General features: G+C 34.4%; 1 long non-coding RNA gene across 1 annotated transcript; it reads right to left on the bottom strand.

Annotated features, from left to right (window-relative positions):
* Positions 1-55,522: 55,522 nt before the first annotated feature.
* LOC132530241 (uncharacterized) lies at positions 55,523-103,301 on the bottom strand. Its single transcript, XR_009543742.1, has 3 exons — positions 103,151-103,301; positions 99,811-99,860; positions 55,523-55,541 (listed from the first exon to the last, which is right to left on the bottom strand). It is a non-coding gene; the product is annotated as an uncharacterized LOC132530241 (long non-coding RNA).
* Between the last annotated feature and the right edge of the window lie 40,878 nt (positions 103,302-144,179).

Genomic DNA, 144,179 nt, shown 5'->3' with positions numbered 1-144,179 from the left:
AATTGTAGAAAAAGTATTTGCTAAAACTCAACATCTAAAATATTTCTTAGCAAACCAGAAATAAAACTTTGATAATGGATAACAACAAAACACTTACAGTTAATATTGCAATTAATGATACCTTTTGAAATATTTCATCTGATATCAGGAAGAAAGCAGGATGACTGCGTAATTTCAACATTGTGCTGGTGGTCATAATAATGCTGGGCAACATTAAAAAATTTTAAAGTATCGGTTTTTTTTTAAGGTTGATCCCTGTATGCAATACACCAGTAGATATTTCCACAGACTTCTTTTGTGTGTGTGTGAAGGACAAAGATCTGTTTCTGAAATAAATGTATATGGTTACGGTTATTCAGAGGACCAAGGAAAGCCAAGATACTTTGAAAAAGAACAAAAATGAAACTCTCAACATGGTGTTAGAAGATAGGATAGCGGTTACATTTAAAGGGGAAGGTTAGGTATTTGATTGAGTGAGGACAGGCAGGGATGCTGGCACTTCTGAGATACTAGTCTATTTCTTGACACTAGTGGCAGTTAAATAGCTGGGTTCAATGAGTGGCAATCCATTGACTCTACACTTAAAATGAGTGCATTATTCTGCAAGTATGTTATGTTTCAATTTAAAAAAATGTACATTGTTAAAAGACATTACACCTGGATGCTATGTGTATTCCTTGACTTAGTCCTAGTTTGAAAAAGGAACTGCAAAAACACTTTAATTACTATTGGGGGAATTTGAATACAGTTTTTGCATTCAGTGATACTAAGGAATTACTATTAAGTTTGTTATATGTAGCAATGGTATTGTAGTTAGATTAAAAATGTTTTTATTTTTTACGGTAGTACATTTTATATGTAAAAATGGTACTGTGGTTGGATTGAAAATGTTCTTATTATTTATGGCATTAATATTTATGGTAATAAATATTTTATGGTAAAATATTTAGAGTTGGAAATATGCCTGTAATTTACTTTATAATACTTATATAAAATAATTGATAAAGAAAATATAGCAAAATATTAACTGCTATTGAAATTCATTTATGGTTATATGATTTTTCATTGTGCTATTCAGCATGCTCTTTTTAGAATGCATAAAAACATCTATTATAACAATAAAAACTAAGTAAGAATATAGACTAGATTACTTCCCTGTAGAGTATTTGCCTCATTTGGGTGATTGTTATTTGTTGAATGTATGTGTGAATGAATAAATGAAGGAGTGACTTAATTAAAGCCAAATAAGCAACAGAAAGGTAGTTATTTCTGAAAATTGAAATGAAAATCATTAATCCATAAATAGGACTGAATACTGTTACAGCAAACTTTTTTAACCAAAATGTTGATGAAAAAGAAATGATCCATTCAACTGAATTTTCTCCATAACTAAAGGGTTTATAGTAGCACTTTTTATCTTATAAATTTGATTTTGTTAAATAAATTATTTTCATGGCTCAGGTTGGTTTTCCTTGGAGTGGGAGGTGGTTCATTATCTGAACATTAATTATCAGATTTTACCTGCACACATAGACACTGTGTATGATTGAGTCTTGCCCAAACAGTTCCTGGTTATAACCTAGAAATTAGTACTTTTTTTCCTCCATAAAACCTGATATTTGGTTATTTTTATTTGATTTGTCTTTTTCTTCTGAAATACCGCATAATCATTGTTGGTGTCAAGTGGAGTGGGGAAATACATCAATTAATTACTGGTTTCTGGTTATTTGGAGTAACATGTCTGTAGTAAAGGAGAGCTTTTTCAACATTGGAGGCACCTTGAGTGGAAGCACCTTGGATGGAAGGAAACTTGTCTTATTCCTCCAGTTCTGACTAAAAAGATACCTTTTTATTGAACTGTAAATTCAATTTCAATACTTTTCGAAATGTTCTCTGTGTGTGTGTGGCTGTGTGTGTGACAGTCTGACTTGAGGGCAATTTAGATGTAACTCTCTTTTTTTAAATTTAATTAATTAATTCATTTATTTTTGGCTGCGTTGGGTCTTCATCGCTGCGCGTGGGCTTTCTCTAGTTGTGGCGAGCGGGGGCTACTCTTTGTTGCGGTGCGCGGGCTTCTCACAGCAGTGGCTTCTCTTGTTGCAGAGCACGGGCTCTAAGGGCATAGACTTCAGTAGTTGTGGCACGTGGGCTCCAGTAGTTGTGGCTCACGGGCTCTAGAGGGCAGGCTAAGTAGTTGTGGCGCACGGACTTAGTTGCTCTGCAGCATGTGGGATCTTCCCGGACCAGGGCTTGAACCCGTGTCCCCTGCATTGGCAGGTAGGTTCTTAACCACTGCGCCACCAGGGAAGTCCAGATGTAACTCATAACATTTCCGTAAATAAGAGGAAGGCAGGCAGACACCTAGTTCCTCCAAAGCTTGTAGTTGTTGCCGTAGCAGATGCCTTCAAATCTCTACCTATAATTCACACTAGAGGTTTAGGAATTGTTTTAAATTAACATTGAACTCTTTTTCCAATAAGGGTAAACGTCCATTAGAATATGATGCTTTCTGTAGGCTGCACTTACTTCTAGACAAGAAGTTTTATACAATATTTACATTCATCCCCGTTCTTGTAATTATACCTTTCCTTGAAGCCATTAGCAGTATTGAGAAAATGATTCTTTCATTGGAATTTGTCTTCTAGCTAAGTCCCAAATTGTTACCACAGAATAGGCTGCATTCTCTCCCCTCCACTAGTAGCACATTTAGGTCTAAGAATTTAAAGCCTAAGAAATCTTAAACGCTACACCAATAAACAGAATCTTCAGTTTAGAAACTCTTAATTGTCTGTAGTAATGGAGGTTCACATAGCCCAGATAAATTGAAGCGGGGCGAAAAACAAGCTTGACTTAGCTTCTGATTGTAACCCGAATTTTCTCATCTTTCTCTCCTCCCTCTAGCTAAATCTCAACATTTTAAAATGAGCAGCAGTATTCAGATGAATTGACCTTTTCTGTCTTCCTTGCTTTCATCATCCTCTTATTGAGTTGGAAGTCAAAACAAAGTGGAAATGAGGAGTGGATGCAACAGGGTAAAGTTGTTTCCTACAATGGATAACGGAGATTTCCTTAGTTAATTTACATCAGCATAAAACAAGTGTTTTCTCTTTTATACTATGGTCTAGTCCACTGATCAATAACACTGATGTGTGTGCATGTGTGTGTGTGTGTGTGTGCATGATTTGATTTCGGTATTTTGTCTCGTCAGAGAAAAAGAGGGTAGAACACAAAGTAGTACTGAACATTGTGTCCTTAGCTTCAACAGTCTTATCCAAACAATGCAATGACATTTCTGTTCCATAATAGATAGAAAGAATCATTACCAGTTATTACTCAGCAGGATGATGAGCTGTTTTAATGCCTCATTCATAGCCTTGCAAACAAACATTTATCCTGCACTATTTACATCCTAAGGCAATAGGTGGTATATTGGATTGATTTCTCTGTCTTAATAACAGAACATTTGCAAAGATGATCCAGGAAAATTATCCCGAAATAGCTGATTTATAGTATGTTATTAAAGACTACAGAGGCAGTTACTGTAAAGACTCTGTGAATAAATTTATGTTTTGCAGGACTCTTCACACATATCTGAAGACATTTTCAAGTATGTGGACAAAGATAGTTACACTTACAGTGATAAGTACAAGTATCCATTTTTGTCTCTGGACCATCCTCTGATGCCATGCACAAGGCCATGCACCAGTCACTTGGGATAACTTAGTGAAAAATATAGATAAGATCCAAGCTCGGTGGAGTAGGTACATTTATAGAAGACTTAACATGTGCCTAACGTTGATCTAAATGTCTTAAATGTATTAACTCATGCAATTCTTAGCACAGCCCTATGAGGTAGGTATTAATATTAGACTTATTTTACAGATGAGGAAATGAAGGCAGCAAATGGTTACTTACTGTTGTACCCCAGGGCTGCAGAAGTGGTGAACCTGGATTCAAACCCTGATAGATTGTCTATGCTCTTTACTATACCATGCTAGGTCTCAGTGTGAGCACAATGGGGCTTATATTCTAGTGTGGCGACAACCATATATAAGAAGATAAGTGAAAAAGAAAAATAAATATTTGAAGGAAAATGATACTAATTCTGATCCTTTACAATGTTACCAACTTTGAAAATCATTAGAACCAGCAAGAGGGATGACCATTTGGCAAAGAAAACTTGAAGGATTGTCTCATACAGCACAGGAAGACAAACCAGGTGTCTCAGGACGCTTGCAGTGATTTGATGAGGTGGTTCTCTGCAGACCTTTAAAAGGGGTAGTTCTGGCTACCTCGGGATAGGTGCGTTTATCAATCCTTCTGATTTATATCATATTGTATTGCCAGTTTCTCAGGATGCGTAAACTTTGGGAATAAGGGCAGTTCCCTTCTCATTTTTCTTTAAAGGACATCTATGGTAAATCCACACTCACCTTCATTTCATCCAGGCACCCCTAAGTCAGGGAGAGAATTGGGCTGCAAACATCTTGGAAAAATGCTTTCTTGGAAAGTTCTGAAAAACAGCCAGGCAGAATTCTAAGTGCCGTGGGAGCCACATTCTGTACTGCATTTGTGTTAGAAATAATAGGCTAAGTAGTACTGTGGTGACATCTAACCCCCAAATCCCAGCGTCTTAACAAAATCAAAAGTTGTACTTTACTTAGTTCCTCAGGGACCCAGGCTGATAGAGATTCCATCATTAAGTAACTACACCATGTGAAACAGAATTTACTCAGTCACCTCAACAAGGGGAAAGTTATGACTGACTCTTCTATTTTTTGGCTTAGGGGTGACATACGTCATCCCCCACCTACCTGCCATTAGCCAAACCTAGGTGTATGGCCCCTTCAAAAAGAGTAAAGAAACTGGGATGTCAGATGGAAAATTTGGTGAGAACCACTGTCTCTGCCACAGTACACTCCCCTGGCCACCAAATATTCCTTTTCTTTCTTTCTGCACTTATAGCACACTCAGCCCTCTCCAAAGGAACCCAGTCAATCCAAAGTCAATCCAGTCAACATTCTGAGCTCAAAGCCCAGGATCTCTGGGTGTTATGTTGTGCATTGTTTTCTACATCCAGTTTGGAAATAGTGTCTCTAGGTCTAGAGACTGATGAACTCTAAAGACAAGTTATTTTCCCATTATAGTATAGTGGATACTACAAAGTGGTAATACAAGGACAAGACCCACAATAAACATTATTATGTGGGAAGAGGAAGAATGAGTACCACAAAGTAGTCACTGGTACATGTATTTCCAAAGTCCCATTGAACAGATACTGTGAGGACTCCCTACTCTGAGAGTGAGAAATATTCCTAAAAGGAGACCTAATTTTATTTACGTGTCCACTCTTCTTAATGGTCTTTGGCTCTACTGCAGGGATATTGCTTTGTTTCCTGGGCTTCATTTAAAAAGACCAGTGGGGAAAATGAGCTAGTTGGTTGCTGAGCAGCTTTCTCAACCCTCTGCCTGTTGTATGAAGGTTAAGTTTTGAGCAGTTACAGAACTTTTTAGTTCAGACATTTGTGTTTTGTTTGGCAGGTCAGTTATCTCAAATATATTATAATTTTCTTATTTTTATGATTCCAGTCCATTCCAAGTGCTAGTAACAACACTACCATGCTTTCCTAGCCATAATTCTCAGGTCAAATCTATTCTCCTACCTTCCTGCCTTTATGTCTGTCTCTCTTGATATAAAGAGAGTTGCCTTGAGCATGTCAGGGAAAGTGAGGCGAATTTTTCAGGTGCAGAATACATTTTATTTCCTGATTTGGTTATGTAGGTCTATTCACCTTTTGAAAATTAATTGAGCTGTATATGATTTGTGTACTCGTATCTATATATGTAAAGTAAATAAAAATTGACTTTAAAAAAGTTACTTTAACTAAAGTAAGTTAATCTTCCTTTACTGATAGATTAACTAGTTCAGACCAGCAAATAGAAGATTCAGTCCCTACCACACTGGGAGGGGGTGGGATCTTCCTTACTGGTTCATGAGAATGTTCAGAGGGGCAGCTGAGCAGCCAGGAATGGATATACGCTTTCATTTCTCTTATGTAAATACATAGTAATGGAATGACTGGGACCGATTGTTGATGGCTGTTTAACTGTTTCAGAAATTTCCAAACTGTTTTCCAAAGGGACTATATCCTTTTAAGCATTCCCAGAGATGATGTATGAGAATTCTACATGGTCCAAATTCATGCCAACACTTTGTATTCTCAGCCTTTCTAATTTTAGCTGTTCTAATAGGGTGTAGTGGTATCTCATTGTGGTCTTAATTTGCATTTCCTTAATGACAGACAATATTAAGCTCCTTTTCAAGTAGTTATTTGACATCCATATACCTTTATGATGAAATGTCTGTTCAAATCTTTGCCTAGTTTTAATTGGACTTTGGGTTGTTGTTGAGCTTTTTGAGTTCTTTCTATATTCTGGTTATAGGCTCTGTATCAGATTTCATTTGCAAGTATTTCTGCATTCACGAAGGCTACTACTTATACCACAAGAGCTGTAGTTGCCTCAGAAGAAGACTGCCTTTAGTAATATGCTAAAAGAAGAGTGCAGACAAACACAGAAACAAAGTAATATGAGTGACTTGGGCAACATGGAGGTCACATGGAACACTATTAAGAAATGCCCACAGTGTCCTTAAAAGCTGCCTAGAAGACTTCATGGACAAAATGATACCTGGATTAAGCCCTATTGGGTACATAAAATTAGTGACCCCATGCATTCATTTGTATCACTATTTTCTTAAGGCACAAGGATCTTTTCAAGGAAGGGACAGGGCAGGATCCTGACCTCTTCCTTCTTGACGTTCAAAGGTATTATAAATGTCTGATGTACTGAGGCAACCCAGATTGAGGAACTTCTGGAAAAGACAGTGATGGTCTCCAAGTGCAACCCAATCTTAGAGGAAAGGAAGGTGGGACTGGAAATGCTTATCTTCTCTCACTTCCTGAGGGATGACTGCATCACGTGTAGCCTCATTGAGGAGGGTTTTATACAAAGCTATGAGGTGGCTCTGATTTCCTCAGGCTTCTTAGCAATTCTTTTAGGTATTGGAGTGTTATGGCTGATCTCAGAATGTCCAAGGGCAAAACAATGGGTCTACTTAAAGAGTAACCACAGGTATTGCTGAAAAAAACCAAAAGTATAGAGTTGTCCAGCAGTGGCAGGAAATGAGCCTGAGCTCTTGCTTCCACCTAGCATGTAGAAGCAGCAAGCACCAAGGAGGACTGATTCAATAGACCACTGTAGGCAGTCACAGGAATCCTGAAAATACTTGGATAGAAGAACCCTTGGAAAGGTTAGATTTCTTTTCATGTTGGCCTTGACACTGCTGGGGGAGTTGTTAGTTACATGTAGACATATATTTGTAGGAGAGATTCTTTATCAAGATCTCCCTCTGGGAATTCAAATCCAAGTTCCATCCAAGTTTCATGTATCCATGGGAAATTACCAAGTTTCTCCATGCTCTAGTTCACCCATATGCAAAATAATAAAATAATCATAATAGTACCTATTTTATAGGGTTGTTGCGAGATCTAGGTAAGATAATACATATTAAATGCTTAGAAGAGTGGCTGGCACACTGCAAGCCCTCAGTAAAGCTTAGATATTTCTGAAGATGAAAAAAAACAATAAAAATATATTTTCCAAGATTTTAACATTGTGTTTCTTTGGTTGGTAGTTATTGAAATTTTTAATTTTCATCGGGAACTCTTCTGTCTTTTCCAACTGTCTAATCATAGGCATATACATATAGGAGTGAGTGACAATATTTTCAGGGCAGTATATTATCATCATGATAGTCTGATTCACCTAGTTAAGTATTCCTGAGGGTGGATATTGTGTGGCATGATTGAAAGTAACCTCTCTTATACTGGATTATGGCAGTTATTATAAAGGTGAAGCTGCTGGAAAGTACTGATGTTAGCATATCCTATTCCACCATGACTCAAGGAGGAGTGTCAAAAGCTCGCACCTCCACAATCAAGGGAAATTTACGTCCCATTAGTGAAAATTAGAAAACACTTCTGGCAAGTGGCCAATACAGCCCATCCATCAGTAAAGTGAGGATGGGCTCTCATTTATTAAACAATTTAAGTACCAGTTCCAAATTGTAGTCCTCTCAGAGTTTTGGCGATCCATACTTCCCCCATCACGTTCAGTGCTGCTGTTGCTACTGCCATTACTGCTCCACACCACCCCAGTTGACGTGAAACAGAAGTGGAGGCCCTGTATGATATCAGACCACTTAATGATTAATTAGTGTCTCTCTCATGCAGCACGTTAGAAGGATGGTCTTTCTGGAGTCATGATTAACTTCAGAGCTGCAGATGTTGGAATAGTTCCCTCGTAACAATGCTGTGTTGTCACATGTTATGTTCAGGTATCGTCATGATAGGTGATTTAATTGCATTGCTAGAAAGTGTTTGCTTCCTATTGTCTTTAAAACAGCATCATTATGGAAATTTTATAGATGCTTATGGGAAAAATCGATGCAAACACATGCAATATAAATGTACGAATACAAATACATGTATTTGTGTTCATGTATATGTAAATATTCATGCACTTTTCTAGCTTTTGCTAGAAATCCCTTTGTGAAATCTATTTGAAGAAATGCAAAACATATGCATATATATTCTATCTCAATTTTTGTGTGTGTGACAACTATATTCCCAAAGTATAGACAAATTTAAAAAAATCAGAGGCAAGGCTAAAATCTTATAACCCGAATAACTGAGACTAGCTAAAAACTGGACTGGTTACAAGTATAAATGATAAAAACCTCTCTTCACTCTCTCCTCAAGTTACTTTCTTTAGTATGTTCTCAAATGTTTGGGTTGCTGTGACACAAATTCTAGTAACCCATATGATATTGAAAATCTGACATTGTGAAAATATATTACAATGCATATGGCTTCAGGGAATAGGTCACTCAGAGGTTAGTTCATATATATGACTTTAAAAAACATATGGTTCTTTAGTTTCCACCTAGCCTTAGTTATGACATTATTTCCCAAGTTTTAATACTTGCTTAGGACAGCATTACTAAATTTGTGTGTGTAATATTCTATGTTTTAGTCAAAGTACAAAGATAACTTTTGTTCTTAGTGCTTAGGTACTTTTCCCTTAGTTGTCATGCAGTGGGAGTATAGGACATATTGATGATATCAATTAGTTCCATCCTTATTGCTGATGGTACTATAAGTCATTGTTAATGACATGAGATTCTACTAGGTGATAGATTGTAGGACTATGCAATGGAAATAAAGCAGAAGAGGCAACTTGTTGACTTATAGTAGAATTCTGTTAAGGCACAAACGATTCAGATATACACACAAATTTCTAGAGGTGTGAGGAGTAAATGGGATCACAAAAATAAAATGACTTTTAATATTATATATTACACAAATCTAAGGTGGTATTATTATCCTTGATATTATTGTTTTTATGATTATGATTTTGATATATCTTTATAAAATCATGTCTCCAAAACTCTAGTTAATATTCCATTTGCCTTTTCCAAAATGTCACACAAAAGGAATCATAGGGAGGGTGTAGGGATAAATAGGCAGAGCACAGATAAGTTTTAGGAAAGTGAAAGCCCTCTATGATACCGTAACGATGGATAAATGTAATATACATTTTTCAAAATCAACAGAATGTACAACATCAAGAGTGAACCATAATGCAAACTACGGACTTTGGGGGATTGTGATGTGTCAATGTAGGTTCATCAGTTATAAAAAATGTACCATCCTGGTAAAGGATATGAATAGTTGAGGAGGCTACACATGTTTGGGGGCAGGGAGTACGTAGGAAATCTCTGCACCTTCCTCTCAATTTTGCTGTGAACATAACACTGCTCTCAAATATAAATTTTAAAAGCAAACAATGAAAGGAATCATAGAATATGTATCTTTCTGAGACTGGTTTCTTTCACTTAGAATGATGCATTTGAGATTTATCCTTGTTCGTGGTGTTTGAATCACTTGTTCATTCCTTTTCAGTTGTTCACTGGAATTTTCAATTCTATTGTTTGGATATACCACAGTTTATTCACTTACCAGTTAAAGGATATTTAGGTTGTTTTTAGCTGTGGTGATTACAAATAAAGCCACTTGAAACATTTGCATACAGGTTTTTGAGTGCACATGACATTTCATTTCACTTGGGTGATCCTTAAGTCAGATTGCTGAATTGTATGGTTAGCATTTGTTTAATTTCATGAGAAACAGCCAAAATATTTTCCAAACTGACTATCATTTTGCATTCCCACCAGCAATGTCTGAGATTTCCAGTTGTTCCTAATCCTACTCAGCATTTATTATCAACACTTTCTTTGATTTCAATTGTGTGGTGGTATTTAATTTTGGTTTTAATTTGCATTATTCTGAGTACTTTTCATGTACATATCTGCCGTTTTATATATCTATATATCTATCTTCATTGGTGATGTGTCTGTTTAAATTTTTGCCCATTTTTTGATTGGGTTGTTTGTTTTTTATCTTTGAGTTTTGAGAATGTTTTTATAGAGAGTCTGGATATAGGACCTTTACCAGTCTCATTTGTAAATATTCTTGCCATTTGTAGCTTGTCTGTTAATTCTCTTATTTACCAATATCTTTCAAACTGCAGAAGTACTTAATTTTCACAAACATCAACTAATCAATTTGTTCTTGTGTAAACCATACTTCTGAGGTTGTATCTCAGTATTGCTTAAATCCTGGTCACAAAAGTTTTCTCCTTTGTTTCTGTCTATAAATTGCATAGTTTTACATTTTACATTTGGGTCTAAGGTCAATTATGAGTTAATTTTTGCATTGCTATGAAGATGGTCCATTTATTTGCCTATGAGTGTCCAATTGTTCCACCGTCTTGATGAAAAGTCTACCTCTAACTATCTTTTGCATCACTCAGAGAGAAATCTAAATTCTTTCACAGTTCTCATTTGAGTACTACCTGGAAAATGGCTCCTTAGCACTTAAAAAAATTTTTCTTTAGTTATTATTTCCTATCCTGCACTATCATTTGTCTTTTCAGTGTAATTAAAATATGTCCCTGCAAAATAAAATAAACCCTGCCTCACCAGAATTTTACAGTTTATTTATTTAACAGTCCCTATGCATTACACTCATTTTGACACCAACTGGTATACTGCAACTCAGTTTTGGCACTAACTGGTGGTAGGTAGTGCAGACTCCAGAAGTTAAAGGTCATGTTACCCAACAAGACTGCCCTAACTTTAGATGCCAGACACAACTGGGGACCCCATCCACACTTTTGAACAACAGGCTACGAATTCTAGGGGTTCCCTAGACCACCCCCCAGATTTGATAATTTGTAGTATGATTCTCAGAACTCTGAAAGATGCAAAACTCATGACTACATTTTTATCATACAGATTCAAATTAGGAACATTAAATCATTGACTATTTGATAGAATTAAGTCTTTAACCCCCCTTCCCTCCCTGGAGTTTGGGCTGGCTCAAAATCCCAACCTTCTTACATGATTGGCCTTTCTGGTGGCTGGTCCTACTCTGAAGCTATCTAGAAGCCCATCTTGAGTCACCTTATTAGCATGAACTCAGTTGTGCTCTAAGGGGTTCATGAATAACAAAAACACTGCTATCGCTCTGAAAATGCCAAGAGTATAGAAGTCCTCCCAAGAACTAGAGACAAAGACCAGCGAAATTCTTTATTATATAAAAACAACCTACCACCAGCATTTATAAGGTGATTGCTCTGTTTAAATATTTAAATTACGAGAGTTAACAAAATCAGTTCTAAAAGATTTTCAGCGAGATTTATTAATACATTGAGGTATAAAGCAGTAAAATATTTGTTGTTTCCTTTAAACTTTCAAAATATCATAAATCTCAAAGGAAGGGAGCTGCATAATACCAAAGAAGTAGAAGCTTAATTTAGTAGTTTTATTAATTCCAGCAAAGTATGGTCCAAAGTTAATAGGAAGAACACTTCAAAGATAGAATAAGTCAAGGTACAGAAAATGAAGGCACATTTAATTTAATGTTAATCTCATAGAGATAGCCTCATATAATCTCATAGAGGATAACAGTGATTAATATGTAATTATAACCTCATAGAAGTATCCTTAATATTAATTTCATAGAGATATGTGAGGATAATATGTGGAGATATTGGTTGCCTTAACTAGTTTCTCATGTCTAAAAACAAATAAAAAGAAAAATGTTGGTTTGCTACCTATATAAAATGCTAACTTCAGTGTGTAGAAACTACCTATGGCTCTTCGGAACTTCATACAATTTTCTAAAGCAACAGTCTTATAAATGCCTTTCTTTGGAATTGGCACATACTATGATGAAGAAGAGTGAAACTTGATGAGTTACTTTCTAATATAGTTACACTGAAATCCAGTCTTGCAGAACTATCATTTCTCATTTAGAAATTCAGTCTCTGCCAATTCTATTTTAGGGGCTTTACAAATAAATTATAGCAGCTTAATATGCTCCTTTGCCTATAATGCTCCTGGGAAGTATTGAAAATAAATGGCCCTCTAGCAGTACTGACTCTAAGACTGTCTCAGAAAGAATCTCCAAGGTAGTCCTCCTTACTACCTGAGGTGAAAATGTTGCTGAGCATGTGTTCTGTTTCCAAATGCTGTATTAATGGTTTTGCTGTAAGCCTGCAACATATTTTCATGTTCTTCTAAATTCACAGGAAAATTTGCAGTGCTCTTAGCATTCTATTCCTCCCAGAAAACAACATTTTCCCAAGACATTCCTTTCTGAATGGCGTTCAATATAATTACAATGATGTAGTTTCCCAGGACTTACACTGTCAGAAACAAAAATGTGTGGCACTAATTCCCAACAAGTCACACTGAATGTGCACTTGAGTGAATCAAATTAATTATGAAAATAAACACACATGGGAAACTGAACAGTGAAAATGGTTAACTGATTTTTTTAACTTAATGGATTTGTCTATGAGTTATGTAATATCTACTACCATTATTCAGAAGAATCTTCTTTCCTGTTTTTAATGTACATATAATATCTACTGATCAAAACTCCTACCTGGATTATAGTTTTATTAATTCCAGCAAAGTATGGAATTCATTTTAAAATGAATTAATCTCATTCTATTTCTACACATAAAATGGATTCCATCAATATATCTGAAAACAAGGTCATGATAACTTATGTAATAGTTAATGTACTGCAATACTGCAAATGTTACAGTAAAATACCGTGCTCAAAAATAGGAATACTTTCAGATGCTTCATCAGAAGAGCCATGGATGTTTAGGTTGTTTGAAAAGGGTTCTGCTGCAGTCAACAGGATAAAAAAGATGGTCATTGCTTTTCAATGTAATTTTGCAGCTCTCATAAAGAAAATATCTCTATTAAATTTGTCAGTAACTGTTTATCTCTGATCTGTGAGAACTGAGCTAAAACCAACAAGATAAAAATCACACACACAAACTTGCAGGCATGCATGTGTGCATATATACTCAAAACAAAAAATTGGGGTCGGGGGAGAGTAAGTAAATTTTTGCCCCTCAACACTATGTTCATAAACAAATGCTCTGGGAATAGTTTGTCTCTCTTGAGCCAAATTTCTATTTTTAAAATCTTTCTTCACATAGATCATATGATGTTCGTGAACTCTAAGAATGTTCTGACTTATTGCCTCACTGATAATTTAATTGAAGCCACTTCTATTTTTAGGAGAGAGCTTAGTCACGTATGTGGGATTTTACTATGCTTCAGGAAAGTTTTTAGTTTCACAGTAAAGTGACCTAAGCTAAGTAAACCATTTGATCTTATATGAGTGAGTTTTTCTTTCATACAATCAATATCTCCATTGTGAAGTCATGGGATTTTCTAAAACTCTTTTTAATGTTGTTTAAAAGTACTTCTGCATTATCATAACAATTCCTTGTTATTTATAGTATATTACAGAAAATATAGGAATAAGTTAAGGATATGTGTAGGAAAGAAAAGACATTTTAGCAAATGAATCAGATCAATTTTTCATTTTTCCAAAAGTTGCAGTCACTGTGGCTTTGAGACAAACGAAAAGATATCAACTATGTCATGCATTTTCCTCTTAAAAGACAATTGTTCTTATGAAGGGAACTGAAGCTATTTCTAAAAAATCATGTATTTGGGGAATTTAGCTTTATCCATCTGGTATGATCTTTTAACCTCTGAAAATCAAGTAGTTTTTGCTTGTCATAGGTAAGAAGATGATGACTTCATTAGAATGGGTGTCTGGCTGGAAATGAAGGAGGTGATCAAGTTGAGAAAAAAGATGACACATTTTATTCTAGGTTATTCCTTGTTCTGAGTTTTCAATCTGTGACATGGACATACACAATTCCAATATGAGTGATAGCTATTACTTGAAACTTTGTCAACTGATAATAGCACAAAACTTCTTGTGGGAGAAGAGAGAACCAGAAGTTCTGTCACCCATCTATCTACCCCTGTATATGTTCAAATGATGAGTTCAAATTTTATGTAACACCTACATCCACTGTCCAATCGGCACCCTAGCAAATAGTCAATTGTCAAAATTACCATATACCTCCCACTCACATCCCTACCCCTGCACATACAAATGTTTGCTGAAACAGTTATTTTTATATTTTATAAGAAAATTACTTGGTAGATTTTCTGACTAGACATTTTGAGATTTATGGTTCTTAAGTATCTATTAGACATTGTCATTCTAGAGGAATTAAGGTGATAGCTTTTTCTATTCTGCCATGGTTTTCATAGATTCACTGTAGAGCATAAAACAAGACTGCATATAGCTGCATATTTTGTAAAGAGAAGGAACAGAAATGGAAAGCAATCACTATGATATAAATTATTCTTTTCATTCTAAACATTAATCATTGACTTGAAAAGTGTAATGGACCTGTTCGTCACTTTTGTTTTTCTATATTGACTCATGCAGACATTTTAGTGCAATATACAAATTAACTGAGTGCTAGTCAATCTGATCATATATAGAAAGACTTCAAAGTCCTTTACCCTGGGGACCTCCACTAATTTATTTTATGACTAGAAGTTCTTCAGTGTAGCAACTTCATTCACTTTAATCAAAATGATATTTTTCTTTTCATTCACAATGGCAATATAATCATGTTTGAGTTGCAGTGGGATATGTCTTGGAGTTTGAGAATCTCATGAAGAAAATCTTATTTCTATTACCAGAATATTTGACTCACTTCAATACACCCACATTCTTCAGGTCAGATTTTTTTTTTCTAGCTTGTCAAAATATAACAGCAAAGTCGTCAATGTACATTCTGGGTGAACTTTGCAGATTTTATTTGTAAGCAGTCTGCTTTTATGGCTGAATTGTGTAGAATAAGTACATAGATAAGCAGATTGAATAGTGCAGAAGAAAACATGGCCTGATTTAACATAGCCTTGCCTTTGAATTCCAGGAAGCAAGGTGGGTGGTGCTTTGGTCACTTCGAGCTGCCATATCAAAGCACTATAGACTGAGTGGCTTATAAACAAGAGAAATTTATTTCTCACAGTACTGGTGGCTGAGGAGTCCAAGATTAAGGCAATGGTAGATTTGGTATCTGATAAGAGCATGCTTCCTGGTTCATAGCTGGCAATCTTCTCTCTGTGTCCACACATGGCAGAAGGCATAAGAGAGGACTCTTTCACAAAGGGCACTAATCCCTTCCTGAGGGCTCTGCCCTCATGACTTAATCACCTCCAAAAGGCCCACCTCCAGATACCATCACATTGGGGATTAGGTTTCAACCTATAAATTTGGGGAAATACATCTATTATTTTCTTCTTTTTTTTTTTTACATATTGTCTATAGTAACCATTCTATAAAATGAATGTAAGAACAAAATTAAAACTCATAACTTTTAAAAAATTTTTATTGGAGTGTAGTTGTTTTACAATGTTGTATTAGTTTCCACTGTACAACAAAGTGAATTAGCTATATGTATACATATACCCCCTCTTTTTTGGATTTCCTTCCCATTTAGGTCACCTCAGAGCATTGAGTAGAGTTCCCTGTACAGTAGGTTCTCATTAGTTATCTAAAGACTCAACATCTTAATCATTGATAATCTGAGCTGCTAATACAGTGGGTTATGGCATGGATAAAATTTGTTTTTGTTCTTATAAATCCATCCCAATTATCCTTTATTCAGATAAACATATAAAATGTGAGTAAGGGTGATGTTATTTATTATTCTGGAGGTACAATCAAATGCATTTTAGTTTATATATTTTGAAATATATACTGTTGTTCTTAGTCATATACAGATTCCTTAGGGTCCATTTCTTTAGTAAGAGCTTTTAAAATTTACTCTTTCTAAATTCTTATGAATCACTTTTATTATGTTACTAAAATTTAAAGGCATGAGAGTAATACTGTTGTATCCTTTCAAGTCAGAACTTAAGGCACAAACCCTAAGAAACCTCTATCCTCCCCAAATCAAACCAAACATTTTCATCTCTCGAATTCTTAAAGTCCCTTGAGAAAATATGACTGAAGCAGAAGAAATAAAAACAAAAAACAAGCAAACAAAAAACACTGACTAAATCAGATAAACTACCTGGTTTGAATCTTGCAAATAGTGAACTTCTATTGATCAAATGATAAAAAATAGCTTTAGGAAAAGAGGAGGTATGAAAATTAACAAAATGGATGAAAAAATAGTTTCAGAAGTTAAGGATCTGTCTCAAAAGGTCCTGCCATAAGTGAGTATAAGTGAAACTTAAGTGTGTGCTAAAAACTGGAAGAAAAAAGTTATCTATTCCCATGAGGCAAGACAGGGATCAGATCCAGGTGACTGAAGAGAACTAAATTGTTGTTAACAATAACAGAGACAGTAGCAATAATTATCACACTATTAATTTTTGTTCATAATTTAAACATTTTTTATATATAAATACTCTATTTCTTTGAAGCATAGAATGTTTTACATTTTCCCATCGTACTTGGACACTTCCACCTTCTCTTTCTACCCAAATCCCTCACTTCTTCCCTATAACCCACATCACTATGTCCCTCTATTTTCACTATCTTCATAATATACAGATGTATGTAAATATACTTTCATATATACAAATGCAGTGTTTTCTTTATTTAAAAAAAATAGAATAATATTAAACACAGTTTTATGAATCTTGGTTTTCGTACTCAACCGTACTATGTAGTGATGCTGAATCATCTGATATATATAGCTCTAATTAATGTATTTTATTGGCTGCATAATCAATATTATGAATGTTCTGCCGTTTATTCAATGATTCTCCATTGATTGGACATTCATTTTGCACTTTCCCCCTTAAATAATACTGTAACAGGTATCTCTGTATACACATTTTTACATACTGTGGTTTTATTATTACAGGATGGACCCATAGTTGCTCAATTTCTTGGTTGAAGGCATATGTATTAATTATTTTTATTGGACTCTGATAGAGACTTAAACATGTCATATCCTAAATCATTTCCATCCCAACCAGCAATAGGTGTTATTGCTCTTGTTTTTAAATCTCGCCACTTTAATGGGTAAAATTAAAGTGGGTGCTACACTTTTCCTTTTTAGTTTATATTTATATTACAGATAAAAATCCTTAATCTATCATCTGAATTAAGAATGTTTTTTGAATTCAAATGTTATCTATTGACATTAGTTGAGGTAACTTTTAGTATAATATTTAAAAAATTTGCTTCTCATATATAATCTAGATTTCCAGTCTTAATTAAAAATATGTAACCTTTATATAGGTTTTACATTCTACTCATAAAATTTTCCACAATTTTTTTAAATAAAAATTTAGATTTTAAGGTTGTTTCCCAAAGTTTTGCTTATTATACTAGCACATAAATCTGAGTAAATCATTAACATGTTTAGTCCTAGTTTTATCATTTGTAAAATAGAAGTGATAATATTTCAGAGCTATTGTAAAAATCGGCTTTATCATAAAGGTCACATCTTACAATGTATGTAAACAAATCATATGGCAGACTATAAATCTTACAGTATAAATGCCAGTTATTTTAATAAAGTAATAGGAAGATAATCAGGAATCATAAATAAGCAACTTTCAAAGTGTTCTTCAATTTTTATGCAAAAGCTATTAAATTATAGTATAATTTCAGAAGACAGTTTAGTGCCTGATGTATTTGCTGATCAAGTTGGTATTGCTGCCTCAGGATTTATGTTTTGTTTGAGTTATTATAAAGTTATAACTTTAAAATCCAGTTTACTCTATATGAATTTATGACCTCATTTAAAAATATTCTAAGCCACTTCAGTGTTCTTAGGCAGTGGTGAATTTCATGAGTTAATGATACACTGGCTTAAGAAGAATTTCCTGTTTTCTCTTTTGGATGTTTTGCTGTTTTGTAGTATGTCTCTAACTTTATGAGAAAGTCACATGGAAAAAAAATGTGACAGTGTAAGGTTATGCACCAAAATATCTTTGGGATAAACTATCTAGCGTATAAATAATTAAACTTTTTTTTCAGAAAGCAAATATTTAAGAGGAGAGGCAAGCAAAGCTCTGTTTGAATGAATAAATAAAGATCAGTGCTTTTAGTCATAAAACCGGCAACACTCTTCTGTTACTGTTTAGACTTCGTTCATGTTTTTTTCCTGACTGATCAAAATTAGAAAAGGAAATCTATGAAAATTACCCTTGTTGTGAAGTTTTAGTCTCCTTAGGATGGTAGTTATAATTTGGCCTCAACCTACTCAATCTCCAACTGCTTCCCTCCCTCCTGCCTGGAGTTCCCAGAGATCAAATTCTAACAGAGGCTCTTAAAACCCCGTACCCAGACACATACCATTTCATGGGCTTGGAATTGCCTTTCCTGCCCATTTTAGCTTGAAAATTCCTTTTCTTTCTACTTCTGATCCTTCACGCAATGTCGGCTTCTCTGTGACATCTTCAAGAATTTTGTCCTCTTAACCATGACTCATTTCTCTCTTTTTCCATGCTTCTTTGCCTTTTATATTTAGCTAAGTTATAGCCTTTAGGTATGTCTGGAGAATGGTGATTTTTTTTTTTTTTAGTTTAAGAAGTAAAACTTGTGCAGGCTATTTTTCTTCTCAGTGAGTGAACTTTATACAGAAGCAGAGACACATATGGAATGAAATAAAAATAGAGAAATCTTAATACCCTTTCGTTTTTCCTCTGTAGACCAGTGGGATGAAAATAGGAAACTCTCAAGCCGGAGAGTTAAAATTTCAATTCCTGACCACTTTATGTATGCACAGTAGGGGAACAAGACCAGCTGAGAAGGGGCAGAGTGTGCTGTCCTGACAGCGATTGTTCTGGAGAAAGATGGGATCTTTTTATTAAGTGATAGAAGCCCGGGAAACTTCTATCTGTATGGTTCAGAATGCACAATAGCAGTAACACGGCCAAGGATGAGACCTGTTTTTTCAGGCTGCCCTGGAAAGAGGCCTTAACTAACCTTCCTCTCCTCATAGAGTCCGACTCTTATTGAAAGTGATCAAACTGGCAGAGACCAGGCCACCTGCTTGCTTCAAGGGTGGCCAGAAGGGTGCCCAGAAATTTACATGTTGAGTCTCTCCAAGTAAAAATACCATTTCTTTTAAAAGTTAAAATGAAAGCCAAGACACATTTACATTTTAAACCATCAGTAAGGAAATCCATCTCCAAACTATAGTATTAAAAGTGAGTTTCTTGAGCAACTCTGACTACATGCACATTAAAAGACGTTCTAATGATTAAAGGAAATTATTTTATTAAATGATATTTCTTGGATTCGTAAGGGTCTCAGAGAAAGAGGATATTTTGAGGGACTTTATAGCAAAACACCTTCTTGTGCTGTATTTTAAATTATTTATTTGGTTGTACATTTCCTCCACTAAACCAGGAGCTCCTTGAGGTCAGTGGAATGGAATGAAAAACAGATGGACTTTGGTATGAGTTGACCATGTGTTTAACTACTGGCTATGTGACCTTGGGCAAGTTATTTAACTTTTGGAGCTTTGTTTTTGTTTAATTTCTAAAACCTCCTGGAAACTATTCTGCATAAGCCTGCCACATTCAAGACATGTGGTACATATTTGTGGAGTGAATTAATGGATTAATTAATTAATTAATGGTTCTACATATGAAAGGATTTTCAATGTTATTTATTAGTAGCTGTATTATGGTGAGTATAAATGGAATACACTTAAATGTAAGATGTTCTGTATAGAATCATATGATGATAGAGCTAAAGTTTGTTTAGAAATAATTGTAGGCCAGTTAATCTCAATAATGAAGGAGAGGGGGCATTTCAGAAACATCTAGTTCTATATATGCTAGTTTATCTCTCGAGGGGCTCCTGTTATGTTTGAAATTTGGTCGTAAGTCATATTATTGTACTTATTTCTATGTTGTACATTTATATTGTATTAAGATTGTTAATTATTTCTCTCATAATCTCTATCCAAGTAAAGAGCCAATCTTTCAGCCAAATCACTCCATCTGTAGAGCACGAAACTGATCCAAGTTTCCCTGACTTTGGGGGCCTGCAGGGTCTGACACTGAATTTGCAATACAGTGTACTTTCCCCTTAAACTTTATACTTGGAAAATGCCAGAGGTAGAAGGATGGGACCCTGGTCACAGAAATAATTAAAATAGAATGAGAAACAAAATAAAGAGAATTCATTACCTTAAGAAGTAAATTTTGTCTCATTTGAAATTAATGTCTTTGCTTATTCAATGTTTAGTGAGTCAAGGAGTCACAAGATGGAGGAATCAAGATACACAAGGTACCTTCAGACCTTGAGTGTTTTATAGTCAGCTGGTGTCTGTCTGGTGGCTAATTTAAATGAAAAAAGAAGAAGGGAAAAAAAAAAAGTGGGACTAACTTCAAGCCGGGAAGATATATTTGCTGACAGAAGCTTGTGAAAGAGACAGACTTAAAAAAAGGAGCTACTTGTTTGGAGCAAGGAAAAGTAGCTTGTAAAGACAAATATTGCCAGAGTGCAAGGCCTGTGGTTAAGTTCAGATGAATGAACACAACACTTTTGCAATCATAGGAAGAGTAACCATAGGAGGACTAAGCAGTTTTGTCTGAGAAGTAGAAAAAGGAATAATGCGTGGAAGGTTTATGACAGAGAGTGAACACTTTGGATGAGATTTTTATTACAAAGATAGGCTTAACTTCTAAATCTAAAGATTTAGAAAATGTTGTCTTCCACCACTTTCATTTTGCTCCATCAGCAGACCTGGTGAAGCATCTTGATAGTCAAGAACTTGGTACTTACCCCCCAAATCCATCAGGTAAGATAGCTGCAGATAGTGATCACAACTTTATGTGGATTGCATTATTTTGATGCACAGTGCCATATTTCCTTACTGGTTCTGATACATTAGTGACATATGCAAATTTTCTTATCTTTAGTTTTGTGGTCTGTAGAATTATCTTGAGACAAAGAAAAGTGCATGCACACACACACAAATCTATGTGGATATTCTCCAAAATGCCTACACCAAACCCTTCTTTCTATTTTAAACTTTGACCTATCCTCATTTTGATATATGCAGAGTTACCCATGCAATTAACTAAAACCAATTTGATTTTTAAATTTTCTTATCTGACATTTCACAAGGAGAGCTGCCTTATTATTAAACATAAAACTTCATTGTTTCTTTACATCTGATGATAAATGATATATCACTGAAGGGAAGTGTCATGATTTTTTTTTACAGTTACAAAATTGGATGAAATTTGAACTTTTATTCCTAAAAATAAAATGATTCAATTATAATAATTGTCTCATAAATTTTAGATAATATCCTCAAATGGCAAATCTGTCATTGTCAGACACATAGCCCCCAAATCCTTTTATGGAACAATTAGGAAGCTGGAACTCCATCTATTTTTTTTCCATTATGTCACCTCTCCTGGCATGAAAATTGAAAGAGCATTGAATCTCTGAATACAGTTCTGTAGGTTGGAAAGAGCCCTGAAATGAAAATTAGGAGAGCTATGTTCTAGTCCTTCCAGGACTAGACAAACAGCTGCAAGACCTTGGGCAAATCACTTAACATCTATGTACTTTTATCACTTATAAAATGAAGAGGCTGCACTAAATGATGCATTATATATAAAATCAAGCCATCTTTTATCACCTAGGTCAGATTTCCAGGCATCAAACTCAGGAATCTGGGACTCATTCTAGATGTCAAATTCAATATATCACCATGATCTACTGACTTGTCTCCCTTTAGTGATTTCCTACATGTAATTGTCTTTTGGTTCCCAGTTAATTGGTATAAACCTTCATCTCTTGCCTGCAGTACTGGAAGGTCCCTTACCTGCTTTTTTATCTGCTTCCTTAGTGTTGCTGACCTCCAGTATCTCGTTTTCAATGCATCTGGGGAGATCTCTTCCAAACAGAAAACTAATGATGACACTACCCTATCTAAAATAATTTAATAGTTCCACCTAAATCCTTAGCATGCTATTCAAGACCACTCATAATTAGTCTTCCCTCTGCCTCTCTTTCTAGACTCAATTCTCACCACAGTCTTAGCTCCTGACTTGATCACCTTGACATCCTTTCCCCATATTCACTAATTTACATTTTTCTGAAGACACAAGAGAGGGTAAATCTTGGAATTTTGTTCAAGTTACTTTCACTCTCTGGGCTACTCTGCTTCCTATGGTGAATCTTAGTGAACTATATCCCTTTATAGTTATCTTAAGCATCATTCTACTCAAGGGGCATTCTGGCTTCTTTCCTCACTCCACATTACCTCTTCAAAGTAGAATTGATCACTTTGTTGTGCCCACTGCCCTGTACTTAAATCACAGCACCTATTTCATTTCATGGCTATATATGTACTTATGTGTGCCTATAAATGCATTTATTCCAGTTTTATTTTTATTCTCAACTCTTTGAGCATTAGAGCTGACATGTTTGACATTTACATTAAAATTCATGAGAATTGCCTTTGTAAAGGTAAACTGCTCTTTAATTCATAAACAGCCTTTGAAGGCACCTGAATTTATAGATATTTTATTGACTGCACTTTTTATATGTATAGAGAAAATAGTTTCTGATTTTAATATCAGAAAGTACTGGTTGAAATGTACCTGGAGATGTGTGATCTGATGATTTGAAGAATTAGTTACCTACTTTGTTTTTCTCAGTAATCTGGTGTTGTTTGGGATAAATTTGGGGTTGTCCTAGCACAGGTTAAGAAAAGGGAACATTTTTTTCATATGAAATTTTTGAAATTCCTTTATTAGCTGCTAATATAGTAAGAGATCTAATATAGTAAGAGATCTAATGTTTCCTTGGCTACTACAACATACTTATAAAAACAATGATACATGTTAATTTTACAATAAAATTAATTTCTCACATGCTCTTTCTCATTACCCTAGACTCCAACTATCTTCCTGCATTCTTTCTTTCTTATTTTCCCTTTAAACATTTATTAAGCAATATATCTGGCACTCACTGTATTAGGAACCTGATAATCAAGCATAAACACACACACACACACACACACACACACACACACACACACACACACACAGGGCCTGAACTTCCGGGGTTTATATTCTAAGAAGGGGAAAAGAATAAAGAAACATTTATTGCAATATGGTAAGTATTACAATACCAGAAAAATATGCAGAGGTCTTTTTTTTTGTGATGATACTTTTGCAGGATTTTTAAGACAAATGTAATTCATCAAGCAGAAGAAAAGGAAGAAAGCATTTCTGGTAAAGGAAGGAGTAGATACAAAGGCTCAATGTAAGAGAATGCTACCTTAAGCTTGTCCGAAGTACAGAGCTTGTGCTGGGAAGTGGTAGAACATAGGAAGAAGAGCTGGTCATGGGTGAGTTTATAAAGACTTGCTGCTATACTAAGTAGGGCTAGAGCTTGATAAGGTTTACCAAAAAAAAGGGAATCATTTAAAACATGTTGATAAGGAAGGAACACATCAAATGTGCCTTCTAAAATAGTTACCTAGTCTGTAGTATGGAATGGAAACTGAAGAAATGAAAGGCAGCTAAGAGACTCCTGCAATAATTCAAGTGAAGTTTGATGACGGTTCACATTAAGTCAGTGGTGATAGGAAAGGAGAGAATAGGTGGATCTAAGGGGTTTTTTAAGAGGTAAAAATAGGATTTAGTGACTCATTAGGTGTAGAAGATGGAGGAGTATAAGACAATATGCTGGTTGTAAATTAAGAAGAGTCTGTGGAAGTTGATGCCTATAAGGAAGCAAAAGTTAAAAGAGAAAAAAAAGAACAGAATTGAAGGAGGAAGAAGAGTTTAGGTTTAAATTATGCTAAATTTGGGATGCCTTTAAGGCAATAAACTATATTCTGAAGAAAATAAGAAATATGGGTCTGTATAAGTTAACATCCTATTTGTCTTCGTTTCATAGAAAACTCACACTCTGTGGCTTAACCACACAGTGGTTTATTTTTCTTATATAACAGTAAATCCAAAGGTGCTGACATTGCTCTGCTGCCCAATAACACTAGGACCCACGTTTCTTTCATTATCTTTTTTTTTAATCTCATTCTGGTCACCCAATGGTCACAAGATGGCTGCTCCATCTGTATCTTACATTCACATTTTAAGCAAGATGAAGAAGGAAGGGAAAGCGATGATAAAATCAGAAATAAAATCTTTTCAAAAACTCCCCATAAAGAGGAAAATTTCCAAAATAGTGGCATAAGGAGTTCTGCAGGCATACTCTCCAGAAAAATAGCCAAAAATGATGATAATTATTTCTTTAAAAAGCCTCCACCACTTGAAGTCTTTGGAAATTATCTTAAAGGTATGCTGCAAATGAATTTTCTTGAATTATTTATTCAAGAAAATCAAATAAATCTGTAAGACGAGCAAGAGTCTGTGGCACTAGAGCTGCAATCTATTCCCTCTCTTTCTGAATACCCAGCTCATCATGATGGAGGCTATACTCTGAGAGCATAAAACCAAGAAGATGCGGCTCCTTCTTCCCCCAGCTCCAGTCAAGGGCTATGGTAACTCCCCAGGTGGGGCAGGCCACAAGCATTTCTTATCTTTCCCAGCACTATATTGCTGAAGCTAAATTCTGAGCAAATATATGGATTCCTCTTCCTCCTTTCAACCCTCAGATTCTACCTCATGGATAGCAGACCAAGAACAGTGAGGGCCCAATCACCTTTGTCCCAGTTTTCATTTATAGACTAAGTTTGATGCTGGTATATGCAACTTCAGAATACCAGAAACACTGTCCCAGCCCAGAAGGCTTCTCTTAAAGTAGGGATGCCACCCCAACAGAAGTTGGCCACTATTCCCACTCCCAGTTCTGAACAGTGGCTCAGAGATTTTGTCTAATGGGAGAGGAAGGATATAAGAACAGAAGACTATGGAGCTCTCCTCAAAGTAATTGATTTTTTTAACAGTATGTGGAGAAGTTCAAACCTAAGGTTGCTCACTAAAAGAAAGGAGTTTTGGTGATAAGCAATTAAGAAAAGGCCAATTTTTCTATGAGCAGTAGGTTAAACTTTAGGCTAGTTAGTTTAACAGAGAGAACAAGGGGAAAATACAGTAAAGAGGAGTCCTCCTGGAGTCATAACAAACCTCGAAGACTGGCATCAAAATATACTCTGCAATTTATGTCCTAGGACATTGTCAAAAACAATAGGGAAATACCTGGCAGTTAGTTGAGACTAAAGCTAGGTGTAAGACCAAAAAAGGCAGACAGACCAAAAAAGGCAGGCAGATTAACATAGAAAGAAGAGAATGAGACAAAGAGAGCCCGGCTAAAACTAGTGTCATCCCAGGGTGACAATGCCCATGCTCTAGGCTATACTTTCTGAGAAATAACATTAGAGGTTTCACATTTCAGGGGAAATGGACTGCTTTAAAATAGTCCAACTAAATCACTGAGTAAATCATAAGCAAACAACAACAAGTCCTGAAGAAGGGGGAAAGTCTGACTCAAGCACAGGATCAAAAGCAGGTAACAGAAACTGCCTGTAAGAGGGCCTAAATGATGGACTTACCATATAGACTTCAAAGCAACCATTATAAATATATGTAAAAACAAAAGGAAAACAAGTTCAATGAAATAAAGGTATGATGACAATACCTCATCAAATAAAGAATATGAATAAAGTGATAGAATTTACTTTAGCCAAAATTAAATTTAAGAGTTTAAAAGTACAATGATAATAAATATAAAAATTCATTAGAAGGGCAAAAGAGTATATTTGAACTAGAAGAAGAATCAGAAAACTTTACCATAGATTGATGGAGGTTAAGAAATATGAAGAACAGAGAGAAGACAGAATGAAGAGAAATGAACTAACTTCAGAGAAATGTGGGACACTGCTAAATGCAATGGGAATACCAGGAGAAAGGAGATAAAGAAAACAGCAAAAATAATATTGAAGAACAAATGGATGAACCTTCCCAAATTTGATGAAAATTTCATCTACATACCCAACAATCTCACCTTACTCCAAGAAGAGTAAATGCAAAAAATCCACACCAAGACTCATTATAGTAAAAAATGTTTAAAGACAAAAACAAAGAAAATATCTTGAAAGCAGCATGGTACAATTATTCAATATATATAAGGAATTCCAGTAAGATTATCAGTTGACTTCTGATTAGAATCAATGGAAACCAAAAAGCAGTGGGATGTCATATTTAAATGATAAAATAAAAAAGAAATGTCAGGCAAAATGTTTATGTCCAGGAAAGATACCTTTCAAAAATGGAACTTAAATAAGGCATTGCCGGATTTAAAAAAAAAAAAGAGAGAGAGAGAGAGAGAGTAGGGATAGGTTAATAGCAGACCTGCCTTCCTGCCTTAAAATAGTGTTAAAGTAAATTCTTTAGACTTAAATTAAGGAATCCCAGACAATATTTCAAATTCATAGGAAAAAAACAAAGAACACTGGTAATGGTAATTATATAATTACAAAAGACAATATCAATGCATATTTGTTCTTTTTTCCTTTCACTTATCTAAAAAGAAATTCTATAAACAATATTTATATAACTGTATTGTTGGGCTTACAACAGTACAGAAATACATATTTGACAATAAAATGGCAAATAAGGTGGGTGGGAGTAAAGCCGTACTGGATTAAGGAAATGATACTAGATGGTAACTCAAATCCAGGTACAGCAAATAGGAAGGCTGATATGGCAAACACTATAAATACACACCTGTTCTTCTTTCTTCCCTCAGCTGCTTAATTTTTTTGTAATATTTATTTATTTTATTAATATTTTTGGCTGTGTCAGGTCTTAGTTGCCACATGCAGGATCTTTCGTTGTGGCATGAGGGCTTCTCTCTAGTTGTGGTGTGGTGTGCAGGTTTTCTCTGTCTAGTTGTGGCACACGGGCTCCAGAGCACATGTGCTCTGTAGTTTGTGGCACATGGGCTCTCTAGTTGAGGTGTTCAAGCTCAGTAGTTGCGGTACATGGGCTTAGTTGCCTCGTAGCTTGTGGGATCTTAGTTCCCCAACCAGGAATCGAACCTACATCCCCTGCCTTGGAAGGCAGATTCTTTACCACTGTACCCCCAGGGAAGTCCCCCTCAGCTTCTTTAAAGGATGTAAAATTATACTAAGTAATATATGCTATATACGTATATAAATATAGACAGAGAGAGAAAGAAGAGAGAATATGCATAACATTAATAGCACAAAAATGACGAAAGGACAGAACTATAAAGCATAATTTTTCTGTCTTACTGAATTAAGATAGTATAAATCTGAAGTAGATTCTGAAAAGTTAAAATGTATATAGTAAGTCCTAGAAAAACTACTAAGAAAACAATTCAAAAATAGAGTGAATGAATTATTAAAAATTAGCATGGCCAAATGGAAATATATATTTAATGCAAAAGAAAAGTATAAAGGAGGAATAGAGAAACAAGAGACAAGAGATATGGAAAACAAAAGTAAAATGGCTGACATAAATCTAGGTCTATCACAATCCGGTCAAAAGACAGAGTTTGTCGGACTGAGTAAAAATGAACAAACAAAAAATTATCCAACTATATTCTGTATAAAGTGGACACATTTTATATACAAATATACAAACAATTTGAAAGTAAAAGGATGTGAAAAAAAACATATCATGCAAACAGCACCCATAAGAAAGTTGGAGCGGCTACACTAATATCAGATAAAATACAGCTTAAAACAAAAATATACAGCTTGAGGGACTTCCCTGGTGGTCCAGTTGTTAAGACTCCACGCTTCCAGTGCAGGAGACAGGTTCCATCCCTGGTCAGGGAACTAAGACCCCCACATGCCACAGGGCACTGCCAAAACATACATATACAGCTTGAGAAAATAAAACATATTTTATTATAAGACTGGTCAATTTCATCAAGAAGGTATATCAGTGCTACACATATTTTTAACTAACAACAGAACCCCAAAACACATAAAGCAAGAACTGAAAGAATGGTAGGGGAAAGGAGACAATTTAACAATAATTGTTGGAGAGGTTCAATTTCTTTTGTTCTTATTCTGTTTTCAGTATTTTACCATGTCCGGTTGCGGAAAACAAGGCAGCAAGGCTGACGCTAAGGCCTTCGCAGGCCTAGCTCCAGTTCCCCCAGGGCCCAGTGCACTGCCTGCTTTGCAAAGGCAGTTATGCTAAGGGGGTTGGAGCTTGAGCACCGGTGTACCTGGCAAGGTGCTGGAGTACCTGACGGCTGAGATCCTGGAGCTGGTGCGCAACATGGCCCAAGACAACAAGAAGGCCTGCATTACTTAAAATAGCCAGAAGTGGAAATGACTCACATCTCTGTAAACTGATGAACAGGTAAATAAAATACTGTCTATTCACACAGTGGGATATTATCAGCAATAAAAGGGAATAATGAACTTTGAGTGATATTACATGTAATTCTTGAATTTAATTATGCATTAACACCTTGTGCTATATCAATATCCAGCAACAAAATGTTTCAATACAAGAGAAAACAGAGCATGTAGAAGGAGACAACTGTGGGAACAAATGAGTCCTGGGGGGCCAGATGGGCAATAGGAAAATAAACATGTGATTTAGTGAACTGGTACAGCATATGAAAATGATCTCATGAGAAACAGATTCGAAGTATTATTACCCTGTTTGAACTCATGAGGTTTTTTAGAGCTCCGTTCATTTTCAAAGTGAAAGCGTTCCAAACATAGGCTTCTGCCACCTTTAGGGATTAAAATATTCATCCCAGTGAGAGGATAGAGCAGCTTTGAACAAAATCAACCACTTGTGGTTAGCAGAGAGGATACAGAGGTGTTGGCCTTGTTTGCTTAGGGTACCATGTTCATTCAGCCTTCCAAATGTTAAAAACAGGAAAAATGTCAATTATATGTATGTTTAAAAAATTCATTGATATGTGCCTCCCGGGACCAGATATTACTTCCAGTATTTTTCCAGTCATTCTATGTTTCAAAAAATTATCAACAATGGACTATTACTTAAGTTCTGTTATACTTAGTAGTTTTCCTTGCTCACAACAGTCTAGACCTCACATCTGAGGAACTATAGGATGATGGAGGTCTTTTAAAAATAGCTATTCTTAAAAAAAATAAAATTAAATGTAGCTGTGGTACCTACAGTACTATATTGTTCTTGTGAAACACGGGAAGAGGAGAAACTGTTTAAAGTCATATGACAGGTTCTTATATTGGTTAATGTGAAATGTTCACCTGACAAACTTATTGAGTCTGATTTGTGTGCATAACCTCACAGCAAATTTACAGTTTATCTGATCTCCCTCCCCTCCCTGTCCCACAGTGGCATCAACAAATGTGCCATCTGAAAATAAAAAAACCCAAAAAACAAACGAACAAAACAAGAAATACACCTGGAGTATTAAAGTGTTTTAATCAGTATGATTTATGTTAATGGTACAGAAGAGAATATTTTTTGGTTCTCAAAAACATAACAGGCAACTGCTATGCCATATTGCAGTATGGTTTTAGCTATCAACATGTCAAGATTTAGTTTTGCTGTTAACGTTTTATGATTTAGAAGGCTATAAGAATATGTACAGTGTAGCAACAACACAGGTTTCATTCCCTCAGCTCTATTTATTAGGTTCTCATTTGTTCCCCCTCTTATAGAAAAAATTGAAAAAGAAAGAGGGCAGGAGAGACAGACGGGCATCCACTCAATATATTTTATTTTCTTATTTTCTTTATTATGTCAAGTAATGAGAAATAAAGAGATGGAAAACTGAGTTCTTAATAGCCTGTGCTCAGACCAAATAGGATTCTAGACAGAGGAATCACAGTATAGTTTTATTGGTTTATTATCTCCAACAGATAACCATGTCAAAGAATGTACTATTTGATCCCAGACTTCCAGACTTTCATCAATTACAAGAGCCCCAGGGTTAAGGATGTACTTGCAAGCTACTTGATTGGACGTTCCTGGTAATGGTACCATATAGACAAGTACCAGTGAGTGAGAGGCAGGGGAACATCACCAGAAGGCTCTAGTATTGTTCTTCAAGGTTAATTCTCTACTAGACTATGGCTTCAAATGAAAGGACAAGTCTGCAAGGCTGTAGCAAACAGGGCTAAGTTGATGCATAAAGAGTAAATTAGTAGAAAATATTAATTTATTACATAATCAGGGCTTAATTTGTGATATTCAGAACAAGTCTACCTTTGACTGCTCATTATTTTCTGGCTCTACACAGATAATGCATTTCTAATACTGGTGGTCCTTGAGAACACTGTCAATATCAATATTTATGTAACCATTGATTCTCAAGCTCAATAGCAGACAGAGTTAAATTAATGAGATATGTAATCTATGTACACATATTTATTTCATGACCAAGGAAAATACTTTAGACTCAGCATACATTTTTAAATGATATTCCACAATGAGCCAGATGGAGTTATTTTTAAAATAATTCTATTTTACTGCTTTTTTGAAAGGAAGGATTTTCCTTTTAAAATGGAATCAGCTATTCATCAAAAACAGAGAACATTATGTTCTTGGCTTAGTTTTTCCATGGAGAACTCAACATAAACAGAAGAAAGAAATTCTAGAATGTGTGTTTTATTTCCCATGCATGCAAAATTGGAGTGCATAGACTTTAGAGAGGAAGAATACTTGAAAAAAAAAAATGTGTGAATGTGTGTGCATGTGTGTGTGTGTAGACACTATTAAATGCATTTTCACATATAAAGTTAATACCTTTCTTATCAGCTAAATAATCCACCTTTTTGATACTTTATATCTTACTCTTTTTCAGCATACACAAAAATATATTTTAGAGTATTTACATTAAGATAATTAAATGGTGGCTATGTCAGTAATCATCATGTTAGTCTCAAAAATGTCCTAACAATAAACAGGAAAACTTGTGTCTTCATGTGTGCTTATCAGAGGGAGGGTTAGGGGATGAGAAGAAAAAAAGAGACAGAAGGGGAGGTAGAGAGGGGAGGAGAGGTGAGGGAAATGGAAAGGAGAGAAGGTGAATGTTTAGGATCAGGGACATATATTTTGAAATATGTTAAGAGTATAGATTTGTTAATGTTGAATATTGTTACCAAAAAAGCAAAAACAATTCCTCCGACCCTGGCAAAAGAAGGAAAAAAAACGCACACACACAAGAAAACTTTTGGAGGAGATAGATATGTTTAGTACCTTGGTTGTGGTGATGGTCTCATGGGTGTATGCATATATCCAAACTCATCAAGATGTAAATATTAAGCATGTGTAATTTTGTGTGTGTCAATTATACTTCAATAAAGGTAAAAAAATAATGGAATTTTTCTCCCACACAGGGAGTGGAACAAACCAGAGAAAGTGTGAGCCTTTATTTGGCAAGCTACTCAGCTGAGCATGTCACTGGATTTGGGGTATAGATTGCTCCAAAATAAATTTAAAACTTACAGGGTAGAATAAGTCATTCCAAGTATTGGCATGTTGATTGTTGCCACTCAGTCACCTCCCTTATTGAGTGAATAAGGGAGTCACTCCAAGAATAGTTCTTTCAATGCCCCCATTATCACTTAAGGCAGAGATGTTCATTTAGCCTCTAGGAAGTGTTGGTATTCTTTCAAAGATGTTCTGAATAAGTATTTCCTTGGTGTTAAAACAGCAAAATATACTTTTTTGTTTCAAATAGCACCATGATTGTGCCTGGCCCATAGTTTATGAGTTTCTGAAACTTTGAGACTAGGAACTTTGGGACAAGGTCTTTTTCATCTTTGTATAAATATGATAATAAATGTGAAAGTGCCTGCTACATACTAAGCAAATCTTCTACTTCTAAAACTTAGTGAGGGGCTTCTCTGGTGGCGCAGTGGTTGAGCGTCCGCCTGCCAATGCAGGGCACACGGGTTCGTGCCCCAGTCTGGGAAGATCCCACATGCCGCGGAGCGGCTGGGCCCGTGAGCCATGGCCGCTGAGCCTGTGCGTCTGGAGCCTGTGCCCCACAGCGGGAGAAGCCACAGCAGTGAGAGGCCCGCGTACCGCAAAAAAGAAAAAAAACCCAAAAAACTTAGTGAGAACAGGTGGGGTATAAATAAATAAAATAAAACACTTATACTGTATGTTGAGCTCAATTGAAAATGATAGCAAATGATATGAAGTCCTAAAGTAGTAACTCTTGGTAAACCTATATATATATATATGTATAAAGATACATGGCAAGCTGTCTTTCAAATATAGAGATTAAATATACACCTGAACAGATCTGATATATTTTACCGAGTTTCCCATACTATACAGTACATAAAAAAGGTCATTGTTAAATTATTTACAAATGATAAGCTATTAGAAAACCAATATGGTGTAAGAAAATATTATTCCAATGTAAAACAAAATTCTTCAAAGTTGTTATAATGAAAGGGCTAGCAATAACCATTTCATAAAATGAATTCTATCTAACAGCATGGCAGCCCATAAAATGAAATTATGTTCTCTCTGTATATGTCAGCTCTGATGATATCTAATCAATAACTCTGCTGCTGTCAAGTTCAGGTTGAATTTGTAGTGAGGAAAAACATGTTACAAAGTCCACCTATATTATTTCATAAAGAAACGTTCATTTATTTTAACCAAAAAACCCTTTCAGAAAAGGTAGAGACAGTTATTCTTTTAGGTGAGGTGTACTTTTACTGACTTGAAATATTTTTAATATATCTTGAAATAGGCTGAATGAGAGATTAAAATATTTTACTTATGTCTCAACAACAGTTTAACAGTCTTTTATATCATTTGATTGTGTTGTATCTACAGAAGAAAGAAAAAGTTTGGAAAGCAATTCCATTTAATATATAGCCATTTTAGTCAATTAGAATTATCAATTCTGGTATTTCTTGAAATTAGAGAGCAACACATTTTTAAAATCTATAGTCTTTTATTAGAACCAAATATTTTTTATTGATATATAGTTGATTTATAACATTATTACAACATTAGGTTCACTGTACAACATAGTGATTCTATATTTTTATAGAATTTATTTATTTATACATAAATAAATATTTATTTATTTAGAATTTATTTATTTATTTAACTCTATTTAACGTTATTATAAAATATTGGCTATATTCCCTGTAGTGTTCAATATATTCTGGTAGTTTATTTATTTTATACAGAGTAGTTTGTACCTCTTAATCCCCTACCCTTATGTTCCCCCCTCTTTCCTCTCCCCACTGGTAATCACTAATTTGTTCTCTATAACCGTAGGCCTGTTTCTGTAGAGCCAAATATTTTTAATGTGTTAATAACAATAATACTTTTACTTGTTTAGAGCTTTCTAGTTTACAGTGCTTTTATAGAATTATTTTATTTTTTTCAGTGCTTACTAGGTACCACGTATAAACTGTGCATTATTATCTTGTGAATGTATTAGGAAACAGATTTTAAGACTTTAAGAATATTGTTTACATTAAAAAATTTAGGAAATGAGAATCTTAATTTGTGCTCAGGCTATCTTACTCCAATTCTCATGCCCCTTAACCTTAACGAGTCTGCTCTATGAATATTATTTCACTAATTTTTGAGAATGATTCTTCATTACTCAGACATGTGTCCTGGTTCTTGACTATCTTCCATTGACCCTGAAATCTCAATTATACTTGAAGATCCAACAAAAGTTATCTTTGTGGTTAACAAAATGATATTTGATGCCCCCAAGTGGAAATGCCTTCTAACTCCTCTTTTGTCATAATATTTTAATTTCTCTTGAAGAACTCTACCTCAGAAGTCCATTCTGTCCTGAATTTGAGTTATTTGTGTTCATATCCCCCTAACAGGGAACATAGAAAAAATATATTTGACACTCAAAAGCCACATTATTTGTTAACTGTAGTTTCTTATACCTCACTTATTTGAAGCCTCCCTCAACCACATAATACACATCCAAACAATTCAAGACATGAACATACTACTCTAGAATGTCTCTGGATTATTCCTTCTAATCTTTCACCTTTTATTGCTTTAATTCTACTAAATTTGTCAACTCTTTTCCTTGCTACTGCTAAAACACTACAAGGAGAGTGTCTCTAGTCTTTTTATCCTTTAAACTATTGTCTAAATTGATGTGCAGACTTACCATTGGAAACTATCACCACCTGGCTACAAATATTCAACAGCCTCTACCATTCTCTGAAAAACTCAAGATCTCTGTCGAACACGGCACAGGAAGCCCTCCATAATCTGGCTCCTGTGCTGTTTATAATACCCCTCATCTCTTCCTCTCTATTCCTTTCCCTCTCCAGTCTCTCCTCACAGGATAGGTCAAACGTATTTATGGCTTTGGAAAGTGAAGAGTCATTTTCCAGAAAAGTCAAGGAAGATTAAATATTCCAGGGGGAAGAAGTAATAAGATAGTGATTTGAGTTGAAACAGTGTGTACTGTTGAGTGTTATGGGACTGTGAAATGTGAGGGTTGCTGTTATACTGAGCTTTCCCTGATCTTGGTTTAAAAAAAACTAATTATTGCTTCCTTTGTATTATTAAATGTGTCATACAGTTGTGTTTTTTTAACATCTTTATTGAAGTATAATTGCTCTACAATGGTGTGTTAGTTTCTGCTTTATAACAAAGTGAATCAGCCATATATATACACACATCCCCATATCCCCTCCCTCTCGTGTCTCCCTCCCACCCTCCATATCCCACCCCTCTAGATGGTCACAAAGCACCGAACTGATCTCCCTGTGCTATGCAGCTGCTTCCCACTAGCTATTTTACATTTGCTAGAATATATATGTCAATACTACTCTTTCATGTTGTCCCAGCTTACACTTCCCCCTTCTCCTGTCCTCAAGTCCATTCTCTACATCTACGTCTTTATTCCTGTCCTGCCCCTGGGTTCATCAGAACCATTTTTTTTTTTTTTTAGATTCCATATACATGTGTTAGCATATGGTATTTGTCTTTCTCTGTCTGACTTACTTCACTCAGCATGACAGACTCTAGGTCCATCCACCTCACTACAAATAACTCATTTATTTTTATGGCCGAGTAATATTTCATTGTATATATGGGCCACATCTTCTTTATCCATTCATCTGTCGATGGACACTTAGGTGGCTTCCATGTCCTGGCTATTGTAAATAGTGCTGCAATGAACTTTGTGGTAAATGACTCTTTTTGAATTATGGTTTTCTCAGGGTATATTCCCAGTAGTGGGATTGCTGGATCATATGGTAGTTCTATTTTTAGTTTTTTAAGGAACCTCGATACTGTTCTCCATAGTGGCTGTATCAATTTACATACCCACCAACAGTGCAAGAGGGTTCCCTGTCATACGGTGTTGTACGTATTTATTTCTCTAGTAAAACTTTACCTCCAGGATTGCATTTGTTTTATGTTTGTCTTTGCAAAACTAGAGCCAAGCACAGTATATGACTCATAGTAGGCACTTACATGTTTTGTTAAAAGACTGAATTGTTGAGAAATGATTCAGGAATTTATTAATCAATTTCAAGATCTCTGCTCACTGAAAGTTTTAGAGAAAACCTTGATAAGATTTAATATATCACACAGAGGTGTACCCTGTTATTTCAGCAATTGTACTATGTCTATAAAGTGTTTATGTTGGACTTTGTGATTCTAGTGGCTACAGGGACAAGGATCTCAATAAATATTAACTTTTAAAAAGCAATTAAAATTAATTGCAGGCCTCTTTTGGCAAGTTGTATGGAGGAACTAGAGGAGAAATCAGACTGAGCAGTCACAAAGGAAGGTGGCCCATACCCTGGTCCAAGGACATCAGAGGCAGGGGGCTATTGTTTTCTTATTGGAATGATGGGGGACAGCTTTTTCATACTAAATGGGAAGATTATTTTTCCTCCAGAATTCCTCTTCTTTTAACTTTTTGCACTTGTGTGAAACTTGAACTTTGATTAACGGTCAACTGAAAAACAGGACATTAAAAGACAAAACAAGATTGTTAAAAAAAAAATAAGTGTTAGGCACAAGAGTGCCTCATGGGAAAGTCCAATTAGACAGTGGTTAAGCACAACTTGGGGTCAAGCATAATAAGGCAGATTACCAAAGTCAAGGAAAAGGCAGGAGTCATGAAGTATACAGGTAGTGGATATCAAATGAGTTGTATTCCTATAATAATGGTGTAATCAAAGATCATATTTTGAAAGAGTGTGTTAATATCCAAAATTTGTACTTACAAAGGATAAGAAAAGGAGTAGTAACAGAATTGAAACAAAATGAGGTAGATTCATGGTACTTATAGTACACATATCCATATCCACATATCCACACTGCGCCACCAGGGAAGCCCTTCTTGTCATCTCTTAATCCATAACATCTCTTAACTTCTAACCATGTAAGATGAGAATTTTCATTCATTCTATAAATATTCATCTCCAAGTTTAACTTTTGCCTATCATTGCTCTGAAATACAGTGGTCAAAGCCCTTACAATCAGGAATTTTTATTCCAGTAGAGAAATAAGTATAAATAAACAAAAGACCCAGAGTATTAAGGGACTTACGATAGAAAGTAAGTCAGCAGCTACTATAAGAAGGCCTGTCTTAGGGGCTTCCCTTCCCTGGTGGTGCAGTGGTTGAGAGTCCGCCTGCCGATGCAGGGGACATGGGTTCGTGCCCCGGTCCGGGAAGATCCCACATGCCGTGGAGCAAAAGGCCTGTTTCAGAACTAGACAAAGATCTATAGGAAGAGAAGAGAAAGTCTTTTAGGCAGAGAGACAAGCTTTTGCTTAGGCTGGAAAGCAGAAATCAGCTTATGTGTTTATGAACAGAGAGAGGTCTGAGTGGCAGGGAAAGAAAAAATATGAAAGAAAAGTTGAGATCACAGTCAGAGGCAGGTCATGCTGTTCTTTGTAAGCCAGGTGTAGCAGACAACATTAAATGTCATGGCTCTTTTACACTCACCATCTCTATATAGGTGCACAGTGCCCAACTAAATCTTCTTTGCTGAGAGGTTTTCCTCTCTGAAGAGCTGGGCAGTCTGGAAGCACCTGAGTGCAGCCTTTGGCCAACGAGTGATGGGAATGTCTTAGTTCGTTAGGGATGCTATAACAAAACACCATAGACAGGATGCTTAGACAATAGACATTTATTTCTCACAGTTCCGGAGGGAAGGAAGTCCAAGATCAAGATGGTGGCAGATTCACTGTTCGGTGAGAGCCCTCTTCATGCTTTGCAGAATCCTGCTTCTTGCTCTATCTTCTCTTGTCAGAAAGAGGGATCATCTCTCTTGTGTCTCTTCTTATAAGGACACTAACCCATCATGAGGACTCCACCCTTATAACCTAATTACCTCCCAAAGGTCTGACCTCCAAATATCATCACATTTGGATTAGGGTTTCAACATACGAATTTTGGTAGGATGCAAACATTTAGGTCACAGCAGTATATATTCCAGCTTTCTTGCCCTGTGGTGAAACTATCTGAACCACGTTCCACACCATCTTTCAGAAGTCTCAAGATCTGTTTCTGGGGAAACCCAATCTAAGAAGAATTAAATCTAAAAACTTGGATTTTATTCTAAGTTTGTTAGGAAGCAATGGGAGACTCCTTAGCAAGGAAATATCATAATTCGGAGTTACTTTTTAATTAAAAATGTCATGTTAGCTTCTTCTTAAGAAATTGAGTTGAGAGGAAGCAGTGAGACTGGCTAGAAAAATATTCCAGTAGTCTAGGCCAAATTTGAGGGTATATTGAACTCCCTTAATGCATACAGAGGAAGAAAACATAATGAATTCATAAGTCTTGAGAGCAAGTTAACAAGATTTAAGGCTTGAATGGAACAATAGTGTGAAGGAAAGGGAGAAATCAAAGATAACTTTTAGATTTTAGCTTATTGGATATTGCTGCTGTTTAAACAGGACAGAAAAAACTGGGAGGGGAGCAAGTTTGTAGGTAAAATAAAGAATTTTTGCCTATGTTAAGAGTATGCCAAGTATTCAGCCAAATAGATATTGCAAGATGCATCTGGAACTCAGAGAAGTTGGTACTGGAGATCCAGCTTTGAGAATTACTGGTACACAGAAGATATTTGTAAGTCACGGGTCCAAATGAGATCACTTGGCAGAAGTGTATATGGAAAAGAAAAGGGTGATTAGGATGGAATACCGTGTTCCTCATAAGATCACATGACTGCAAAGGAGACTAGGAAAAAGGACTATAGGAGTAAGAGCAAAACCAATAGAGTACCAGGGAATAAAAGCCTTTCAGTAAGCAGAGTGTTCAAGCAGCAGAATAGACACTGGTGTGTGTTAGGGACATTATGGTTTATCTTTTCAAGATCAGGCTCAGTCAAGTCTGGTAAAAAAAAAGCCTGATTGAAGAGGCTTGAAAAATAAACAATGACTACAATGACGTGAGGTGGGAAATGGAAATAGGGATTTAAAATCTCTCTTTCAAGAAGAATTTGTTGTAAAGCAAAGAAGGGAAATGGGATGGTGGGTGTCTGTGTATGGTGATGCAGTCAAGGAAGAGCATTTTTTCTTTTCAAATGGAACTTGGAAGATGGTTGAATTCTTATAGAAAATATCCAGTTTTTAGAAGTCCTAACCTTCCACATAGTTCTCCTTTCTGCATATGACTGTTAAAGACTGAATGTTTGTGTCCCCTCAAAATTCATATGTTAAAACTCTACTCCCCAATATGATGGTATTACGGGGTGGGGAATTTGGGAGATAATTAGGGTTAGATGAAATCAAGAGGGTAACTTCTCTTCTCTGCCATGTAAGGGTACAATGAGAAGTTGGCAGTCTGCAGCCCAGAAGAGGGCCATTACTAGAACCTGACCATGCTGGAACCCTGATCTCAGACTTCCACCTTCCAGAACTGTGAGAACTAACTTTCTGTTCTTTCTAAGCTACTCAGTCTATGATACTTTGTTATAACAGCACAAACTGACTAAGAAGACTCAACTTATTTTTACTTTCACACTACGTCTATCAGTTACTATAAGCATAACTGAGTCTTTAATGCTTGGTTTCAGGTTGAATTTGAAAACTAAAAAAAAAAAAAATCACAAATCAGTGTAGATGTTACTGATTATACATTATTATTAATTTTATAACTGAGTACCATAGTTTATCATTTTCTTCCTTTTATACATATTTGGTTTCTCTGAAGAATAAAATTGCGTTTCCTATTTTCCTACTCTACTTGTCTTTATCCTTTATTCATTTTTTTCAGATCTCTGTCCAATTGGGTACTTTGTTCCTTGATTACCACCCATAGTCCTCTGCCTTCTGCTCCTTTGTGGACTCAGTTTTACTACGAGGACCTCTTTCCTAGAAACATCCTAGGACCTCCCTCCTCTCTTTTCCCAAATTTGGATCTGTCGTATTTTGTACCCTGCTTTATTTTGACTAACTCTTACATCTTCTTATGTATCTTCCTAGAACACAGCAGGGAGTACCTATTCTGAATTTTGCATTACAATTGTGTTTTTATTCTACATTCATACTAAAGGATCACTCAGCTGTATATAGAATTCTAATATGGAATCACACTTATTCAGAATTTTGAAGGGGTTTTTCTAGTATCTTTTATCATAAAAAGATAGGTAGGGCTTCCCTGGTGGCGCAGTGGTTGAGAGTCCACCTGCCGATGCGGGGGACACGGGTTCGTGCCCCGGTCCGGGAGGATCCCACATGCCACAGAGCGGCTGGGCCCGTGAACCATGGCCGCTGAGCCTGCGCGTCTGGATCCTGTGCTCTGCAACGGGAGAGGCCACAACCGTGAGAGGCCCGCGTACCGGTAAAAAAAAAAAAAAAAAAAAGATAAAAACTGAAAACAGATCCAAGGCTAGGCTTGTTTCTATCCTTATAGGTAAGAAGTAATGTTTTCCTTTTTTTCGTCCTCCCTGAAAGATTTTAATGTCTTTTGTTTACTGTTATTCTTTTATTAATTTATAATGTTTTTTTAATAGAACAATTTTGGATTTATAGAAAAATTAAGCAGGTAGTACAGAGAGTTCCCATATGACCACCCAGCACAGTTTCCCCTATTTTCCCTCTATTTTAGTGTGGGACATTTATTACAAGGAATGCACCAATATTTATTTTTTATTATTATTATTATTTATTTATTTATTTTTGGCTGTGTTGGGTCTTTGTTTCTGTGCGAGGGCTTTCTCTAGTTGTGGCAAGCGGGGGCCACTCTTCATCGCGGTGCGCGGGCCTCTCACTGTCGCGGCCTCTCTTTGTTGCGGAGCACAGGCTCCAGACGCGCAGGCTCAGTAGTTGTGGCTCACGGGCCCAATTGCTTCGCGGCATGTGGGATCTTCCCAGACCAGGGCTCGAACCCGTGTCCCCTGCATTGGCAGGCAGATTCTCAACCACTGTGCCACCGGGGAAGCCCATATTCATTATTATTAACTAAAGTCCATAGTTGACATTGAGGTTCACATTTTTGTTCCACATTTCCCATAGGTTTTGAAAAATGCACAAGGTCATGTAGCCACCATTGCAGTATCATACAGAAGAGGTTTACCACCTTAAAAATTGCCTATTCTTCATCTATTCATCCCTGTGCCAGCCCTACTTCTCCACCCCACTCACCCTACTTCCCTGGCTATCACTACTTTTTTACTATCATAATGATTTTGCTGTATCCAGAATGTCATGCCGTTGAAATGGTACAGTTTATAGTCTTTTCAAATTGGCTTCTTTACCTTAGCAGTATGCATTGATGCTTCTTCCATGGCTTTTTGTGGTTTGAAGTACAGACCTTTAATTTTTATTGTTGAATAATATTCTATTGTATGGCTATACCACGGTTTATTTATCCATTCAGTTACTAAAGGATATCTTGGTTGCTTCTAGCTTATGAATAAAGCTGCTATAAACATTTAGGTGCAGGCTTTTGTATGGACATAACTTTTAACTGTTGGACTCAGTCATATCTTAAAACTATGTTGAGCTTTGTAAGAAACTACCAAACTGCCTTTCAAAGTGGGTCGCACCATTTTGAATTCCTACTGGGAATAAATGAAAGTTCCTGCTGCTCCATACTCTCTCCAGCAGTTGGCATTTGTCAGTTTTATGGATTTTGGCCATTCTAATAGGTGTGTATTGGTATTTCATTGTTGTGTTAATCTGAAATTCCCTAATAAAATATAACATTGAGCATCTTTTCATATGCTACGTATTTGCACATCATTTTTGGAGTGGTGTCTATTCAGCTCTTTGCCCATTTTTAAATCGTTGCATGCTGGAACTGAAACAGGAAATGTGAAGTATTTTTAATAATTTTTAGTGTGCTTGTTATTCTTTTAAAATTTGACAATGGTATGACTAGGTTTTTTTTAAAATTCACTTTTCAATACATTCTATAGGTTCCTTATGTATGTATACTCATGTCCTTCATGGGAAATTGTATTTTATTATTTTTGCTTAGAAAATATTCTTCAACACTACTAAATTTACCCTATTCTGCTGAAAGTTGTATTAGCTGAGTGTTGACCCTTTGTATTAATCATTTTTGTCTTTTATCAAACCTGTCATACTTTCAAAGGGATATCTTTGAATTTAACTTCCTATCCTATTTTTCTAGCAATTATCTTGTTCCCTTAGTATTAATTTTTCACAGTATTTTTTTCTTGTTTGGTGTGTGCAATATCTTCTTAAATACTTCTTAAGATACAGTATTTAGGTTCTCTTCTTCTAAATATGCATCATTTTTGTTTACTCCAGAATAATGTTTCCCCTTCTTCATCTTGATCTCTTTTCTTCTTGTTACAGGATTCCCTGAAATGTTCAGTGAAATTGCTTTTCTGTCTGTATTGGAAAAAATGAGGCAGCAAAAAACTGATGGAATCTCTTTCTATGTGGGTGGAAATTGTTTCACCGACAGACTTAGCTTTGTATTAGTCAGAAAGTTGGTAATTATATGAGGAAACCCTAAATGTTACAGTGTGAAGATTTTTCACTGGATGTTCTTTACCCGTGGTAGTACTAGTTGTGGAATGGAGTTTATATGATCAGGATTTCAATGACTTCCTCTTTTCAGCACTTATTTTACAGTTGTCCCCCATTATAATTGGAATTTGCAAATTTTAAGCTTCTCCCAGAGCCAGAAAGAAGACTCTCTAGGCTGAAACTCCTTCCATCTGCTGTTTGTTCTTTCATACTTTAATAAATGTATTCATCTGTGTCTATATCTATGTCTATGTTTATTATCTATAGATATATTCACATCTATCAGTCCATCTATCTGTCATTCTATCTATCTATGAGTGAAAATTAAGAGTCTGAGATTTGAAATGGATTTGAAAAAATAGCATACCTAATAAAACTCTTATTTGTATATGAAAACTTCTAAGAGTAATGAATAGAAAGAAAAGCAAACTAGTTGCAAGGATTAAAAAAAAAAGTTGGTATTAAGCAAGAGTTTATTGGATTTGAAAACACTACACCCTTCCCATCAAGGATCTTTAAGTCAAGCTTGCTTCATGAGTACTGAGATGGCACAAAAGCATATTAGAAAAGGTTTATTTCTGTGAGCTACAGAAATAAAGAAAAGTGGCATCTCCACTACTTAGGGAGGGAGATTCACTGTATTTAGTGCTTCATCAGAGAGCTCCATTGCTTTCTGAGGAGTATGAAATGTTTGTAAGTTGGAAAGCAAACATCTAATGTGGGAGAGGAACTTGGCTGGAGACAGTAAACTTATTGAAGATCTTTTCATGTCAGGACTTTACTTTGCTGGCTGTGGTTATGTAAATATTGCAACGATCTTAATCTCCTACCTCTCTCCCAACCAATGCCACCATTACCGTTCTTCTCTTTAACTCTGTAACCGCATGTTGCCACACTCCACTTGAGCTGTCAGTGAAGGTATTACTTAAGTTTCCGATAAAGCAAAGATTTAATGTAAAGTAAGACAAATGTTCCCCCTGCCGTTCTCGTACTTTAAGGCAAGACTTCCCCATAACGTATCGAGAAGGAACAAAAGTTTATTTGGAAAAGTTTAATACCTGTAAACCATAGATGTCTGAGCTGTTCCCTCCCTCAGTGTTCACTCCCTGGCAGTGACAAGAGTCCCATCTCAATCCATTTCTCTTCGCTTCCTTCAACACTCTTGTCCTGTGATTTGGTTCTTCTGTGCCTGGCTGTCAGCTTTCCAAAATCAAAACTCTTAATACATATAATTTACTTCCACTGGGGAGGTTGAAGCTTCCAGTGTTACTTCTGCCAGCATATTTGGCATTTTTGTTAGGGATTTTTCAGGAATTACAGATCTTTAAAAAAAGGGAGGCATCACTAATGCTGATGAGAAAGCCATTGTTACGGACCGGCAGTAAAGATGTGATAGCTCCTCTGAAAATATTTTCTAAGCACTTGGGAGTTGGGTTGGGAGGATTTCTCAGCTGTCACTTGGAAAGCATATCACATAGTAATTAATACTTACATGTAAGGCTGGCCTTGACTAAAGTAGCTACACGTTGAACATTGCTGATTCGTGTCTTACTTAGTTGGGACCCCTGCCCTCCTCCTAATATGTTTAACATAACAAGAATGACAATTAGATGAAAAACATACAGTAGAACTGACAACCATTAATAGAAGCACTAGTTGCCAATAAAAAATGTTATGATCATACTTCAGATGATACTGTGGACCACCTGTGTGTACTTTATGAAACATTATACTCAAGAAACAGTAAATTATAATTAATATGTTGGCTTTGAATTTCAACCTCTAATTTAGACCACTAATCCTAGGATCCAAGGTCAAACTGAATTTGGGAATGGATGTTAATTCGAAGCAGTTAGAGCATATTTATTGGAGCCACAGAGCTGCATACATTTCTGGCCTAGGAATTGAGGAAGCTGGCCAAGGAGATCCAGGTGAAGCTGCAGTAGCTGCTGCCCAACTGCTGCCCACACTTAGAAAATGAACCCTCGGATCAGTGACACCGTGTGTGAGAGGCAGCGGCTGAGGTACTTCTCACAGACCTTCAGAGTATAACACCTGCTGCTTTACTTCTATTTCTATATTCTGTACTTTGCGCCAAAGCTTCTGGTGGCTAACCCTAACCAGGAATGATGCAGGGAAGGAAATTCTGGGGAAATGTAGTTGCAGCTGAGCTAAGCTGAAGGAGTACACCACCACCGCAACTGGTAATAATGAAAGTGCAGAATTGCCCGTGATGGGCACTCTCTCCTATTTACGCAGTTGCTATACTGAGCAGTAGCTGAGTAATTAAAGTCTCACCTTCAGAGGTGTCATTATTAGAACCGTGTTGGGGCTCTCAGATGTGAAGTCAAGCATGGTTCTTTATTATATAGCATACTGTGAATGCCTGCACCTTAGCAGCAGCTAGTGATTCTTATGATGGCACAGCAATAAAAATATACATTTTATAGCTATAAAATGAATAATACACTTATATCTATGAAAGCTAATATGTCCTCTCTCTCCTCCTCTACTGCATTTGTACACACACACACACACACACACACACACACACACACACACACAGCACATAGCCTGAAGTAATACCATAAATTACCTCAACATTAAAGAGAAAAACTGTTCTGGGTGAGTGTATGTAAGGAAAGTACTGTGAATGCACATAGAGATGACACACGTGCAAATAAAATGAAGGGAATTTGGTTTTGATCTAATGGTTTCATCGATTTTTCCTAAGCAGGATTGTAATTACCTGCACAGGAGCTTAAAATCACACGTGCAGTAAATTTCAGGAGTTATCTTATTAAATGAATATGTTATTTGTATTCTATATGGAAATGAGCCTTTGTTGTTTTGACTTTATGTATGAGGTTTGGACCCCCTGGGTATCCTGTGGGGACCAGGCACAGCTGATTTCTTCATCTGCAAGGCAGAAGCCTGACAGGCACAGATGTGAGCTGCTCCAGCTTTAGATGTAAAAGCTGCGTTGTGAAGCCAGAATTCAGGCAATTAAGCAGGTTCCCCTCCTGGTAAGCTGGTAGTTAGCCAGGCCACTGTCTGTGCTGCCCACACTGCTTCAGGCAGAGGGCTTGGTGAGGTGGAACACCTGAAGTTTCTTGCTGGAAAAGAACAAAGACTCAAAACCTAAAATGTTAAGGACCTCCTTTATGAAATTGCTTTAGCCTTTGGCTTTGCATTCTATAGACAGATTCAAATAAAATATAAAGAACCCAGGACAATATCATCAATAATCAATATAACTCCTTAGAATTATCAAACACATGCATTATTCATTGCATACGGTTATGTATGAATTATATTATGTATATATACGATTTAATGTTTACAGCAACCCTATAAGTCTATAACAGTATTGCTTAGAGATTAGGAAACTGTGACTCAGAGTGGTTCAGTGCCTTATGGCAGGTTTTACAGACTGTAAGTGGTCAAAACAGGACAGAAGCACAGATTTCCCTGCTATCAATCTCAGGGACCACTTTAACTCCTTTCTAAGCAGACAGGACATACATGAGTTAGTAAAATAAATAACCAGTTTAACTGGGCTCTCTAGAGCAGCTGTCTTAGATTATTCCATAGTTTTCATGCATCACTTATAAAACTAGTTCTACCCTGTCTTTATTTATCCATTAGTTTAAGAGTTACTAGTAGTTGTGAATTGGCACCTAACACTTTGACAAGTTTTTCAAATAAAAGTTAAAATTGTGAATAGTCACTAGAATACAAATACTAGTTTATGTTCTAGATGAGGAGGAAGTAAAGGGAAAATGAAAACTTCAGCAGACATATTATCAGGGGTTTTGCCAGGTGATTATACATTTTGTCACCAAAAATGAGATTGTTGTCTCCAACAATAAGAGAGAGATAGTGTATTAGTCCCTTCCAAAAGAGGAGACCAAAGTCAAAGTTAAGGATCTTTTCCCAAGGCCAAGGAGAAAGTAAAGAGTCAGCTGGAATTTGAACACTGGCCTGGTTCTCAAGATGAAAGGAGAAAGTGAAAAAAATGTGTTGAGTGCCTCCTCTATGGCATGTACTCTGATTAGTACCTTTCAAGCATTGTTTTCTATCTTTATAGCAACGCTCTGAAGTTAGTAACTATTCACCTCATTTTACAAATGAGGAAAAAGATTCAAATTAACTTAAATTGCCTAAAATCCCAAAGCTAGTAGTTGGCAGAGAAGGAAATCGAATGTCTGACTTCAATGTTTGAATTCCTTCCACTAACAAATCCCCCAGATTGCTGGGTATATACATGGAAATGTAAACAACACACGGGAAATAAATGACTTTGTTAAGACAATAGAATAAGAACAATTCATAGAACAGCTAAAGACTGCTGAGCCCTCCAATACCTGCTACTAAAGTAGGATACAATTTCGTGAGTTCTTTTTCCATTAAGCCTCAAAGAATACTGTACTTTAAGAGAGCAGTATTTCATCTATTTTTTGCCAATATTCTCATACACACAAGCTTACATGAAACATTCATCAGGAAAAAAAATGCAATAAACAGGAAATGTAGCTAGGTACAGTGAATTGTGAATTGCTTCTTGGGTTACTCTAAACGGAAGGAAAAAAAAACTTCAAGAACCAAATTAAACATACACATCATTATCAACAAAAGTAAATGGAACAATAATAGGTTTATTTAAATATGCTTTTCATTCAAAAACTTCTACACTGACTAAAATCAATTATTCATACCTAGGGTTATGTTAGTTAATGTTTAATACTTTACCACTTTAATTGCTCCATAGGACTAAAAGTTGAATAAATAATATTAACTAAATACTTCAATACTATTTTTGATTATAACAAAGTTTAATTAATGGAAATAAACTATTCGATCCCACCCTATGAGAACTGTGTTGCTTTAATCATAATTGTCTCTCAAAATGAATTATGTATGCATAGATAGTCTCCTTTTCAGGAGGTGGAACTTAATTCCCTGCAACTTAATGTCTCTGGGCAGGACAACCTCCTCCCCGCAGGCCACCATCACCATACTGGAGGGTGGGGTAGATTTATTTACTATTCACTTCCAAAGAATAGATTAGGGAAAGGAAAAAAAAAAAACAGTACAGTGGAAAAATCTGTGAAAAACTATCCTAATCAAGTGATGAAACAACTAGGTGAATCAGTGATGCCACATATCATGTAGCCCTGATAGGATGTGAAGAGAAGGGTACTTCACTTCTACACTATTCTTTCCCAAACCCCACAGCCCTGGTTTAATCATAGGGTAAACATCAGACAAACCCAGATGGTAGGGCATTGCAGAGGCTACCTAGTCCATACTCCTCTAGACTGTCAAGTTCATGAAAATCAAGGAAAACTGAGACCAGGGGAGACCAAGGAGAGATGACAACTAAATATTTTGAAGCACCCTAGATTCTATCCCCAAATATAAAGAGACCATTATGGAAAAACTGGTGAAATCAAACTAAAGTCTTGAGTTTAGTTATTAGTAATGTGCTGATGTCAGATTCTTAGCCTTGACAGATGCACCAAGGCTTTTCATATCACGAATACAGCTGAAGCACCATGTTTAGTCCTCCCCAATTGCATCTTTCTTCATTTCATAGTAGTAAATGTTACAATTAAGTTTCTTTAATATTTCCATCCCTATTTTTATGCCTTCATTTAAAGTGCACTTATCTTTTCAAATGGATTTATATTTATATTTGAAAAGGGCATCTTTAAATGTCATATAAATAATAAAATATTTCTACAACTTTATTTTGCATAGTGTTAAAAATTCATTTATGTTTATATACAAAGCTTTAGTCAATTTATTTCACTGCTCGAGTACCTCAGTGGTACATGGACAAAGGTTGTAGAGATGGAATAAAGTAGTGAAGTCAAGCTCTTTGGTCTCAAATTTGAATCACAGTGTCATAAGAAATTAAGGTATTTTATCTCTGGGAATTAAGTAAGCCTCTTGGACTACTCTCATACCATGAAACTAAGGAAAGTCTTTCTGTGAAAAATTAGTATTCATATTAGAATTTCTAGTAATGTTCATCAGTGTTATTTCTTTTTAAAATGGCTTTTTATTTTAAAACAGTTTAGATTTAAAGAATTATTATGGAGATATTACAGTGAGTTCCCATATTCTCTCCATCCAGTGCTGTGGGTTAAATCGCATTCTCCCCAAAATATGTTCAAATCCTAACATTGATACCTACGAATGTGACTTTATTCGGAAATAAGGTCTTTGTAGATATAATTAATTTAAGATGAGATCATACTGGTTTTAGGATCATCAGTGTCTTTATAAGAAGGCCATGTGAAGACACAGAGGTACAGACACAGAGGTCAGAACATAATATGAAGATGAAGGCAGAGATTGGAGTGATGCACCTACAAGCCAAGGAACACCAAGAAGGTAAGAAGCACCGGAAGCTAAGAAGACACAAGGAAGGAGGCTTCCCTAGAGTCCTCAGAGGAAGCATGGCTTTGTTGACACCTTGATTTTGTACTTCTGGCTTCTTGAAACGTGAGAGAATAAATTTTGCTGTTTTAAGACACCTCGGGTGTGAGGATTTGTTATGGCAGTCCTAGAAAACTAATATACCCAGTTTCTTGTACTACTGTGTCTTATATTAGTATGGTACATTTGTCACAGTTAATGACCCAATGTTGATTTATTAGTTTTACGTAAATTCATACTTTATTCATTTCCTTAGTTTTTCTCTAATGTCATTTTTTTTCTCTTCCAGAATTCCACCCAGAGTTGCACAATACATTTAGGAATCATGTCTCCTTAGGCTACTCTTGGTTATGACAGCTTCTTAGACTTTCCTTGTTTTCGACGACCATGGCAGTTTTGAGGACTGCTGGTCAAGTATTTTGTAAAATAAACCTCAATGGTAAGTCTCTCTTTTAACTTAGTGTCTTTCACAGAGCAAATTTTTAAATTTTACTAAAGTCCAAATTATTTTATTTTCCTCTCATGGATCATGCTTTTGGTTATGTATTTACAAATTAATCACCAAATCCAAGGTAATGTAGATTTTTTTGTCCTCTGTTTGTTTCAAGAAGTTTTATAGTTCAGAAATTTACATTTAGGCCTATGATCAATTTCAGGTCAACTTTTTTGAAAAGTATAAGGTTTGTGTCAAGATTCATTTTATTGTGCACGTGAATGTCCAAGTTTTCGAGCACCATTTGTTGAAATGACTATCATTTATCCAGTGACTTGCCTTTGTTCCTTTATCAAAGATCAGAAGACTATATTTATGTAAAGCTATTTTGGGGCTCTCTGTTCCTTTCCATCATCTGTCCATTCTTAGCCAATATTACATTCTCTTGGTTAACGTAGACTTACATTAAATCCTGAAATTAAGTATTGTGTGTTCTCCAACTTTGTTCTTCAGTATTGTGTTGGCTATTTCTGTTTCCTTTGACTCTCCATATGAACTGTACATTAAGTATGTCAATATCTAAAAATAAATTGCTGGGATTTGTTGAATATATAGATCAAGTTGAGAAGATGTGACATCTTAACAATATTGAATCCTCCAGTCAATGAATGCAGAATATCTCTCAATTTATGTAGGTCTTTGAGGATTTTTGGATTTTTTTTTTAAATCGGTGTTTGTAGTTTTCCATATGTGTGTTGTATACACATTTTGTTAGATGTATACCTACTTAATTCATTTTTTGGATACTATAGTAAATGATTCTGATTTTTACATATAGATACTGATTTATAAAGATATAGTTTTTTTGAATAGATATTATATATATATATATATTTAATTCCAATTGTTCATTGCTGGTATATGTAAAAGCAATTGAATTTGTAACCCTTGTATTCTGTGACCTTGCTCTACTTACTTAGTTCCAGGAATTTTGGGGGGATTCTTTGGGATTTTCTATGTAAACTTTCATGTCATCTGTTAATAGAAGCAGTTTTATTTTTTTCTTTCAAATCTGAATGGTTTTATTTCCTTTCTTGTCTTATTGAATTAGGTAGGATTTACAGTACAATGTAAGTGTGGTATGACTATGAGTGGTAAGGGAGTACTTTGTTCCTGATCTTATGAGGAAAGTGATCAGTTTCTCATATAAAGTATGAGGTTGATTGGAGATATTTTTATAGATGTTCTTCATCACATTGAGGCAGTTTTTCTTTACTCCTAGTTCACCACAAGCTTTTATTATGAGTCAGTATTGGATTTTGTCAAATGAATTTTTTGCATCAATTAATATGATCACACATTTTTCTTCTTTAGTCTGTTGATGTAATAGATTGTATTGATTTATTTTCAGATGTTGAACTTTGCATACCTGGAATAAATCTCTTTTGACTATGGTATATAATTTGTTTTATACATTTTTGGATTTGTTTTACTGATATTTTTTTGAAAATTTTTGTGTCTATGATCATAAGAGATATCAACTTCTAGTTATCTGGTTTGTTATTAGGATAATGCTGGACTCCTAGAATGAGTTAGAAATTATTCTTCTGGCTTCTAATTCTGGAAGAGATTGTGAAGATTTGGTATCATTTCTCATATTAAATGATAGTAGAATTTACAGTGCTACCATTTGTGCTTGGTGATATTTTTGGGGAAGGTAATTAGTTATAACTCAATTTCTATAACAAGTATAAATCTATTCAAACTATCTTTTTCTCCCTGTGTGAAGTTCTGTAATTTATCTTTCAACGAATGTCCATTTCATCTACATTCTCAAATTTGTGAACCTAGAGTTGTTCATGTTATGCCTTGATTTCCCTTTTAATGTCTATGAATTGAGTATTGCTTCTCTTTTATTTATTGTGTTAATAATTTGTATCTTCTTTTTTTCCTTGCTTAGCTTGGCTAGAGGTTTATCAATTTTATGGATCTTTGCAAAGACTTATCTTACAATCGTACAGTTTTGCTAACTTTCTCTTTTTTTTCTATTTACAATTTTTGTTTTCTACTCTAATTCTTATTGCTTTACTACTGCTTATTTTAAGTTCAAATTTCTCTTCTTTCTCTAGTTTCTTAAGTTGGAAGCTTAGGTAATTAATTTTAGATGTTTCTAGTTTTCTAATATATGCATTCGATGCTATAATTTTCTGTCTAAATACTACTTTGCTGCACCTTGATAAGTTATATTTTAATTTAGTTAAAAATATTTTAAAATTTCCCTTGAGACTTTTTTGACCCATGTGTGATTTAGAAGTATCTTGTTTATTTTTCAAATATTGGAGATGTTCCAGCATTTCTTCCATTACTGATTTCCAGTTTAATTTCATTGAGTATGAGAACATGATTGCATGATTTCTATACTTTTAAATTTGTTCATGTGTGTTTTATGTCCAGAATATGGTCTTTCTTGGTGAATGTTTCATATAAGTTTAAGAAAAATGTGTTTTCTGCTATTTTTGGATGCAGTCTACTATAAATATTAATTAGATAAAGTTGATTGACAGTTCTGTTCAGGTCAACTATATCCTTATTTTCTGCCTGTTTGATCTATCAATTACTAATGGTAGTGATAACTTACGGTAACTAAGAGAGTGGATATGCATATTTTTCCTTTCAAGTTTATCTATTTTTGCTTCATGTGTTTAGATGGGTGAGTGAAAACACATTTAGCATTGTTATAATTGATGATTTTACTTACTCTGAAGTGTACTTTGTCTAGTTACTCCAGCTTTCTGTTGATTTGTGTTAGCATAACATAGCTTGCTTTAAAATATTAATTAATTAATTTATTTTTTTTGGCTGCATTGGGTCTTAGTTGCGGCATGCAGTATCTTTCATTGTGGCGTGCAGGCTCTTTAGTTGTGGCACGTGGGCTTAGCTGTCCTGCAGCATGTGGGATCTTAGTTCCCTGACCAGGGATCAAACCGGCATCCCTTGCATTGCAGGATGGATTCTTAACCACTGGACCACCAGGGAAGTCTCACATAACATATCTTTTTCTACCTTTCTACATTTAACCTACCAGAGTCTTTATATTTAATTTGTGTTTTATAGATAACATATGATTTTGGCTTTTTTTTTTAATCTACTCAGATCATCTCCCATCTCTGGTTTTCAACTGATGTATGTTGACCATTTACATTTAAAATGATCATTGATATATTTTTTACTGTTTTATATTCATTGCCAGAGACTCCTTTTTCTGCCTGCTCTGATTTTAATTTTTTATTATTCCATTTTATCTCCTCTTTTAACATATTAATTTTACCTCTTTAAAAAAATAGTATATAGTTTCTCTAGAGTTTACAATAGACATTTACTAATATCCACTTTTTTTAATCTAAGCTTATATTCAAATAATCTTATTCTGCTTTATCTGTAGTACAGGCATCTTATATCAGAGTATTCCTAATTCCTCCCTCCTACTCCTGTGACTTTCTGTCATTCATTTCACTACCCATATGATAATAAATTAACCAACACATTGTCACTGTTATTGTCTTAAATGAACAGTTATATTTCAGATCAATTAATAACAAGAAAAATAGAAGATTTTATTTTACTTTCATTTATTTTTCTTTTTTATGTAGGTATAAGTTTATTATCTATATTATTTTTCTTCTGCTTGGAGAATGTCTTCTAATATGTCTCATATGGTAGGTCTACTGGTAATAGATTATCTCAGTTTTTGTTTGAGAAAGGCTTTATATCTCTTTCAATTTTGAAGGATAATTTTGTTGGAGGTGGACATGGTCAGAGAGAAGAACAACCTCTAGATGTGCTACAGATTTAAATTTCTTAACTTTTCTTGGAACTTTTTGGGGGGAGTGCAGATGTTTATATCAACTTACTTTTTCCAAAATAATATGGAACATGCACAATTTAAAAATATTATATTCATATAAAAAAGATATCAGGGAAGTCAATAGAAATACGAAATAGTAAGTTATAGCCTCAAAATATTCCCTTTGAGTAGTTCAAACCAACATTTCTAATATAATCAATTGTATTTCTGACTAATATTTTTTTAACTTTTGAAAAATATCACATACCCACATTCCTCAAACATTAACATTTTACAAGGTTTAATTTTCTTCCTCACTCTCATATAAATGTTACTACTTTTCAGGACTATTTGAGAATATGCTGCAGATCTGAGGTCCTTGTATCCCTAGATACTTCAGTATGCATTTCCTAAAAACAAAAACTTTATATATCTCTACAACACAATTATCACTATCAGTAAATGTACACAGGTACAATATTATTATGTAATCCAAAAATTTAAATCAAATTTTATCACCCAGAGACCAGCCCATGCCTGTGCTGCATTTTCTTTCCTGTTCTTTAGTCTTCTTTAATCTGAAACAGTTCCTCAGTCTTTGTCTTTTATGATCTTGGCAGTTTAAAGAGTACAGTCTACTTATTTTGTGGAATGCCTCTCAATTTGCCTCTATTATTTTATCCTTTCCAGTGAATCCTATCAATTTCTTTGTTCTATTTTTGCTGCTGTTAGCATCAATCTCTTGGTTAAGAATGTTATCTGCAAAGTTTCTCCAGTGCACATTTTCTCTTTGGAAAAATAGTTAGCACTTTGTGGGAAAGATACCCTGAAATATTTAATTCCTCTGCTCCTCCTCCCACTCTACTCCCCCATCTCATCAAAGCTTCAACATCTTTGCCTGACTATAGCTTAATCTTTCTTTAGAGTGCAAAAATCACTTCTTCCATCCTTTGGCTAAGCTATACTCTCCTGTTAATAATGATAGGTTACAGCATCATCTAGAGTCTAGCTCCAGCCTCGCTGATCTTGCTGGAGCAATAAAGAGATAGATCTCCACCTTCACAGCACATGGATGGAGAAATCCATGAAAATATCCTGACTTTTGTGACATATTCTTCCTATCAATTTTCTTCAGAGGAATCATTTTTTTAATGTCAAAGAAAAAAGGTGCAGAGGTGCCATGGTCATTTAAATAGAAAAAAACAAAGGCTGCCATAAAAGTTGAAGGGCTTGCAAGTGAGGTTGTGGGTTTAGAGGAACAACATGCTACGTGGTGTGAGACTCAATTCACTATCACGTTTCAGCCATTTGATGAGAGCATCTGGTACATGACCTCTAATAAGCCTTGACAGGGTCAGGGCTCTGGGGTTGAGTGCAGAGAGCTACATCCATACAAGGCATAATTGTGAAGAGCCTGGAATTTCTGGAGGAGGTTGGAGATTGAGAGAGTTAGTAAACACTGGGGTATTATTTGTACTGGACCCCCTGGTTCAAACAAATTTAGACAGTATCAGACTCTATCAGAACCAAATTCAATTTCATCATGTTGTCAACTGAGGAGGGTGTAATGCTTAGCCATTTTCCTTAAAAGCACATTCTGTGCTAGTGGATAACTTCAGAGAGACTCTTAAAGGTAAAGGAAAAAAATATTCTGGAAACAACATCTGACCCACCACTCCTGCCAGGCACAGAAGGGCTTAGTTAAGAAGAGAGGAGGCAGAGAATGAAATCATTCTACCTCCCTGAGGTTAAGTGACGTGCTCCTGTCCTCATGACCCCAAAGCTGGAGCTCTGAATCTCAGAAAATGCACCCTCACTAGAGTTCAGAGCTTATATCACTGTTAAGAATGTGGCAGGAGCTCAACTGATATATATACAATGAAAGGGAATGATATATTGGAATACAAAGGAAAGTTAAAATGAAGCCTCTATATTCTAAGATATGTACACCCGATAGCAGAAAATCATCAAAGAATTTGTATCCTCTATGAAAATTCAAAAGTGCTTTTCTCAAACCACTGTTCATTTTTATATTTCAGGAATTATGGATCTAGGACTGTGTTTCTCTCTGCATTTTTTTTTGATTCAAAATTTAGAGCTGAAACTAAGACTTGCCCCATGTGACATATTAATGCATAGAGCCATAATTATGTGTGCAAAGCTTGTCCATGGTTTTATTATTCTTCTATTCATATTTTTCCATTTATATGACTCTCAATTTTTCTAAATATATATGCCAGAAATTGTCTTTTGCAAAGACTTGTTTCAGAAAATAATATTTGCCCTTAATCTGAGATTCTAATCTCAAATTTTAAAACTATCTTAACTTTAAGAATAATTTAATATTTATGGAAGACATACCAGGCAGAAGTTAATTCAAAGGTAGCTGTATATGAACCTACAGAAGACTTGACAAAATCAAAAAAATAAAAACATAAGAGAGAGAGAGAGAGAGAAAGTGAGAGAGAGAAAGGTTAGAAATTTAATAAATATCCAGTCAGTGTTCAATATCATAAAAATGGAACTAAATAATTATAATGAGATCATAAAAATAAACCTACAGGGCAAATATTTTAATAATTGTTTAATGCTTATAATCATGTACTTGTGGTTTAGGATAAAATTTCTAGGAGAACATCATACTTGAATTCAAAAAGTATTTTATCTTAAATAATATGAATAATATGCTAGATGTCTCAATAGATGTGTGCGATGATGGTGACTTTGTAAATTAAGAAAACAAAATGTTTGAAATTTGAAGGGTGGTAAATGTATGTATGAATTACTAGAGTACAAATAGGTGCATGTACCTAAATTAATAAAGTTAATATACATAAAATATTTCACTGTTAAATCTATATCTTGAAAGTTTACATATTGAAAGTGGCACAAAGCATCATTTATTTGATTATCCCATTGAAAAATTAGTGAAAATCTTACATCCATATATTTGGGAGCATATCTTTGATTCTTGATACTACATATGTTTTTATATTCTACTTTAATTGTGGAATACCATAATGACATCAGACAAATATTACAATTTAACTATTTATGGGCTTTGTAACAATATACACTTTCATAATGGATATTACAGTGGAATGTAATATCACAATTGACTTAAATATTTAATGAGCAAATGTATTGTTCTTGAACAATCAATTATGCTAAGTTTATGTGAATGACGTATGCTCCCCTAGGATAAGGCTGAGAAATCCAGTTCCAAGTCCTCATATTTCTCTTCAGTAAATAGACTGGGTTTTTTTTTTGTTGTTGTTGTTCATGGTAATGAGATGGAGATGGGGCTGACATTAAAAGATCAACATCTAGTTCCTATGCATTTGTAAGAAGATTTTCCTTTTTTTTTTCTTCGGTGGCGGGCCTCTCTGTTGTGGCCTCTCCCGTTGCGGAGCACAGGCTCCGGACGCGCAGGCTCAGCAGAGCAATGGCTCACGGGACTAGCCGCTCTGCGGCATGTGGGATCTTCCCGGACCGGGGCACGAACCCATGTCTCCTGCATCGGCAGGCGGACTCTCAACCACTGCACCACCAGGGAAGCCCAAAGATTGTCTTTTTAAATAATATTAAAACATAATTCTTTTCTCTACTACACATTTGTTTCTATATATCCCATAAAAAAATTTACAGTTACTATTACAGTCAGGGATCATGACTGGGTTCCTTTTTTTCTCCTTTCCTTCCTTCATTCCTTCTTCCCTCCTTTCCTTCACCCTTTTCTTTCCTTCTTTTCTTTCCTTTCTTTTTTTCCTTTTTAACGTCCACATGACCTTTGCCAATATTGTTACTAGAGGCTTATTTCCAACGACTCAATAGCTAAGTCTCTTTCTTCTCATTTCCTTCTTCTTTGCAGCAGTGACATCAGGCCAGTGAAAATGAAATGTTATAGTCGACAGTGTTTAATATTATTTGTTCCTGTCACTGTTAACACTTCTATTATTATCAAAACGTTTAGATCAGCACTGTCAGTTCTAAAGGACCTGCTGACATACCAAGGGAAACTTTGATAAACAGTTCTGCTGTGTTTTCTCTATATTTTTTATAGTCCTTGTTTGAAAATATTTTCTTTTTCCTCAGGATATTTATTTTGAAAAAAAAACCCTGATTTTTAAGAGCTCATCAATTCCACCTTTTTATTTCCCACTTGAAGTTTTAATCCTCTGCTTCTACCCTCACAATTGGTTGCTGTGGAGGTGATTAAGATGTCACAAATATAGGATTATTGTAATTCTGGGCAGACAATAAGTCACAGATGATTTTCTAAGGAACAAAGATGTCATTTTCATGTAGATATATCACCCATTTCAAAGTGAGAAAAGGGAATGAAAGACATAAATATGAGATCTAATAGTACCAATTATAAAAGAAATAGCTAAAGATCAAAATTTCACATGAAACATTAATAGCTCTGAAAAATTTATATATACACTTCATGTTTTTTTTGAATTCTGCAGTTCTTTTAATATACATGTGTGGGCCTGCAAATATCAAGCTTGTGTGTATTGGTATACTCTCCTTAATCTGAACACCTAATTGAATGATATATGTGAACTTGAACAAAGAAGACTGAATTCTTGTTTGCTTTGTAGCAACCAATGTCATTTTATAATTGTACTTTCTATCTTCTATTGCATTTGAAAGAATGGCTTTTCAAAACAGTAGAATTCTCAGGAAGTCATATATCTTACATTGATTACATATTAGATGGGAGATTCTATTTTTTTTCGAAGTAGTTTAAATCCAGGAAATTATTGAGCAGGTTATAAATACCTTTCTGAGAATCTTCTTATATTGAGCACTGGAAGGTGTTTCCCAGCAGAAGGCACAGAGTAGGATTTCACTAACTTAATACTTGTCAAGTTATGATAGAGAACAGACACTTTACCTCTAAAGAAAAATGCTGCCATGGCAAATTTCTGAATGGTCTTATTTAAAGAAAAAAATTTTTCCCCACCCCATTCCTCACTATTTTATGGCTCTTCTGATGAGCACACAGCTCCATCTGGGGGCAAGGCCAGAAGGGAACATTGTCTAAGAGTCCCTTGGTATCTTGGCCACATAACTGTCATCTTTGTGCATCCCTCAGCCTTTTCTGCACCAACAGCACTGAGCTGTTCATGGAAGACATTTCAGTAGCTCAGGACCACAAGTATCTCCAGCTAGTACGTTTCAGGAGATTTCTTAGTTGGCGATACCATCATTGTCAATTCTACAGGATACTATTCAGGAATCCTAGAACCTTAGACCTCACAATCAGTCAATCTTTTCCTCCTCCTGTTCTGTTTCTGTAACGTGTCTCTCCTTTGATTTTCTTTCTAATGCTTGTTTTCTCTTGCAAGTCTAATTCACACATCATTTTGTCAGCTATCCCCCAAATGGTCTGTATTTAGCTCTTTTTTTTAATTCTTCACCTGTGCATATAAGATTATGCCCTCACTCATATCTTTAAATATCTGTTCTACTTTGCTGAAGACTGAATCTCCATGTAAAGCCCTATCCATTCTCTTACATCTATAGAAATTCACCCTGTAAGTATAATGATGAACTATTGAGTTTTGCTTGGGTATCTTATAGACCTCTCACAGAAAATATGTCCCAAATTCTTCATCTGCTCCTACTAAACCATATCTATTTTTTTCCTTCTTTGGAACCTATATATCATCCTTATTTCCCTTTGTGACCCAATCCCAATAACCCCAGTCTATCGACAGGTTCTACCAATTTTGGTCTCAAATCTGTCCTTTATCCCCACTGCCTTAACCATACTTATTTGGCTGCCTGGAACACTACAGCAGCCCCATCTCTGTCAGGGACAGTCTGATTGCATGGTTAACGTTACAGAGGTAGACAACTTGGCTTTGAATGCTGGCTTCTCCACTTATTAGTTGGGGGATTTGGGCAATTCAATTAATCTCTCTGATCCTTATTTTCCTAATATGCAAAATGGTATTAATATTGGACTTATAGGCTGACTGGGAGAAAGAAATGAACTAATTTCTATAAATCTATAGTAACACAACTGTTGGCACATGGTAAGTATATGATAAATATTAATTGTAGCCCTATTATCATCACCATCATCAATATCATCATTTTAATCACCATAGGGAAAAAGACAATGGAATGGCTTTCAAGACTTTTTGTGTCTATACATTTTTGCCCATTCATATTCACACCCTGATATTCCTCCATAAATAAACCCTCTGAAAGCTTGCTAACTCTCTCTTTCCTTTGAAGAGATTTTTCTGTTCTAATGAGATATCTACTCTCCCTGCTACTCTTCTTAGCATACCTTCCCTTCATCTGCTTATAAAAACGACAGTTTATCCTCCAAGCCATCCTTCAAATTCATCTTTGTGAAACCATTCCTCATGCACAGAGCAGTCAGGCTCTCTTTCCTTGTTCTCACACCACAATATGCATATTTCTAATACTGCATCATTTCATTCTTACTTATTCACTGTTTTTCCTAGAAGGCTATGAAGATGTTAGGGAGGAGGAATTGAGCTTTATTCATATCTCCAGTGCTTAAATATGTGGTATATACACTAGTATTACCTTATGAGTTGATTAAAATAAGCATATTTTTACTTGAACAGACAATCCAGATGGGTTTAGAGGGAGTCTTGGTTTAATACATACCTTCAAAATGCTCTCTTTCTTCTGTTATAGTCATGCTCTACTGATCCCTTTCTTTATGACTCACATTTGTTCTGTTATCAAATGTAGATTCTATCTCAAAAATGTCTTGGGAATCTAACCTTTTTCTCCATCCCAACTAATCAGTTTTGCCTAGCTGCTAGTATTATGTTGCTAAAAAGAAATCTGACACAGTTCCTCCTCTGCATAAAGATTCTTTAGAACAGGTGAAAATACGTCCTATCTCATTCTGAATGCAAAACAATCTATCTCTAAAAACTTACTTCAGTCTTATTTTCCATCATTACCCTAAAGCACACTCAAATCTTTGTACCTCGCACCACTGGGTAGAAATAGGGAAAGTCTGTTACTCTTCTGCATCTTTGCATACACTCCTATATTTGCCTAAAATGTTCTTCATTCACTTGCAGGACACTGGTTGTCCCCAAATTTCCAGTTCAAATAGCACTTCATGCCTTCTTTCATTCATTCATTCATTAAATGTATTCATTGGCCCAGAAGTATCTTTAGTTACCTGTGTTGGTATACCTCTCCATTTCCCACATCTTTATCATGTCCATCTCATCACAGCACCCTCCCCACCACCATACCCAGGCCCAGCTCACTCAGTTAACCCCAACTCTATCCCTGTTTTCCATTGTTAACTCCTCTCTCTAATCTCTCACTTTAGAGTTCATTCTCTCCTGCCTCATCAGAGACCTCACTCTCAGCTACACCCTTTCTTTCCCATATGTTCAGCCATATTTTTTCCCACTGGATCTTCCCAGGCAGCAAAAAAATATACCAATCTCCCACATTAACTAGCAAAAAAGCAAAAATTCTAAACCAAAATCTTTCTATCCTGTACCCTCAAGCCACTACCATCCATGTCTGTCATTTTACTGCCATATTTATTGAACTATTGGTCTACCCTCAAAGTCTCCATTTACCTCATCCCACCTGTAGTCCTGAATCTAGCGAAAAAAAAAATCTCTTCACTAAAACAGCGTTCATCAAGAGAGCCAGAAATGTCTTTATTGCAAATACAATGATGGTTACTTGTCTATCTTAAAAAAAAATTCTACTGTTTTTAATAGTATTGATTATGCCCTCCTTGATCCATTCTCTATTCCCCTTGGTTTCCAAGATTCAAGGTTCTCTTATCTCTATGACTATATTTTATTATTTTCTTTCCTAGGGTCATGTTCTTAACTTCTTTCATTCTATAATACGTACTCACTCCATTTTAACTCATCCATATACATGGCTATTTACATCTGATTTATAAAATATTTCCAAACCTCATCTTCTGCAACAACTTTTAAATTACCTATTGAGTCTTTCCACTTGCATAAGTCAAAGTACTTAAAGTTTAATGTGATTGAAACAGAACTCAATACTTTTTTACCCAAGCTTGCTCTTTTTCTTGTACTTCCTATTTTGGTGATTGATCTCATTATTCATTCTTCCTCACAAGAGACAATTAGGAATTCAGCCTGTATTACTATCTTTCTCAATTCCCATATCCTGCTAATTCTGTCTCAATGATATTGGCTATTTCTCCCCTTCTCTTCTCTTTCTTTCCACTTGAGTTTTGAATCTCATCTTTCTTTCCTGGATGACATCAACAGCGCCTTAACTCATTTACCTGTTTTCAGTCTTCTTTCACTTCATTCATTAACACAGTCAAAGGACAATTCTGTTTAAAAAATTACTTTGTCACTCCCCTGCCAAAAATTCTTCTGCACCACAATCTTGCTTTTATCCTCCAGAGTCCTTTTTTAAAATATTTATGGAAAAAAAATAATTGTCTCGTGCACTCTCCTGAGTTGTCCACCTATCTACACCTTCTCTGTGTTAAGTGCTTCTTGTGTGTTGCTCTCACCTATGCCCTGGCCCACTCCATCTCTTGATTCTACTTTCCTCACTCTATGGGAATTAATTTTGTTTAGCTCATTCCAGAATCAGTTAGTGAACTGGGCTGCTGGAATAATAGGCCTGGATAATATGATTACTATTGGAGAATCTCTGTGGCAAGGAGGGTCCCATGCAGTGATTGGCTTCACCTAAGGCACTGTATCTATCTGTGTAGTTTTAGGTGGAGGTACCACTTGGACCATGGTTTGATAAGACAGAAAATGTGGTCTTCATGGGAAGTCTAAGTGTTATTATGGTGGAAATAGAAATCTCTACACTTAATCCTAAACTTGATTGGTCAAACTCAAATAGCACATGTTTGTGATGACTTTCCCGACCTCTGACTCCTAGTTTGGGTTGGACGATCAACTTTATGTCCCTACAGCAATATATGCTCAAATATATAACATGTCATTGATAGTGATAGTCCATAAACTCCTAATGACAGAGACCTGTGTGCAGTCTTTTTCGTCTCCCCAGTACATGGCCCAGTGCCTGTCAAACTTGGCACTCAGTAGCTGCTTGCTTTACTTATGGAATTGAATAATAAATAAATACCATATTCCAGATCTTAGGTTAAGCTTCAAAGTAGAAACCTCTAACTGCTTCAGAGTTAGTTTGTTCTGTCCTTTGTATAGCTTTTTAATGGGATATATCTATTTGCATATGTGTCACTGGAAAGTATCTTATTAATCTTATTAATGTTTGAGCAAATAGACTTTGCTCAATAATGTTTGGTGAACAAATGAATGAATATGTGAGTGAATAAATGAATGATGGATAGAAACTAATTTACTTCCTCAGCTCTCCTGTGCCTCATTAAACACTATGGATTCAGACAGGAAAGATCAAGCAAGAATTCCATCATTGTGCAATTGAGAAACTAGAAGCTCTGGAAAAGCCAAATTACATTTGCTATGGAAGTTTCTTTGTGACCTTGAGAATGACAGAAGAGAATTTAGGTCTCTGATTCTTCATGCAGAGTTCCTTTTGCTGAATTGCATTGTCTGAATTCATATTCAAGCATCTCAGTTTTCACTCAGACCTTGGAAATTTTTGGCTGTTTTATGTTAAGAGAATTAGGATACATAGTTGATTTCTTTAAGGGACATAACAGTGTCTAATAAAATTCCCTTTAACTTCCTATTATGTACCTTCAGTTCAAAAGTAGAAAGAGAATTTTATTTGCTAGATCCCAGTTAGGGCACACTTAATTTTTAATTAATTAGGTTTTAAATTATATTAGAAAACTATTCTCTATATGTTGTATTGTACTCTAATTTATTAAAGAGAGACAAAGTCATGTGCAGAATTTTTCTTTTTCTTTAAAGAAGTGGAAGATATATAGAGAAATACACAACATTTGTTTTTATTTAAATGTCAACTCCAATACTACACTTTTTGCTCAAGTTTTCACATAATAAGAGATCAGGAATCTTATTTCACATAATAAGAGTTCTAGTGTGGTTCCCCTCTGTTAACATTTCTAATATTCCTGAATTCAAAAGACCAGACAGCAAAAGCATTGGCTTGCACATAATAGACCCTCAATAAAGATTTGCTGGACTGACGTGAATATAAAAAATTAAAATTTCTCCACCCTTGCTATTTTTTCTTTTTAACCTCACTCTTAAACTTTGGTTTTTATCTTCATTTTTAAACTTCTTGTATTCTTTACTTTGATCTTCAGCTAGATTTTCCTTAACTAATGAGTTTGAGATTTTCATATGTTACATGGGGAAAATAATTTATTCCACACATACTGAGGTATTAAGGGATAGAAACTAATGAGGTAAATATATATACATATATATATCTTAATTGATTGATCAGTTAATATATAGGAGTATATTCATTTGTCCATCTCCCAAGAAACTTACAGCCCATTGAGAAAGACAGCTATTAGCTATGTCATTTTGTAAGTTTAAGAGAAGTGTAAAGTTTTATGAAAATATTTAACAGGGACAAACAATCTAGTTGTGGGTAAGGGAAAGCTTCCCTAAGATGGTTACTTTTTCATTTTTTCTGGACAAGATCCCTAAGCACAACATAGTTATATTTTCTATGAAGCTGAAAATTTAGAGACTAGTTCTCTCAATGTATCTGGATTTGACTAAGAAGAACCATTTTTTTTTAGTTTCATTTGAACTTCAGAGTGTTTTCTGTGTTTTTTCAATGTACATCTGCTCAAGCAATGTATATTTAGACTTTTATTTAGGTACTTAGAGTGCTGATCTAAGGCAGATATTTAAATGATACTTCACAATCAATAGTTTACATTACCTAATTTATGCGAAGTTACAATTCAATTCCCTGGGAAAATATCATTTGAATAATGTGGAGTGTACAAAGAAATATATGTTGCCATCTATCTTTCTCTGGAGGAGCCTTTCATTTTAAATATATTTTATATTTACATATGTCTTAAATCCTAGGGGCCTTTGAGATAACCTACCTTCACCACATTATTGGTATTGTTTTCTAATATTTTTCTGAAATATGAGGGCTGCCAATTCTTGTGATTTTTGCTTAGACTCTAAAATTAACTTTTCCTGAATTTGTGACTTGTAGTCTTTTTAAAAAAACCTTATTTTGAAATAATTATAAATTCACAAGAAATTAAAAAATACAGAGGGGTTGTGTGTACACTTTATCTAGTTTCCCCTAATAGTTACTTCTTACATAACTATAGTAAAATATCAAAACCAGGTAATTGGTATTGACATTCATTTTATCGCATGTGTATATTTGTGTAACCACCACCCCAATCAAAATGCAGAACTATTCTATCACCGCATAGATCTTTGTCATGCCACCTCTTTATAGTCATAGCTTCCGTCCTTTCTTCCACCATCCCTAAACTCTGGCAACCACTAATCTATTTCCCATTTCTATAATTTTGTCATTTCAGCAATGCTATATAAGTGAAATCATATGTTGTCTGACCTCAGCATAATGCCCTTGAGAGCTGTATAAACTGTTTCATGTATCAACAATTTGTTCTTCTTTAATGCTTACTAGTAGTCCACGGTATACATATGGTATTGTACAGTTTCTTGAACCATTTACCAATTAAGGAACATTCGGATTATTTCTAGTTTCTGGTTAATTAAAAATAAAATTGCTATGAACAGGCATGTGCAGGTGTTTGTCTGGCCATAAAATTTACTTTTACTGGGATAAATACAAAGAGAAGCAATTGTTAGCTCATATAGCAAATAAACTTAATTTTTTTAGAAAGAAACTGCCAAACTATTTTCAAGAGTGACTCTATCATTTTACATTCCAACCAGCAATGTATGAGAGATCCATTTTTTTCTGCATCCTAACCAACATTTGCTATTGTCAGTATTTTAAATTTTAGCTGTTCCAACATTAGTGATAAGTCCGTGTGGTCTTAAGCATTTCTCTAATAGCTAGTGATGTTGAACATCTTTTTATGAGTTCATTTGCTAACTGTATATCCACTTTGGTAAAATGTCTTTTGTTCATTTTATATTTTCATTGTTTTTTACTGTTGAGATTTTAGTGCTTTTTATGTATTCTAGATACTCTTCCTTTGTCAGATATGTACTTTCAAATGTTTTCTCCCACTCTGTTGATTTTCTATTCATCCTCTAAACATATTCCTTTAGAGATCAAATGTATTTATGTTTTGATGAATTTCACTTTATTATTTTTTATTGTGTATCATTCTTTTGGTGTCATGTCTAATAACTCTTCACCAAATCATAGATCCCCCTAAATTTTCTGCTATATTTCCTTCTAAAAATGTTATAATTTTATGTTTACATTTAACTCTATAATCCAATTTGAATTAATTTTTGCAAAAAATGTGAGGCTTCAATTGCTAGTCATTAATTTGCTTCTGGATTTCCAATTGCTCCAGCACCATTTCTTGAAAATTTTATCCTTCCTCCATTGAGTTGCTTTTGCACTTTAGTCAAACAACAGTTGGCTGTACTTGGGTGGAGATTTTCTGTGTTCTTTTTTCTGTTCCATCAATCTATGTGTCTATCCTTCTGTTAATACCATACGATATTGATTACTATCGCTATATGAAAAGTCTTGAATTGGGATAAAGTGACTTTCCACTTTATTCCTTTTCTAAATTGTTTTGGCCATTCTTATCACTCTGCCTTTTCATATACATTTTAGAATAAACTTGTCTAGATATACAAAAATATTGCTGGGATTTTAAACAATTAAAACAATGCATCAATTTGGCAAAAATTGACAACTCACTATACTGAGTCTTTAAATCCATGATCTCAGTATATTTCTTCATTTATTTAGATCTTTGATTTATTTCATCAGTGGTTTTTTTTTTTTTTTTTTGGCGGTACACGGGCCTCTCACTGCTGTGTCCTCTCCCGTTGCAGAGCACAGCCTCCAGACGCGCAGGCTCAGCAGCCATGGCTCATGGGCCCAGCCGCTCTGCGGCATATGGGATCCTCCTGGACCGGGACACGAACCCGTGTCCCCTGCATCGGCAGGCGGACTCTCAACCACTGCGCCACCAGGGAAGCCCTCATCAGTGTTTTATAGTTTTTAGCAAAAAAGTCCTATGGATATATATATTTTTTTGTATATGAGTATTTCGTTTTTTGAGTGAATGTACATGGTATTACGTTTTAAATTTTGGTTTTCACATTTTCATTGTTAGTGTATAGAAATATAATTGATTTTTTTTGATGTTGCACTTGTTTCCTCTGACATGCTGAACTCACTTATTAGTTCTAGAAGTTTCTTTGTAGATTCTTTAGGATATCCTATGTAGACAATCATGTCATCTGCAAATAGGGACAGTTTCTTCCTTTTCAATCTGTATGCTTTTATTTCCTTGTCTTGCTTTATTGCACTGACTAGAACCTCATCATTATGTTGAATAGTGTATCCTTCCTTTGTGTATAATCCTAGAGGAAATATATTTAATAATTATTAAATCTGATGTCGTCTGATGGTTTTTTGTATAAGTTCTTTATCAAGTTGAGGAAGCTGCTCCATATTCCTACTTTATTGAGTTTTTATCACGAATGGATGTTAAAACTTTTAAAATGTTTTTTCCTCTGACAAATTGATATGATCATAAGATTTTTCTTATTTAGCTTGTCAATGTGATGAATTACATAGATTGAATTTTAAATATTGAGCCTACTTAACCTCCTTGGAATAAACCCCATTTTGGATATTTATATCTAATTTCATGTGGAATATTGATGTATAGTTTTCTTTTTTCTTTCTGGTTTCAGTGTCAGAATATCACTGACTTTATACATGGATTGAGAAATATTACCTCTTCTGTTTTCTGAAAGAGACTGAGTAGAGGTGGTGTTAATTCTTCTTTAAATATTTGATAGAATTCTCCAGTGCAAACATTTGGCCCTTGGGATTTCTTTTTAGGGAATTTTTTAAACTGTGAATTCAATTTCCTTAATTCTTATAGGGCATTTAAATTACCTGTTACATGTTGGGTGAATTGTGGTAGCTTGTGCTTTTTGGTGTACTAGTCCATTTCATCTAAGTTATCAAATTTGTGTGTGTAGCACTGTTTGTAGTATTCTCTTACTTTTCTTTTGGCGTCTACAGTGTCTATAGTAATATCCCTTGTTCCCTTCCTGATACTGATAATTTGTTAGAGGTTGATCAATTTTATTAATCTTTTAAAAAAACAGTTTTTCTTTTATTAATGTTCTGCATTGTTTTTCTCTTTTTAATTTCATTGATTTCTGCTCTATCTTTATTATTTTCTTCCTTCTGCTAGCTCTGTGTTTATGTTGTTCTCAATATCCTAGGTTCTCGTGATAGGAGTTTATACTATTGATTTGAGATATTTCTTATTTGATAAAAAAACATTTAGAGCTATAAATTACTCTCTCTGCCTACTTTAGCTGCATCCAACACATTTTGATATGCTGTGTTTTCATTTCGTTCAACTCAATGTATTTTTTATTTCACTTGAGATTCATTTTGACTCATGGCTTATTTAGAGGTGAACTGTTTAGTTACAAGTGTTTGCAGATTTTTCTTTCAGCTTTCTATTATTGATTTCTAGTTTGATTGCACTGTGATAATGGAGTATACTCTGAACAATTTATTTACTTTGAATGAGTTGAGATTTTCCTTTTAGCCCAGAATATGGTTTACCTTGGTATATATTCCATAGGCCCATGAAAAAATGTTTTCTACTAATGTTAGGTAGAGTATTATATTATCATACCTATGAATGCTGATTAGATCCTGATAGTTTATGTTGAACTTTTGAACTTCTATATCTTGCTGACTTTTTTGTATAATTGTTCTGTCAATTGTTGAGAGAGAGATATTGAAATCTCCAATTATAATTGTAAATTGATTTCTTCTTTCAGTTTTTACTTCACCTATCTTTCACTTATGTTTTTTTGGTGCATACACATTTAGGATTTTGGGATCTTCTTGCAGGATTCAATGTCTCTTTCTGTCTCTGGTAATTTTCATTCTTAAGTCTATTTATCTGATGTTAATATAGCCAATTTTGTTTTCTGTTGATTAATATAGCGTGGCCTTTTTCCTTCCTTTTACTTTCAACCTTCTTACATTGTTTTATTTTAACTAAAGTCCTTTTTGACAGCATATGGTTTGGTCAATCTTTTTCAGTTTGCCAATCTCCAGATTCTCTACTCCACCTGAGTTGACTCCTAATTATTGTTAGTTGGGGTAGGGGAGTTCCAGCTTCCACTAGGCCTCTGCTGATATCACCCTGCCTAGGATAAGAGAAGTACCTCATTTCTGCTCTCCATGTAACCTCTGTGATTCCCTTATTAGTATTAGTTTCCTATGGCTGCCATAGCAAAGTACCATACACTATGTAGTTCAAACAACAGAAATTTATTTTCTCACAGTTCCAGAGGCTAGAAGTCTGAGATCAAGGTGTCAACACGGTCATTTGTTCTGAGGCCTCTCTCCTTTGCTTGTGGATGGCTGCCTTCTAACTGTGTTTTCACATGGTTTTCCCTCTGTACCTGTCTGTGTTTTGTTCTCCTCTCTTTATAAGGACACCAGTACTATTGATTTAGGGTCCACTCCAGGGCCCCATTTTAACATAATTACCATGTTAAAGGGTCTATTTCCAAATGTAATTACGTTCTGAGGTACTGAAGCTTAGGGCTTTAACATACGAATTTCAAGGGACACACTGAACCCCTAAAGATACCAGTGTCTCTTTTGGCTTCTCTGATACCAGCCAGCATGGGAGTTAGTATGCTTTATTATAGCCTGGCTAGAGGTGGAGTCTAGGTTTTCCACTTAGTCTTTCCAGGTGGCATTGGGGTTGGAGGCTATAGTTTTTTTCTGTGATATTTCACTGAAGTAAAACTTTTATTGTCTAACAGTTTTCTGTTTTGTTAGGTCTTTCCTGGTCTTTTTGCTTGAGAGAAGTGACTTCTGTTGAACTCCTTTTTGTCTGCACTTGTTTTTTGGCGGTCACTCATTTTTTTGAAACAAATTCTGGGACATCTGGGGTTAAAAGAAAACCCAAGGAACTCACACTATGCTTTTCTTCAGGTCCCGCGGTCCCCAGTAAGTTTTCCTTCTTCTCCCACAGTTCAGAGTCTGCCTATGTTTGTTTTAAATGTAATGTCCAAGGTTTGTAGTTTTACTTAGTGGGAATAATAGGGAAAGTAATTATACTCTATCTTTCCAGGAGTGGAACTGCTGTAGAATCAATTTATAGTCTAAGTGATACTTTTCTACTAAAGCTTTTATTTGCAATTGTATTACTTGCTAATTTTATATTGTTTCATTGGAAAATAACTATAATACTTTATTGGTATATTGTTTTCTTAAAACTTTAATATCTAATTTTGTATAAATCTTTAGATTAATTTTATTATATTATTAAAGTTTCATATTGTAGGTTATTTATTTTATAAAAATAAAGATAATAAATTGTAATGATTATGAATATTCTAGAATAGGGAGATGAGGTATTTAAAATTTTTGTGTACACTTTATCATAATTCTTACTACACACAAAGTTATCATAAATATAAGAAGAAAAGTTCACTAGATGAATACTACTTAGGTATTATGAGGAAAAGTTAGCATGAAGAATACTTTCTATACTCTCCTACTATAACTGGGTTTAACCTAAACTCACAATGTTTGACTCTAACTATAATCTGTCAGATCTCATATTTAGATACTTGGAGTGCCTTTCACAAGTACTAGTTCCATAATTATTTCCTGTTCCTTCCTTGAGCATACATTGCAACAAATATATGGCTTTATATTCCTTCACTGATGAAGCTGATAAAATAACAAACACTACACGTGGGATAAATCAAGATGACGTCAACATCTTCAGTGACACCAATAATTTACCAAAGAAGGAGAAGGAGAGGAACCATTCTCTTCTGGGCTAAGTATTTTACATTTATCTTTTTATTATATCTTCACGAAACTCCAATGTTAACTAAGATTATGATACAGAGTGTTTTGTTGTGACATATTTCTATATTTTTTGGTAGCTAATGATACTAACCTGAGGTTGACTGTTTGTCACGTATCTTCTGTTTGCTTTTCCAGATTCTTCCTTCATCTATTCTTCCTTCATCCATTTTTCCATTTTTCCTTCTTTATTCCTCCTTCATCTCTTTCTATTCATCTTGTCCTAGGAAGGGAAGGTGAGCCTTATAAGTCTAGAATCAATGTACTCTCTTGCCAGTGAGAAGCCCTTGCAGGATATTAGAAGGTAGGAGGACAATGATGTTGGGGTATTTATTCCTATGATCCCCTCCCTGTGTTGCTGTGGGGTGTTTGTATTTATATACCTAATATCACAGCTTGGGTTGGTTGGGCTTCAGGGACTTTTCCTTATAGGTATTTTTACTGGTTTCCAGGAACAGTTCCTTCCCTGTCCCCTTCAGGACAAGGCTGCAAAGTGCTTCCCATTGTTGCCAGCTCCATTTCTTATTGGTTTCTCTTAAACTTCTCCACAAATAGCCCCTTTAATAAAATGTCCTAAGTTACCTCATTTGAATGTGTCATCTATTTCAAGTTCTGTTCAATACAGATTTATTCATATTTGAAATTTCAGTTTTGCTTTCTTATATCCCCAGTTTACAAAGCAACTTTCAATATGTTCTATATATTTTATTTTTACAACTTCATGTAAAGTAATTGTGTTTTTCTCTAGATGTTCTAAAGCATATTCCACTTTTAAAACATTATTATTAAGAACATAGTTTCCAAATATGGTTCATACCTCAAACAGCTTCCTTGGCTTAATTCAGAAAATAGCACTTATTTTCAAAATCTGGAATCCAACAGTTACATGACAACTTTAGCCTATTGAATGCAATCTAGCATGTTAAACATAACAAAGGCTGATCCCCTAATAAACACAAACCAAAAAAAAATTAGGGTATTATATTTTCCCAGTAATGCCATTAGCTTTACAGTTCCATACATAATAATCAATCAATCTTGTCTGCTACCAGGAAGAATTTGAAAGACTTTAATAAATTTATCCACCTGTATGATGAGTCTTCACTGATCTCATTGGCTTGACATGGATGGTATGTCTGTGCTCTGTTTTAAGTTAATAGTGTCATATGTTTGATATTTATAATAGCTGTGTAGAACTTGACTTGCACAGACTTCTTTGTGATTATTGTTCTAAAAATTAATTTGTTTTGCTCTTTCTGCTTTCCAGAAATCCAGAGTTAGGCTCAATTGTGATTCTGGGTGTTCTTAAGGCAGATATTCTGTTTTTGACCAGACTTGTTTCAGTTTCCTACATGGACAGCTGCTCAAGTGTACTGCTATCATCCATCAATTCCACATGTCGAAACTAACAAAAGTGAATTGCTCTCAGCATTGCTTCCAAACTGGTAGCTGGCTGACATCCAGCTGCTCCTTGCTGGTGATTTTGTATGCTAATATCCCATAGGTAAATGCCATTGAAACTGGTTAAGAAACATTCTTGTAGTTTTTTTCTCCACATGTCTTATGGCTTAAGGGAAGATTGGAAAATTTAAGCCTTCAATATGGCCAGCGCAGAGATAAATTCAAACATTGTTCTTTCTAAGGAGAAACAAGGCCTTGTAAAGAGTACAGCTATACAATTTCTGAATGTGGATGAATAATGGAACTAATTACTATTGAGTTCCCTTTTTCATTATTATATATGTCTATATGATATGGACATCACCTACAGCCTTCCCCAATCTCATAAACAACCCTTTGGACCCTAGAGGAGTATAAGGATATAGCTTACAGCTACTTCAGTATTTTTTGTCATCATTGTCGAACTAGAAAGCAAAGATGATTCATATATAAGTGATAGAGGGTGATGAGAATATAAAATACTAAAATAAGGCAATGATAATACTAAAATAAGGCAATGATGATAGCATCATAATAGCAATGATGCTATCATCATTTTTTGTGGATATATATTTCAGCTAATAATTTGAAATGTGTCCCATGATCTTCCAGTCCTTATTAGTAAAATTATTAAATAATACATGTATACCTCTTTCAAGCATTTACCATTACATCATTATCATTTCAACAAGACTAGCAACTATTCCTTGTTCATCTTTGAATGTACCCAGCCTTTTTGCCCATATTGTAGTGTATTTATAACCAGGTTTAGACATGGTTCTCAATCTAAAAAGATATTAGACAAGTAACTGAGCAAAAAATAAAGAATAAGAATGTATTATTACCTAAGTCTTTTGTTGATGATGTGACCTCTCTATCTTCACTCCCACTTTTCTTTATAATCTTTTGTCATTACAATTACAGAAGCAGATCCTAGAATTTCTCTGTTTTTCAAGATTAACTGCATTGTCCCTGATTGCTAGTGATTTGAGCAGCAATTGTAGCTCTTTGGAAATGACTAATTAAAAAGTGACTACAAGATATTTTGTATAACAGAATTCCAAAATCAACAAAATTATGAAACTAAACCAAAGGAACATGATGATGGTGGCGCTGAGATTGGAACCATGCACCATGAGAGCAGGAACCAATATTGCTAGGCCTGATGACAGAACCATAGATGAAGGTAGAGCAAGCAAGTGTGAACAAAAGAGTGGGGATCAGTTTTGGGTGAGACTGAACTCTCAACACTCAGAGACTTTACTTTTCTCATTTGCACAGTATCTACTAAAACACATTCTCATTTTAGTAAACGCAACATGCAACTTCTTTTGGTTTAGTGACAGATGTCTATAATCATTGCCTTTGCATTGACAAACCCATGAAGAGGAAAATTTGACACAAAGAGATGGGAGAGGTGGAAGGACCAGGAATTAATTCCTTCATAGGTGAGTAGGGATTAGGAAAGAAACTCTGTCTAGGAGTCACTGATAGACACATGGAGGATGGATTCTCTGATGATTTTGAAGTATAGAAGCAGAAGCAGAAGTATCCATCATCTTCTAGTACTTCAGTACATTGGCCTGAGTGTTATGTGGGCAAATATTAAGCATGTATTGGCTCAAAGGGGCAAATGAGTATTTTAATCACATTCATATAAATATCCTAATGGTCTCCACTGAGGCATACTTTCCCATAGGCCCACACATAGTTATGAGTGCATCTATCTACTAGACACTGTTCAGTGTGCTGGGAAATAATGTCTCTTTCCTCATGGAATTTATATTCCAGTGGTTGGAACAGGTTACAACCAATAATCAAAGAGACATAGATATGCTGTCAATTAGTATCGAGTTCCAGAAAGTAAACTAAGCAAAACCTAGGCAAAGAGGGTAAAAGGAGATGGGGGTAATTTATGCAAATGAAGCACTGGGTTCAAAGTCTCTGGGGCAGCAGTGTCATTGGTAGCTGGGAACAGTAAGAGGAGATGGGGGGGCAGAATGATAAGAGCACAGTCAGCAGGTACAGAAGTGATGGAACTTCACTTTGTTAGTGTACCAGGATCTACACCATCATAGGGTCCTATAGGACAGAGTAAGTATTCTGTTAGTCAAAAAGGAAGAGGAAACCAAGTAATAGTTAATGGGAGGTTTTAAGCAGGGGTTACAAGACCTATAGTGTCAGTCTCACTACTGGGTCAGCAACAGACTTTAGAGAGGCAAGACTAAAGTAAGAACCAGTTATGAGGCAATTGTAATAGTCTAAGCAAGAGATTGTCATGCCTTGGGCTAGACAATGTCCTTTGATGATTGGCCCTACAGACAGCAGGTTTTGACAATCTTCAGAAAGAGCGGTAAGCATATTACAGAAAGTTTACACGTGTATTTGGGGCTCTAGACTAGTTCTGCCACCAAATAATAATGTTCTCTTGGGCAGAAAATTTAAACTTCCTATAATGCAACTTCCCATTTTAACTCTCAGGGTTTGAATTAAATTATCACAATAACCTCCATCTCCAACTGTCTGTTTTTTTTCTGTGAACTAATACAAAGGATATAGAACATGGAAAATGTGTGAGCACCAGGAGTCTACTACAGCATTAAAGTGTCCTATGTCAACCTCCTAATTCCTAAGGAAACATTAAGAAACTACTATTACACTGTAGAGCAAAAATGTAGAGGGTGAGTTTGGTAGCTTTTTTTTTTTTCTTTCTTTTTGCAATGGATAATAAATGTGCAAAATAATTTATGTTTTAAATCTATTCCTAGAAGCTTTTGCATGATTTTTGTTTGATTGTCTATAATTATGCAATCCAAAGTCACCAACTGAATTAAGCATCCCAGAGCTATTTTAATGATTCAGGCTAGAAAGGAAAAATTGCAGAGTTGAAATTCTGTTTCAGTATGATGACTACTGAGAATTTTATTGACCTTGGTGGAACTTTTGGAATTTGAGTTCATTTGTAATCAACCAAAAAAAAAAATGTTTTGAAATGCTATTTAGAAGCTTAAAAGAATTATTGGACCCTGAATAACTTTCATTACATGACATTTTGATAAGGTCATTGTAAATGAGTCAGAAATGCAGATTTCATTTCTTTTAAAAATACACATCGTTTCATGACAGATTTTGTCCAAATTCGTTTTGGCTTTTGCTGAATCCCAAGTGTTTTTCCTTCTATTTTTTTCTCTTTAAATTATCCAGTAAACTTGCTAAACCCATAATCTAGGTGAGCTCACCTGTCTCACTTCCCCTTTGAGTTTTGCCTCAGGCTTTTCTTTAATAGCATGTATCCTTAGAGCACAGAGTCTTATACAGAGAATCAGGAGAAGCACAAAGTATAATAAAAACATGGGAATATACATATTTATTTTCCTTTTCACCAGGGAGAGGTCTAAGGAAATGATATTGTTCCAGAGTACTGACTCAAATCTGTTCTGTATTTGAACTCTGTGATTATGAAATTTCAATTAAATCTATAAAAAGCAAAGCTAAGAGACCCCAGAGCATGCCAAAGGAAAAAAAAACAACGAAGAAACAGGATGTTCTTTTTGGATTGGGAAATAATTATCTAAGTTCAATGGCTGGGTCCAGGTAGCTGAGTTTACATTTGCTTCCCCTCATTGTAGAAACAGTTGAATTATGATAAATTTTCCCCAAGCAGCAAAGCTGTCATTCAAAAGGGTGATTTTCTTGGGGTGCAACTCCCTTTGGTTATTGCTTCAGTCCATTTTTTAAAATAGATTTGAAGCCTGAAGGGAAAGTTCAAATGAAGACAGATTTCTCTTTTTATGCAATGAACCTTGCCTGTCTCGTGTGCTATAGCCACTGTGGTACCTGTAGGGCACTCAGCTACCAGGGAAGTCCTCTGTTATGTCAGTCTTTACAGAAGTGAGATGGAAACACCCCTAGCTCTCTTCTTTCTCAAAAATCATTACACTGATTTTATTATGTCTTCAGCAATGGAAAGAATTTCCTCACACTTTTATTACTTAGTGATTGAAACATGTAGATTTCAGTTTTGAGGTAACATAGAAAGGCACTCAAAAACTAGGAATGCAGAAATGTGGTAACATTAGTGTCTTCCATACCTTCACCTCAGGGCTGGAAGGGAGGGAGAGTACACCTTTTAAAATTTGAGAAAATGACTCTTTTTAAACATTTTTCAAATTTGAGCACCCTTCATGATTAGTTTACTGTGAATGATTCTGTTGAAGATATAATATTCATAAACATTCTGTATAAAATAAACTAAGGAATTGTACTGTAATTAAGATCTCAAAATGATTCAGAAGTATTTTAATAGAATAAAATATTTATATATTACACCATTTGAACTAGATAATATAATGGAAAAGAAACCAAAATTAGATATGATTACTCTATTCTGGGCAGTCACTGACAGTGGACATAATCTCTTTAGGAGAAATGAGGGTATTTTTTCTTTCTTTTTGCCATTAGGGAAATAACAACTTAAAACATATTATGTGAATAGATCTCCTACTGTTAAGAACTAAGTTTAATTTTTAATTATAATATCCATTACATTAAAATTTTAGGACAATATCTCTAGGTAAAATAAGGATTTCAATAAGTATATTATATAGTATGTGTACAATATATGAATGATATATTTATGAACACACATATACATACACATATAATACATTATTTTCAGAACTTAAGTGACCTCAGAAGATCATTAACTCTGTCCTCTTTGCTTCATGACAGTATCAACATAGACAATCACTTAGAGAAATACATTCATGAGCAGTCATCATTCCACATTTAAATTCTTTCTGTCTTACCCTTAGACTTTTGACCCTTGTTCATTCATTTCAACAGAAATGGCCATCAGCACTTGAACAATAATGTTCCTACATATCTTTAAAGTCTGCTATCATCATCCTCTGAAATCTCACCTGAGGCCAAATCATTAAAAAATAATTTTATTTTGGCTGTGTTGGGTCTTTGTTGCTGCTCGCAGGCCTTTTTCTAGTTGTGGCGGGCAGGGGCTACTCTTCCTTGCAGTGCATGGGCTTCTCATTGCGGTGGCTTCTCTTGTGGAGCACGGGCTCTAGGTGCATGGGCTTCAGTAGTTATGGCACGTGGACTCAGTAGTTGCGGCATGCGGGCTCTAGGGTGCAGGCTCGGTAGTTGTGGCGCACAGGCTTAGTTGCTCCGTGGCATGTGGAATCTTCCCAGACCAGGGATCAAACCCGTGTCCCCTGCATTTGCAGGCAGATTCTTAACCACTGCACCACAGGGAAGTCCCCAAATCATTTTGTAAACTTTCTTAGATAAACCTTGTGATCAAAGCTTTTAATCAATTTCACTGCTCTCCTGAATACCCTATTCAGGTTGTACACATGCATGTTAACACAGAGGAGACTGTTAGTTAATGGTGTGAATAAGTTAGTGTATAATGGGAGGATTACATCGATTTCTTTCTGTACATTTTCTTCATTCCTGAATTCTGCTTTGCTGTTGATCAATGGTGAAATATTGCTGAACCACCTTTAAATCATGTCCTGTTCTGAACTTAGAGACTGATTTCCATTAAATTCCCCATAGAACAGTTAGTGATAATCTACTATGTCTACAGATTTTTCTCTAAATGCTTACTCCCTTTGATCTCTTCCCCCCAAGTCAACCAGTCCTCTGATTTTAAAAAGAAAATAATTTTAGATAATCATAACGGTTACCAATTATGCAACACTGGTCCTGGAATATTCTTTGAGCAAAGTAAGAATTAAGTGTTTGTTGAATTCATGGATTAATATAAAGCTCAGTAATTTCCTTGCCCTCTTCTTTTTTTGCTTTATTTTCTTTTATTTGCTGCTACCCTCATCTCATTTGAATATTGCCGTTATGATAATAAGGAGAATGAATTCAGAACTTTTCCATATTTCTTTAAGGTTTGGGAAATGTTCAATAATTTCATTTCTTAAGCATTTAGTAAACACACTTCTAAACAACCTGAGTGTTGTATTACATTCCGATATATTACTGTGTACTTACTTCATGATCGAAATCAATTGTTTGCAAATGCTGACAGTTTTATTTCCTTCTTTGACAGTTCTCATACCATTTATTTCTTTTTATTGCCACGTCACATGAGCTATGACCCTCAGTACAATGTTGAATAAAAGTGGTAGCTGGAATACTTGTCTTGTTCTCAATTTGAAAGGGAAAACTTTCAATATTTCACTGCTAAATATTCTATTGACTATAATAATTTTTTGATAGACACATCACATTAAGGAATTTCCCCCATTCCTAGTTTGCTAACATATATTTTTAATCATAAATAAGTTTCAACTTATATAACATTGTTTTACCCATCTGAGATAACTTTACTATTTTTCTACTTTTTTTCTGATAAACGTGATGAATTGCATTGATTAATTTTTTTAAATGTTAAACTGTCTTTGCATTCTTGGTACAAAACCAACTTGGTCATTATGATTTTTCCTTATTTTATGTACAATTTGTTTATTTTTGTTATTTTATGTACAATTAGTTAATGTTCTATTTGTTAATTTTTAAAAGATTTTATTATTTATTTTCTTTTAATTTTCAAAGTACTGATCAGGTTTTGATATCAAGTTCATACTACAATACTCTAGATTAACAGGTTTTTTTTAGAATATTAATTATAACATTATTTTGTTTCATGTTTTCATTATTTCTGTTGAAAAGTCACCCCTTTTGTATATTGTTATACATCTATGCATGTAATAAACCCAATGATACATTTATAATTATTAGTTTATATATTTTTATACCTTTTAAAAAGATTGAGAGAAGAAAAGGTGTAATGTAAATCTCTATCTATCTATCCATCATTTCCTTATTATTTCTTATTATGTTACTAATTACCTCATTAGAATTGTTAGGTTTTCTTGATGAATTTCCTCCTTTATTATTATGAATTTTCACTCATTTTCCTCCCTGGTAATATTTCATTTCTTAAAATATAGTTTGTCTAGTGTTAGAATAGCTATTTTAGCATTCTTTTGATTATTGCTTGCAACATATATTTTTAATCCTTTCACTTTAATGTATCTATATCATGATATTTAAATTAGAATTAGTTTAGGCAGTTGTGTCATGCATTTTATTCAGTTTGATGTCTACCTATCATTTCGAGTATTTAGAACATTTACATTTAATATAATTGTTAAGTTGATATTTTTGGAATTAAATTTTTCTATTTGTGTTCTATTCGTTTATTCTGTTATATGATCCAATTTCCTCTTTTTCTGCTTTCTTTTGGATTTACTATTTTAAAGTTTCAGTTTCATTAAGCCTCATTAATTATGCCTGTGTATTTTACTTTTTATGGTTTTCTAGAGTCTTCAACATGCATGTAAAAATTTCGAGCAACCTTCAAAATCATACACTTTCACACGTAATGTAAGGAGCATAATAATATAGTTTAATTTTCTCCTCTTATCCTTTGATTTATTGTTTCTATACATTTTAATTCCATGTGTTTCAAACTCCACAATAACATATTTTGCATTGAATATTCAATATTATTTTAATGAAAATAATAAGTAAAAATACATTTTATATACACACAGTTAGTTACTATATTTTTCTGTGGATTAAGTTTTCCATCTGGGATCACTTTGATTCTGCCTAAAGGACTTCTATAAATATTTTCACAATGCAGGCATGATTATAGTGAATAATATTTGCTTAGGTTGATCCTGAAAAAAATTACTTCTTATTTTTAAAATGTAGTTTTATTGGATATATTATTTTAAGGTGAAGGATTCCACTGCACCCCCAGACTATAAAGAGGCTGCTCCATTGTCTTTGAATTCAAAGGTTCAGACAAGATGTCTCCTGACATTCTTTTCTTTTTCCTGCATACATAATGTCTTTTTATCTCTGATTGTGTCTCATTTTTCTATTTATTATTTTTTAAGTAATTATGTTAAAATGTGCTTTATGAATTTTAAACCTGGTAGTTTATAGAATTCAACATATTTGAAAAATCTATGGCCATAATTTTTCAAATATTTTTTTCCCCTCCTCTCTCTTTTCTCCCCTTAGGAATCAAATTACCTGAGTTTTGGACAACTGTATATTGTTCCATGGGTCACTGAGGTTCTTTTCACTTTGTAAAATCCTTTTTTAAAAAATCTCTCTCTTTGCTTTATTCTAGAAAATTTCTATTGTGATGTGTTCAACTTCATCAAATTTTTCTACTCCAGATACAATCTACACTTTATCTCATTCAGTGTATTTCTCAGTTAACGTATTCCAATTTTCATCTCTAGAATTTTAATTAAGATCTTTTTCATATCTTCCATTTCTCTCCATAACATGATTCTTCTATTTCTTCTAGCAAATAATGAGCATATTTATAATAGTAATATTAACACTTGACTGTGAATGTCATCATCCCTGAAATTCCTTGGTCTATTTCTAGTCATTGATTTTTCTCCATTTTTACAAGAAGATTTCTTATTAGTTTTTCACTGGATTCCTAACATAAGAATTTTACATGGTTGGGTTCTAGATTTTGTTATATTTTGAAAATAATTTTGGATAATTTATGGATCATAGTTAAATTACTTGAGCATATTTGTCTTGTTTTAAGCTTTCTTAGGGCAGTGTTTATTCTATGGTAATTTAGATTCACTAGTAATTATATTCTCTCTGAAAATTCTACTTGATTTTCCATGGGTTAGAAACTCTTCCCACCTTAGCTGGAGGAAACATAATCTATTCACTGAACTCTAGAAATTATTCAACCAGCAGGTTTCTGGTGATGATTTTTCTCACCTCACCCTATGCATGCACAGATCTGTATTTGGAAAAACATTTGACAGAATCCTTCTGAAAAATCTCTGTCTCTTTTATTCTTGACAGTTCCCTGATTTCTGGTATACTTCACAAATCCTGTCCATGGTGGTCTCCTCAAACTCTAAGCTCTGTTTCTTCAACTCAGTGAGAGCTTTTGTCTCTTTGTTTTCTCCTTTCCTGAAATGTGGCCTGGAAATTTTTGTCTAGTTAGCAAACTGAAGCAATCATTTGGCTTACCAGGTTTTCTCCCTTTTCAGGAACAAAGACATGGGTTGCCTGTTGTCCAAGTACTAAAATAATTGTTTTATATCTTGTCCAATTTCTTCTTGTAGTTGATTGACAGAAGGATGATTGTTGTAGTATTTCTTAGATCTTGATTTTTGTAATCTAATAAATGCATTTAAGGCAATAGATATATTTTCTGAGAATAATTCTGGCCACATTTTATATACTTGCTTGCATAATCAATGATTAATCATTGTTTTCTATTTTCATTTTTTACTCATCAAATTTAATTTTACTATTATAACTTGCCAACATTCTTTATTCCAAAAGAAGAATTTAATGTGCTCATTTTATTACCCACCCCACCACTCCACATTACTTCTACAAACTTAGGTTATCACTCACCACTAAAATTTCTATTAGTATATCATTTCTTGTTAAATATTTATCCTTTAAGAATTATTTTTCATTCATGCACTCAACAAATGATGTGGATAAGCCATTGTCCAAGACCATATCATAGTGATTCTCAAACCATGTAATGAAGGAAACTTTTTAAAAAATTAATATTTATCTTTATGTCTAACTGATTGTGGCTCACTACCATGTAAAATACTGAAAAATAAAATTATTTTTAAAAAGCAATGATGAACAACACAATAAATGAAATTAAAAATACTCTAGATGGGACCAATAGCAGAATAACTGAGGCAGAAGAATGGATAAGTGACCTGGAAGATAAAATAGTGGAAATAACTACTGCAGAGCAGAATAAAGAAAAAAGAATGAAAAGAAATGGGGACAGTCTCAGAGACCTCTGAGACAACATTAAATGCACCAACATTCGAATTATAGGGGTTCCAGAAGAAGAAGAGAAAAAGAAAGGGACTGAGAAAATATTTGAAGAGATTATAGTTGAAAACTCACCCTAATATGGGAAAGGAAATAGTTAATCAAGTCCAGGAAGGACAGAGAGTCCCATACAGGATAAATCCAAGGAGAAACACACCAAGACACATACTAATCAAACTGTCAAAAATTAAATACAAAGAAAACATATTAAAAGCAGCTAGGGAAAAACAACAAATAACACACAAGGGAATCCTCATAAGGTTAACAGCTGATGTTTCAGCAGAAACTCTGCAAGCCAGAAGGGAGTGGCAGGACATATTTAAAGTGATGAAGGAGAAAAACCTGCAACCAAGATTACTCTACCCAGCAAGGATCTTATTCAGATTTGATGGAGAAATTAAAACTTTACAGACAGGAAAAAGCTGAGAGAGTTCAGCACCACCAAACCAGCTTTACAACAAATGCTAAAGGAACTTCTCTAGGCAGAAAACACAAGAGAAGGAAAAAACCTACGATAACAAACCCAAAACAATTAAGAAAATGGGAATAGGAACATACATATCGATAATTACCTTAAATGTAAATGGACTAAATGCTCCCACCAAAAGACACAGATTGGCTGAATGGATACAAAACCAAGATCCATATATATTCTGTCTACAAGAAACCCACTTCAGTCCTAGAGACACATACAGACTGAAAGTGAGGGGATGGAAAAAGATATTCCATGCAAGTGGAAACCAAAGAAAGCTGGAGTAGCAATTCTCATATCAGACAAAATAGACTTTAAAATAAAGACTATTACAAGAGACAAAGAGGGACACTACATAATGATCAAGGGATCGATCCAAGAAGAAGATATAACAATTGTAAATATTTATGCACCCAATATAGGAGCACCTCAATACATAAGGCAAATACTAACAGCCCTAAAAGGGAAAATTGCCAGTAACACATTCATAGTAGGGGACTTTAACACCCCACTTTCACCAATGGACAGATCCTCCAAAATGAAGATAAATAAGGAAACACAAGCTTTAAATGATACATTAAACAAGATGGACTTAATTGATATTTATAGGACATTCCATCCAAAAACAACAGAATACACATTTTTCTCAAGTGCTCATGGAACATTCTCCAGGATAGATCATACCTTGGGTCACAAATCAATCCTTGGTATATTTAAGAAAATTGAAATTGTATCAAGTATCTTTTCCGACCACAACGCCATGAGACTAGATATCAATTACAGGAAAAGATCTGTAAAAAATACAAACACATGGAGGCTAAACAATACACTACTTAATAACGAAGTGATCACTGAAGAAATCAAGGAGGAAATCAAAAAATACCTAGAAACAAATCACAATGGAGACACAACGACCCAAAACCTATGGGATGCAGCAAAAGCAGTTCTAAGAGGGAAGTTTATAGCAATATAATCCTACCTTAAGAAACAGGAAACATCTCGAATAAAGAGCCTAACCTTGCACCTAAAGCAATTAGAGAAAGAAGAACAAAAAAACCCCCAAAGTTAGCAGAAGGAAAGAAATCATAAAAATCAGATCAGAAATAAATGAAAAAGAATTGAAGGAAATGATAGCAAAGATCAATAAAACTAAAAGCTGGTTCTTTGAGAAGATAAACAAGATTGATAAACCATTAGCCAGACTCATCAAGAAAAAAAGGGAGAAGACTCAAATCAATAGAATTAGAAATGAAAAAGGAGAAGTAACAACTGACACTGCAGAAAAACAAAAGATCATGAGAGACTACTATAAGCAACTCTATGACAATAAAATGGACAATCTGGAAGAAATGGACAAATTCTTAGAAATGCACAACTGCCAAGACTGAATCAGGAAGAAATAGAAAATATGAACAGACCAATCACAAGCACTGAAATTGAAACTGTGATTAAAAATCTTCCAACAAACTAAAGCCCAGGACCAGATGGCTTAACAGGCGAATTCTATCAAACATTTAGAGAAGAGCTAAGACCTATCCTTCTCAAACTCTTCCAAAATATAGCAGAGGGAGGAACATTCCCAAACTCATTCTACGAGTCCACTATCACCCTGATACCAAAACCAGACAAGGATGTCACAAAGAAAGAAAACTACAGACCAATATCACTGATGAACATAGATGCAAAACTCCTCAACAAAATACTAGCAAACAGAATCCATCAGCACATTAAAAGGATCATACACCATGATCAAGTGGGGTTTATTCCAGGAATGCAAGGATTCTTCAATTTACACAAATCAATCAATGTGATACACCATATTAAAAAATTGAAGGAGAAAAACCATATGATCATCTCAATAGATGCAGAGAAAGCTTTCGATAAAATTCAACACCCATTAATGATAAAAACCCTGCAAAGAGTAGGCATAGAGGGAAATTTCCTCAACATAATAAAGGCCATATATGACAAACCCACAGCCAACATTGTCCTTAATGGTGAAAAACTGAAAGCATTTCCACTAAGATCAGGAACAAGACAAGGTTGCCCACTGTCACCACTATTATTCAACATAGTTTTGGAAGTTTTAGCCAGAGCAATCAGAGAAGAAAAGGAAATAAAAGCAATCCAAATCAGAAAAGAAGAAGTAAAGCTGTCACTGTTTGCAGATGACATGATACTATACATAGAGAATCCTAAAGATGCTATCAGAAAACTACTAGAGCTAATCAATGAATTTGGTAAAGTAGCAGGATACAAAATTAATGCACAGAAATCTCTGGCATTCCTATACACTAATGATGAAAAATCTGAAAGTGAAATCAAGAAAACCCTCCCATTTACCATTGCAACAAAAAGAATAAAATATCTAGGAATAAACCTACCTAAGGAGACAAAAGACCTGTATGCAGAAAATTATGACACTGATGAAAGAAATTAAAGATGATACAAATAGATGGAGAGATATACCATGTTCTTGGATTGGAAGAATCAACATTGTGAAAATGATTCTACTACCCAAAGCAATCTACGGATTCAATGCAATCCCTATCAAACTACCACTGGCATTTTTCACAGAAGTAGAACAAAAAATTTCACAATTTGTATGGAAACACAATAGACCGTGAATAGCCAAAGCAATCTTGAGAAAGAAAAACGGAGCTGGAGGAATCAGGTTCCCTGACTTCAGACTATACTACAAAGCTACAGTAATCAAGACAGTATGGTACTGGCACAACAACAGAAAGATAGATCAATGGAACTGGATAGAAAGCCCAGAGATAAACCCATGCACATATGGTCACCTTATCTTTGATAAAGGAGGCAGGAATGTACAGTGGAGAAAGGACAGCCTCTTCAATAAGTGGTGCTGGGAAAATTGGACAGGTACATGTAAAAGTATGAGATTAGATCACTCTTTAACACCATACATAAAAATAAGCTCAAAATGGATTAAGGACCTAAATGTAAGACCAGAAACTATCAAACTCTTAGAGGAAAACATAGGCAGAACACTCTATGACATAAGTCACAGCAATATCCTTTTTGACCCACCTCCTAGAGAAATGGAAATAAAAACAAAAATAAACAAATGGGACCTAATGAAACTTCATAGCTTTTGTACAGCAAAGGAAACCATAAATAAGACCAAAAGACAACCCTCAGAATGGGAGAAAATATTTGCAAATGAAGCAACTGACAAAGGACTAATCTCCAAAATTTATAAGCAGCTCATGCAGCTCAATAACAAAAAAAACAAAAACCCAATCCAAAAATGGGCAGAAGACCTAAACAGACATTTCTCCAAAGAAGATATACAGACTGCCAACAAACACATGAAAGAATGCTCAACATCATTAATCATTAGAGAAAAGCAAATCAAAACTACAATGAGATATCATCTCACACTAGTCAGAATGGTCATCATCAAAAAATCTAGAAACAAATGCTGGAGAGGGTATGGAGAAAAGGGAACACTCTTGCACTGCTGGTGGGAATGTGAATTGGTACAGCCACTATGTAGGACAGTATGGAGGTTCCTTAAAAAACTACAAATAGAACTACCATATGACCCAGCAATCCCACTACTGGGCATATACCCTGAGAAAACCATAATTCAAAAAGAGTCATGTACCAAAATGTTCATTGCAGCTCTATTTACAATAGCCTGGAGATGGAAACAACCTAAGTGTCCATCATCGGATGAATGGATAAAGAAGATGTGGCACATATATACAATGGAATATTAGCCATGAAAAGAAACGAAATTGAGCTATTTGTAATGAGGTGTATGGACTTAGAGTCTGTCATACAGAGTGAAGTAAGTCAGAAAGGGAAAGACAAGTACCGTATGCTAACACATATATATGGAATTTAAGAAAAAAAAATGTCCTGAAGAACCTAGGGGTAAGACAGGAATAAAGACACAGACCTACTAGAGAAGGGACTTGAGGATATGGGGAGGGGGAAGGGTAAGCTTTGACAAAGCGAGAGAGTAGCATGGACATATATACACTACAAAAGTAAAATAGATAGCTAGTGGGAAGCAGTCGCGTAGCACAGGTAGATCAGCTCGGTGCTTTGTGACCACCTAGAGAGGTGGGATAGGGAGGGTGGGAGGGAGGGAGACACAAGAGGGAAGAGATGTGGGGACATATGTATATGTATAACTGATTCACTTTGTTATACAGCAGAAACTAACACACCATTGCAAAGTAATTATACTCCAATAAAGATGTAAAAAAAAAAGAATAAACAATTTTAGAAAAAAAAAGACAAAAATATAAGATTCATTTAAAAAATATTAGATGCAATAATATTGCATGTATTTTGGTTATAAAAGATTCGTAATATTTTTCTAAGCATTTACTCTTAATTTCTATATTTATCTTACCATGAAATAGTTATACTTTATATAGTGACCCAGGTCCACAGCTCACGTTGTGAGTCGCTGTGCTCTAGGGTTCATATGTTTATATATTACACTAGTGGTGGTGGTGGCAGTATTTGACGTTGATACTAACAGAATAATCAACTGGAATAAATATCTTCTCTTAAAAATTACATCGTTATAACCTGAATAATTATCTGATTGCTCTTGTATTTTACTTAAAACTGTTACAGCACATGAAAAAAATGGAAATTTCACTTGCTAATATAGAGAGTTCCTTCACTGGAATTTGGAAATTTTCCTGAAATCACATTATTGAACAAAACAATTATTTGTACCACAAACTATATCCACTGTTGGGTTCTCTATCTCTAAATTTATTAAAGTAACATGATATTTTGTCTGGCCTTGAAAAAATAAATGCAAAACTCAATTAGAAGAGTTCACAGTAGAAGTAAAGGTCATAGTAAAATATGCTGTGGTTTTTTTACCTCTCACATTATTACAATAAGAAGACAACAAAAATGCTATCTACATTCTATATTATTTAGCTCTCTGTAGAATTTCCAGGTAAAATACAAGATGCTATCTAAATTTAAATTTCAGAAAAATAACAAATAATTTTTAGTATAGGTATATCTTGTGCAGTATATTTATTTGCTAAAGCTGTTAACCATGGAGTTTTACCTTATTCATTTTAGGAGATTTGACTACTGCCAAGAGCCCAATTACTATAAGAACTATGTCACTCATGACAGAGAACATGTAATTTCTAATATAAGACTTTCAAGTGCTCTTCCTGCATCACATCAAATACAAGAGGCTGAATTTTTTAGATGGTACAAGTCTAAAATGTTGGGGACTTTATCAGCCTGAGCTGACTTTATCACAAAGATGCTGAAAATATAAATGTCAAATGCCTTACAGACTAGACTGGATCCACACCAGACTTTCTGTAAGCTAGAAATAAACCTTTGCTGTATTAAGTTCCTGAGGTTTGGGTGATGACTATTGCCATGGCATGACCTAGCCTACACTGACTGGTATCGAAATTATTTCTTTCAAAGTGAGACCTTCGTGATTATTTAGGATAAACAGTATTATTTCTAGATTAAATTAGATAAAAGAAGTAAATTATCATAAAATTCTGTCATGCTTTGATAACAATTGAAATCCAGTTTTAGCCACTTTATTGATGTTTATGTAATCCCATAGGTAATGTTTTTGTGAGGATTAGAAACAAAAATGAATAAGCCAATATCTATTTAAACTCTTTTTATAAAATTCTCTGAAATGGAATTTGCAGACTCTACTGCCATAAATCATAAGAGGGACTTCTGACTCCTTTCTTGGTAGATAAGTCATATAATATGTCAGATCCTTTGAAGGATGTGACTAGTTGTCCAAGTAGAATATCCAGGACAGGTTGGAAATCAGGGGCTTCACCATGGGAGAAGAGCCACTGACATTCTTTTCCTTTGGAAATGTCCTCTCATTATTGACATGATGTTGTTTGATCTAAAGATTTTGTGACATTTTATGACATCTTATGACATCTTATGACATGTATATCGTTTATGACAGTAGGTTTTCTAAGGAAATTGGTCCTTAGGATATGAAGAAATAATCTGAATCTATCTGACTTGCCCTAAAAGGAATAGATTTATTATTTAAGTGGCAAGTGATTATCTTAGTAAGTGACTGGTTGGCACAAAATAGAGTGGTGATATCAATGAGATGTAGTGGCTAATGAGAGTAGTAATGGCAAGACTGGCTCACTGTTGAGCTATTGAAATAAAACTCTTTATAATTCCTCAATAGTTTTGACTGTAATAAATCCACAAATGAAGCAATATTGGCTTTGTCAGTCATGGTAGACTTTCTCAATTCTGTCCATACATTATAATTTTCTTCAGAGAGCTTTTTAGTTTTTTTAAATAAAAGTGTTCAGGCCCCTCACACAAAATTCCAATTCAATAGACTTGTTCAGTATCTGACTTTTTAAAGGTTTCACTGGTGATTTTCATAAACATATCAGTTCTGCTAGAAATTCTTCACAGTTTGCTTAATATATGATATGACACATTCTTAGTTTGTTGAACTGCAATATGCCAAGCACATGCTTTGCTAAAAATTTCAGGAGCATGACAGTGAGGTGGGTTTTCTCTTATCTATACCTGGATCCATATCTAAAACATACTCAGAAAGCAAAGAGGAAATTTAAAGAATATACGAAGAAAGTTTAAGAGACTAGAAGAAATACAAAAAGTCACACAGAATTTCAACTGAACACATTATTTCTGGAAAGTGCTAGGAGTAATATCAGACTCCAATTAGAAAAGCATGCTTGCAGCTATCATTACTACAGAACTTTACCAACAGAGAATGATGGCTGGTGAATCATAACTCCTACATATTACACTTTAAATACTGTATGTTATTCTTTAATTTTGCCTCTCCTTGTTATATACCCACATTAGTGTTTCTGTTTCTCTGCAGCAGTTTTGTATACTGATGGAGTCATTTTATATTTAACTGATCAAAAAAAAAGATTTAAGCAATAAACAATGTAATTTATAAATGGAAATCTTATTTGGCTCCATAGAAGCTTCATAGAACAAGTAGAATTTATAAAATCTTAAATAAAACTAAACTTTAAAATCTCTTTCACAATTGGCAGTTAGGATACTATAGGTTTTCACTCAGTTAATGATTTGATCAACATACTTTTTTTAGGTTTTTTAAAATTAATTTTTATTGGAGTATAGTTGCTTTGCAATGTTGTGTTAGTTTCTACTACACAGCAAAGTGAATCAGCTATACATATACATATATCCCCTCTTTTTTGGATTTCCTTCCTATTTAGGTCACCACAGAGAATTGAGTAGAGTTCTCTGAGCTATACAGTAAGTTCTCTTTAGTTATCTATTTTATACTTAGTATCAATAGTGTATATATGTCAATCCCAATCTCCTGATTCATCCCACCCCACCCCTTTCCCCCTTGGTATCCATACGCTTGTTCTCTACATCTGTGTCTCTGTTTCTGCTTTGCAAATAAGATCATCGATACCATTTTTCTACCATACTTTAGTGATCAAGTAATATCACTATAAGGGGGAGAAAACTCCATTTTTTAAAGTGGGTGTCAAAAATAATTTGCATTACTTGAATTCTGAAAAAAATTCTCTCTCTCTCTCTGTCTCTCTGTCTCTGTCTCTGTCTCTGTCTCTCTCTCTCTCTATATATATATGAAGGCTTCATATGTATATGAAGGCTGCACTTGTTTAAACATTCAAGTTCCTTAGAATCACTGAAAATCACTAATGTAATGGAAATTAATTCTGTGGAACATTTTAAATTGGCCATGGGGGTCATTTTATTAAAGAACATATGTCTTTCAACCAATAACTTCTAGCTAAAGTAAGTATGCTATTCACTGCAATTTCAAAAGTGTGTCCATTTAGAATAACACTTTTGACCTCAGTAAGTACTGCAAATCACATACTACTTATCTAGGAGTTTACAATCCTTATTTTACCATACCCATGTTTAATTTTCCCATATAACCTTTATGATTAAACCAATCAGATGCTATTAAAAAGATTTTCTTGAAACTATATACAACTATTAAATATTGTGTTACTTCTTTTTATCACTACTTTTCAATATTTATGCTCAGAGATTATTTGATATTAGTGGTAACCTACATAAATCAAAGTCTACTCTCCCACAATATATAACCCATGGGTCATCCTCATTTCTAATTGTGAGCCTTCCTACCTACTAGTGTACCCATCTATACACATTGACAACTTATTTACTATTTCCCTCAAATAAATTGAACTACATTACTTCTTTTTAAAGTAACAGTTTCTAGATTTCCATTTTTCTGATTGCTCTAATTTCAAAAGTATATTTTATACACAAAGACTTGGTAGTATGAGCCACATAAATATTTCAACAAAATTTGTAGGGGAGAAGACAACATAGATAAAATCTGTAATAGTTATGATAAACTGATTTTATGGAATATAAATCAATTATGATTTAGCAAATAGTTTCTTATGAATTATTATATGTTCTTCTTTTTTAAAAAATATTTTCCTGTAAATCTCAATAGTAAGACCATAGAATTAGACATTTATAATAAATTATTTTAATTTCCAGGTGTTGAGGGAAGAAATAATTACAAAGTCTGTTACTAAAATACATACTTTTATACCACCACTGTCTGTCAAACTGGAGTATTTTATCCTCTCAGCATAAGATAAAAGCTTATATTAATTATCCTTTGTATATTCCCTATTATGTTTCACATTTAGCAAGCTTGATTGTGAGTGGATACAGATGAACAGAAGAATGTTATATTATTATGGTTCTCAGATTTTATTTGAAGTGTCTGAATCTATTAGTAAGAATTTTTTAAGGTATGTGACCATTGTTTAATACTGTTTTTATTTTAAGACTATTCTGAATGATTCTTCAAAATTTTAATTCATATTATTCAAATATTAATAGAGATATTTCCACCATTATATTCATAAAGCTATGCCTTTGCTAGGATGGAAACCCTTTATAATTTATTTTCACTCCACTATCCTCTTGGTTATCATACTTAAATAATCTCCTCCGTAATAAGAATCAACATTTGGATGTAATATAAATGAACACTAATCCTTTAAGACACACTTAACTAATAGATTGTACTTTTTACAAGCTTATTTATGGTTATTCTCAGATAACATACTTTACTGGCAAACATAATTGTTCACTGGCAGATTTGCCAGCTATAAAATAGGTGTGTATATTTTTAAGCTGAATGTAATAAATGGATTTCATAGGTACATGAAAATAAAATAAATTATCATCTGCAAGAGAGCTTTTACCTAGTATATATTTCAACCATTCAAGATTCAATTTGTTAAATTTTTTATATGTTCGTTCCAACATTCCAATATTACATTTAACTTTAGAAGCTATGATTAGTCCCCGGGGGACTAGATGAATCATGGGGTTGCTAATAGTATATTAAGACTTTCACATCTACATAGTCATTTGGTTGAAATCTAGTCAACATTAATAGCATACCATCTTATAATTTGCCAAATGAAATGACTATGTTATGAGACCCAGTTCTACTGAATTGATGGCTACAAAGTACTTTATGCTGACCAATGCAATCACTATAAGATTAAAGATAGTTCATTTTACATCTGCTCATGATCATCCATAATTGCTCTCTAAAAGATCAATAAAGGTCTTTAATTAGTATGTAATGTGAGATAGTTTTGTATGATATAAATATCATATAAATGATATATTCATATACAATATAAATATCATATTTATGATATATATGATATATATGATATATGATATATGATATATGATGATATATGATATAAATGATGATATATGATATAAATATCATATAAATGATATATTCATATACAATATAAATATCATATTTATGATATAAATATTTTATATATAAATATATTAAATTAGACATTTAAATATCCTGTGTTATATGCATATTTTGGGAAACACATATTTTCTTTAAATGTCCTAACTGTAATCTGATAATATGGAGTTAAAGCCCAAAATATAATCAAATAAAATGACACTAAAGAGAGCAGTGAAGTTATTGATCAAGTTACCTACACATCTCTTTGACATATCTCATGACCTGAAATACAAAAATGACAAAATAATGTTCATTAGATCTGAAGCTAGTCCTATGACAAAGAAAGTCATTTATACTAAGGTTACTATTACAGGTGTTTCCAGAAATTTTCAGCTAAAATTTATAGATTTGGTTCAATATTTGACCAAAAAGCATAATTAAAATTTATTATTTTGAGTTTATTTCAGATTTAAAAATTTTTTTCCATCCATCCAATCTTATGTCTTATAATGTAAGACAGTTGTTTCAACATGATCCTGGCACAAAGTATAAAGCATGTTGAAACATGTTAACTCAGAACTGTGATGAAATAAGAATAAAGAATAATTCTTTCGTTTAAGAGCCTCATATGGAAACCCATTAAAATAAAATGTAGGAAAGTGTATACAATTATCATGGGAAGAGATAGGCATGTAACCTAATTTATTCTGTAGTGGAAGTCACAGTAGTCTTCTGAGAGGTGACACATGATGTGAATCCAGAGGGTAAGTAAAAGTCAGTAGGCAGAAGCAGGGGATAGGATATGGAGTCATTGCAGTAGAAGCAGCAATGTGAAAAACGGTAGACATTTTGTAGGTGAGGTAGCATGCATTAGTTTTCTAATTACCAAAAACTGGTGACTTAAAACAACATGTATTTATTTTCCCACAGTTTCCGTGGGTCAGGAGTACAGGCATCATTCAGCTGAGACCTCTGCTCAGGGTCCCACAAGGCTTCAATGCAAGTCTTAACTGGGCTGTGCTCCTTTCTAGAACTCAAGGACCTCTTCCAAACACACTTGGTCGTTGGAAGAATTCATTTACTTTCAGTTGTAGGACTGAGTTCTCTGTTTTCTGTTGACTGTCAACTAGGGCTCTTGGCCCCTAGGGGCCCCCAATTCCTTGTTTTGTGGCCTTCTCACAGAGCCTCTCTTACAACATGGCAGCTGACTTCTTCAAAGCCTGCACGAGAATCTCTTGCTCTAGGCTGCTAATCATGAGAATGACATCCCATTACCTTAGTCATATTTTATTGGCTAGAAGCAAGTCACATGCTCTGCCCACAGTCAAGGGGAAGGAATAATACAAGAAGTTGACTCATTTGGGGTTTATCTTAGAATCCTGCCTACCGCAGAACGTCTGGAGATATTAAGAAAGACCCAGGCTTGAATTTGAAGGAAGAGCACTTTATATAGAGGCAACTGTAAAACAAAAGAAAACAGGAAATATTCTAGGGCATTTTGATGCATAAAAAGGGAGTTTAGCTATATATATTATAAAAATATTTAGGCACAGAATATAGCCTACAGAACTTACTGGCATACTGATTGAGTAGATAAGTTTGCTATCTTTCTTCTACCCCCATGCAAGTTTAGTGACTGGATATTTGGCTGTTTTTTTGTAACCACAGTCTATAAATATACTGTAAATGTTCCATTTCTGTTGAATATTCAAATCATTAAAGATAGATAATATTACTCATTAATTAAATATGGTGTTCCATACCATGCTTAGCACTGTACTTAATGTGAGCTTATTATATTGACATTTTCCACATAGATGTACTATTAGCCTTTACATTTGCTGAGGGAATATGAAAAGCATACTCATGTTGTTTGCAGCAAAAGAATTAGTGCAATGCAGTGCAGGTCAAAGGGGAGTGTTCAACAAAACAGATGTAAATAATCAAAATGAATTTAGTAAGGAATAATAAAATTTTTCTTACAGTAGTTTTTTTATCAATGTCCTAATAAAACCATTAATAGCAAAAATCTTCAAACAACAGGAGGGGATTTTACTAAATGTGAACTACTATTTGAATAGTAGGCAAAACTTGAGGTGAAAAATTAGTATTTACTAAGTGAAAATTGATAACTGATTCCCATCTTGTCCCAAAGTTTCCCTCCTATTTAATTAAATATACCAATTATAAAATAGACAAAATCTTAAAATGAACTTTGATTTCTAGTTTCTACTCTAACATTTTTTTCTCAAAGATAACAATAATTACTCATTTTTCCACTAGGGTTTGATATGAAGAAATTGCCTTCAGTTGTTTAAAATAGGAAAATCTAGACAATCTGATCCTGTATACCAAGCTCTAGCAAATGTTCTCATTCTTAATATTTATACTGTGAATATTTTATATTTTCCTATAGAAACTACACTCATTGATGGCTTTCTTAGCCTCTGCTAGTTTGATCACTTAAGGTCAATTCGTATTAAGTTCCCCACACTATTTTAAGAAAAATCTCTTAATTCCCCTTTTATAAAATACCAATGATTTGAGAGTGGATATTAAAATCATAAAAAAAACCCTCAATCTTCTGTGGTATATGGTACATGCTTTACTTCATTCATTCCTCACCATCCTCCTATGTTATCAGTACTCTCATCACTCCTCTCTACTGGCCAAGAGTCTGAAGCACAGCATCTGCCATTTTATATATAGCAAAACAGGAATTTCAGTCTAGGTCCAGGGGACTCAAGAGACTATTCCAAGTGCTTCCTAAACCCCTTCTTTGGCTGAATGATAGCTTTGAATGAATTACAAAAGTGCCAAGATAGTGATACCTCAGTGGTAGGGCTGACCAAACATGGTCTGTGTTCCCTGAAGCCCTTAAGCTGGTCACTTCTGGGTCAACACTACAGATATGGCCAAACTCCAAAATGTTGTCATTGTCTACATAAGCCACCACATTAAAATTTTAGCAAGCATTGTTCCCAGCTCAGAGAATCCCACTGTGAGTTGCATAAACAAGACATTGGACATTGTGGAATTTAGATACTAGTAGGGTAGTATATATTTTTTTAAGTAAATAAAAGTACATCAGAAATATACAAAAAGTAGAATGAAAACACAAGCTCAAGTACTGTTAAGCAGTAAGAAGAAAATGCAACAAGGTAATATGATAGATAGTGTGAATATGCCTGGGTCTATTTTAGAAACTGGCCAGTGAAAGCTTCTTTGAGAAGGTGATATGTGAAGTGATAGAGCAACATAAAAGAGCTAGTCATCTGAAAATCTGGGAGAAGACTATGCTAACCACAAAGAATAGCAAGAACAAACACAAGCAAGGAACTGTGTTGTTTGAAATTCAGGTATTCTGTTTTATTAAGTGCAGTGGGATATCCTAAAAATGTCCTTAAAATTGAAAGTAAATGTTTAACCTATCAAAAGCAAATGGACCCTTATTATCATTTATAAAGTAATAAATTCTTCTGAGATTATTACTGCTTACTGTGAAATATTGGAATATTCTATTTTTCAGTATAAATTTGAATACTTAATTTATCTCTATTGGTTTTTATCTTATAATGGTTGAAGGTGGTCAACAGATCATATCTATCCTGGATAGATATAAAATTGCTTCATCTGAATCAGTTGATTCACAACCATGGATGAACTTGATATCAACGCAACTTTTGATACATTAAAATGTATTGTTTTGCCAATTTTATTACTTACTAAGCTGTCCCTACCATCTGGTACCAACACGGTGGCATTTCTGGAGGGTTCATTATGGTTTTGTTGATTCTTCTGGTTTTATGCACTTGTAGCCAAAAATTATTAGCTGAGATACTCTAGGGGTACAAAACAAACTAAGGGAAATATGGTTAAATTTAAATAAACAAAGAATCATCGTTTAATATAAGTATTTCCCAAATATTGCATGTGACCTACTTAGGCTGAATCATTTACAGAATATTGATTGTGCCTTTACATGGATAGAAATAAAATTATCACTATATTTTAATTTCAAAAACACGCATGATAAATGGAAACTTTGAGGATTCATGATCTGTTATAATTATATATGAAGAAGATGTCGGTTTGGCAAAAGTATAGCTGCATAAAAGACATGATCAATTATGATTTTTTCCTCAGTAAATTTAAATTTTGTCTATTTGGATCAGAGATAAAGTTTAAATTAAATTGCTTTTCTATGCTATTTACATCTTTCCAGCATATGGGATTAGATTTAAATAATCATAACATACATGAAATTTTATTGAAGTAGAAAATATAAAATGTATGTATTTAATTTTGATCATTATAATTTCCTACCTGAAAGTATAGCAAGATATATGTATCAGTTTACTAGGGCCGCTGTTACAAAGTACCACAAACTGAGCGGTTTAAATGACAGAAATGTATTGTCTCTTAGTTCTAGAGAATAGAAATCCATGATCAGGGTGTTGGAAGAGTTGGTACCTGCTGAGGGCTGTGAGGGAAGTTTTGTGCCATGTCCTTAGCTTCTGGTGGCTTGCTGGCTATCTTTGGCAGGTCTTGGCTTGAAGAAGAATCACTGATCTCCACATTCATCTTTTCATGAGCTCTCCCTGTGGGTGTGTCTCTGTCCAAATTTTCCCTTTTTATAAAGACACCAGTTATATCAGATGCTTATCTTACTCCAGTATGAATTAATCTTAATCAATTACATCTGTAATCACCTTATTTCCAAATGAGGCCCTATTTCGAGGTATGGAGCTTAGGACTTCAATATATGAATGTGGGAATGAGAGGGACACAGTTCAACCCATAACAACACGGCAGAAAGAAATAAAAATTCCAAAAATCTAGAGGCCTGTCTTTAAATTTGGTTCTTCACTGCTCTGCCTTTGTCAAATACCTTAATTTCCTTGTCTCAATTTTATAATCTACAAAATGGAGCTAACAACTTCAGCCTTGTTTACTTCATAGGGATGTTGGAGGAATCGCAGGAAATTATGATTTTTTACATGAATTATCAAGTAAAATATAAATCTGTCCATTAGAATAAATTTAGAGCTAAAGAATATATAAGTCAAAATATAACTAGGTAGAAGTACAACATTTGTTGTTAGTGTCTGAAAATGGAACATCAGAAGTAACCTTGGGATCATTCTCAACTACTCCTCCACATTGTATCAATCAAATCACCAGAGGGAACTAAACATTGCCACCGGTCCTTCCCTTTTCTCTGTCAGTTTAGGCATTTGCCTTTATTAAAATTATCTCATAACAGGCCTTCCAATCTCCATATCCCATCCCACATACCTGTCCTCATTCTTTTTTTTCCAATATAATTTTATTAAAAACAGTATGTGAACCTGGCATTAATAGGATTAAAAAGTAATGAAGAAGAGTCATTGTTCTTAATGTGCTGTGATTTATTGGTGGGCACAGGCAACAAAAAGAAAAGAAATTCTGGAAAGCTTTTTAATAACTTCTATCTGGTTTTCATATTCTGATTTTAAACAATGAATAAAGATAGGAGGGAAAAAAAATTAGAAGGCAATCTCATTTGTGAAGAAGACTCAAAAGAAAAAACACAATAGCAAATCTATCCACCAGATTAATCTCCCATGGCTGAGAATAATTTACTCAAAGAATACATTGATGTTTTACAATTAGAAAATTTATTTACGTGTTTCATTCATTACGTGTTTTAAAAAAGAATTACTTAATTGATTATCTTGAGGTTACCAAAAGATTATTAAATTCAGTCCTCATTTCTTATTGGAAAAAAAGTTACAGTGAGCCAAATGAATAATGGAAATATTTTAAAATTAAAATGCATGTACCTAAAGCTATCAGCAAATATTGTTCCTTATTCACTATTTTTTAAAATGCAGATGCACAGAAAAATTATTAAAATTGAAAGGGTACTACAATGAACGTTCATACATACTTCTGAACTCACCATCTTTGAACATTTTACTACATTAGTTTCTCCTCTCTCTCTCTCTCTCAACCATTTGAGAGGCATTTTACAGATAGAATACTAATTCACTCCTAAAAACTTTATGACATGTTGTCTAAGATGACAGCATTCTCTTACATAACCATAGTACAATGGTCAGGCTCAGAAAATTGAATACTAACAAAGTAGAGTTATCTACTATAAGCCTGTATTTAAATTTTCTCATTTATGTTACTAACATTTATGTTGTGTTATTTATGTTATGTTATATTGATATTATTTATGCCTTTGATAGACTTCTTTTTTTGGCCTTGCTTGGATTGCACATTGTGTATAATTGAAATGCCACTTTAGTCTCTTTTAAACTTTTAAAATAGAACACTTTTCTACTTTTTTTTTTCGTGAGAGAGACTTTTCTGAGAAAACCAGATGAGTTGTTTTGGGATGTGTCTATCAATTTGGATTTGTCTGGTTAGTCGCTCCTACATAGACTCAGGTTAGAAAAGTTTCCACAGGGATACTGCTTAGGTGATGTTGCATTGTCTTTTTCAGGGATTCACACTTGGACACACAGAAGGTCAGTTTATCTCAATTTGGTATTGTGTTTGAGTAGTGTATTGGTTTTCGACTGCTATGTAACAAATCACCATAAATTTAGCAGATTACTTAACACAAATTTATTGTCTTATAGTTTCTGTTGATCCTAAGTCCAGCCCACAGTAGCTAGATTCTCTATGCTGGAACTCACAAACTGAAATCAGGGTGCTGCATCTGGAGGCTTGACTAAGGAAAGAGCTGCTTCCAAGCTCCCTCAATCTGTTGGCAGAATTCATTTTCTTGCAGCTATATGACCTCTGTCCACATTTTCTTTCTGTTCGCCAGAGATCACTCTCGGTTCTTCCAGGCTGCCCACAACTCCTCATCACATGACCTCCATGGGAGATTCAGGACATGGGAGCTGCTTCTTTCTCACCCAGACACACAAGAGCACATTCCTCTATCTCCTCCATCACCAACCAGCCAGAGAAAACTCTTTTTTTAAAACACTCACTTGATTAGGTCAGGCCTACCCAGGATAATCCCCTTCTGCCATAAAACATGACAAGATCACTGCAGTGATATCTTATTCACAGGTTATACTCACACAAAGGAAAGGGAATTTTACAGTGCATTTACACTAGAAAGTGAAACTCTTGGGACTGTCTCAGAATTCTGCTTACCACAGCCAGATTTTGCATTGTTAAAAAAAAAAAATGACACTGAAATGATTTAATCTTTGAGGGATAAAAGAATTTCCATATAAAATTATCTGAACCTTGTCTTTTTTGTGGGTAGTTCTTTGATATGTTTCCCTACTTCCATAGAAACTGATCTGTTTAAGGTTTATATCTCTACTGGAGTCAATTTTGATAAATTTTTCCTAGAAAATCATGTATTTTATCCAGGCTTTACAATTTATATGTATGAAATTTTGTAAAATATTCTTTATAATTTTTATTATGGTATTGTTTTAACAATCTCCTATAGGTATTTCTGAATTTGCATATTTATGTTCAGTATTTTAAAAAAATTATGTTACCTAGTTTAGTTTTTTTGAAGAAAAGCATTTTTATTTACTAATTAATTTTGCTATTTTTTTCCGTGTTTAGCCTCTTAAATTGTTGATTTTGTCTTTATTATTTTTTTCCTGGTGCTTACCTTGGGCTCACTTTATGTTTGTTTTCTCATTGAGTTGGAATTTAATTCACTTACTATTATTTCTTCACATTTACTGATATAATATTTAAAGATACGAATTCTCCTCTGATCACTACTTTAAATGTATTCTATTATAGTTCATAGATATTGATATGTATGTTTTTATGTCAAAATTTTTTAGAAATTTTGTGGTTTGGGTTAGTAGATTTGTATTTGCCCTTCCTCCAAGACATGTTTAAAAATACCTTTCTTGTTAATTAATATTCTTAGCATACCACAAATGTTTAAAAGTTAATAAGGATCCTTTCTTTCCTCTCATCTTTCCTTCCTTCCTTCCTACTTTCCTTCCTTTGTTCTTCTTCTTTTCTGAATGATTCAATCCAAAAACCATTAATGTAGCGACAAGCAAAATAGCATACATACCTGGCACAGAAAAGGGAAGCACGATAGTGCTTGGTGCAGAGAGTCTGGGTCTGAATGTGGGAAAAAAAGGGTTTCCATTCAAGACAGTGACAGAAGAATGATGAGGTGGAATACTGAAGCCCCAGTAGTAGAGTGAGAAGGACCTCCACATGGAGGGGTGGTGACAGCACAAAAGAATAATTGTACTTACGGTGGTTGATTCAATAAGTAAATATAATGGGGATTATAGTGACCAAGTTTCTTACTGTCAGAGAAGAGAGTTACAAATATGGAAAGGGAGGAAACTAGAATAAGATCTGTGATATTAGATTGGAACTGGACAACAATATGAACTCAAGGTTTTCAACACATGCAGATAAATAAAGAATTACATGTAGATGCCTTGCTATGCCTTCACTCTCCAGGTTCCTAGTTTGTTTGGAATTTACTTTCAAGGATACAAAGGAAAACTACATTTCACAGCCTACAATATGTGCTTGACTAATATTAAAATACTACATATACCATTAGGATCATTTTGAACTGTCAAAACCAGCAATGATTATTCAGCAAATGTCAGGGCCAATAATCTCTATCTGTATACTGTTTGATAATTGAACCATTCTGATTTGTCACTGTTATTAATTAAACATAGAAATGGATTTAAAAACCCAAAAAACAAACAATGTGGTCTGCAAACAAGCGTTTCTTCTAATATAGTCACCTCTGGGAGGCAGAGGAGTTAGAAAGGTTTAACTTATGTTGCTATTGTTGTCCTGAACTAGGAGTTTATTTGTGTTTCTGCTGTTCAGTTATTTCTGAACTTCCCTGTTCAGACCTCACTATTTTAACAATTGATAGTTACAGAAATATGTGTGAAAATCTCTTCTATGGCAATATCAATGGGAAAAAGAATCTTGTGAAAAATGAGTCAATATACAAGTACAGTCCAGTGGATTCAATTAAAAACAACAAAGAAGAAAACCCCTAAGTACCCACTTAATTCTTATGAAAAACATGAATCCATGCATGTGATACATATTTTCCTAAAAACATCTTTCAACTGAGAAGTCACGGGACTGCCAAGTTGGCACTTCTGTGTACTTTAGAGAAATGACCTTAAAACCTTTCATTTTCTTTCCTCCTGTTTCCCTCTTATTCTGTTTTCCAGCTATGAATTTTTTTTTAAGCCGGCATTCCATGCAAACCAACATTGTTACCCTTGGTTATGGTTTTATATTTTAATCTTATTTTCTCCTTGACATTTACCTTTCCATCCATGATCTGTTTTTCCCTAGCAGCAGGGCTTCCCTCTCCTTCTGTGTCACATAATAACAAGTTCAAAAGCGTAGACGTTCAGTACTCAGAGCCTGTCGCCTCCACTGTAGTTTGGTCTCCAAGGTTAGATCTATTCTTATTTTACATTTACCTTCATTTTAGTTGGGCCTGTGGTACAAGTAATAAATGTCTCCTAAATACTCATACTCTCCTCCTCCCTTCCCTCTCCACTTTTCTGCAGCATTAAAGGCCAGAAAAACAAATACTGTTTTGACAGTGGGTTCCTGGTAGTATATATACAGACTTGTTTTGTATACAACAATTATTCTTGAGATAGCCAGTTTTAAAGAACAGTTAATACAGAAAATCAAACACATTTTAAAAAGGATATAGTTAAACCTTTTGTTTCTCAGCTCTCTCCTTTGCTTGCTGTGAATAAACACTTACTATAAATGTCAGCTCTGACAGCAAGAAAATGTCCTGAGAGAGTCTTGTCTTTTCAGTTTGAATGTTATGGCTTATAAGGAAGACTGTTACAGTGTTTCACAGTCAGATTAAAATAGGAATTTTATTTCACCTGAAATTCTCCTTAGGCCCCATGGGTTTCACCTTGGAGAAATACTTATATGTAGATAATACAACTATTATTGACTCACTTTAACAAATGTAAGTGCTCCCCTCAGAATTACTTGTTTATAGTTTAGAATACATCTGGCCAAGAGATGTTCAACATTCTAACTTCCTCTTATACTAACTAGAAGGCTGTGTGGGCAGCTATGTTAGTCATCAGAATTACCAATCCATGGGGATGAGTGATACCTCTTAACATTTTCCAAAACCTATGTACACACGAATTGCCTTAAAGTTCTCTTAGATTTTTTTTCTTTTTAGAGAAATGGGTAAAATCTGAAAACATGAAGAATATTTAGCACAAGAATTAGTTCCAAGCAGTTTAAAAATAATATAATGGGGAGTTCCCTGGTGGCACAGTGGTTAAGAATCTGCCTCCCAATGCAGGGGACACGGGTTCGAGCCCTAGTCTGGGAAGACCCCACATGCCGTGGAGCAACTAAGCCTGTGTGCCACAACTCCTGAGCCTGTGCTCTAGAGCCCACAAGCCACAGCTACTGAGCCCACGTGCTGCAACTACTGAAGCCCGCGTGCCTAGAGCCCGTGCCCCTCAACAAGAGAAGCCCCTACTTGCTGCAACCAGAGAAAGCCCACGCACAGCAAGGAAGACCCGACACAGCCAAAAATCAAATAAATTTATAAAAATAATAATATAATGACCTACATGGGGATTTCAAGCTGGAAAGGCTGTTAGTTTATTATATTTATTTATAATATTTTTATATATTAAATATATAATATTTATTTATATATAAAAATATCTATAAATTTACATATATAAACTATATATATATACAAATATAGTTCAATGTCTCAACAGTTTTACATTTCAACAATAATAGCTGAGGGCTAATTCAATATGATTGTAGAGCTAATTGAGGTAGTGGGAGGGTATATTTTTTATTTTTGTTTTTCATAGAATTGAGGACTTTGTTATTTTTAAATAATATGCTCAGGAATTAATTTTGTAACAATTTATTTCACATACTTAACTATCAATTTAGTATTGAAGGCTCATGATTAGGGTTGACATACAAAGTTTTAGGAGATGAGAGCTTACAATATTGAGTTATTGAGGTAAAGAGCCATCTGATTTACTGTTTCTTTGAAGTATTTTTCAGAATTTATCGCTTCTTTTGAACAAAATCTTATATCTTTTGTGTGTGTTACATTGCCTGACTGGCCCGATTCTTCAACCGTCCCTGCAGCCATACCCTTACCTCTGACCTCATAACAGGGGAAGTGTATTTCCTACTGTTAACTTTAGAATTGATTACGTGACTTGCTTTAACAAATAGAGTCAGGAGTGACTGCATGTCATTTCCTTCCAAATCAAGGATTTAAGATGCCTTGCTTGTTTTTTCATTTTTTTGTTTTTCACTTCTGCCATTGTCATAAGTAGAACCCTGTGCTGATTAGACTGCTAGTCAAAAGTGGATGAGAGGGGGCTTACCTGGTGGCGCAGTGGTTGAGAGTCCGCCTGCCGATGCAGGGGACATGGGTTTGTGCCCCGGTCCGGGAAGATCCCACGTGCCGCGGAGCGGCTGGGCCCGTGAGCCATGGCCGCTGAGCCTGCGCATCCAGAGCCTGTGCTCCGCAATGGGAGAGGCCACAACAGTGAGAGGCCCGCGTACTGCAAAAAAAAAAAAAAAAAGTGGATGAGAGACCTATGAAGCAGAGTCACCCAGTGTTACTCATAGATCTTTAGTAAGAAGCATATCGGTTTTAGCCACTGCCTGTGACACATACCCACCCAGTTGATCCCTGCCTAAATCAGCTGAGCCTCTCAAAGCCATGTATGTGTGAGAATAAGTGATTGTTGCTTTAAAACACTAGGATTTTATTTAACAGTGTTAATGAAGGATAATCGACATGTAATAAACAGCATACATTTAAAGTACACATTTTGATGAGTTTTGACATATGTATGCATCCATAAAACCATCGTCACAAAATTGTCATCACAAGATAATGAACAATCACTCCCAAAATCCAAACTTTGGTCATGCTACTTTGCTTTTCCTTTCCACAGCACTTTGCCTACCCCATCTATAGGCAACCACAGATCTGCTTTTTATTACTATACTGATATTTTCTAGGATTTTCTCTAAATGAAATCATGTAGTAGATACTCCTGTTTTGTCTGTTTTTTGTCAGCAAAATTATTTTGAGCAAATATCAACAGTTCAATGCTTTTTATTTCTGAGGAGTTTTCTATTGTGTAAATAATCCACGATTGTCTTATTCATTTAGCTTTCCATCGCTGTTCGTATTGTTTCCAGTTTGGAGGCTACTAAATAAGGCTGCTATAAATATTTCAAGTACAACACTTTGTAAAAATACATGCTTCCCTTTCTCTTGAGCAAACGCCCAGGAGCAGAATGACTGGAAGAAATGTTAAATGTATATTTAACTTATTAAAAAACTGTCAGACTATTTCCCAAAGTGGTTGTGCCATTTTATATTTCCAACAGTTGGAAATTATTTATCTTATAACTGGAAGTGTGTACCTTCTGCCTGCCTTCTTCTAATGCCCCCCCTTTCCATCCTCTGCCTCTGATAATCACAAATATGATCTTTTTTCTATAAGTTTGTTTTTGAAGTATAATTTAATAACCTTTTGGGTCACTTGGATGCCTAAAATTAGAATGTATGACAACGCCAAATGTAGAGGATTCAGACCACTGTAAACACTTACACAGTGCTATTGGTTGTGTAATATACCACAGTCACTTCGGGAAATATATTTTTACTATATATCTATATGTAGAAATATATCTGTAATTACTCTATATCTATATTTATATCTATATCTTTATCTATATCTATCTGACCAAGGAGTTCAATTTCTGTGTTTTTACTCCAGAGAAATATCCACAAAAGAATGGGTAAGAATGTTTTATTAGATAAAGGCTGGAAACAAAGCAAATGTTCATCAATAGAGAAATAATATATAAGATATATTCTTAGCATAGAATAATATTTTCAATAAAACAGAATAAATTACAGATACACAGACCAATATGAATGAAAATCTAAACATTATGTTGAGCAGAAGTGAGACCAAAAGTGTAGATATTGAATAATTTAATTAACATAAATTTTAGGAATAGGCAAGACCAGTCTTCAGTGATGGAAATAAGAATGATATGGAGTGGGAGTGACTGGAAGGGGTCCTGAGGACACTTTCTGTTTTGATGGAAGTGTTTTATACTCTGCTTCATGTGGTGGTGGCATGGATTACACATTTTTTAACTCATTGAGGTATACACTTAAAATCTGTGCATTTGACACTATATAAATTGTTCTTCAATATAAATAAAACAAAATCAATGCAGGTGAAAAAACTAGAGCTTCGAACACTATTACATCTCATGGTAATTAAATTTTCAGCATTTATGTAGGGTCATATATATTTGAAATATACTGGATGGTAGTTTTATGCTCTAAATATAAGTACTTGAAATTGAGTATTTTTTATCAAGGAAGGACATCTTGGTCAAAACATTGTATAGCAAATCACTTCAGAAAGCATTTAATGTATTTATCAGTCTTCCCACCTTTACAAGAGGTACAAATAGGTTGATGAAATAAATATGTAATGAAGTACAATGCAGGCAAGGAGGGCAAACTTGGCTCAGGACTTGAGAGCTAATGAGTGCCTTTACATCTGTGATTTCCTTAAATTAGAAATTGATTACAAGAAGAAAGAAAAGAAGTGTAGATTTCCAGTTTCAATGATCTAATATTATCCTTAGCTCTGTTTAGATGTGAACATATATATGAATATACATACGAATATATCTCTAGATATCTACATATAGATATGATGTATATCTGTATAGATATCTTCCAGAAGATTTTTGGTCCATTAAGGCATAATTTTGGTATCTGGAATCTAAGCAATGAATAATTTTTATTTTTCATTTAATAAGTAGTTATTTTGTGACTATTATGCTAATTACTGTCTTAGTTTCTGAGGATACTGGTGGAAGACAGGAAGATTATAAAATCACTAGAAAAATTAAAATAAAAAAGTAAATTAAATTATGTTAAGTGATATGAATAACGTAAAACAGGGGTAACGTAAAACAGGGTAATGCAGGAAGTGACCAAGTGACTGGGTTGGGAATTTCCAGATAACATTAGACAACATGGTCAAGGAAGTCCTCTCTGAAGTCACAATTTTTGAGGTGAAATCTAAATGTTGAGATAGTGAGGAAGGGCATTCCAAGCAGAGGAAATAGCAAACCCAAAAGTTCCTAAGTAAAACAATCTTCAAATATTTCAGAAATGGAAATAAGGTCAATGTGGTGGACTATCATAGGTAAGGAGTTGGATGATACAAATGATGTAGTAGAAAGTAGGATCTTAAAATGCAGTTTGTAGATACATAAAGGAGTTTGACTTTTAAGCTAAGAAAAAATAGGAAAACATTGGTGTATTGAATAGCAGCAGGGATGAATCTGAGTGGTATTTTTAAAAGATCACTCTATGTATTAAGAATGGACTGTAGGAGGGCAAAATGGAATTTATTACAATAATTTTGGTTGTCATTGATGCTTATCTGAGATAAAAGAATACATATGATGAAATCTATAGTTTGCTAAAAAATATCCTTCCAGTTAGCAAAGAGGAAAATTAAGTAATAGATTTAGTAACTGAATATTCTAGAGTTAGTTTTGAGCCATTGTTGAGCCAATCTCTAATTCTGTTTTAACTTCTCATTATGTCAACCTTGAAAATATTTGAAATCATATGTTCTGTGTGTCTTTCATATTTTCTTTCTTTCTGTCCTACAACATTTTCAAGTAATATTATATAACATTTTTATATCTTGGTACATTTATGAAAGTGAAGGTTTAAGAAGATCATGCAAAACGTTGGTAAAAAATTATAAATTGTTTCTAAATTTTTTTTCTGAGTCTAAACACAAAGACCTATGGAATGGAAATAAAAGAATCACCTTAATGAATCATCCTCTTAATATGCTAGTCTAATTCCTAATATTTTGTGTTAGCAGGAACTTATGTTCACAATAAATGTTGAATATAATGTATATGTGTGCATACATACACATTAATTTACTCATTATTTCATGATGTGTTTACTTTATTCTCACAAATCCATCTGATAAGTGACCATGACCATGACTAATATTTCTTTTGAGCCCTACTGCACCAATGAATGTGTTAGGCACATGAAAGAAATTCAGAAATGTATATTTAATGAATTTCATATTCTACACATGTAGCTATGTCTGGGAAATTTGTGTTATTTGTCTAAGCCATTTATTCACATGAGTACAAGTTAAACTTTTTTGTTGCTTATTTCATTCAGAATTTTTTATTTCTTTTCATATTACTGAGTGAAGCAGTAATGACTGAGAATACATTCTATGTTAACCTATGGTTTATGTTCATTGTAAGGCTATTCTGTTTGCACTATTCATTATGAATATCAGACTCTTTTTCTATTTTCTAGTCAATGTTATTCTGAATAATATTATTCATCAGTATGCTTTTCACAGTCATGAATATGCTTCAGTCAATGGGTAAACATATTTTCTACTGCATGAATGATTATGTAACAGGCTTGGAAATCTGCTGTCTTAATAGAACACAATATCATTAAGCTATATTGGCAATATTTTCATATTATTTTACTGTCACAAAGAGATAATATATAGAATGCACTGAAATACACTTAAATAAATTGGTGAAGCCAATTATTTCAATATTTTGTTATTGGATTAGGACAGAATATGAGAAGTTTATTTTGTGGTGTCTAATTGCTATACTCTTGGTGTTGGATGTTCATGGTATAATTACATTATCAATCTCTATGACCCTCAGTTTATTATTCACCATTGTCTTTAGATATTTTCTTCCTACTCTGGGGCCAGAACCAAAGTCACTGAATTTTACTGTATCTGTACATTTGAAAGAACTACAGTACATAAACTTTAAGCAAAGCAGAAATGGAAAGGTTGACATTTTATCAGATATGTGGCATTATTCTTCTGGAAAAAAAATATTCCCATCTTTCCATGATTTCATGGATTTCATGAAATCCATGATTTCAAAATGAAACACTGACAAGGTCTCCAAATCCTAAATGCAGTCTTCAGCATTTTCTGGACTAGAAAATATTTGTTGATATTGAATGAATTTTACTTAAAGAAACAAATAGGATGGTATTATTTTAGCTAGCTCTCTTGGTAATAGCTTTATTCTGTATTCTTCCTCAATGTAACAGTAGCCTGCAAGACAAGAAAGTATATCTGTGTGTTCAATCTTTTGATTTCACCTGAAATGAAGCTGCTCTGCCCCTAAATCAATATCTCAGTGTTGAGCTGATTACATGTTTGACGTTCGTAAAGGGATGAAAGAAGGCTGAGATATTACTCCTGTGATAAGTGGGAATGTGCAGAAACAACCCAAGTTATAACTACACAGAGTTGTTATTTTTTCTTTTCTTGTCAGAGTATGCTGTACACAGAACTGTTTTAGGAATCTGACCCCTGCTGTAAACTGTAATTAGTGAAAAATGCCATTGAACTGAGAGGGTCTGGACAGGTCAAGAAGAAGTAACAGCCAAGGTTGTCTTATCCAAAATACAAATCAATGCACAAAGTTAACTACCTTCTTAATTCACTTATAATCCTTGGTGAGCGATTCAGATGATTGTCAACCATTTCACTGTAAAATAAAACTTATTTTTGTATTATTCTTGTCTATGTTTAGAATGGAAGGTGGTGTTGGGAAGGACAAGGGACAAGATGTGCTAGCATTTAGATGTATTCACTGGTACTCATTGGCCACTGGGTCATAGAAAATGTTATTTCCTTCCTGAGGCTGGGAAAGTAGAAAATAACAGATCTTATCTGGATGAATTTGATAAAAAGAAATCCTGTGTTCTCTTCTGGTGCAGTGGAATATGATACTTCATGGACTGGGGGACATATAACTAGGTAGGAGAATCGAGAAGGTCACCCAAAGCTCCTCATTTTTTTTTTCATTCAGCAAGAACATAGCTATATATGAAAAGAGGTTTAACAGGCATTTCCCAGATAGTAATTTACAAGGATATCCTCAAAGTTGCTCCCTCTGGTCTGCCTCTTCTACCCTTCAACATATGATTGTCAACAAACATGAGGCTGTTTTTTCTAGAAGGTTACTATTATAGCCCTTTTGTGGCTTGAGAGCAGGGCATTTAAAATTTACTTCCAACTGTGCATTATTTTTGAAATTTTATAGTTGAGTGATTTTTCAAACCATATTCTACAGAGCTCTTGAGGTAGCACAGGGACATTGTGGGCAAGGGAGAGATCAACTGCTAACCTTAGACCTCTTACCTATATTAACACCAGCTGTTCCACTTTTATCAGCATTGTGTTTTCTCATATCATTTTGATTGAAGACTATTTACTGATAAAAATGGGAGACTGGGATTGATGTATATACACTAATATGTATAAAATAGGTAACTAATAAGAACCTGTTATATAAAAAAATAAATAAAATAAAATTCAAAAAAATGTGGCATGATACAGGTCAGGTACAGGGGGATTGTTGAAAAGTAGAAATAATTGAGCCTTCATTTCTTTTCATATTCCTTTTCATACTGAACAAATCCTTATCGAGCACGCATATAGCTTAAGACAGCAGCAAGTCACAGAGGAGGGGAGACATTCTCAGGTTTTTAGTGGAAACAGGGTAAAGAGAAAGAGATGGGGTGGCTGATGTGGTGATCTTTGTAGGACAGTATGGGATACAAAAGGGGAAATGGAGTCATAAATGTAAAATTACACAGAATTAACCTAGCATCTGCCCCAACTAGAAAAAAAAGTCAATGACTTCCAGTATATGAAATTTCTTCATAGAGCTGTTTGAGTTTTGAGCTCTTTATTGATACAGTTGACCCCTTTAATAAGAAACAACATTTTTGTGAGAGCTCAGTAAACTCTATCATTCAATATTGGATTATACATAACGGTCTTAACCAAAGTGTTCATCAAAATGTCAAATATGAAATATTTTACTTAAGAGCTTTGACATCCTGTGACTATGACAAAAGAAAGTCTGGGTAAAATGTTCATAATTAACCATCTACATTAATAATTCATTTGCATGTAGTTCCAAAATTATGGGTATTAATTTTTCTTTAAACATATTAATGGCTCATAAGTATAAATCCTTTATTTTTGGGATTATGACAACTTAAAAAGTCATATTGTATATTATACAATGATTTTCTGTGAGTGGAGATTGCCTGCAATTGCAGTAGGATTTCCCATTTTTTGAAAAAAAAAAAACCTAAATAAATTAATGAAGGTCCAAGTTGAACATTTTGAACTTAAGATACAACTAATACACTTTCAGCTTATTTTTAAAAGTTCTTTTAGATTAAGAATTCAAAGACATGCTAAATTAAATTAAATCAAATTAAGTATGTTCTTATAATACTGATGAAATTAATCATGCTATTTGCTGTTTTAGTAACCCTTCTCCAAAGACTGTCAAATTAAACATAAGTTTATACTTGAAAAATAGAGAATCTAGATATTAAACTACATCATTTAGAACAAAAATACCAATATTTTTAATATTTTGATATTTTTGACTCAACATATATCACTACTTTAGACCACATATTAAGTAGTGAAAGGTCACTAAATAGGAGTTCACTTGTCCTGGTTTCTAGTCTCCAAATCTATTCATGATCTAGAGAAGATGACAAACTTTCTAAGCCTCAGATTCTATAAGTTTATTATAAAGAACCTATTTTCATCCCTTTCAATTCTATAAATGTAAATCCTTCTTGTCTAGATAGCTGCTGAATGCTTTCCCTTTATTTTCACCACATAATCTTTAATAGTTATAGAAAACACGCTTAACTAAAGATATTTTCTCTTGCGAATATGTTTCAAACATGTATCCTGCTGGGAATGACTGCAAATTATGCTTTGCATGTTATGATGCCAAATAATGGTTCCAGGAATTTGAGGAGTTTTGCCTTCATTCATGAAGGAGTTCATGAAGGGTTATAGAAAGCATCCTTTCACTTTCTTTAGACCAAACTCTGTCTCTTCTGTGGTTGTAAGAAACACAACTTGTATCTCTATATAGACTTAAATAGATCTTTATATCTTAGATAGATAATAGATGATAGATAGATAGATGAACAGATATACAGAGATAGATGGATGATTATCATGCATAATCTAATATATACATAGTAATACTTGCTTGAAGTTGAGAAAATGCTCAAAATGCCTGTATTGATCAACATTCTGCATAAAATATCCATGAAAAGACTGTGTTACAATTACAATTTGAGCAGCCAATCACTGATATAAATGATACAGATTTGGCTCCATAGCCTAGGGAACTTCAGTGGCATGACAGGCAGCAAACCATTCCCAGAGCAATGAGGACTGAGGGAAACTAAAAGAGGCAGATTTACTGGCCTGATCTGGTGATGTTGATAGGTATATCAGACAAAAAATCTAATGTAAATGTTATAAAAGTAAGCCATTTTATACTGTCTCAGCAACATTCCACATTCAAGTGAAGATTAACACTGAAAAAACTGAAAATCAATTAAAATCATTAATGAAACTTCTGAAAGGGTGAGATGGGATGCCATGATACTTACAACCTCTATATGAAAACTCCTCTAGATAGGCACGTCCTCAGTCTTACACAGCACAGCATGGCTTCTGTTCTTGGCATTCAGTCTCTTTTCTCCTTTTCTATTCTTAAACTGTCTTACCCACATTGGTCATTTTCCCTTTTCTTGTGTTTATTTTTATAGCTCTCCCTCTGTCTTTTGAGGTAAATTAGTCTAGACTTTCTAATATGCTTTCTATTCTCGTCTTCACTTATAACTCGATTTACTCTAACAAAGTGGTGTGCAAATTCTCAATACTGATAATAGTTTTTATCTTTTTTACATTAACAAGTACAAGCATTTGAGATAAAGAGCAGAAAACATATGTAAGCAACTGTCAATATCCTAGAGGTCCAATGGGAAGGAAAGTCAGAAACCTCAAGAATTCTGCTTGACTTCAGATTTTATAGTAGGTTTTATGGTTGTACTAACCAACAGATCCAAAGCTGATATCTGAAGTGAGTTCCAACCTCAGGCAAAATAGAGACCTGAAAATTGTGTGAAGGTAGAACTGCAGGTTGTCAGCTGATGATCCCATAGTGGGGAGGGATGGACAATGAATTCTGATATCAAGACTCTAGAGTGAGGACCCCACTAAACAAATTAAGACCATGATGAGGAAAATATGACGTACCTACATCTCCCATCTCCTTTTGACACTTAGCCACTGACTTTGGGAAATTGTGTTCTTATAGGATTTAAAAATAGTCAGGGCCAGTCTTAAATTTGGTTGATGATTGTTACCATTTTGGTGGCAATGGAGCAAAAAGGGCCTAGCAGTTATTACCATAATTAATAATTTAAAAAATTTTACTGTCACTACTTATTTGGGCATATGTTGATGGTTGAACTGTATGAAATTGTTGATATTCAACCATTTTTTATGTATTTAAAAGGTAAAATTCTATAATTTAAAATAACAGATGTAAATAGGCAATTAACACTCACCAAGACCCCTCGTCTCCCCTGCATTGCACTCATATGCATTTTGGAACATATTGACAGAAGAGACAGAAGAGACAGGTACTTCCATGGGCATACTCCTGAAAGCCTCTCACCTTGATCCTGTATGGCAGCTTGACCATTCCTGGAAGCTTCTGACCTGGGCAGCAGCACCATGTTCCTGACTACCTGGGCCATATCTACAGTAGTAGATCTGAAACCTAAGAGAAGCCTGCTCTGACTTCAGCTCCTCTGGCCATCCCACTGGTTTTATGATTCAACTCACTACATTAAATTGGCTTGTGCTTTCGATACCTGAAGTGGCTTCTATCTTTCTGACAGAACACAGACTGATACACAGAACAATTAAAATCACCCTGTACTGATGTTCTTCTCTCACCTAGGCAATAATCATTTGTGATAGAAAAATTTAAAACATTCTTTTTCCCAGAAGTTTTTAGAAAGAGGAGTCAAGCATATTTAAAAATAACTAAGATAACAGGTAAATTACTGAGGATGTGCTAGGCACAATTCTAAGTTTCATGCATGTTACCTTGTATAATGCTTACAACAGTCCATAACATATTCTCATATCCATTTTAAAAATTAGGAAACTGAGACATGGAGATTTGAGGAAATTGCTCAAGGTTGCACAGCTCATCAATGATGAAGTCATGACTCAAACACAAGGGCATCTGACTCTGGAGCCAGTGCTCTTACTCAATGTGTTAAAGCATCATCTCAAAGACAAGCGGATACAAAGTGCCATAAGACAGTGGATATAAATGTAATAAGTTCTGTTGGGTAGGTGGAAAGAAATGGATCTCAGATAGTAGCTCTAGAGTAGCGATGATATTTGTGTTGGCTTTGTTTGAAGAGACATTTGCCTGGCAGAGATTTGAGGGTGAGAAAAAAACATTTTATGTAATGAATACATACATTTTAAGATGTGGAGATATAAAAATATATGGAATATTTAAGAACTGTTGACAGACCAAATGTGACTACAGTTCTGGCTCCATGGGATAAGAGGAGAATGACACTGGAGGCTGGGATGGTAGAATGGGTCCCAGCTATGAATTATTTTAAATGTCTTGCTCAAAATAAATTCATTACTTTTTTAAACTTAGATATACCTTTAAGTTAAATCACTAAAATAATTAAACCATTCTTGTGTGTTCGATTGAGAATGAGGGAAAAATGAGAATGTCACATTCTGAATAAGATATTCAGTGGGATCACCCCAGAATCAGATGACAAATGGTATGACAGCTATTTCAAGATGGCAGGAGAGGCAGACATGTTCAGGGTCTTTCTAAGTATCTGAACCAAGTCCTATGACAATTCTTCTGAGTCCTTAGGGACTTTTTGGATAAACACAGTTTGTATGTAGTGTAAGATGAGAATATGTCAATAATAAATTTTAAGAGAGGAGAGTTGGCAGGTTGTAAATTCTGTGCATTGTGTCCCATTAAGAGATGAAGATTTCCTGCATATGGCTGTTGGCACTAAGGGGAACTCACCAAGAATATTTGTGTGGGGTGTTCATGATCAGAATGTGCTTTTGATCATCTCTCGTGGTGCAGAAAAATATTAGATTCTGTATTTATGTATTTAAAGCACTAACATGCATTTCTTTATAGGTTTATTAGGCAAATGAGCATCCCTAGACTTGGTAATTTAGTTGTTCCCTTCACTTTTTTAATGTGAAATGTCTTTTAATTTACAGGTTTCCCCTCTATCCACTTTGTTTCCTTATAACTTATATGATAATTATATATTACCATAATTTCTTGAGGACGTGATATTTTTCTTAAATGTCTTCAGTCCTACATCACCAAGCAAACTTATCTGCAACAAATGTGTAACATATATTGTGCTAATGAAAATAATAGATTTGGTAAGTGGGATCAATTATTTGTAGATAAGAATAAAGTTAATGTAAATTATTTAGAAGCATTAGTCACATGAATTAATGAAGTATTATTAGGGTATACTCACATCAGTCAAATTAATTTTATGCAATTTTCAGCCATTAGGAAAAGACATCTTCAATTTCTATTCTTAGCTTTAAAATTAGCATGCATCTTTCATATATTTTAGTATAAAAAATACTCCCTAAATTGTTACAAAAACACAGGTCGTAGCGAAATAATGATCTCAAGTATACAAAAAGAAGTAGACATTTTTGTTAAACATTCTTTTTTTTCTGTCTTCTGATGTGATCTGCTACTTACTTAACACAAAACTTAAACACCAAGTGAATAAAATTGCAGATAAGCAAAAATATGTAATGGCTAAAATGGTTAATTATAAGTTCTCAGTTATATTTCATCCTTTTTAGTTTTAACTAATTATAATCCAATTCCAGGTATTTATTATTTTAGTGAGTTAGAGTCTTTAGGATATCAAAATTTTTATTCTTGAGGAATAAGAATTTAAGGTTATATTCACATTTTTCTGTTAGAGCTCATTTTCATTTAGAATGTGAATTAAATTATCATTATTAGTTCTTATAGGCTACATAAGGCATAAAATAATGTTATTCCAAATATATTTATCCATATAAGTTATTGAACAATAAACCAAAATATATTTTTGTGGTACATCCAGACAATGGGATGTTATTCAGCACTGAAAAGAAATAAGCTAGCAGACCATGAAAAGACATGGAGGAAGCTTAAATATTAATAAGTATTAGTATTAATAACATAATAAGTGAAAGAAGTCAATCTGAAAATGTTATGTACTATATAATTCCAACTGTATGACATTCTGGAAAGGCCAGGACTATAGAAAACCAATAGTGGTTTCCAGAGGTTGAGGGGTGGGAGGAAGGATGAATAGGCGGGGCACAGAGAACTTTTAGGGCTGTGAAAGTACCCTGTGTGGGACTGTCATAATGGATATATGTCATTATACATTTATCGAAACCCATGTAATGTGCAACACCAAGAGTTAACCCTAAGGAATACGAAAAAATACTTTATAAAAGGCCTTATCTAATTCTTTAAGGTGATAGAAAAAATGTATAAGAATTAAAAAGAATACATAAAAATATTCTTGTTCACAGATTATATGATTCTGATGTAGAAAACCCCAAAGAACCAACATATACATTATAAAAATTAGTTAATGCATTTAGCAAATTCACTGGCTACAAGGTCAATATGCAAAAGCAATTATGGCTCTATATACCAGCAACAAAAGTTAATAAAAAGAGATATTTACAATATATAAATTAAAATGGTATCAAGTATCTCAAATACATAGGATACATCTAACAAAAGAGATGCAAGACCTCTACAAACGAATCTATAAATGTAATCAATAGAAAAGAATGAAAGAATACGGTATAGTTATGAATTTGAGGACCTGATATTGTAAAGGTGTACATTTTTCTCAAACTATTTTCTACATTAATTACCATCTTAATCAGATTCCAGCAAGATTTTATGCAGGATGTGCACGTGTGTGTGTTTGTGTATGCATAATGCAAAGGGCCACACATAGTCTAGCTGATCTTGAAAAAGAGCAGAGTGGAAAGATTTATTTTTATGGATATCAGGAGTTATTTTAGACTTCTTCTGCCTGTGGTCTTATCTCAAAATGGCACCTCACTGAGGCATTCACATAGAAAATGTGTTGCTTTGTGTAACTCAAATTTGCATTAGTGACAGAACTTTGATGCTCTGGCCTACTAGAGGGTTTAACTACTTTTGTAGAAGATTATTACCATTCAAATAATTCTCTAAAATGTAACTTTGTAGTTTCCCATAAGAAATCAAATAAATTTGAACCAATTTCAAAATTATCTTCACCTTAATTTTATTGGCTTTATAAATAAATACAAATTTAATATACCTAGCATTTTGTTTTTAATACAGAGATTAAAACAGTGTGGTATTGGCATAGAGATGGAAAAATCGACTAATAGAACAGAGACATACATACACGGACTGTCGATTTCCAACAAAAATGTACTACAGCAAAGAAAGAAAATAACCTTTTCAATAAAATAATGTTGCATTTGTTGAATTTATCTATTTAGAAATATCTTGACTCCTACCTCATCCTCTATTAACATGGAGATTTCTAGTTATAAAATGATAACATTAAGAAAATATAGTGTTAAATCATATACTGGGCAAAAAATATTATTAATATGACAAAGTACAAGTCTTCAGAATATTTAAAGAACTCCTACGAATCAATAAGAAAGGTGAAGAAATAAACAATCACCCTACCAACCAAACAAATCTCCAACCCAATAATAAAATGGACAAGAGATATAAACATGCATTTGCCAAGGAAAATATCAAAACGGCCAAATTATATAAAATGATTCTCAAGTCAGGGAAATGAAAATTAAACACTTTGAGTTACCACAAAACAATGACAACAATGGTTTATATTAAAAAGATGGACAATATCAATTGTTGGCAGAAATGTGCAGCAATATCCCCTTTAACCTATTCCTGGTGGGAGCGTAAATTGGAAAACTACTTGGCAAAATAATCTGGTACCTACTAATATTGGACATGTCATACTATTTGATGTAGCAATTAGACTCCAAAGTTTATACCAAACAAAATTTTGTACACGTGTCCAACACAACACATTTGGAAAAATATGAATATAATTATTTCTAATAGCCCCAGACTGGCAGCAAGAGTTGAACAGATGAATTCTGATAGTTTTATAAAATGAATACTATACAGTAATAAAAATGAATTATCTTTATACATAACAGAATGAATGAAATGCTAAATATAATTTTGAACCAAAGGAAACTGGCCACAAACAAATCAATTGCAAAACTTCATTTGTATAAAGTTTTAAAACTGGAAAAACTAATATGACATTTGAACTCAGAATAGGAGTAATCTTTTGGGAGTATGGTAGGGTTGTCATTAGGAGGGGGCAGAAGGTGTTTTTGGCCTTTTTCTTGCCTGTTTTTTCTTCTTTTACTTTTATTGGGTTATGCAATTCATCAAGGTATTCGATTTTCAATTGTGAACTTCTTTGTGGGCATGATATTTTGCAATAAAAATTTATTCAGACTATTTTCATCATTAAATGCATTTGAGAATTACTTTTGAGAAATGTGTCAAAATTTAATATGTTTCAGAATTTTTGTAAGCCTTTAATATAGTAATTTATATTTTCTCTCTAAAAATGTAGCATATTATGTACCATTTTCTCAAGTTGCTTCTAGAAACTGCATATTTGGAAATACTCATTTATGTGCAAAATTATTTGGCATGGTTTATCGACCTCTTTATGCTCTCATTAGTACTAATTTTCTCAATCTCTGTTTTCTCTATTTCTGGGTTATTCCTCTTATGTAAACCACATTTGATTACATGTGTTCTTCAAATCAACTCAGTTATCTCTTTCCTCCATACCTTATGATACAAATGATTCTTCTGTCTGAAATATCTTTCTATCAATAACATAGTTAAGCCCTAGGTGATTTCAAGACTCAAATTGTTGTCATCTCCTTCAGAAAGACTATCATAATTCACTTAGTCTTTCTTAAAAGTTCTTTTTTGCCTCTTATAGTAACATGACCTCACTCTCTCATAGCACTTATGATATTGAGTTGAAAATTAGAATATGAGCATCATGAAAATATTTCATTCATCTTTGTATCTGAAACATTTATCACAGTTCATACACAATGTGAAATGTGTGAATTTATTACATTTTAGAAATTAAAGAAATTTTAACTTTTCTCCTCATTTGTAAAGTGGGGAAACGGAGGTCTGTCCTAGGTGTTGTGAATTTTCCATTAGGCAGTCATATAACTAGAGAGACTCAGTATCAAAATTCAGATATGCAGGACCCAACCCATTGCCTGTTCATCTTCAACATTTTTGTAGAAAGGAATACAGAGCATTTGATCATATTGAGACATTCACTTCATTTCAACCTTGATGCAGCTTTTCGTTGACAACGGTAGAAAATATCTCCAGCTGCAGATTTCCCCATAGATAAGGAATTACACATTTTCTATGTGCCTGTGTTTTTGTCTGAATTGCTTGATCAGCGCATGAATATGAAATATGCTTAGATATAAAGAAGCACACAAATGAGAGATGAGATGGCTGTTTTTTTCCTGCTCTGTATTTGGTATGCCCTCAGGATTATTATGAAGATTAACTGATTTAATACGTGTGAAGAGCTTAGAACTGTGCCTGACACATAATAAAGTTTAAGTAAATGTTAACTATTACTTTTTGTATGGTATAGCTAGAGAATTATCTTTTTGCTATTATGGAAACAACTTTAAAGAAGGATAAAAAGCACTTGACATATATTTGTGTGTGCAAGTGGATGCTATATTGAAATGAGCAAGAATTAGATAATAAATTTTGCTTCAGTGCTAAAATGATCTCAGTGAGAAATGAACAATGAACCTTAAATTAATATGAATCTCTTCTTATTGTCATTGTGATCATGTGTACAGGAGTTTGTGTGTGACTGACAAGCTGGAATGGATACGACTTATTCCACAATGCCTCTCCCATCTCCTCTTATATTCCCTGCCATGGTGGTGATGAACTTTGTTACAAAGCTCAGGTGCCATTGATTGCTGGTAAATATGAGTGAGAATAATAAATCATAGCGTTCTAAGGTTGAAATGGCTCTATTTTAAGATGAAAGATTAAAAGGGGCCAATATCTCTGAAAACTTTGAAAAATGCAGCTTTTATCATAGCCTTGGGGTCATCCTAAAGAGTGCAAATTAGTTGGGAAGTATTATATGCAAGCAAACAATTTTCTCCAAAAAACAGGGAGTCTGATATTATCTACATCAAAGAACTCTTAAAAGGGGCCTTTCTATTCTTTTGGTAATGATCTGTAGACCCTTTTAGCACAGCATACATTAAGAATCTTTAATTCCAAAACTATTGGTTATGAATTATATAAACCATTGCACCACAAGTCCTATTTAAACATAATATTGTGGTTTCATCTCCAAAAAAGTACTGGTTAATTTTCATTCAGCTTCCAATTTGCAGTAAAATGATATTTACTCTACCAAATAAAATAAATAAAATGAGTAAGTTTAATGCCACGTGGATTTGTATTACTGACTGGATAAAATTCGTTTTTATTAAAAATGCTCCCAAACGACCAATATTTATTAGTACTCTCCTAGGACAAAAGATTATGTTTTGGACAATATTTTTTTTACATCACATGCTACAATTAATTATCAATATATTTTGCCCAGTGGTTAATTTTCATTTCTGTTACTGATAGAATTAATTGTAGTATTGTATGATTCAATTTTAGAGATGGAAGGCATACTATAACTTCACTCATTGCTAAATGTTATTTTATAATATAGGTGTATTGGTTTTCTAGGGCTTCTGAAACAAAGTACCACAAACTAGTTGGCTTAAAATGATAGAAGTTTACTATCTCACAGTTCTAGAGACTAGAAGTTCTGGTATCCATAGGGCAGAGCCATGTTCCCTCTGGGTAGAACTGTCCTTGCTTCTTCCTAGTTTCTGGTGGTCATGAGCAACCCTTAGCATTACTTGGTTTACAGCTGTCCCTCTGTCTTCACAGGGCCTTCTCCCTGTGTGTCTTCACTTGGCTGCTGTCTGTGTATGTCTGTCTCTATATCCAAATTTCCCTACCCTTTTTTAAAAAAATTGAGGTATAATTGACATACAACATTATATTAGTTTCAGGTGTACAACATAATGATTTGATATTTGTACATATTTTGAAATGTTCACCCCAAAAAGTCTAGTTAACATCCTATGTATAGTTAACAACATACATAGTTACAGAATTTGTACATTACAACCCCATGACTTACTTATTTTATTAAAAAATTCCCCTTTTTATAAGGATGCCAGTTACATTGGATTAGGGTTCACTATATTATCCTTATTTTAAGTTGATTAGCTCTGTCTGTAAAGATCTGATTTCCAAATAAGGTCACAATTTGTGGTACTGGGGGGTTAGAACTTCAATGTATCCTTTTGCATGGACACAATTCCACCCATAACAACAAGCATTAATGTCATTTGAAGATGTAGACATTGATCCAATTGTTTCCACTTAAAAGAAATTGGGGGTGGGAAACATTTTTACAGTATGTCGAATACAGTGCAAGTTCTTTTTGACTCAATTTGAACAGTAACAAATTTCAAAATTTAAGAAATATTTCAAATTCTTTAATGCACTTTCTTCTCTTTGTTAAAAAGGAAAGCAAAATCTTTTTTAACCCATTTGTATATCATTCCTATCAGATGATAATTAAATTTACAAAAGACTATCCAAAGTTTGGTTGAACTTTAATTTTTTTGATATAATTTTAATGTAAGTGTTTTATTCTTTGTGACTTGTGTTTTCATTCAGTTGTTTTTATTGTAAAGCTGTTGGTCAATTTGTAATATAATCCATCTTACTCTGTTGACTCAAATTTACACATATTTCTTTTGAAAGTCATTTGGTACAAAGGCATATATTTGCAAGCTTTACCATAGAAAATGAGTATCAGAAGGTATTGGATTAAGTTTTTCAAACAATAGCTCTGTTGAAGTTTATCAATAGCGTTAAATAAAAAGCAGTTTTATTGCTTTGTTTGTGTTGCCTACAAAATGAGTTAACTCCATTCTATTCCATGGACAGATGGAATCACTACCACTAAGGGAACCATCCTGTAAAAGCATGCTGTTACTGAAGTACGGTTGAGTTGGAGAGGATCAGATGAGGACAACTTTATTATTTTTAAAAGAAAATATCTATTATAAAATTTTATAGTTTCTTGAGGTTATCTTTATTGAAACTTATCAGTTTCTCTGAATATGACTGATCAGTGAGTTTCTGAGAAAGCCTACCAGTTTCTAGTTGACAGTAAACTCAATAGAAATAGAAAATATAATTTTGTTGGCTAAAACTTTCCAAATAAGCTAATTTAGTTTAATTAATTAATTTAATTTCCATAGAAACTAATTTAGTTTCTAGAATTTTCACTGATTAGTACTCATCTGCAATATCTCTTTAGTGAACTATTATATAAGAAATACATTGACAAGCAAGGTTATATAATATTTAAGAGAGGTAATCTATGATACAAAAAATGGAATATCCTACAATATAAGGAATGTTGGAGAAATAATTGAGCATTATATTTCCAGAAATATGTATTTGGGTTATCCCAGAGTTGACTACAACGTTAAAAGAAACCCAAATTCCAGGTACACCTGAAAGAAATATAGAGACAGAAAATATTGTTTCCCTCTGCCAATTTATTTTTTAACTACTAAGTTGTGGAGTCTGTGCAAAAACTTGTTTGAATCTAATGATGTGGAAAATTATCCTAGTGCTCAGTTGCACTCTTAATTATAACACACATTTATTTTTCTTTTATAACATTTTAATATACATTCATGAGTCAAGGGAATCAAATGTGTAGATTTCTCAAACATTACGGTGTCTTAAGTCTTAGTCCACAATCTTCAGCTGTTAACATTAACCTCTACCATTCATTACAATTGCCAAAATTAAATCAGAAATGGAAACAAAATAAATGAAATTAACAAGCACAATACAGAAAAAAAACATATCTTTTTACAAGTGCCAATAGCCTTGCATTGATAGAAATTAATATATTTGATGACAGGTTAGACACTTGTATATGAGGGTCTTATCTGTAAAATAAAATAAATAATGAAAGCATCATTCATTCATTCACTCATCAATCTTTAGGGATGGGCAAACTAAACTTATGGCATTTAATGAGATGTCCCACTAATGTTCAACTGCCCTCACTTGTTAAATGGCTGAGTGGGATTAAAGTTCATATGCTGTAGTTGTTGAATAGTTTTCCCCTTCTATTCAGCTTTTTTTTTTTTTTTTTTTTTTTGTGGTATGCGGGCCTCTCACTGTTGTGGCCTCTCCCATTGCGGGGCACAGGCTCCGGACGCGCAGGCTCAGCGGCCATGACTCACAGTCCCAGCCGCTCCGCGGCATGTGGGATCTTCCCGGACCGGGGCACGAACCCGTGTCCCCTGCATCGGCAGGCGGACTCTCAACCACTGCGCCACCAGGGAAGCCCTATTCAGCTTTTTTACCTACATATTGACCTAGTTACGCTATCATAGTATAACAAAGTATACTAGAAACAAAGATACTAGAATAGGCAATCTTCAATATGTGCTTACTTTTCAAATGTGTTGCAAACTCTCATAATAGGATTCTTTCACTGCTGAGTTGCCAGATAGTCCTCCAGACCCATGTGGGGGAGGCTCTTTGTCCCTTCCATTTCTTGAGGTATATTTGATAGAGCTAAGGATCCAATAAAACTGTGACTCTCTCTTGAATGATTCTCTGTGTTGTATTAGCTCTTATAATTTCTGGGCATCATGCCTTTAAAATCAACTAATTGTTTTTCTTTAAATATCTGAAAAATGCAGTGTTTGTATCAATCTTGGTTCAGCCTAGGGTAAACAAAAAAATATTGTTTTCAAAAGATGTTTCCATTCTGATTTTTCTCTGTGGATATCAAATTGGATGCAGACTCCATGTTCCTGCTTTGCCCCATGTATGTCTTTGGCCAAATATTTAAATGGTTGCTGAGCTTGTAATAAGCATAGTTGTCATGATTCTATTCCAAAATAATTATGCATAATTAGATCATAACAACGGCTAAGTATATGGCATAGGAAAATTACTCAATGACAGGAGAACCTTCATGCTAAAGCCAACCCTTTATTAGCTCTCTTTGTTTATAGAATGTGGTCACCATGGTTTTTACCTTAACCCCTAGAGGCTGCTTAAAACTTATGAACTCAGAGCTGCAATGGAAGCTACCTATCCATGTTTCATGCATGTATATATCTATTGATCCATCCATTGATCTATCAATCTGTTATCTATCCACTTTTTTTCTGAGATATCATAACTTTTGGAAGTAAACCAAAGCTATTATTAATGCATGTTTTACAAGTTTTATGAAGATGTCTACAATCTGTGATTTGTTTTAAAGATGTTAGAATTGTATCTTTAAAGATGTTAGAATTGTATCTAGAAATTAGAATTGTATCTTTGAATCTTGTCACCTTAGGTATTATGAAGTTGATCGTTGATATTTATGGGTTTGAACAGGAAAAAAATGGAATAAAATAATTATCTAACTCTCATCCCTACTTATGCTAAAATACCAGTGTTGACATTTCTATATGGCCTTTTCTGAAGGGTTTAGAATTTTATTTTCTCGGGAACCTCTTTTTTAGGTCATTTTTTGTTTCTGCTGCACAAAGTCGATCCCTTTATTTTATTTACAACCATTATACCCAGTAGAAATCTGTTTTGCAGTTACTCATTTGAATAATGATTACTGGTTTGTTTATAAAAACACAAAACTGGATCATGACCTACTGGTAGACAATGACAGAGTTAATGATCTATTAACTCTAGTACCTGGAATAGTGGTACAGATGGAATAGACACTAAATCAATGTTTGTTGAATATTGTTTCTGCCTGCATGATTAGTCTATCTGGTTTTAACGGTAAGACAAAAGTAATTGAAAAAATCCAAATCTTTTCTACTTGGTGTTTTAAATAAGACATTGGCTGACTAGTGTTCATATTTTCATGAAATGATAAAGACAATGCAATTCCTTGAAACTTCTTAATGCAAAGGTATAATTTGAAGGTAGAAAAATTCATCATATAATTAAAACAATGCCATGTAGACCTCATTCAACATGAACCAAAATATAACATTTTGCAAATATCTTCTCAGTAATTGATATCTATTCATAAGGGTGTTATTTGTACTTCTACGATTATCCGAAGTTCATTAATATCTATCTCAGTTCATGCATTCTAAGTTGTATGAAGATATCTTCATCACTCAGAAAACCAAATTCACATTTTGAATCTAGATAAAATTAAGTAACCTTTCAATTTTTATTAAATTTCTAATCATGTTTCTTCTGTTTTTTCAAATTAACATATCTTGTATATTTTATAATGTCTTATTAAATGACATATTTTATAATGCATTCAAATGGGTGTGTGCATGGACATATTGAATTTATTTGCTCCTTTCTTCATTTGACACATTCTAATTTACCACAGCTTTTATGTGAAAATATAAATAAGCAAAAACATACATAGCTGTTGTTCAGTTATTCCACTAAGCCATCTCAAATATTGTCAATATTAGCTTTTTAAAAATCTATGTATGCAGAAGCAAGAAGAACTACAACCCTGCAGCCTGTGGAACAAAAAACACATTCACAGAAAGACAGACAAGACGAAAAGGCAGAGGGATATGTACCAGATGAAGGAAAAAGATAAAACCCCAGAGAAACAAGTACATGAAGTGGAGATAGGCAACCGTCCAGAAAAAGAATTCAGAATAATGATAGTGAAGATGACCCAGGACCTCAGAAAAAGAATGAAGGCAAATATCTAGAAGATGCAAGAAATGTTTAACAAAGACCTAGAAGAATTAAAGAACAAACAGAGATGAACAAACCAATAACTGAAATAAAAACTACACTAGAAGGAATCAGTAGCAGAATAACTGAGGCAGAAGAATGGATAAGTGACCTGGAAGACAGAATGATGGAATTCACTGCTGTGGAACAGAATAAAGAAAAAAGAATGAAAAGAAATGAAAACAGCCTAAGAGACCTCTGGGACAACATTAAACACAACAACATTCACATTATAGGGGTACCAGAAGGAGAAGAGAGAGAGAAAGGACCCGAGAAAATATTTCAAGAGATTATAGTCGAAAACTTCTCTAACATGGGAAAGGAAATAGCCACCCAAGTCCAGGAAGTGCAGTGAGTCCCATATAGGATAAACCCAAGGAGAAACATGCTGAGACACATAGTAATCAAATTGGAAAGACAAAGAAAAATTATTGAAAGCAGCAAGGGAAAAATGACAAATAACATACAAGGGAACTCCCATAAGGGTAACAGCTGATTTCTCAGCAGAAACTCTACAAGCCAGAAGGGAGTGGCATGGTATACTTAAAGTGACGAAAGGGAAGAACCGACTACCAAGATTACTCTACCCAGCAAGGATCTTATTCACATTTGATGGAGAAATCAAAAGCTTTACAGACAAGAAAAAGCTAAGAGAATTCAGCACCACCAAACCAGCTCTACAACAAATGCTAAAGGAACTTCTCTAAGTGGGAAACACAAGAGAAGAAAAGGACCTACAAAAACAAACCCAAAACAATTAAGAAAATGGTCATAGGAACATACATATCGATAATTACCTTAAACGTGAATGGATTAAATGCTCCAATCAAAAGATACAGTCTTGCTGAATGGATACAAAAACAAGACCTATATATATGCTGTCTACAAGAGACCCACTTCAGACCTAGGGACACATACAGACTGAAAGTGAGGGGATGGAAAAAGATATTCCATGGAAATGGAAATCAAAGGAAAGCTGGAGTAGCAATTCTCATATCAGACAAAATAGATTTTAAACTAAAGACTATTTGAAGAGACAAGGAAGGACACTACATAATGATCAGGGGATCAATCCAAGAAGAAGATATAACAATTGTAAATATTTATGTACCCAACATAGGAGCACCCCAATACATAAGGGAAATGCTAATAGCCATATAACGGGAAATCAACAGTAACACAATCATAGTAAGGGACATTAACACCCCACTTTCACCAATGGACAGATCATCCAAAATGAAAATAAATAAGGAAACAGAATCTTTAAATGACAATAGACCAGATAGATTTAATTGATATTTATAGGACATTCTATCCAAAAACAGCAGATTACACTTTCTTCTCAAGTGTGCACGGAACATTCTCCAGGATAGACCACATCTTGGGTCACAAATCAAGCCTCAGTAAATTTAAGAATATTGAAATCATATCAAGCATCTTTTCTGACCACAACACTGAGATTAGAAATGAATTATAGGCAAAAAAACGTAAAAAACATGAACACATGGAGGATAAACAATACGTTACTAAATAACCAAGAGATCAGTGAGAAATAAAAGAGGAAATCAAAAAATACCTAGAGACAAATGACAATGGAAACACGATGATCCAAAACATATGGGATGCAACAAAAGCAGTTCTAAGAGGGAAGTTTATAGCTATATAAGCCTACCTCAAGAAACAAGAAAAATCTCAAATAAACAACATAACCTTACACCTAAAGCAATTAGAGAAAGAAGAGCAAACAAAACCCAAAGTTAGTAGAAGGAAAGAGATCATAAATATCAGAGCAGAAATAAATGAAATAGAAAGAAAGAAAACAGTAGCAAAGATCTATAAAACTAAAAGCTGGTTCTTTGAGAAGATAAACAAAATTACTAAACCATAATCCAGACTCATCAAGAAAAAGAGGGAGAGGACTCAGCTCAATAAAATTAGAAATGAAAAAGGAGAAGTTATGACACGGCAGAAATACAAAGCATCCTAAGAGACTACCACAAGCAACTCTATGCCAATAAAATGGACAACCTGGAAGAAATGGACAAATTCTTAGAAAGGCATAACCTTCCAAGACTGAACCAGGAAGAAATAGAAAATATGAACAGACCAATCACAAGTAATGATATTGAAACTATGATTAAAAATCTTCCAACAAACAAAAGTCCAGGACCAGATGGCTTCACAGGTGAATTCTATCAAACATTTAGAGAAGAGCTCACACCCATCCTTCTCAAACTCTTCCAAAAAATTGTGGAGGAAGAAACACTCCCAAACTCATTCTATGAGACCACCATCACCCTGATACCAAAACCAGATAAAGATACTACAAACAGACCAATATCACTGATGGATATAGATGCAAAAATACTAACAAACAGAATTCAACAACACATTAAAAGGATCATACGCTATGATCAAGTGGGATTTATCCCAGGGATGCAAGGATTCTTCAATATATGCAAATCAGTGAATGTGATACACCATATTAACAAACTGAAGAATAAAAACCATATGATCATCTCAATAGATGGAGAAAAAGCTTTTGACAAAATTCAACACCCATTTATGATAAAAACTCTCCAGAATGTGGGCATAGAGGGAACCTACCTCAACAAAATAAAGGCCATATATGACAAACCCACAGCAAACATCATTCTTAATGGTGAAAAAGTGAAAGCATTTCCTCTAAAATCAGGAACAAGACAAGGACGTCCACTCTCACCACTATTATCCAACATAGTTTTGGAAGTCCTAGCCACAGCAATCAGAGAAGAAAAAGAAATAAAAGAATACAACTTGGAAAAGAAGAAGTAAAACTGTCACTGTTTGCAGATAATATGATACTATACATAGAGAATCCTAAAAATGCCACCAGAAAGCTACTAGAGCTAATCAATGAAATTGGTAACATTGGAGGATACAAAATTAATGCACAGAAATCTCTTGCATTCCTATACACTAATGATTAAATATATGAAAGAGAAATTAAGGATACACTCCCATTTACCACTGTAACAGAAAGAATAAGATACTTAGGAATAAACCTACCTGGGGAGACAAAAGACCTGTATGCAGAAAACTATAAGACAATGATGAAAGAAATTAAAGTTGATACAAACAGATGGAGAGATATACCATGTTCTTGGATTAGAAGAATCAATATTTTGAAAATGTCTATACTACTCAAAGCAATCTACAGATTCAATGCAATCCCTATCAAATTACCAATGGCATTTTTTAGAGAGCTAGAACAAAAAATCTTAAAATTTGTATGGAGACACAAAAGACCCCTAATAGCCTTGAGAGAAAAAAATGGAGCTGGAGGAATCAGACTCCCTGACTTCAGACTATACTAAAAAGCTACAGTTATCAAGACAATATGGTACTGGCACAAAAACAGAAGCATAGGTCAATGGAACAAGATAGAAAGCCCTGAGATAAATCCATGCACGTATGGTAAACTAATCTATGACAAAGGAGGCAAGGATATACAATGGAGAAAGGACAGTCTCTTCAATAAGTGGTGTTGGGAAAACTGGACAGCTACATGTAAAAGAATGAAATTAGAACACTCCCTAACACCATACACAAAAATAAACTCAAAATGGATTAGAGACCTAAATGTAAGACTGGACACTATAAAACTCTTAGAGGAAACATATGAAGAACACTGTTTGACACAAATCACAGAAAGATCTTTTTTGATCCACCTCTTAGAGTAATGGAAATAAAAACAAAAATAAACAAATGGGACCTAATGAAACTTAAAAGCTTTCGCACAGCAAAGGAAACCATAAACAAGACAAAAAGACAACCGTCAGAATGGAAGAAAATATTTGCAAACGAATCAATGGACAAAGGATTAATCTCCAAAATATATAAACAGCTCATGCAGCTCAATATTAAAGAAAGAAACAACCCAATCCAAAAATGAGCAGAAGACCTAAATAGACATTTATCCAAAGAAGACATACAGATGGCCAAGAAGCACATGAAAAGCTGCTCAACATCACTAACTATCAGAGAAATGCAAATCAAAACTACAATGAGGTATCACCTCACACCAGGTAGAATGGGCATCATCAGAAAATCTACAAATAACAAATGCTGGAGAGGGTGGGGAGAAAAGGGAGCCCTCTTGCACTGTTGGTGGGAATGTAAATTGATACAGCCACTATGGAGAACAGTATGGATGTTCCTTAAAAAAGTAAACATAGAGTTACCATATGACCCAGCAATCCCACTACTGGGCATATACCCAAAGAAAACCATAATTCAAAAAGACGCATGCACCCCAATATTCATTGCAGCACTATTTACAATAGCCAGGTCATGGAAGCAACCTAAATGCCCATCGACAGACAAATGGATAAAGAAGATGTGGTACATATATACAATGGAATATTACTCAGACATAAAAATGAACGAAATTGGGTCATTTGTTGAGACCTGGATGGATCTAGAGACAGTCATACAGAGTGAAGTAAGTCAGAAAGAGAAAAACAAATATCGTATATTAACACATGTATGTGGAACCTAGAAAAATGGTACAGATGAACTGGTTTGCAGGGCAGAAGTTGAGACACAGCTGTAGAGAACAAACATATGGACACTAAGGGGGGAAAGCTGCGGGGGTGGGGATGGGGATGGTGGTGTGATGAATTTGGCAATTGGGATTGACATGTATACACTGATGTGTATAAAATTGATGACTAGTAAGAACCTGCTGTATAAAAAAATAAATAAAAAATTAAAAAAATCTAATACTAAAAAAAAAACTATGTAATTTAAGGTATTTAAAAATGTATTTTCTGAGAAATCTTGATTTATTTTCATGTGGTTTATAAATACATCCTAGTAACATAGTTCAGATATATAACTTTAAACTTAAAATGTGTACATATTTGAAGCATTATGAATAAATAAATTTATAAATAACTGTGAAAAATCTGCAGATCAGATACAAAATGACCATACTCTTGTCTCTGTTTGGAAAATCTCATACCTTCAGTAACAGAGTCTATTTTTGGAGTTAAAAACTAGTTCGGTCACAACACAAGTGGCATGACTGAAGGCTTGGGTAATGGGCTATAAAATCTTTTCCATCTAGGTCACTGATTGAATTGAGACTGTCACGAAGGTAGGCAGAAAAACAATGATTGCTGCCATTTAAGAAATGTCGAATAATGTGAAATAAGAATACTGTCTCAATTCTAGTAGACATTATTTTCCATTTACCTATCTAACATACATTCATATATGCAAGGCTCAACACACACACACATACACACACAGAGACTCTTCATGCTTCAGAGCAGAATAAAATTATAAAATTATTCTGGGATGATTCTTCCGCTCTGAAATTGTAAGGCAGAATTGAAAATATTGTGCTTAATTTGTCCAAACAGTGTCATCAGGAATTTTCTCTTCCAGAATTAAAGTGGTGCACTTGACCAGGGGAAATCTAAACTCTGATTTTTACCACTTTGTAGGCTATAGTGAACTGAAGTAAGTTTCTTTGTTCTTTTACTGTATGGTCCTTTAATGCTGTTTATTATTTGAAGGAAGCAACATTATGTTTGCATGATTCTACCAAATAAAAATGGAAAAAGAATTTAGTTTGATCAGCAAAGAATGTAGAAATTTACTTAAGTAGTAAAGAATGTGGCTGTCTGACTTTGGTATTATGTTACACCTCACGGTTCAGGCATCTTGTTTGCCTTAAATGGTTTCACAAGCAGGAGGGTTGACCCAGAGCAGATTTGCAGTGGCTGTACAGAGCACAGCTAAACAGCAGATTTAATGAGGTTGGAATTTCACACAATGCCTTATTAAAAGAATTCAGGCAACAGGGAGAGCAGTTGAATTGCAGTTGCCCATGGCTTTACATCAAGAAGCAAAACTTTTCTCCACAAATAGTTTATAAAAGATAAAAGTAGATGCCAATTACATTTAGCTTTAAGATTCAAACTTTGGGGGGAGGAGAATGGGGACTCATGTCTTCCCTTTATTAGAATTAAGAAAGTTCCATTCATTAACCAAAAGTATAGACCTTTATTTACTGCTCTAAAGTCAAAAATGATCAAACATTTTTCCTAAAATATTTTGACATGGCCAGAATTTTCCTTTAGTTTTCCCACTTGGCAGCATCTACCATCTTACACTGCATTTCTTTCTTTGCTTGTCTGATAGTCTTACTTAACTTAGAACTCCTTGAAGACAGGCATCAGAGCACCTGTAAACAATTAATAAATGATTGTAGCATGAATATTGAATGAAAATAAGTGTAACGAACTCATATACTCTGTGTTAAACTGAGACATAAATTGCTCAGACATTTTCACTCTGTCTTATGCCCTCAAGAAGCAACAATGTAAGAATTCAATACACAGCTCATCTTTCTATGAAGCTAATCATCAGCTTTAACGTTGCAAATTCAACATCCAGTTTTATGAAATTTCCCCATGTTTTTCCTCATTGAAAAATAGTCCCAGGTTGGTTATTTTATATCTCATTATTTAGACCTGGGCGTAAAAAGCAGACCACTTCAAGCCTCTGGGTGTTTGATATTAGCGGTGAGAACACCCTCCCCTTACATTAGAACTATGTGACTCTGGGCACTTCCACATAACTTTTGTTTGACCTTTACCTACATTTTCTGAAACAGTCATATGAGCTAGAGGGAGTTAGGGTAGCAGTAGAGTGATTATAAAATTTATCATCTAGATTTGGACCATTTTATCTACAACAAAATAAAAAGGGGGAGGAGGAAAGGGGAGTAGGGGAAGCAGAAGGGGAAGGGGACAGAAGAGAAGGAGGAAGAAGAAGAAGAAGGAGAAGAAGAAGAAGAAGAAGAAGAAGAAGAAGAAGAAGAAGAAGAAGGAGGAGGAGGAGGAGGAGGAGGAGGAGGAGGAGGAGGAGGAGGAGGAGGAGGAGGAGGAGGGGGAGGAGGAGGAGGAGGAGGAGGAGGAGGAGGAGGAGGAGGAGGAGGAAGAAGAAGAAGAAGAAGAAGAAGAAGAAGAAGAAGAAGAAGGAGAAGAGGAAGAAGGAGGAGGAGGATGGGGGAGGAGGAGGAGGAGAAGGAGAGAAAAAGAGAGAAAGAAAGAAAGAGAAAAGAAGGAAGGAAGGAAGGTAGGAAGGAAGGAAAGAAGGAAGGAAGGAAGGAAGGAAGGAAAACTGGGCAGGATGCTGGGACCATAGGCATAACAAACTTTCATCAAGAAACCAAAGCAAAGCATCAGGCCACCCTGGAGTGAAGAAATGATCCAGTGAACAACTCTGCCTTCCTCTCAGTTGATTCCTAGTTGGTTTCCCAACTTTTGCCTTTCTAATGTTTATATAAAGCCTTGATTAGAGCTTGACTGGAAGTGTTGAGTGCTCATTTCTCTTTTAATAGAAGAAGTTAAGATTATTTCCCCCTCCCACCTCTCCCCAAGATATCATTGAATAGTGCCTTCAAATTGGGATTCTTTCCAAGAATAATCATGCATACAGTTTTTTTTTTTTTTTTTTGCGTTACGCGGGCCCCACACTGTTGTGGCCTCTCCTGTTGCGGAGCACAGGCTCCGGACGCACAAGCTCAGCGGCCATGGCTCACGGGCCCAGCCGCTCCGCGGTATGTGGGATTTTCCCGGACCGGGGCATGAACCCGTGTCCCCTGCATCGGCAGGCGGACTCTCAACCACTGCGCCACCAGGGAAGCCCAGCATACAGTTTTAATGAAGTAGCTCTTCACCTACTCTTTCCTAGCATGGCATAGGTTTTTATTTTTTTTAATTCCTTTTCTTAATTTAAAAACTATACACAGAAAAAGAGAAATTTTTGCACTCATTGATCCCTTCAGATATTGTAAATTACTATTGCTGTCATGGATGCCTTCATTAAGGCACCTTGATCCCATTATGTAAGCTTTTGTTTTTCCCCATCTTATGCATATTTCTGTTAAGACAGAAATAGGGAATCAAAATGGTACATTTCTGTCCTTGTAGAATGTTCTTAAATCAGATATATGGTAGATTATTGGTGGTGCAATTGATGACCATTTTCATTTAATGGCCTCATCTCTGCCAAACCCCTACTGTCTTCAAAGAAGTTATTACTCTTGAGAAAATACATGGTTAGAGTAAAGCAGTGAGCTTCAGTAGGAAATAATAAACTCTTTAAAATAGCTTTCATTCACATATTTAATGTAAGCAAAATTTAAAAGTTATTTGCAATCCCTATTCCTAAAATGCATCATTAGGTGGAAAGAAAAGAATCTAGAAATATCCAATGTAATACAGATTACTCACTCTAATATCTTTAAATGTAACTAGAGTGCCGTGGAGTACACCTTAATTTTTCAATTTTAATGGGTACAATTTGCAGATAAAGAATTTTTTATTTTGGGTGTGATTTGCCTTATTCAATAATGTAGTTAAATCTTATCAAATACTATCATGAAATATTTATTAATTATAATAAATCATCTTACCTCATTTTAGTTATTTCATGTTAAAATATTTTCTACTTTCTACTAACAAATAAAATTATAATGCTAATGTTGGAATGATTACTCTTCAGTAGCATATTCTGTTTCCTCCATTAAATACAAAGAAAAATTTTGAGTGTGATGCCTAATTAAAATAATGCAGTTATTCTCAGTTAATTTTTCCCAGAAGCTGAATGTCAGAGTTGAACCCATGAATGAACATATTTTCTGAAGGAACATAATGTATTTATATCATAATGTATTTTGTATACATGTATAATGTATTTCATAATGTATTTATTTCATCCACTGTTGCTTAAATAATCTATAATTTTTGCTTTTCATTACACTAAATTATTGTAAGTTAAGTAATGAGATATAGCATAAAATTTATCCAACTTAAATTACTTATATTAAATTCATATTTTAATTTTATTTAACCATTTTTATCATTTATCTTACAAGATACTCTCTGGACTTTGTTTCTCTCTCTCTTTTTTTGATATTCCTCAAATGTATATTAACAGATGCATTTGAGTTGGAAAATATAAAGTGAAACTTTTTCTCATACGAAGTGTCTGGTTTGACTAATCGGTATGCCAGTAAGAACAAACATTATTTCTAAAGTTATAATATCAAAGACAAGTCCCTGAAATGAACTAAATCTGGAAACTCCTAAGTTTGGCAAAACAAACAAACAAAAAGTTTAAAGCACATGAAAAAATAAAAATATTTCATCAGATTGCATCGTTAAAGATGTTATAGTATTTGTGTTCCCAATCAACCAGTTCTGAGAATCTTAGGTAAATCAAAGTATTTATAAGGCAAAAGAATAATAGGCTTAATTAAATGGTGATTTGATATGTTTAGGAAAGTAGGGATTTAACATGGTGAAATCACCTAAGAAGAATTTTGGCATTGTCTATGTCCTTCTAAATTTGAACATTCATATGCCCTATGTTTCAGAATTTTATTCCTAGGTATGCTCCCAAGAGACAACCTTGCCCAGGAATGCCAGAGACCTGTGTGAGAATATCATAACAGCAAAAAGAATGGAAATAATCCAAACACCCACCATGGCAGACTGGATGAATAAACTATGTGTTATTCACACATTGACATATACTACAGTAGTCAAAATAAATAAACTATAACAATGTGCCATAGCGTGAATGAATCTTAACAACAAACAAACTCTCAATAAAACTTTTTTTGAACTGCTTTACAGAAATTAAGTAAACAAATGACACAAAAGACTGGATAGCCAAAAGACAAAAAAGCCTGAAAAACAAATCTGTGCACATGTCTTTGGTTTCAAATTCCTGGCTTTCATTATAAGTGAAATATCGATAATTGCTAATCGACTTATCAGTTGGAATAGAACATTGAAAATTGTATTTGATAATAGTACACCATGGGATTTTTAGTATAGGTGATATGAAAGAACTAAATGTCTTTGCCGAATAACAAAGTACTTTAAATTGGAATCTTCCCATTTTTCCAATATTGAGTCTATTAAGATCATTGCAGCTGATTCAGATCAATGTGGAAAATATGATTATATCAATCATCATGTTTACTAGCTACATGTATAATATTGTAGACTGGAGTCGGTTTCAAGGCATTTATTTTGCCCAGATTAGAACATTTTATTTTAATGCATTTTCAAGCATTCTTAAAACAATTCACACATGACACAGTTCATAATACAGAGTAGAAATTTAGAAATATTTGTTAATGAGAGAACTTGAAATATGCATATAAATCAACACATCCCTCCCTGACACAGGAATTGAAATCTTTTTTCATCCAAGTAAACCTGTTTACTAAAACTTAGCACTATCTGCTATTAAGAGCAAAAATAATTCAGTCTGTTTAAAGAACTATTGGAACTCTGCCCACTGGGTCTGAAACCACACTTATTTTTCAACAGATGAGAATTAGTAATAAAATTCAGAATGGATTTCAGTTAATGAGCATTTATTTGTACCTACTGAATATAGAGTAATATGCATATTAGAAAAACTAACACATAATTTAGTTCTTCCCTCACTTTCCCAAAATTTATTTTTTTACCAAGGTGTAAAATGAAATGCTACAGTACTACGAATATGCCATGCAGATGTCATCATTTCTTTAGTCTTGGCAGAACAAGCCCCAGGCAAGATTGTGAAGGAAAAGATTGGCCTTGACATCACCAGACCTACTTTAGGCAGTTTTCCCCTCCTCTTCATGGTACTTTTCTTTGCATCCTTAAGGAATTCCATCTTTGTGAAATTCCCTGACCCCTGCCAATTAAATCTGTTCTCAACAAAGGGTTCCGTCTCACTTGTTCCTCCTTCACTGTCAATTTATGGAAAGATATTACTTTACCAGGGTTCTTGACATTTTAAGCCATCTTTCTAATTGTGGAATCAGTGGTTTTGTCCCCTGGAAAGCCCAATCAGCTGTTTAAGTAGGCTTGTCTTCTAATGTAAAAGTCAAATCTGACCTGGCTTTCTGGAAAAAAAAAAGAAACTTACCAAAGAGTTATTTCTTTAAGCAAACATAGTTGATTGAAAGATTAATGCCCAATTAGTGATTCTAAGGTCATCAATTAAACGTCCTGACCACTGAGTCAATGATGATGGCAGTTACTGTATACAGGGCTTGTCATTGTTTGCAGAGCTGTCTCTTAGCTTTACGACCGGTGAAACACATTGTTCGAACTGAGCCCTGTCAACCTTAATTGTTTCACACTAGAGTAGCTCATCTGCCGCTGTCATTTCCCAGGTATTAATATTGATTCAAGCTCACTCTAGTGTCTCCCAGAAGGCTTTCTTCTTCCAACATTTGATAGGATTATTTTCCCTATTCCACATTGTCATATGGCAACTTTTTTTAGTACTTAACTGTTTTCTGGGCTCATCATGTGACCAAAACAGCATTGAGAGCCTATCTGAATTATTGGCATTGGCGACACCAATTGTTTAACTTAAATCCTTTCCTAATTTTCCTAGAATATAAACTTCATAAACACAAGACTTATGTGAGCCCAGGATTGGCACATAGTGAGTACCTATTTTGTAAATAGCTAAGGGGAATTTAGCATCAGATTTTCCTGGAAATAAAAGAAAGGAGAATATATACCTTTTGACTGATACCCTGGTTTTAATTTAAAAATGTGCCTGAAGAGAAGACAGTCCTCTGTTACCCCCATAACTCATTCTATACAAATGTAGGAGTGGAGTCTGGGGGTCACAAATAATTGTAAGGAAGTATGTTTGGTGTGTGCAAAGGAGACACATCAGAAGGAATGTTAAATAAGCTTAGGAGGGATATATAGGAAAAAAAAGGAAATATTGAGGTTTTTTTCTGCTTTCATGTTTGTATTACCCCAAAGAGCAAACATATGCAAGTTTATTAATATAAGAGCATTTCTACATGGAAGTGGATGTAAATTTCCCTCTCCCTCGCCTCCTTCCTCTTCCTCCTCTTTCACCCGGGATTGCAAACTAAAATACTGCTTTGGGGGAAATATTTCTAAGATTTGAAGAGGATTTGTACTTCTTTCTACTGTGTTTAATTCTTTTAGAAGACCCATGCAAACAAAACCATTGATTCACAACATGAAATTTCATTACCACAGCTATTTATCTCTTTTTCTTAATTCATAATATGAGGTTGGTTTTGAACTTGAGACCTAACAGCAGAAACCTGTATACTGTAGTACCAATCTGCTAAGCCATCCAAGTTTCTTTATATGCTTATTTATGAAATTGTATTAGGATATGTGAAAATCAGTTTTATTTAGATTATTGATGTAATATACTTTCAAAAATGAAGTTAAATATTAAATGTTATAGCACCTAACCTTCAGATATACTTAATATAAAATTGATAAAGAAGGTACTTAATGAAATACCATTCATTAAAGAGATTAGACGGCAACAGCAATGTAGAGGATTATAGTTGAATAAGGTTACATTAGTATAAATAAATAAAAACCTCTGGTGCAGTTATTATTATAAGCACTGGACACACAACAAACTTCTTTAACATGTCTGCAGACATTCATTTAAAGGTTGCTCTATTGATGGATAACTAAGCTTCACTATTCACCAACTTCCTCCCCTGGGCCTGACTCCAAGATGTAGATTCATGACTGATGTGTTTGAACTTCTCAATTGTGAGAGGAAGAAATTTTTTTTTCCTCAGTGTATCCTAACTGGCTTTGGAACTATAAAGCTATACGAGGACCAGGGCATGATTTAGTGCTTTTTAAAATTACAGTGAGTTTTGACTTCCATATTTGTGCAACATATATTTCACCACATCAAGTAATCAACATTCTTTTTGAGAGTCACCACCATGTATAATGGCCAATTGCCAAGTTAAGAATGTGGTGTGCCATCTTTTCATTTAAAGTTCATTCACACACTAGGTTTGAAGAGACCCTTCTCTTCACTAGGAAACTGCATATCAAAGAGCCTACCTTGCAAGTATGTACATGCATATGATTCATGACCCTTACTGTCACAATCTCCTTCCTATACATTTCCAGAATCTTTCTTGTAAGAGGATTTGAAACCTTTGTGGAATACTACACATGTGGTATAGCTGATCTCTTCATAGACAAAATGTAAGATGAGATATATTTGGATATTTGCATAATAGACTCAGAGCATTAACTGTAAAAGTAAAATTTAATAATTTAGGTAATACGTAAATATAGAACTTTGAACAAAACAACAAAGGTAGACCTGGAGAACATATTACTAAAGGAAATTTTTATGGTACTATAGAAACAGTGTATTCAAATGATTGAAACTGGTGAAGCAGATATAAAAAATATTTAAACAAATAGCCTAAGTTCTGTACCCTCATTGAAATGATGGTATTATTATGGTATTATTTTAATTTTTGAATTGCGGGAATACAAATAAATTTATTTTTTGAGAGTCAAGTGTGTCAGTTTTCTTGGGCTGCCATCACAAAGTATCACATAAACAAGAGAAATGTATTGTCTCACAGTTCTGGAGACTAGAAATCCAAAATCAAGGTGTTGGCAGTGTTGGTCCCTTCTGAGGGTTGTGAAGGAAGGATCTGTTCTATGCCTCTCTCCTTGGCTTATAGAAGGCCACCTCCTCCCTATGTCTCTTCACGTTATCTTCCCTATATGTGTGTCCTTGTGGACAAATTTCCCCTTTTTATAAGAACACCAGTCATACTGGATTAGGTTCCAACTTAATGATCTCATTTTAACTTGACAGCTTCTTGTAAAAACCTTATCTCCAAATAAGGTCACAATATGAGATACCAGGGATTCAGACTTCAACATATGATTTTTGGGGGGACACAATTCAACCCATAACCAATTTCTTGAGGTATAATTTACATAAAGTGAAATGAAATCTTTTTAGGTATGTGCAAATATATTCACCACCACAATAAAGATATAAAATAGTTTCATCACTCCAAAATATTTTTGTGACAGTTTTGGTAGTCAACCCTTCCTATAATGCCAGTGCCTGGCAACCACTGATTTGTTTTCCATCCTATACTTTTGTCATGAAAATAAAATTATACATATATAGTCATTAGTACCTAGCTTCTTTCACTAAGCATAACGTTTTGGGGAATCATCCATATAGTTGCATGAATCAGTAGATCATTTATTTCTATTGTTAATCAGCATTCTATTGCACAGATGTACCACAATTTGTTTATCCATTCATTTATTAGTGGACGTTTTGATTGTTTCCAGGTTTTTGGATATTCTAAATAAAGCTTTCTAAATATTTTTATATAGGTCATTATGTGGAAATGTTCAGTTTTATTAATCTTTTTGGGTCAGGTCCCTCAGTTATATGGTAAGTGTATATATCATTTTATAAGAAACCACCATACTGTTTTCTAAAATTGTTCTGCCACTTGGCATACTCAACAGCAAATATGAAGGTGCTAATTGTTTTGCACTTTCACCAGCAATTTATGTAGTCTGTGTTTTGTTTATTTGATAATTTTTGCCACATTAGTAGGTTTGTTCTGGTGTCTTACTATGGCTCTAATTTAAATTTCCCCAATGACTAATAATGTTGGACATTATTTCATGTGTTTATTTGTCAGTTGTATTTTCTCTGTTGCAAAGAAGTGTCTTTGCAAATTTTTCACTCATTTTTTATTGTGCTGTTTGTCCTCTTATTATTGAGTTGTAAGAGTTCTTTTTACTTTCTGTACTCAATCATTTATCATATATACCTTTTGTGAATATATTTCCAAGTTGTGGTTATTTTTAATTTCTTTTATTGTGTTCTTCAAAGAGGAAAATATTTTAATTTTGATGAAGTCAAATTTATCAAAATTTGTCTTTTATGTTTTTTGTTCCTGTGTCCTGTCTAAAAAATTGCCAAAGATTTTCTTTTATGCTTTCTACTAGAATTTTTATAATTTTAGAATTATATTGTGATCTTGAATCAATTTCAACTAATTTTAATATGGTTTGGATTAAGGGTAATGTTTCTTCATTTTTTAATTTATTTTTGATTTTGGGTATTCAAATGTTCCAGTAACACTTGTTGAAAAAATTGCATTTTTCCATTAAATTACTTTGGCAAGTTTGTTGAAAATCAATCAATCACATATTTGTGGGTCCCTTTCCAGAAACACATTCTGTTCTATTGTTCTATATGTTTATTGTTACACAAAATCCCCACTGTTTTAATTAGTGTAACTTTAAGTTTTAAAATAAGCTAGCATGAGTTCTCAAGCTTTCCTTTTCTTTCAATTGAAATATAATGAAAATCTCAATTTTAAAGTGATATAATTCAATTCATAATTTTGTGCAATCATCACCACTACCTAATTCTAGAAAATTTTCATCACCTCAAAAAGAAACGATGTATCCATCAACAGTTACTCCCCATTTCCCTTCCTCCAGTCTTTGGTATGAAAGCCAATGAGACCACTACTCTGGGGGCTCACAGGGTGAGGTCCCTGACCCCATGGGATGAGAGAGTGCAGCCACTTCCATATTAGGCTCAGAAGACAGAGCATATAATCACAGAGATTATTCTCAGGCATTGAAATCTAATGGAGTTTTCTTTTCTGCGTTTTAGACTTGCTTGTGACATATTTTCCTTCCAATTTAACACATTTAGAATGAGAATGCCTACCTTATGCTTGCCCCACCATTGCATTTTTGAAGCTGATAACATCTTTCTTAGGTTTCATAGATACACAGATGGGGAGAAATTTTGTCCCAGAGTGGACCAGACACAAAGTCTCACCCATACCTGATTTTGATGATTTAGAACATTAGATTTTGTACTTTCTGAATTGATTATAACATGTAGGAAAGAAGTCTATGTGAAGATGGAGGTAGCGGTTGGAGTGATGCATGTATAAGCCAAGAACACTGAGAAGTGCCAACCACCATCAGAATCTAAAAGAGTCAAGGAAGGGTCCTCTGCTAGAAGTTTCAGAGAAAGCATGGCCCTGCCTACACTTTGATTTTGGACTTGTTGACCCCAGAAATGTGAAAGAATAGATTTCTTGTACTTTATAATAAGTCACTCAGTTTGTAGTATTTTGTTATAGCAGTGCTAGAAAACCAATAGAGACAGTTGATTATATTTTAATGTGATTTAAAATAAGAGAAAAAAATGTATGTTTATTCTTATGTTTGCCATTTCTAGTGCTCTTTATTCATTCTTTATTTATTCATTCTTATAGACACAAATTTCCATTTGATATTATATTCCTTACCCTTGAATATCTAACTTAAATATTACTTATACTATAAGTCTGTTGGCAATGAATTCCCTCTGCTTTTTAAAAATATCTGAAAAAAAGTCTTTATTTCACATTTTAAGATTTGTTTTTTGAAAGATATTATTACTGGGTATAGAATTTTCAGTTGACATTTGGTTTTTTTATTGGAATATAGTTGCTTTACAATATTGTGCTGGTTTCTACTGTACAGCAAAGTGAATTAGCTCTACGTATACATATATCCCCTCTTTTTTGGATTTCCTTCTCATTTAAGTCACCACAGAGCACTGAGTAGAGTTCCTGTGCTATATATTAGGTTCTCATTACTTATCTATTTTATACATAGTAGTGTATATATGTCAATCCCAAATCTCCCAATTCATCCCACCCACCCCCCCCCTTTCCCCTTTGGTATCAATACATGACAGTTTACTTTTTCATTTAGTATTTGAAAAATACTGCTCATTGTCTTCTGGATGTCTTCATTTCTGTAGAGAATTCTGCTCTATTTTTATTATTTTCTTGGTTGCCTTCAAGACTTTATCTTTGGTTTCCATTTTGCTGTTATGTCTAAGTGACTTCTGTTTGTCTTTTTTCTTCTTTTTTTCTCTTTGTATTTATCCTGCATGTAGTTCTATGAGCTACATTAATTAATATTAATCAATGGCCACAAAGCACTATAATTCTATTTCTATAATTTTAAATCTGTTTATACATGCTTTTTGCTTTTTCCATTAAATCTTTTAACATACTAATCATTGTTATTTTCAAGACTCAGTCTAATAGATACTATATTTGGGTTTTCTCTGAGTTTGGTTCTATGGATTGCATTATTTCTTGATTAAGTCTTGTGTGTGTGTGTGCATGTGTACGTGTGTGTGTGTGTGTGTGTGTGTGTGTATCTCATAACTGTATTGCATGCTAGACATCAAATGTAGAAGGACAACAGAAACTGAGATCAAGAGTATTTATACCAAAAAAAGAAAGAGTATTTATACCCAATAATGGGCACCTCATTTTTTCTGCACAGCCACTAGTGTGGGGAGTTGGTAATCTAATATGTGGTTCAGATAGGTTTGTGATTTGTGGTGGCAATTTTTGTCTTTGGTATACTATAGGCTTCAAATTACTTCTGGCTGGGTTTCTCTTACTGTTTGTGTTCCAATCTCAGCTGTCAGCAGTTTCTCCACCTTTTGTGCCACAGACAGGATCTTTCTCCACACTCTTACCCTATTTATCAGTAGCCTGCTGTTGCTTGCTATGAATTGCTAGGTTTATGAAAGGGGCAGTTATCCTGTCCCAGCTTCAGTGTGGGCCTTCTTAGCATTACTGCCTTTTCCCACTATGGCATCCAAACATCACTTCTATGTCCAGTGGGCTTTGTAGAAGATAGAGTTTTCTGACTATTGCCCAGTGATAGCAGACCACTGTTTTGCACTGGGGAAGGATAATGGGTCCAGCAGTTCTTCCTATCCATCCACAGTGGCAGATGGATTTTGCTTCCACATCCCCTCCAGAAGCAGTATATCTTTGTTTGAGGCCTAGAACAAGGAAGTTTTGTTACCTCTCACCTTGTGGTTTGAGGATCCTGCTTTATATGTCAAATGGTCCAAAAAGCAGGTGATGTGTTATAACTGAACCCTACTGGTAGACAATCACTTTCTTTATACCTATGCCCCTAATAGGGGCTCCTTCAAGTCTGCAGCCCTGCCTCAGATCTTTCTCATCACATGCAGAAGAAACCCATTGAAAGAAGCTTGAATGTGCATGCAAAATGTCTTTTTGTACAGGTCTCCTAATTATTCTAATTATATTAGCCCACACTCAGCCTTTAAGGTTTAGCTTTAATTTTAGTTGATTTCATTTTACCCATTTTTATGAAGGCCATCTTTTTTTTTTCTTTCCCTTTTCCATGTTTGCCCAAAGTAAAAGAGATAACATATCTCATTCATCTTTGGAAAGACTTGTTACCATTTGGAATTCAGTTATCATGGTGGTCTTGTGACCTCAGCTCTCTGAAAGGTTTAAAATAAATTATGTTTTTGCAGGCTATCCCTTTCATTTTAATGGTGTCTCTTGTGTCTTTCTACATCCTAAGTCATAGGAGAAGTCCAATAACTTTTTAATTACTTGATATTTACTATAACCTGAAGTACAAACAATGGAAATTCGCATCAAATATTAACCAACTAGTTAAGAAGCCATTTATTTGACCTTGGAATAGTATTTTACTTATAAGATAAAGCTATTCAAACAGGAAAACAACTTGGCTGAAAAGAAATCAAAAGCAATAGAAATAAATTACAACATTCAGAAAATTGCCTTAGCCTTTGTCTCAGAGAAAATAAAAATTATAGCAATATTATGATTTATGTATGTACTTTTATTTAATGCTATTAATCACATACCATGCTATTTTGTATGTGCTGCAAGAATGATATTTATAAATAAAAATATGATGATATCATATACTTGTTTTTAATCTTAAGTAATTCCTCATTGCTCTCAGAACAAAGGCAAATCTCCTTAACATAAGTTTTAAGACCCTCAACAGGCCCAGGTCTGCTTCTCTGTCCAGTGTTATCTCTTTTCATTTCCCTCATTATGCTTCACACTCCTGTCATACTGACCTTATTTTAGTTCCCAAAATGAACCCTGTTCCTTCTTTTGCCTGGACTTTCACAAATGCATTACTCTCCATCTAAATTAATCCATCTTCTCCCAGCCATTATGTCACCTTAACTGGCTAACTCCTTTACTACCACTATGATTCAATGTAGAAGTTACTTTTTCTAAGTAGCCTTCCTTGACCCTTAAAGCAGCGGTTCCCAACCTTTTTGGCACCAGGGACTGGTTTCGTGGAAGACAATTTTTCCAGGGATGGGGGGGGTTGGTGGTTCAGTGGTTCAGCAATGCGAGTGATGGGAAGCCACTGGGAGCCGCGGATGAAGCTTCGCTCTTCACCTGCTGCTCACCTCCTGCTGTGTGGCCTGGTTCCTAACCTGTACCGGCCCATGGCCCTGGGGGCTGGGGAACCCTGCCTTAAAGGCTGCATTATCTATTCTGCCATAGGTTTCTGTAGAACCCATAGGGTAATCAATTATCACTTGTTTTTGTTGTATTGCCTGATTATTTATACATATTAATCACAATATCATAAGCAG

The sequence above is a fragment of the Lagenorhynchus albirostris genome, chromosome 12 (genome assembly GCF_949774975.1).
Source record: "Lagenorhynchus albirostris chromosome 12, mLagAlb1.1, whole genome shotgun sequence".
Classification (NCBI taxonomy): Eukaryota; Metazoa; Chordata; class Mammalia; order Artiodactyla; family Delphinidae; genus Lagenorhynchus; species Lagenorhynchus albirostris.
This window is presented reverse-complemented; position numbering and strand designations above follow the sequence as displayed.